We start from the raw sequence: 121896 nt of genomic DNA, 5'->3' as shown, positions 1-121896 counted from the left end.
AGAATATTCAAGCAACATTATTCCATAATAAGGTGAATTTAGAACCATTTGAAATAGACGAATCCTCATACACTCTAAACTTGTTTTAGGGCCACTGCTAATAAAAATAAAAATAGTAGACTCGAGAATAAAGTCGTAGTATTTCGAGAATAAAGTCATAATATTTCAAGAAAAAAGTCATACTATTTTGAGAAAAAAAAGTTGTAATATTTCAAGAGGAAAAGTCGTAGAATTACAACATTAAAGTGGCATTAATGCCAGGAAGGATCACAAAGGCTTTGCAAAGGGAAGGCAGCACCTCCTCGTGTTAAAATGAGGGAGTTGAGGAGTTGGTGGAGTTATACTTTCATATAAGACTTTCATATGAGACTTAGAAAGAAAGTCTCCCTGTCTCTCCTGGTACATCAGCACCAGCCTGTTATTAGTATAAGAACCAGCTGAAACGGCTGAGCAGGAAACTGTGTTTATTCAGAATAAGGAGCCAGATGGAGGAAACTATCTGTCTGTTTTGCTGAAGGAGAATCTCAGGCAGGGTCGTCTACACTGCTGTCGGGGCTACATCTCCGCGCCATTCAAAGAGGGCATGAAGTTTCACAGATAGTGAGAATGATAATCAAAATGATCGATCCACAAGCAGACAGGAGTGAGTGGGACTCTGGCGCCAGTACAGCAACCGAGACCCCAACGCGTTATGGCAGCCCCCCTACCGTTAGCCCACTTTATCCTTCAAATTTTTTCTCAAAATATTATGACTTTATTCTCAAAATATTGCAACTTTATTCTCGAAGTCTACTGTTTTCATTTTTAATTAACAGTTCTTTGCAGTGTTATTTTTGGAGGAGGTAGGCCTGATTAGGTTTTTAATAGGAATTGGCTTGTTCCTGTAGGACACCTTTAGATCTCATTAGGAAACCATCAGAGGCATCTGGAATCGGTCCCAGAACACCTGTTAAACCATTAGAATCCTTTACACTGTGATATCAGCCCTTCAGGAAAACACAGAATACCATTAGTGACTATAGGGCACCAAACTTTTAAGGTTATAAGACCTTTGGTGACCACAAAATTATTTCCATCCTCTTTCAGAATGAGAAACTTTGGTGTTAGTCTGTACAAAAGTGGAAACAGCTAAAATTCAAATAAGATACTGCTATCTTTATTTTTTTGTTTCCCTTCGATTTCTAAGCTAAGTGCATTATAAAGTTATCAGCATCCATGCAATCAATTCTTAAGGCGCAGATTTAACTTAATGTAGTTTTTAATATATGCACTCTCTGTGAAGAAGACCTAGAATCATTAGAACATCTGTTTTACTCAAGCTGTCTACAAGGTTTTGCAAAGATCTGGACATACGAATGATCGGACGGAGTATAAATTCATTAAATATGGCATTTTCATTCTTAAGGAAATATTACAATTTTGGCTAAATATTTCATACATGAATGCAGAATTTTTGGAAATTCTCCCAGTTGGTTAGCATTCTCTTTTCATTTTAAAAAATGAATGCCTGCTTTCTTCCCTCACAAACTGAGGGGATTCAATTCCAACACGAATTGAATCAATTGTTGCTGTGGTTTATTAAGGGTCCTTTTTGAAATGGATTTGTAAAAGCCTCTTTCACGCTGCTTGAAACTACTTGAATTTTTATCAAAACTTATCAACGTTCTATTAATCTCACCTTTGATCCAGGAATACCAGGTCCACTTTCTTTTTAGATGTCGATCCAAAACTCAGAACTCAGCACAACTCGTACAACTCATTTCAAATGCATTCATATACAATGAAAATTCAAAAGTACATATAAACAGAGCTGTTTAAACTTTCTGACTTGAAACAAAAACGTCGTGATGATGCAGTGAATCAGTGTCAAACTGGGGACCTTCCAGGCCAAAGTGCTGTGGAGATCAGTGTTTACCTCATCTAACGCTCTCAATTCAGTTCATGAAGGCCTGGCTAATTAGCTGATGAGCTGAATCAGGTGTGCTTAATGAGGCAGTGAGCTGAAGTCTGCAGAGTTCTGGCCCACGAGGACTGGAGCCTGACACATGTGCACTAAATGAAATTGAGTTGAAGTTGTGCAGTCGTATGTTTGTTGATTTGACCATAGGAAGTTTGTTGAAGTGACCATAAGTTAACACATTCTCTACAGAAAACACACTTCTGCACATTGTAATACATAGATGCTGTTTATTTGCTGAATTTAACATACTGGGGAAAAACGTGGCCTGTGAAAAAGTTATGGCACATTTTATATTTTATGTCATTTTATATCTTTATCTTTTTCCAATATGTCAGCAAATTAATAGAAATTGTATATTAAATTCTACAGAAAAGTGTCATATTTAGATATGTTTACTGTAGAGGATATGTTAACGTATTTTTACTAAGAAGATTAACAATGCATGTCATTTGACCTGGGGTGTTCAGACTTTTGTATATGACTCTATATACTAGACCAGGGGTCGACAACAAGTGGCTCTTTTAATGCCCTCTTGTGGCTCCACAGTAGAATTAGATTTTTAGGTAAAAATAAAATAATCATCATTTGCAGTAACATAATGTTTTGCTGAGCCTTGTAACACAAAGGTCAAACAATAAATGGTTCTAAATGCTGGAGTTAATTCATAAATGGTCTTAAACGCTGCTAATTCACCCTTTAACACTAAAGGTTAGTGCACGGTCTGCTGGTCACATAGCAACGTAGACAACAATCTCGCCGTTACATTCTGGTGCCTCAGGCACCATTTAAGGTGGAGCAAGAAAATTAGAATAAGAAGCTGGCGAATGAGAAGCGACTTTAGCCTTGTAAAAAGTAGATTGTTGAGAAACATTTTACAAGAAACTGTTCTACTGTTGCAGAAAAGTTTCCCGCCAGAGATGTGAGAAAAGCAGCTGTAGCTAAGCTAAAGCTTAAAGCAGAGCAAAGTAAGTCTGCGTTTTCATTGATACTATATTTGTTAGTCTACACTAAGTCATTAGCACATACTGAGACATATTTACAGCCAAGATGGTAAAATCTTACTTGAAATGAACATAAAATGTTGTGGCTCCCAAAGTGGTTAGATTTTTGTTGAAAGGACAAAATGGCTCTTCTTAGCATTTGGATTTGTGAATTTATTGCCAATTATAAGCTTTTAAATCTTTTTTATCACTCAAGTAATTAAGAAATAATGTAAGTTTGCATTAGTTTATATTTCTAAGAAATATGTCTGTAGATAAAAGGCAGATTTTTCAGTGGAATTTGAAGGGACTTAGGCGTTCATGTAATACAGTAACTGTCTAATATAAAACCGAACTCCACACCAGCGCGTAGTCTTTACTGTTTTATTTCACACTGATAAATGGTGTCCAACTGTAAATTATTTCCATCTACAGCACAGTGCTTTAGTGAAACTGCTGAAATAAAGTCTTTACTACGTTGTTATACAAACAAAAACCATGGTTAAATGTCCTGTTCCAACATTGTGAGTCTATTTCAAACTCATGAGAAATAAATCGAGGATTATAAAGACTAGATTTTCACATTAACTGCTAAAACTGTAGAACTACAGAGATGCATGTGTAGCATTAGAGCAGTACATTCAGCACTGATTTGTGTTCAGCTTAAATTTCATCACTGGAAATAAAGGTGTAAGTGTGGCACAAAGAAAGAGAAAAACATTCTGGATATTTGTTGAAAACAGTGAACCTAATGGACATATTTCTTTACACAGGTTTCTCCAAAATCTGATCTGAAATTTTTAAATATTAAAAAGTTTTTCAAATTCCGTGTCCTCTGTCCTAATTCATTAAGATGTTTTGCATTCTGCAATTCAGCTCCACATAGTTTTCACATCATTATTTTTTATTACAGTTTACATGATTTAACTTATGGACCATTCATTGGGTGCGGGAGGTTGGGCGAGGTGGGGGTGTCAATCATGGGACAAACTCAAGCAGCGGTCAGGTTAAAGGTCACTCTCTCCGTAGAGGGCGGTGGAGAAGGCGGTATAGTCCAGGGCTCCCGGGACGGCCCCAGGACCGGTGTAGGGCGGCATTCTGGAGATGCAGTACTCAGCCTGGTCCCGGGGCAGCTCTCTCCTCAGCTCATCTATCAGGATATATGGCTGGAGGAAAAAGAAACGACAGCAAAAATACTGTTGATTACAGCTCTCAATGTCTGTACATCCACCACATGTTCAATATCTGCTACCAGCCAATATGAATATTTGTGACTGATATGGATTAATATCAATGATATTGAAAAAAGAATGTCAAGTTTTGTTGATTTTCTAAGTGGAAATATGTTTAAACATCCTCTACAGAGAACACAGTTAATTTGGCATAAATTTTACTGCACAATTTTTATTTACATTTATAATTTATGGTCCATAATTAAAGAAATTGTAATAAAATTATATGAGAATTAAGCGCATAAACAGTAATTGTATATTATAAGGTGCAGAAGTGTGTTAACAACCTTTGGAGGGTGTGTTTACTTATTTATGCTTAGAAAATCAACAAAACATGGAACCAGAGCTGCCCAAAGTTTTGCACATGACTGTATTATAACCATTACCTACACATTATTGGTGTAATATTATTGACAGTACTGACTCCAAGCTTTTGCAGTATACGTGAAGCAAATTTTGTAAAACAGTATTACACACAGACACACACTCACCTTGTCTGCAGCAAGGATCCTGAAGGAAGCGACGACCTGCTCGGACGTGTCAGTGTCCGCGGTCTCTCTGGTCATGAAGTCGATGAAAGACTGGAAAGTCACGACCCCCGTCGCGTTCGGGTCAACCAGCATCATGATCCGGGCAAACTCCACCTCGCCCTGACACACACACACACAGATACACACACACACACACACACACACACACACACACACAGATACACACACACACACACACACACAGATATACATTAGAGATTAATTTTGTGTTCAAAATATCAATATGGCACTCTATCATGGTCAATTTACTTCTACACAGTGTGTGTATGTGTGAGTGAAACATACTGTGTTCAAGTCTGAGAGAGCGACATTTGACAGCATTCAGCGTGTGGTAAACGTGTCTAATTGTTAGTGTTTACTCTTTTATTCTAAGTTGGACGTTTTGGCTCATGTTATGGTAGGGAAGAGCCAAAACACGTCCACCTTATAATAAAAGGAAACGGAAAACTTAGTTTAGTTTTTTGTTGTGTAGGGGCGTCTGTGTACTCCTTCAGTTTCAGCTTAGTCAGGCTAGAGGTGGGTGATACGGCAAAAATATAATATTGCGATACTTAAAGAAATTTGCACGATACACAACTGGCCACAATATTTTTCAGACATCGGATCAGGAACAGAAAAAAGAACCAGGAGTGGTACATTTTAAAAAATACTATCAAAAACACTTTTTTTTTGTATTCAGTAATTTGCACACTGTGTTGCACTAAATCAAATTAAATCAAGCTAATTTTGTCCTCTTTAGAATGAAACCTGCAGTTGGTCAGTGTTCTACAAGCACTAATAATATCCACGATATATTCAGAAAAGCATATTGTATTGTACTGTGACATAATTTATCACAATAATGATATATATTGTCATATTGCCCAGCCTACATCAGGAGATTATGTAATAACTGTAACAGACCTACTTTAATAACTGTTGTTAAGGCCTTTAGAATCCTTGAGCTAGTTTCACATTCACAGACGTGGGTTAGTTCACAGCTGTAGTGACTTATCCGTTTGTAGCTGCTGCGATTAGTGCTTAGCCGTTAGCATTTGGGGTATGTCTTTGTAGAGCTTGTTGTAGCGCTGTTATAAAGGATGATGTTACTTTGCTATATGTGATCTGTGGCAAAACCACCAACGAACCTGAGTTCACTGCATCTTTTGAGTTTTATTTGCAATGTTGATAATCGTGTAATAGTGATAAATTAAAAAAAAAAAGTTTCCTTTGGGGACTATTTTGCCCTGCATGTACCTCTCCACCATGAATAGACGTTATAAAACACATTTTAGGCTAAAACTTTCCCATAAAACAATGTCTCAGACATCAGGCGTTTAGAGCCACTGAACTCAGATTAGGGCTGAATGACTTGGGGGAAATATGGAATTGTGATTTTGCTGACCAATATCGTGATTTAAATGCAGTAATGTTTTTTTTGCCCAAGAAGAGCAGAACATCCACTTCATCAGTGTAATGTTGGACCTTACATTTACAGCAGACGCTCTTATCCAGAGCGACTTACAATTTGATCATTTTACACAGGTAGGCGAAGGTAGTGTTAGGAGTCTTGCCCAAGGATTCTTATTGGTATAGTGCAGGGTGCTTACCCAGGTGGGGTTTGAACCCCAGTCTACAGCATAGAAGGCAGAGGTGTTACACACTGCACTATACCAACCACAACCACACACTTTTTCTGGGATGAAGTTTGAACGCTGAGTGCATCAGACTACCAGTTAGTTGTGATGGTTGTGATGTCACATATACAGAACATGGGTGTTTTGCTGCTTCTGACTGGTCTAAAGGCCTCAGCAGACTCTTGCGGAGACGGTGTTCGCCTGGCTTCAGCAAACAAAGTGATGTAATAGCGGAGAACACGTACAACCGCAGACGTTGCACGGAGGCTTAGTTTGCCTTGTTGCACACATGGCAGCAGGGTGAACTCTGTGGATGAAGACACTACGCGTGAAAGCCTCCGATTGGTCATTAAAAAAGAGGCGTGCCATGAAACAAAGATGGACAACTTTGAGAAGATTCAGCTTTGGCAGACACACTAATGTTTCACTGTGAAACATTTGTGAAATAAACAATGAATATTTCCTAAATGTAGGATGTTAAGTCTGTTATTCAGTAATACTAACTAGTACTTAGCACCAAAACATACAGGTTATCTTATATTTAGGTTCACAAGAGGACGAGGCTGAAGTTGGCTTTCTCTTCAACAGCTTCTTGTTCAATTTTCCCGCTCCACCTTAAATGGTGGCAGCATTATGAACCCAAACGTCACCATAGTTAGAACTGTGAAAGAACCGTTTTCCAGCAGTCATGAAACTTTTCATAAAATGTCATAGCGTCACGTGGAGCATCCGCGACAGGCGACACGTAACCGCAGAAAGCATGCGGCTTCGCACAACCGTCAAGAATTTTGTTTCGCAAGACGTATGCTGAGGCCTATACTCATCTTCAGGCAGCTTACAAACTCTGTGTTATTAGTTTACATTTTTTTTCCATTTAAAACTTATGACAACATTGTTGATAATGTATTATATATTATAAACTGCAGCTCTTGCGATTTGAAAATTGTATTCAAATTGCGCTTTCGATACAAAAACGATTAATCTTTCAGCTCAGCATATGTCTGGTTCCTATCACCACCACTGTGAACAACTAAGTTTCTCTAGAATGGAGTACTTTGCATCAAAACAACCTGACTTTATTTGCAAGGTAATGATTGAATTATGTAGAAATTTTGAAAAATCAGTGGAATTCCCCTTTAAGTCACGTGTGTCCAAACGTTTGACTGGCTAGTAAACAAATTCCCCCACTAGGTCTCATTTGTGAGCAGAAACCGCATTATCTAGTGAAATACTCCACTGAACATATCTAAATAGTAGTAGTAGTAGGCCCTGTTAGACTGGACTGTGGCAGTCAGCCCCTTACCAGGTCGTAGCCCATGGAGATGAGACAGGCCCTAAAGTCATCGGTGTCCATCGCTCCGTTCTTCTTCTGTACCGTCAGGGTCAAAGGGCACACATTTATGCACACAGGGGTACATATGCAGAGATAGACATGAACAGAAACACATAAACACCAAATCACAGAAAACAGAACGTATAAATTAACCAATTTCAACACAATAATTCCTGAAGGCATTAGCCATTAATCATGAAAGCTACTGTAATTAAAGCTGCACATGTTAACTGTACTAACATTCTAACGCAGCACAATAACCTAGTAAATGATGGGCCTTTCAATAATGCAGTCAGAAAACTTGAATAAACATTTCTAAAATGTGACGGCTGTACAGACAACTATACTCTTGGTAATCTGTACTACAACTGTTTATTAACTGCAATTAAACCATAAAGAATAAAGAAATAAATTGCAAAATATTTCTCTCACATACAAATATTACATGCCCATATAAAAAGTTATAAAAATAAGAATGTGATTATGTGCGATGATCAATATTATTTGGTAGAATTATTTCTTAGTCTTAGCTATGGATAAAATTTACTGCAATATTATCGTTTACTCTTTCAGTCGGTATTCAAAACTGTTTTTGGTTTGAGCTGAACTTGCGTCTTTGGGAATTGTGTGAAATTGTAAAAATTTCACTGACCACGTTTACATGCAGCCTAATAATCCGTTAATACTCCAACTAATAACTCAATTGGAATAGAATATGTCCATGTAAACACCTCAATCAGAATAGACTGGTCTGATTGAGGCCATTCGGAATATAATTTATATCCGACTAAACGAGGTGGGTAATCCTGTCAATAATCCATTAAATAGAAGAATAATAACCATGTTAACGCCTGTATCTGATTACATTCCCAATCAGAAAGTTTAAGTATGTTCTGATCATGTGCATCGTGTCATAGTGAAAGTTTACTGCGTTCAACATGGCGGAGCAGAAACTGGTCTGCAGAGGAGACGAAGTTTATGCTCTGATCTTTAAAAGACGGCGGTGGGACGGGAGTCCAGCTTATGTGTCTCAGAACATGACGTCTTCCTCTCTGCCTTCTTTAATAAGGACATGTGAAGGTTTTCCTGAGTCTGACATCATTTTAAGGTAATTAAAAACACAAACACTGCTCACTGCTGCTCATCTCACTCTGACTGGACTCACGTGATGCTGGTTGTCATGGTAACGTCTACACTAAGCGGTTCTCTACGTATGCACATCATTTTGGAACAGATTGCTTGTAGTGAGCATGTAAACTGAGAGCGTCCTGCTTGATTAGTAACTGTATGATCTGAACTGGTGAACGTGTCTTCTTAGCTACATGTATCAAACCATGATTGTGGCATTTCTGTAACAGTTTTTCTGTTCAGTTTTTTTACTGCCATCATCAAAGTTGAAAATAAATAGGTAAATAGGTCTGATGAACTCTGAAGTTCTGAAGCGTTAAACAATGCACAGTCAGTATTTACTATCAGCATGAGTAAATCAGAATGTGCTTCATAATAATAAAGTATTTTGAGCTTTGAGAGGGAAGCTCCTATAATAATAACGTCGCATATGCGCAAAAGAGGAGCTCCGCTCCCTTTCCTCTTATTATAGGTGCTAAAAAGCCTTAGAAAATCAGAACAGTCACTTTTGCAACGGCACAAAATATTAGTAAATCTGAACTTCAAAATACGGGTTTATTTCTCAGTTATAAATATTGAGACCTCACTTATGAGCTGTAGTTTGTTGTAGTTGTAGTTCTTGAATTTGTAGTTGTAGTAGGGCTTAAAGACTGATCTGAGCACAGTACCCGGTCGAAGTGGTTAAAGGAGGAGCGGAACTCATTCATCTGCTCCTGGCTGATGCCTTTAGCGTCGCGGGTCAGAATCTGAGTCTCGATGTCGTTGATGGTGCGAGCGACGGTCGTCAGGAGCAGCTCCCAACCAACACGGATATGCTGGAGAGAGAGAAACATGGACGGACAGATGTATGGATGAAAGATAAGCACAAAAAAGGTAGTATAGTGTAAACAATCCATCCATTCACCAATCATATGTATTTTAATGTGTACCTCCATGGTGTAGTTGGTGTGTTTGTTGTCAAATATGAGGGACTCCTGGATGAGCTGGTGGTCTCCCTCTAGTTTGTCGATGTTGGGTTTGTAGCTGACGATCACATGCTCGTACTGCTTCAGCTGAGTCATCTGATCCTCTAAAGTACCTCCGATCTCTAGAGAGCAGCGTCCAATCTCCTGTCATATATCATGGACAAAGTACCAGTCAATTTCTATTCACACATAACCAGAGCTGAGCACCTCTGCTCTAGTTCCACCTTAAGACACAGGCAGGGATGGGGAAGGTGTTTTGAGCTGGGAGCGTTGAAATTCTAAGAAGTTGGCTGACATCAGTGCTGCAACATCATATAAAAACAATACAGCAAGTTCTTCAGTCATTTATAGGCTAGAGTACACAACATTTATGCACATTACAATATGCTACATTACATTACACACATTATGCTACAGTGCATGCTGGGGATTGTAGTGCAGTACATTGTCAAACGAGCTAATATAAATAAAAAGTGTAAATAATTTCACAGGCCAGATAAGATTCTGCTACGGGCCTGATTTTTGTTTGACACATGGGATTTAAAGTCTATAATCAATTGGTTTTATTTAGCATAGTACTTTGAATCATGGAATCAACCATTTTATAAGCCAAATATGCTGATGTTCAACGCCAATTTATTATTATTTTTAATCCACTGTAAGCCAAATGTCATGTTGCTTTTACTCAGCACTTTCACTATATTACCATTTAAAGCCACTATAGCTAATAACTTAGTGACTGTTTTCTAGCTCAGTGGTGCCTGGCCCTCAGGGGCCCCCAGACAGTGGACCGTCAAATATGTGGACCGTCTGGGGGGCCCTGAGGACTGGGTTTAGAACCACTGTTCTAGCTAATGCTAAAGCTTCATCCTTGAGGCTTTTTAAATAACCTGTAAGTGTTAAAGACAAATTTGGATTCCATAATTAGTTTTTATTGGACATATTAACTGAATATTTGTTCATTTGTGTAAAAATGTAATTCAGTAAAAAATAATACATTGCTTTCTGGCCAAATTCTGTGAGCAGGACAACCATATGCAGTTGGCAGCAAATTTCTTGCATACCTGTACTTATATTAGTAGTTATATTAACACATGCTGAGTATCCTCAGACAGAAGTGATATGTAGGGTCACGTAAGCCCCCTACCTCCATCCTGGTCTGTATCCAGGGCCCGATAAGGTTGGCCTGAGCAGCAAACTGCCGCCGCAGCCTCTCGTTACCGTGCTGCCGCGCTAACTCCTCCTGCAGAGCGCCATCTCTCTGAGGAACCAGCTTCTTCACCTACAAACACATAGACAGAGCACAGAATAAAACCACACACAGCCACACAGACATTTATGAATGAACAAATGTGTGCAGAAATCATCCAAATCTTGAAACAAGTCAAATAAATAAACAATTCATGAAATGATCCTCATGATCAGAGGAGGTCACGGTTCAGGACTGCATAAAAAATCGACTAATATGTGTCGGAGGAAAAAAGGTACAATATGAAAGTTGTTCAGCAAACAGAAATGTTAAAGAAAAAGTTAAAACAAGGGCAAAAAAAGAGTATAAATTTTTATAATTTTATACAATTTTATACAATGTTATATGATATTACATTCAGGCAGGCTCTGTGTGTGTGTGTGTGTGTGTGTGTGTGTGTGTGTGTGTGTGCGCCCCACCTTTTCCCACTTGCTCAGGATCTCCTCAGGGCTGATGGTGCTGTAGGGGTTGGTGAGGTTGCCATGAATACCGTAACTGTGGAAGATCTTCTGCACTTCCTGCTGGATGCCCAGTATGGCCTGCCTTTCTGCGTCCGCTTCTGGCAGAGTGGACTTAAACTGCTCATGAGCCGCCAATAGACTCTAATCACAGAGAGAAAGAGAGAGAGAGAGAGAGAGAGAGAGAGAAAGAGAGAGAGAGAGAGAGATGCAAATAAAGATGAGAGAACGTTTAGAAACCTTCTTGGAATTTTTACTTACTATGTTGAAATAATAATAATGACTTATTTTCTCCAAATTTTGACTTTTTATGTCAATATAATCACATATGTTTATTAGAATTTTGACCTACTATGTCAAAACAATGACTTATTTTTACAAAATATTGACCTAATATGTTGAAGTAATCACTTATCTTTCCAAAATAACAACTTTCTTTCTTGAAATTTATGAACTCATTATTTCAACATGTGTGTTAGACTATTGTCCTAATAACTTAAAATCTCAAAATCAAAATATTGAGAAAATTATTATTTTAAAACACTCAGTTAACATTTTCAGAAAATTTGTGATTATTTTAATATACTAAGCCAACATTTTTAGAAAATAAATCATTATTTTGAGATACTAAGTCAAACTTTTTGACATGTTTTCTGAATGCTGCCATTACCTGGCGGGAACAGGCTTTCTGTACACTCTACCATTCAAAGGTATTTGGGGAACAAAAATGTAACTAATATACAATAATAATACACTGTAAATATCTATTAGTGTGCATGTGTGTCTGTACCTGGACCTCCTCGATGGTGTGCACTATGAACATGTCCTGCAGGTCCTCCATGGCTCCCTCCAGCCAGCTGTTGAAGGGAGCTGATCTCTTCGCATACTCGAGGAACAGCTGCTCCACCGTCTCCAGCAGCTTCTCGGTCCTCTAATAACACACAGACAGGAACATGGACACACTTCCACATCAGTGTGTGAGAGATAACAGGCACTTACTGCACTTATTATAGTTATGGAAACATAAGAGATCAGCTGAATAAATAAATAAATTATTTTATGGATACAGCCGTTTAAATTAATAGTCTGGCAAAAAATCTGAAACAAGCCTGGTGGTGGAAGTTTATACTCCCTCCACATGTCTGTAAAGTGCTAACTGGTGGTGTATGAGCTTCCACCACTTGTTAGCAACATTAGCCTTGTAGCTCCAGCACCAAACTAAAGACGCAAACTTGAGATACCAAATATGTTTTGGCTAACAGACTAAATTTGTGGTAAAGAGATAATTATGTAAATTGTTGTTATTTTCTTGGTTGATTTGTTATTTTTATTGTTATCACCAAAAAATGTATTGGTATCATTTATTTGATATATTTTTAATTATTTTACTATTTTATCGTTACTTGCATTGTTTTATATTTTATATTTAATGTTTTATATTTTATCTTTTTCTCACCCTACTTAGTTATTTTATTTTATTTATTTATTTTTCTTACTAAATTTGTAAATAGTTTTATTTAGTTGTTTCGAATTGTTAATCTTATTTGTCTTAAAGTTACTAATTTTTATTTGTCTTATGCACAAATAATATATTTTTTGGTCTTATTTATTTAGTTTTACTACCATAAATTTATATTTTCTCTTTTCAATCCTTTGGGTTGGTATAATTCTTTTGTATAATGCTTTTTTTGTATAATGCTTTGTATGAGGCTACATTGTAAGTGAGGGTCACCCTCAAAAAGAAAGCTGACTGACTGACTGACTGACTGACTGATTGATTGAGTGATTGATTGATTGATTGATCGATTGATTAAAGAGCCCATATCATGGATAGATATATAAACTTTTTTTACATTCATTATTTTTGTGATGTCACACACACACACACACACACATACACACACACACACACACACACACACACACACACACACACATCATTCTGCCTACAGCAGTTTCAGCTACACCTATTCATGCTGAAGTCATAAGAAGTGGTTCAGCCAATGCTTTGTAAATGAGGCACAAAGTAGGACAGCCCCTCAGAACAGAGGTCATTTATTTATGTCAGTCTTAAGGGCAACAAAAACAGCCTCTTTAATTCTAAAAGGTTGTAAAATGGTCACATAAAAAGAATTATGATTGGTTCATAAAACCACTCAAATGTTATATGTAAATAAAAGAAATATGGGCCCTTTAACGTCACACATAACCAGTTTACATCACACACACTGAGTACCTCCAGTGCCTCTCTGCGTTTCTGGGTGAGCGTCCCGAGATGGTCCCAAACATCACAGATACTCTGACACCTCTGATTCACCGCAGCCACATCATGATAGTCCAACTCACTGTAGGGGGCCAAGCAAATACACATACAGAGTGAAACCCAACAGCTCCATTCAGTTCACCTCCTCACCTCTCGCCCTTCTCCTTCTGTGCTGATGAAAGTGCAGCTTAGAGGCAGCGTCATGTCAATTCACGTTTGAGGAAAGGGGTGATCAGTTCTTGTCTAGCAGGGTCTTAGTCCAGCACAGTTTGTTGATTTAGAGCTGTGAAATCACCACTGTGCTGGACTTCGGCACTGCAGGACCAGAACTAGACTGTGCTAGGGTAGTGGACCTGAGGGACACTTTGCTCTCGCCCTAGGAATGGTAACTAGCACTGGTGGGCAGTTAAACCTGCAGTGTTTAAAATTTAGGGGGGCTTTATTAGCAGAAATGGAATATAGTATACAAAACCATGTTTTCATTAGTTTTATATGTGACATTGATGATGGTACAATAGCAGTCGATCTGAAAACAATGTGTTTGAGGACTATTTTGCCTCAAAACAGCCTGCATGTGCACATTCAAGCCACTCTGAATGACTTTGCTTCCATCTTAACAATGCAGATATACTGAAATCAGTGGCATTCTATTATAAGGCGTGCTGGGGCAGTCCGGGGCTGGAGGTCAGGGAACCAGCCCTGTGACCGGAAGGTCGCCAGCTCAATCCTCAACTGCTCCCCGGGTGCTGTGGATAGGGCTGCTCACTGCTCAAGGCAAGTGTGATCACAGCTCCTAGCGTGTATGTGGTGTTTCGTAACTGCATGCAACATGTGGAAGAACGTTTAGTAGCATGGGTTGTGCTTCAGACCCTTTTCCCGAGCGGATGAATCTGATGTTTGTGAATGCATTGAAAGAGAATTCAACGAGAACTCAATCAAAACTTGGTGAAGGACGTGTTTTCCGATGTGAGTGAATGATCTACTATTGTCATCATATCTTCATCAGTATTATGTTGATTTGTAATATGTAAAAACGTAGTAGTGCAACTTCAACTACTGTGAATTATTCTGTATCTACTATGAAACTAATGTAAATTGTGCAGTTTATGAGACTGAGGAACTGAAGACCCACACTCAGACCCTGACGGTTTCTCTGACATGGATTAATCCAATATGCATGATCAAATGTGTATATACAACAACGCTGTTCAGATTTTAAATAATAGGGTGTCCCATTTTTTTGTGTACCATATCTTCGACTGCAGGACAGCGTCTCACCCCAAGAGTGCAGGAAAGAGAACATGCACAGATAACCGACTCTCCTAACCTTTTGACCTCGTTATTAATGAAGCCTTATAAAGCCACATTTTGTAGCTCTGTTTCTGACTGGTGACTGAAATTTACATGATTCATCTGGGTTAAGGGTTACAAATCAATCAAATGTCTAACATGAATATAGCCATTGCCCAACCAAGTAAATGTAAATAAAGCAATTGTGTTGATGTAATATATTTAAATTGTATGCAACTACTTGAAACATGAGTTCTTTGGCATGACGTGAGAACATCAAACCCTTTTTTCCAGTTGGTAAATCACTGTAACGCAAAGCCTGAAGTGGCTTGTTGCTTCTATAAAATGGCAACAACAAAAAATTTGCTAAAACACACATTTTCAATAAAATTGCCAAGTTATACTTAGTGACTACAAAAGTGCAGAGTGATTGCTCAGCTTAAGTAATTCTCAGACAGTTGTTAGGGTGTTGCTAGGCTGTTACTATGGTATTGTACATGGTTGCTAGGTTGTTGCTAGGTGGTTGCTGTGGTTTTCCAGGTGGTTGCTAGTGAGTTGCTAGGTAGTTGCTACGGTATCCTAGCTGGTTGCTAGGATGTTGCTAGGTGGGTTTTATGGTATTGTTATTCCAGGTGGTTACTAGGTTGTTGTTAGGTTGTTGCTGTGTCATACACCTTTCAAGTGGCTGTGTTTTTGGCTAAATCTGCTTTAAGCACAGCTTAAGTAATTCTCAAACAGTTGTTAGGGTGTTGTTAGGCTGTTACTATGGTATTTTGACATGGTTGCTCGGTTGTTGCTAGGTGGTTGCTGTTGTATTCCAGGTGGTTGCTAGTGAGTTGCTAGGTAGTTTCTACGGTATCCTAAATGGTTGCTAGGATGTTGCTAGGTGGGTGTTATGGTATTGTTATTCCAGGTGGTTACTAGGTTGTTGTTAGGTGGTTGCTGTGCTATTCCAGGAGGTTGCTAGGCGATTGCTATGCTATCCCAGGTGTTTTCCTAGAGGTGGCTATGTTTTTACTGTAGTGTTCCAGGTGGTTGCATTGCTTTGCAATGCATAATCACTAATAATCAATTTGTTTGGAGTTTGTTGCCAAGCAACCGTGTAAAGTTACTACTGAAGGAGGACAGAACTTTCTGTCAATCACTGTGTATAGCTGTGAATATCATAATATAGCATTGTTTGATGAGAAAATCTTCTTATACCATGTTTTTGGTCACTAAACGTCATGATAATGCTAATTTCCGCTAGCGTCTCAGTGCGATCACCTGTACTGTGATAGCATTACTCTGACAGTGCCACTCATCGGCTTCCCCACTCTGGGTTAATTACTGCTTAAAGAAGATTTAGCCAAAAACACAGCTACTTGAAAGGTGTACGACATTCAAGTAACACAATTTTACATTTATATATTGCAGTTTTAAAATTAATCATTCAATAAATACTTGAATACAAAGCATAAACACCCGTCAGCTTGGCTTTCATGAGTGGTCAGACAGTTCATGTCGCCAGAGAAAGTTCACAACAATCTAAGACTGAAAAAAATGGTTTGCTTTCAATCCAGCTGTCAGTTTACACAAAATATATAAACATTCCATTAGCCTACATGACACCAGGTCACGTGCAAAAACTGGGTTTTGAGTTTCAGAGCAACTGATTTATTTAGCTCAAACATTTCAACTGATTGGGAATACGCATCACTAATTTCAGTTTAAACTGTATTTGTTTTTATTTCAGGGAGGATGGTCCTCTGTTTCCTCTGCTGGCCTGCAAAGCTTTTCGGGTTTGGCTGGAGCGGTCAGAGAGATTAGCCTCCGACTGAGAGATAGGACAAGTGCAGAAATCACCCTGCAGCTACGGAATGGAGAGGCAGAAAGGTTACAGCTTATCTTTCACTCACAATGTGTGTGTCATTCACTCACACACATACACACACACACACACACACACACACACACACACTTATACCCCCACTCCCAAACACACACACACAGGCTTACAGGGAGATAATGTAAGTTAAAATAGAATACCGGTGACACAGAGCACTGAGAATGCATGTAAGCACACACTGTATATCTGTGTGTGTAATAGATATGAAGTGATTTCATCTTTACAGGTCACCAGGAGGCAAAACATGGCCGGTCAAGCACAAGGGCAAAGAATCAGACACATACAATACTACACTGCGGATACAAAAGGCCTAATCAGGCAGCGACTACCAGCCTCAAAACAGATATAAGAAGGGGTGGGGGGGGTGGGGGTTACGGGGGACATAGCCCACCTACTTTTAACTCTGTTCATATTAAAGTTATCATCTAGTATCACGTAACTGTGATATAATGTGGGGTGATTTACAGACTAGGGATGCACTGATATGGATGATATGAATTGTAGGTTCAGGTAATTCAGATATCCAATATTTTTCAGGTATATCTGCAGATATATATATAAACATTTTTTAAATGCAGATACTGGAACTACATCTACCTGGAGTAATATTTATTTTTGTATTACAAATGCAGTATAATGAATTTAATGCAGATATTTTTGCACAGTACCCTGCTATCAAGTAAACATTGTGCAGTAAGTAAAGCACTACACTGTAATGCACAATCACTGTTTACTTGCTGAATTTAACATATTGCACGTAAAATGAAGCCTGTGCAAAAGTTATGGCACATTTTATATTTTATGTTAAACTCAGCAAATAAATAGAAATTGTGCACTAAAATTTGCAGGAAAATGAAATATTTTAGTGTGCTCCCTGTAGAAGTTTTACGTACCTATTTTCACATTTAAAAAATCAAATAAACATGGAATTCGACCAGGGGTGTTCAAACCTTTGCACATGACTGTAGTTTTGAAATATCAGTCAAATGCTGTCAAAAGTGATGCTCCAAAATGAAAATTCCTGACCGAAACCAAAATTCAGGACACAACTGGATGAGAAATAAAACCAAAAACCGGAAATAAAGTTGTTTTTTTTTGTTTTTGTTAATATGCTTTTATAATAATTTATGCTTTTAAATAAACATACTAAACATAAAAAATACAAGGTAATAAAGAAAGTACATGTTTGTTCTGAACAGCGAAGAAAAAAACAGTATTTTTATTTTAGAATTTAGAATTTCATTTTTATTCACTGTTTCTCATTTTTATTACTATTCTAATTATTTGTTAATGTTAGATTTTGATACTCTGTTGTAGTCCTATTTAATATTTCTGGCAAAAAAAATCCAGCCTTTCTTTCTCTTTCGTACCGGACAGATGCACTGGAACATCAGACACCAAAACACTGGGGCCGAAAATTATCAAAAGCTGCACTTCCAGTTTGCGACTGCTATGATTCTGATATCATCGTGCATCCCTACCACTAAACTAAACAGTTAATAGTAACAGATCCCACTTGTCTAATTAGCTAACATTATCTAATCACAGTCTTATTTAGTTAATTATAATGGCAACAAAAAACAAATTATATCGCAAAATAAGAACAGTGACACTGGAGCAGACTTTGTGCACGTGTGACAGAACAGAGCAGGATGTGGGCAGTGAAGTGTTAGGGTCATACTTGAGTTCCTGTGCGATGGCGGCGATTTGCTCCACTCTGTCCTGATGAGCTGACAGGTCGCTCTCAAACGCCTCATGTTTCCGCAGCAACGCTCGAATTTCCATTAAGGAGGCGGATTCGTAGTCCTTCCGGGTCAAAATCTCCTCTTTACCTGTTACACATGCATATAAAGGAAAGCCTGAACAACACAAAACACAGCAAATGTACATACGATGTCCAAAGTTTGGGGACACCTAACCCGAGTCCCAGCTGATAAAAATAAAAGCCCTTCTTTGAGAATAAAGCAAAAGCTACACATTTAACCTTGCTGTGACGTCAGAACTAATTAGTTGCTCTTGATGCTGAGAAGAAATGGCTGTTTTATGTAAAGAAAACCTGATCACTTCATTGTAAGGTCACAGTGAAAATCAGACAGTACTGTGAAGTCAAGGTGTACCCAGTCTTTTTACGTATTTATTTTTCAACAGATGTTGTAGGACTGGGCAATATAATGATATTTGTCATTATCGTGATAAATTACATTTCAGTATGCTTTTCTTTTTTTGTGGATATTGTCCGTGACTGACCAACTTCATGTAAAACTTGCTGGTCACAGAGTTCTCTTATTTGGGTGACTGTGTGGAAAATAACTGCAGTTAAAAGGTACACCAGGAGTGTGTGGAGTGGGAAGTTGATTTTTAAAGAAAAATAATAAATAATAAATAATAAATTGCAGCACGCTTTTGTCAGGTCATTCTGAGACGAGTCCTAACACTGAAGGGATGCAAGAACAAACACAGTGAAAGCATGTCAGCCGAAGATTAATGTTTGTGAAATAAACATTAACATAATTAACATAATGAGAGTGCAGTCCAGTAAAAGTTGTGGCTGTTGTCTGTTGTCATGTTTAATTTAGCCACAAAACTGTATTCTAGTACGAAAGAATTGAATTGCGAACGTCTGATGCCTGCTGTATTCTCCTCTGAAGCCATTTTGCACTGTTTAAAACGGCACATTTCGCCTGATGAACGAGAGCTGAGACAAGTTTTTCCCAGAGATCTGAAGATGTCCTGTCTGATGTGTGAAATCTGACACTGTGGTGTGATGATGTCAAAAACATACATGCTACAATACAGGTGGCTTTTTGTACAGGCATGATATCTGCCTCCCCTGAGCGAATTCAACCAGCTCAGCTCAACAGCTGTGTCTACAGGACAATCTCATCTATGTTAGGCACAATAAATGTGGTATTATTGCAGGAAATTATTTCAGCCAACATGTATAAAAGTTTTATGTTTATTTGTAGGAATATTAGAGTATTGTGATGGTTTGCACAAAATAAATCAGTAAATAAACAGCAGGTTTTAAAACGGGCAGTAAATGATTACTGTTACTAGGGGCTCTTTTCTGTTTCACTGGGCACAGGCCTGTTACACACACACCCGTTGGGCATTGCTTTACTAACCTGAGGCCCAGGTCTCATGGCTGGTGGCTTTTTGGCGGAATTTCTCAGCCAGGTGGTCGACTCTCTGAAGTCTGCGGATCTCTGTCAGCAGCCACTCCTCGTAACCCTTCTCCGCCTGCTCCAGACCTTGCCACGCACTCGCTATATCCTACACACAACATACAAACAAACCTATACATACACTGGAACTCGTGTACATAGTTATGTGCACCATACACTGTTTTACACTGACGGTAAACAGATTACTCAATACTGCAGACTGACTCAAGTTGTGGTTCTTTTTTTGTACCATGAAAAATAAAACATCACATCATTATTCAGTAATAACTTACAGTTAAACTACAGTTTAGATTGAAATGTTATAAACTAGACACCAAACCATATAAACTAATGGTTTATTCACAATTTAAAATATTTTGGGAACAATGACATTGCAAAAAATTCCTTTCCTACACACTTAAAAAAGGTGGTTCTTCATGGGTTCTTTAGTAACTTTAGAACAATGAGTTCTACATAGAGCCATTTATGCTCAAATGGTTCTTTGCATGGCGAAATGTGTGGTGTGTGTCTGTGTGTGTGTTTGTGTGTGTATGTGTTTGTGTGGTGTGTGTGTGTTTGTGTGTGTGGTGTGTATGTGTTTGTGTGGTGTGTGTGTGTTTGTGTGTGTGGTGTGTATGTGTGTGTTTTTGTGTGTGTTTGTGTGTGTTTGTGTGTGTGTGTGTGTGTGTGTGGTAGTGTGTTTGTGTGTGTGTGTGTGTGTGTGTTGTGTGTGTGTTTGTGTGTGTGTGTGTGTGTTCGTGGGTGTCTCACCGACACCATCTTGCCCTCGGAAGGCATGAACGCAGGCCTGTTACTAATGCGCAGTTTGGTCTGCAGGGTGTTGAAGTTAATCTCCAGCTGGCACTTCTCCTGCACTTTGGGCGGTTTGTGCATGCGGCGGTAATCACGAAAGTCCTCCAGCTTACGCTGCATCAGCGCCATGGTCTTCTCCGACGCGCGGTTCTCCAGCCACGGGGTGGTACGCCTGATCCACTCCAACAGCTGGAGAAGACAAGACAAAAGAGAAGTACATTATGCCTGAGTAGCAAATAAATGTCTTGGCCATTTCCACCTGCTAACTAGGTATCCTCCCATCAGAGGATGCTAACTTGTGAGGGCTAATACGTGCCTCCTCCAACTCACATGAAGCACCACCATGCCACTAAGGCAACATCATTCTACAGCTCAACATGCCTGTAGGAGGACCCTAACAGATGCCCATGTTAGCTAGCACCACACTGAGTGATGGGAGAGGGAGGACCATCCTACCCACCCAGAGAGAGCAAAGACAGTCTCTTGGACTCTTGGCCATGGATGGCGGTAGCATTGGGGGTACTGAAGCCACAATATCTCATCAATGCTTAGAAGAATATTTTTGATAAAATCATGCCGTTCTGTTCCTCAATCAGGTATTACCAGCAAAGGCTTGAATTTGGTAGACGCAGTGGAAGATGTCTAGCCATTCACTCACAGCAGCACCATCCAGCAGGACTGCTGAGTTAGCTTCATCTAGCTGCTTTCAGTGTTCAAATTATAAAGAGTCAAAAAGGCTGTGATTTAAAGAATGCGGCAAAAACAGGCGCTGCAGTGTGACTCCACTTCCTTACATTAGATGTAACACAGATAAGCCAAATAACAAAATTCTCGGTATGCAAAATGCATTTAACTATTACTGATAATTACTGATACTAAATGATATGGATGAATATTGTGATTTTTGGCTATATCGTCCAGCCCTAAAGGACCTTTTTCTTCTGACCATGTAGTGCACAGGCAAAGTGTAGGTGTGTGTACCTCAGAGGCCAGTCTCTCGTACTCCTCCATCAGTTTCTCGTTCTCCTGATTCACCCCCAATACTTTACAGATCCTGTTAGCAGCAGTCTCAGCCTGGAGAGAGAGAGAGATGGATGAATCACAGAGGATTCAGTTGTATGCTGACTGATGTACAGCCACACTGGACACACACATACACTCAATATACCTGCTCTGCTCCAGCGAAAGCATGGTAGAAGCAGGACACATAGGTCATTATGGCTCTCTCATCAGGTTTAGGGGTGTTCACAATGTCTAAAGGAGAGGAGAGGAGAGGAGCGAAGAAAAGAGAAGAGAAGAGAAGAGAAGAGAAGAGAAGAGAAGAGAAGAGTTCAGTACTGGGTTAATACTTAACTCCATGGTTCGAGCCACAAGGCCCTCATCAAAGACTGGACACTGAAAGGAGCTAAGCTACATCACTTAAAACAGATGTGGCTATTCGAACATACAGCTATGCAAACTATCTGATTAGTGTTTGTTGACTTAATCAGATGTTTAAATTGGGCATGTGTAATTTGCAATAAAGAATTAAACAAATCATGTATTTTTTTTGCATTTTCACTGAAAATCACAAGTAGCTTGTACTGCAACAGTTAGGCAGAGCTACCTAACAAAAAAGATGACAGTGTTACATCTCTCTAAAACTGTTTTGTCTCACTCATTCAAACGTGTGGCTATTTGGGCCCCCAGTGTGCATCTGTCTAAGCTTTGGCCCTGTCATCAGGAGATCCATGGCTGGGAGTCCAAGACAGCATGATTGGCTTTGCTGTCTCTAAGTGGGTAGGATGGTCCTCCCACTTCAGCTTGATACTAGCCAATAAAAGCTAACATAACAGAATTAGCAGTTTGTGTTCTCCTCGAAGCATGTTGAGCATGTTGATGTCTGCAAAGATAGGGTGGCACTTCACATGTCTCTGAGGAAGCTGTCCTGGCCTTCACCCTCCCACCGTGTGATAGGCCCTTTGCACATTTCTGCATTTTTTCTGCTGGAAGTACTCGTTATAGGGTAAACGCTGCTTCCATTAAAGCAATGACAATAACAGTGGTGATGAGTAGAGTATGTGCATCTTACTCAAGTTTTCGGGTTTGAAGCAAAAACAAACTTGTCTCAGTTTCAGCGGTTTGTCCGCTGGCCATGAGCAGAGGAAAAATGGGTTTGTGCAGTTAACAAAGGAATAAACTTTGTCATATGGAGGAAAAGAACCTCAGCATTTCACCGCTGCTGACTAACGTTACACTGAATTCGGTTCGTGCCTTAAAGTTACAGACGCTCTCAAAAAAAAACTTTATTTTCTACCTCAAATGCTGTCGGTATCGGAGGGAGCGAGTGAACAACGTCTACAGTGGCACCACGGACCATGACGACAAGGCGCACCCCCTGCTTCATGCCAACTAATTGTTATTGTTAGCAAGTTGTTTCAACATTTCCAGTTAACATGGCTTATCTAGCGTTTTGGTTATAGTTATTTTCTCCTATCCATCGATTTATCACGCTGTAGACATTAGCTGACGTTACTGTACTCTGATAGCTGTGAAGGAATTTTTCCATGAAGCATTTATGTCCTTTATTTAGTTGGGACTCCCACATTGTTGTGCGTCTGGACTCATCCTTGAATTCCAATCTTGGCAACTATGACAAAGATGAAGTGACACACCTTTCTGTGGTGAGCTGAAGTGATACAAACGCCTGTATTTCTTAAGTTAATAACTGTTCTTTGATGTTAATATTAATGTTAATGTTAATGTTCTGTTTCTTGCAAAAAGGGCCTACTGGGGGAGATGTAGCTAGTGAGGGGAATTGGCAGTGACTAAATTGGGAAGAAAATTGAGTAAAACTAAAAAAATCAGACATTCGAATAACAGAAACACCATTCTTATATATTTACAGTCACTAAATGGGATTTGCAGATGGCTTTTCAAGTCAAATAAATGGGGTGGTGTTTATAGAATTATAGCTTCACTCGTACGGTATATTATTTTGCAAATTAGTGGCAAATTGCAAAAAATCTTGAAATAAAAAGCCTGAAAATCTCCCAAAAATGTATAAAATGTAATTATTATATAGCGTTTTTTGCAAGATCTGGGATAGATTACCAATATTTGTCAGGCTCCTTCTGTCAATGTTTTAAAAAAACAGCGTGTTTTGAAAATGTGTTTAAAAGACATATTTCTCTACTTTAGCCTTTTAGTTTTTAGTTTTTATTGTTTCCCCTTGTTTTTACTGAAATGTTTTGTTTACATTTTTGTTAGTTGTTGTATTGTTATTGGACTTTTATTTTTACTTATCTACTTATTTAACTTTAATTAATTCAAAATAATATTAATATATCCCCTTTTCTGTTGCTTTGACTTTTTTCCTTGTTTAATTTGCATTGTAAAGCACTTTGAGCTGCATTTTTAATGTATAAAAGGTGCTATATAAATAACGATTATTATTATTACTATTACATTATTATTTCACACTTTGCACAGTCCAGATGGTTTTGTTATGCCAGAAATAAAAGACAACTTCCCCAAATTAGAGATGGTATTATTTACTTTTTAGAAGCAATAAAGTCTCACCTTCTGCATCCAGCATTTTAGGGATGTCGAGATGCTTCTCAGCGATGTCAAACGCCAGATTCAGATTACCAAGAGCATCGTCCTGCAGGAGCGACAACAAACCGAATACAGTCTAATTAGCAGATGGCTACAGCGCAGGTCTTACCAATCTGACAGATGTTTTTTTAATCAATAATTGATAAAACCAAGTATTACTGGCTAAGAAGTAAATTTTCTAGCCATATTCAGACATTCTTAGACCTTAAATTGACACCACTGATCTAAAGCCACTGATCCAAAGTAGCTTCATGAGTCTGATGTATGTGTGTCTATACTGAGTGACTGCACCTGTGTGTGTGTGTGTGTGTGTGTGTGTGTGTTGGGGGCCCTGGGGTCAGCATGTATTGTTCTCTGTGTGACAGTAAAAAGCTACAGAGCGGGAAGCGGTCAGCTGCAGCAGATCCAGAGGGCCCAGGGGCTTCCTGATGGCCCATGCCTAACCCGAGGGCACCGAGCCTGAGCTAAAAACCTCAGGATTACCCCTTACCAGCTTACCTGGAGCCAACTGCAACAGCTGAGAGGGATGAGGGATCTGTGTATATGTGTGTGTCTGTGTACATGCCACTCCATTCTGTTCACTCCGCTAAACCGACTGACCCGGCCATTCTAAATAAATCCTTAAACTTCAGTGCCTAATTAAATCCCTGACAAACGTCCAGCTCCACCCGCCCAGTCACTAAGATCCAGTCTAAACTCACCAAACATCATCACACATTGTCTGTATATAGCATTGCTGCTGTAAAATGCATTCATTTATTTAATTGTCAGGCAAAGGAGCCAAATAACTGAACAAAAAGAAGTTTCCAGAGGTTCAATAAAAGCTACAGGACCTGGTAGACACCAAAACTGTCCAATACAGAGCATATAAAGCTTTCATCTTTGAGAGAGAGGAGAAAATCAAGCTGCTTCAGATCTGAAAAATACACAGTAAATAGTTCTGAGCAACTTCACAAGTTTAAAATAATTAGCAGGAAGGCTGAAAAAAATTAGATGTGTAAAAATAAGTGTTGATTGAAATAACTCAAATTTTTAAGGCAGTTTGAACACTAAATTTTATATAGTGTATAAACTGACCAGTGTGATCAGATTTATCAGATTTTATGGAAAGAATATATGAAAATGAACTTATATTCTGTCCAAATAAACCAAAGATGGCATCACTTTGGCAACATGCTGCATTACCAACCACAAACCAGCACCTTAAACAGAACAAAGAGCAATATGTTCCTCCAGGACACTGACAGAGGCTTTAGCTCAGAGAGATAAAGAGCTCAGATCTTTAGATGACTAACAGAGCACTGTGGAGCTGCAGTCTGGCTGAGATTTGCTGGGCATGGCACTGGAGCAAAGGCAGAATTCCTGCTGCTGGTTTATCAGAAGGCACAACTGCAGTGCTTGTGGCTGCATTCCTGCACGCTATTCTGGGTCCACATTACTGACAGTCTCCACATTGTCTTCAGGGAAAAGTGCGATGAACTGTTATTCTATCTGTCAATGTCACTAACCCAATCAAATCCACACTTTCATCACCAGGAACGCCGCACTGATACATCAAAATCTCCCAGTGCATACGTCACTAATCATAAACTAGTTATAGTTATAGCTCATCATGTACAACAAGATTTAAACGTTTAGAATCACTTGTCATACTAACAGGTTTTATTTAGATAAGCAACAACAATGATAAGTTATTAAATGATAAATAATATACTGCAAGTATCTATTTACAGGTTGTCTGCCTTGAGATTTTGACCTCCGCTTTTGAGGCATTTTTGAGGCTTTTTAACTTTATTATACTTTATTATTAGCATTTTCTACAGCCTTTTTCATCATTCTGAACATTTTTCAGCTCTCCTACTAATTATTTGAAACCTATGAAGTTGGATTAAATTCCAACATTTTTAATGATGACCCAAAACTACCAAATGGCAAATCTGTATGTATCTCTATCTCTACTATCTTGAGTAAAGTAAGACAGTTTTAAGACAATTTTAAAGGCAAACGTCAAACTACTACAAAACAGCCTCTGGCCCTCTAGCACCACAGGCCTGAATTAAAACATACCAACACCCACTAAAACCCTGAACCTCTTCAGATTTTAAGTTGATCAGTTCAGTCTGTGAATCTGTGAATGAAGGGACTGAAGGTCTCCCTGCTACACTTTTTAAAAAAGATGGTTCTTTGAGGGTTCTTTAGTAAAGAAAATGGTTCTAGATAGAACCATCTACACACAAAGAACCCTTTGCATGATTAAAGGATTCTTTACAGCATGAAAGCGTTCTTCAGAGCGATGTGAATGTGTTTTGTATGGTTCTATATTGAACCTTTTTGAAAAGGACTCTAGATAGCACTAAAAAGGTCTTCTATTGTTACAGATTTGATGTCGTAATAATAGAAGAACGCTTTTTGGTGCTATGTAGAACCCTTTTCAAAAAAAGGTTTTATATAGGATCATATACAACATATTCTCCATTTTCACAACAAGCGTATGCTGTCTTGCAGGCTTATGAAAACGACCCTAAACCCGTACATGGTCAGCAGGCCTTGCATTGAAGTCCTTGTAGTTGCTGTAGATAAGCCTTAGTATGTAATAAGCCTGGGATTTTAAGAGGTTAAAAAGTGCGGCCAGCTTGGCCATCCTTCCAGGCTATTGACATATCATTTCACAAATGACTAACCTTGGCCTACGCATGCAGGATAGGAGTTAAATTTATATGAAACTGTTAAATCTCTCCACACATGTTAAAAAACAAAAGCATGAACAAAGGTTGTGTGGAAGTTTGGGTGGATCAGAATGGTTAAGGCAGGGATTCTTAACCTTTTTTCACAGTGCGACCCTTTTTAGGGGTTTAAAATATTTCACAACCCCCTCTTTGCCACCCCTCCCCACACACACCAGCATACACATTAAAGAAATTACAGAAGAATAATCAAATATTAGGTCTGCTCACTTACTGGCCTGCATTCCTTAGCTAGCACTTCGCCACAAACCAAGCAGTCAAGCGGTCAATCAAGCCAAGCGCTCGATCAAGAACCTCCTTCAGTAACGAGCTCACCCAATAGAAATTCATAATCTTCTGTGGCCTGTAGGTGGAGCCATTCAGCAGAGCTTGTATATACTCGCCAAAACTTTTCTCTATGTTTGATAAGATATCTTGTAGCAATACTCTGTTGAGCCCCATGGGACCAGGTTGCGACTACCAAGGGAGCCTGCCAGGTTAAGAACCCCTGGGTTAGTGTGTACGCACTCAAACGAGAAAGAAGTTAGGACACAACAACGATTAGCACAAGCGCCACACCACACGCACTGCAAAGGGGTGATGCAATATTATGAATTCTGAGACGCAGTGATGTTAAAGACAAGGGGTCACACGCGAGACCTTGTTGAGCTTGGCGTAGTCGATGAGGTCAGGCCTGTGCCTGTGTATGAGGGCGCAGAACGCTAGGCCATCCTTCCAGCTTCACCACGAAGAGAACATCAGAGTCACGTTCAAGGTCAAATGAAGTACCAACAGTTTATTCCAAAATATTAACTGTATTTCTAGTGATCACAATAATCATGTTGCTATAAATATTTCATCAATATCATGTAAAGTTCAGTAAAGTAAAGAAAGTATACTAGGCTGGCAGTAGGGCTGGGCAATATGGCAATAGTTATCGTTATGGTGATGACATCAAATTATGCTTTTCTGAGCATATCGTGGATATCATCAGTACTAAAAACGTAGCTGAATGTTGGATGGCAAAGAGCATCATTAGTCCTGTTTAATTAGATTTAGTGCAGTACATTAAAACTTTTATGAATTATCGTGATATAACTGTTTTGCCATATCGCCCATCTCTAGCTGGCAGATCATTCAGCTAATCCAAGGATGCAATTTAGACAGAAAGACTACTACATGAGCGACTACAGTTCCACAATGATTACGATAAAGCCTTCTGCGAAGTGAGCCTCACCTGACATGGAAGTTCTGTATATTGACATTCCTGTAGGGGGCGGTCTTCCTCTGGCACCACAACAGCAGGCCTTCTTTAGCAGAGGTTTCTAGAACAACATGGCATGGCAAATTAACATTTTTAGATTTTTACCTTTTAACTTCACCAGTACCAGTCAAGAAAAACCCTGAATAGATTTTACAGATCTTTAGTGATGCACGATGATATCAGAATCATATCGGTATAATTGCTCGAAATTTCAGACCAATATTCGATGATGTGTTTATTTTTCTCCAGAAAAACAGAATGTTTAGGTGACACTGGGCATTTCTCCATAATGCAAATCTAGGCTGAATCTACACTCTATTTCTACATTTTGTAAATGTTTATGTATCAGCATCAGCATCGGCAGATATGTATATGAAAAATATCGGATATCAGCATCGGCCCTGAATTCCCATATCGATGCATCCCTACATAATATTCCCTTGTACAGATATTCAAATGCTTGGAGTCACATATACAGTTATCTAACATACACACTTAAAAATGATGGTTCTTCAAGGGTTCTTTAGCAAAGAAAATGGTTCTATATAGAACCATTTACACTCAAATAACCCTTTGCATTATGAAAGGGTTCTTCAGATTGACAGAGAATGTGTTGTAGATGGTTCTATATAGAACCTTTTTGAATAACGCAGCGGATATAAATGACTAGTTTTGGTGAACTAAAACTCATGAGCTAGACGGTTCTGAAGCATGAATATAATACTTTTTGAAGTCCAGCAGTGTCTGACGGTCAGAGGCATGAGTATACGGAATGTATGTGTAAGACAAAGGACTTGAGAAATTTTACGAAGCTGAAGTTGACTTCTTATTAGAACTTCCCATTCCACCTTGAACACTGCAGTGGTTAGACTGAGGTGCCTGTACAGGTGCCAGACCCTCACAGAGCAGGTACTATTTGGGTGGTGGATCATTCTCAGCACTGCAGTTAAACACTGTGTCTACTCACTGTCCACTCTATTAGACACTCCTACCTTGTCGGTCCACCTTGTAGATGTAAAGTCAGAGATGATAGCTCATCTGCTGCTACACAGTTTGTGTTGGTCATCCTCTAGTCCTTCATCAGTGGTCACAGGACGCTGCCCACAGGACGCTGCCCACAGGACGCTGTTGGCTGGATATTTTTGGTTGGTGGACTATTCTCAGTCCAGCAGTGACACTGAGTGGACACAGTGTTTAAAAACTCCAGCAGCGCTGCTGTGTCTGATCCACTTGTACCAGCACAACACACACTAACACACCACCACCACGTCAGTGTTACTGCAGTGCTGAGAATGATCCACCACCCAAATAGTACCTGCTCTGTGGTGGTCCTGTGGAGGTCCTGACCACTGAAGAACAGGGTAAAAGGGGGCTAACAAAGTATGCAGAGAAACAGATGGACTACAGTCTGTAACTGTAGAACTACAAAGTGCTCCTATATAGTTAGAGGAGCTGATAAAATGGACAATGAGCGTAGAAACAAGGAGGTGGTCATAATGTTATGCCTGATTGGTGTATACTGAAATGGTAAGGAATTTGATTTATAGCTTGATATAAATTTAACATATATATGTAGACAGTTACTGAAAATCTTGACAATGCACAAACTACAGAAACTCTTTAACTGTCATCCATGATTAGAGCATGAAATAAGAGCATCGGTCTGGCTTGGCTTCATTTATTCCAACATAAAGAGCCAAAGAAACACTCTCCTACGTCAGTGTATCTGAGTTAATACCTCATAACTCCACTCATCCCTGTCAATCCTCACATACATGTCCCTTAAATAGCAGCCTACTAACAATGGACAGCCACAACTGCATCTCCATGGATATATTAACGTGTTAATATATCCATGTTTTTCTATCACTTTATAATTAATTAATGATGAACAAATCAAGGAGTTACTAATATGCAATCTGTCCTTTGAAAATCCCAATAAAAAGAGTGCTAAAAACCTAAGGCCTCCAAATGACTTTATCAAACAGCAGGGGTTTTCTTGGTCATGTTTTATATATGATGTATAAGCAATATGTAACTTATCTGCAACATTTTTGCATTTCTGCAGTCTAAAGTAAAAACTATTCAGTTTCTAAAAATATCTATAAATGCAAAAAAACTTCTTTACACTAGAACATGCGTGGTTTTAAAGGGGTGGCGTAAGTGTGAGTTGATTGGTTTTATTAAACTTACGACAAAAAAATGCAAACAAAACATGAAGCACGTGGCACCAGACAAAGACACTGAGTACATATACATGCACTCAATAATCCGATTATATCGGATATCATCAGATTTCTGCAGTTTTCTGATTATTCAAAAGGTCATGTAAACACTATAATTTCGATCTAGAAATAGTAGCTCAGTAATCAGATTTCTCAGTGCATGTAAACTGTTACTCTGATTCCTATCGGATTTCTCAGTCTGCGCATGCGCGAGAACAGACGGTGGATGCCGCGAGACGCAGCAAAACACTTTTGGAGCGGTGCTGAAACCAAACACGAAATAAAAGATTTAAATTTTCTTCATCTTCTAGATGATGTATGTTCATTTTTTCAAGTAAAGTGGCACAATGTTAAAAAAAAAAGTGGCATGAAGTTTGAGTTTTACATTATGTTTACGTCACGTCTTCTTCTGTGAGTCTATTGGCTGGCTTTAAAGCAGAAATCTGAATACTGTCTGACTCATGTAGACCCGGAGTTTCCCCATTATCTGACCACTCAAGTGCATATAAACGTGTTGATCAGATTACTGACAAAATCGGATTTTCTGCAGTTATTGGATTATTAAGTGCATGTAAACACACTCAATGTCAAACGTGAGTTACTTATACCAAAGACAAGAATAGAAACCACCTGGGAAAGAATGGTGATAAACCAGAGATGAGTAGGAGCACAAATGAAGAGACAGAGCTACACTAAAGGAGACAGGAGAGGGTGGGGCCAGGATCAGGACACTGTGACATCATGTTAGATTAGGGGCTTCAAAAGTAACTTACAAGTCATTTGTAAACCATGGCCAAGTAATGTGTAGTAAAGTAAAGTATTACCTGGCACTCAGTGGTGAAACATGTCTGATTGTCTACATGTTATTAAAATCCAATTAAAGAAAGGATTAAACTAGACAAGGTAATGGACTAAAGAAAGGTTTTACTATGGCCTTTAAAATAAATGCTCTGTTTCAGCTCTCTCTTGTAACACCAGGAACGTTGATGCTTTTTAGTGTTTTTGTTTAGCTGTTTTTTTTAGCCTGTGTCTTTGTTTATGAAGCTGTTATGAAGCTGTTTTTAGGACTGTGTTCCATGTACAGGGAAAAAGTCCTGATCTCCTTTGCTTTTGCATATTTGTTACACTAAATGGTTTCTGATCCTCATACAAAATGCAAGACAAGGAGAACACGAAGAAACACAAAACACAGCGAATGTTTCATTTACTGAAGGAAAACTATATCACCAATGTGAAGAGTAACTGCCCCCTAACTTGACAACTGGCAGTGACACCTTTTACAGCAACAACTGCAACCAAACATTTGCTAATACCCGAGATCAGTCTTTCACATCCCTGTGAAAGAGTGTGGGTCTATTCTTCTTTGTAGAATTGCTTTCATTCAGCCACCTTGGATGACCATGCCACAGCATCTCAGTGGGGTCAGGAACGTCAGGACTAGGCCACTGTAAAAGCTTCATTTTATTTCTTTTGAGCCATCCAGAGGTGCAATTGCTCTTGTGTTTTGGATGGTTGTCTTGCTGCGAAACCAAGTTGAGTTTGAGCTTCAAACCACAGACTGATGAGCGAACATTCTTCTGCAGGACTTTCTGGTAGAGAGCAGAATTCTTGGTTCTTTCAACTACGACAAGTCGCCCAGTTCCCAAAGTACACCGTTACACTACCTCCACCATGTTTCACTGTTGGTATGATGTTCTTATTGTGGAATGCTGCATTAGCTTACGCCAGGGACCTATGTCTTCCAAAACCTTCCACTTATTAGTGAACAGAACATTACTCTAAAAAGTTTGGTTTTCGACCCATGGAAGTCATTTTGTCCAGTATCTTTCTAATAGGGGAGTCATGAATGCTGACCTTATCTGAGGCAAGCGATCTGAACATTCTTCCTGTTCTTTTATGGCATCCTGAAGGATTCATCACATGCTTTTGGAGAGGCTTTGTAGGTTGGTCACTTCAAGAGTCACCACCATGCCAAATTTTCTCCATTTGGAGATGATGTCCCTCACTAGAATCCCAGGACCTTAGAAATGGCTTTGTAACCCTTTTCAGACTGATATATTTCAATATCTTTCTCATCTCTTATGGAATTTTGGTTGTGGCATAGTGGGCTGCTTTTTGAGGTCTTTTAGCCTAGTTCACATTGCTAGAAAGGTTCTGTTTAAGTGATAATAAGATCCAACATGACAGTTATCTTTTCAAACAGGGCCAGTAGGTGTTGGATCATTCTTTTTCCTTCCAACAATGAAATGGTCACTTAAAAACTGTATTTTGTGTTTATTCAGGTTGTCTTGGTCTTTTATTAAAATTTGGCAACTGAATGTGACAAAAATGCAAAAATAAAACAAAATCTAATGCTTTATCTTGGCAGGTGGTAGTCTGGGAAAACCAGTAGTAGCAGTCTGAGGTTGTGTTTGACCAGCGCAACCTAAACAGGTTTAGAAAGCTTGAATAGTGTCACCGTTCTGTATGAAATCAAATCAGCTTATCAACCTGTGACACTGTAAGAGCAATAAGTAATTCTGACTACATCTCATGTCACATCACTGCATGACTTTGTTGAAAGATCACAAAAAGGAGCCACTGTGCCTCTGACAGTTAGTAGGCACATAGAACAGTTATCAATAGCCTACATATGATTACTTTTATACCTTCCACTGAGATGTCTTGGATGGCAAATCGGAGGATGATGGTCCAGATCATTCCAAGAGTCATCTTAACATTTCCATCCACAATTTCTACAGAAACAGACATGAAAACACAGTCAAACCACTAGATCAAGAACCCGATGTCTAAAGCACTAATAAGAACAGCAATAAGTATAGCATTCTCTTATCAGACATATCCCACTAAGATGGTGACCTAAGAGCATACCTTCAGCTCCAATTGAAACAAGCTTGACTCCTTTGCTGGTGATGAAATCGAGAGCTTTGTTGACGTTGGCTATCTTGTGAAATCGCATTTTACCTCTGTCAGGCTTGGGTAACCTCTCTCCTGTTTGGGAAAGGTTTCAGAAACAAAGCAATGATTTGGAAAAGCATGGTAACCACACAGTACAGCAAAAAAACAGACTATATAAGCTATTGATATCTTAAACTGATACTCTTCTATTCACAAAATATTTGAAAATGTTATATGACATCAGCAAACCTTTGTCTATTATCATATTAACAGCTGCAAACAGGAGTAAAATGGCTTGTGAATCTAGTGAGTACCCCAAACAAGTAACATTTGGTTTTCAGTAAAGCTTTTATTTACCTAAAATGTATTTATTTACCTGAGATGACCTCGAGCAGCAGCATGAGTTTGAGGCCGTTTCTGAAGTCTTCCTCGATGTTCTCAATCTGAACGCCAGCCTTTCGCAGATGGGAATTACACCATGCAGTAAACGTCTAGGACGAAGACAGAAATAGTCACATACATGCACATACATATGCTACATTTGCTCAAATGTGGTATACACATACAAACCCAATTCCAAAAAAGTTGCGACTCTTCTCCAAAATGTGTTCAGCATTAATGGTGCCTTCAGAGATGTGCATGTTACCCACTAATACCCTCTCACAGCATTTTGAACTTTACCTCTAGGTGGCCCTTTTCTTTTTTGATCTGGAGAACACAACGTCCTTTATTTCCATAAACAATCTGAAAGGTTGACTCGTAGGATCAGTACATTTCCACTGTGCATCAGTCCATTTTAGATGAGCTCGAGCCCAGAGAAGTCGGCAGTGTTTCTGAACATTTTGACATATGTGGAAGCATAATACAAAGTACAGCATAGTACAGTCTTAACTTGTATTTGCAGACGCAGTGATGAGCGATGTTTACTGACAAAATATTTGCCAAAATATTCCTGGGCCCATGTGATGATGTCCATCACAGAAATATGCCATTTTTCAATGCAGTGCTGTCTGAGGGGTCTGGACATTTTTTGTGGTTTTCCCTTTATGCACAGATATTTCTCCAGATTCCCTGAATATTTTGATGTTAGTTATTATGCACTGTATATGGTGAAATACAAATTTACAAACAAATCTTTTCATTCACTTAAAAAAACATTGATTTTAAACTGTTGGATTTTTGGCAAAGTGTTAAGCCTCCACCCATCCTTGCTCATAAAGGTCTCAGCCTTTTCTGGATGCTCCTTTTACACCCAAGCATGACTGTATCACCAGTTTAAGATGTTACTGATAAGTTGATAAGATAAAACATAAGCTTATTTTGTACTGCTTAATTTAAATACAGGTTTAAAGTGGATTTATAAATCACTGCTTGCTGTTTCTATTTGCATTTCACAAACCTAGCATTCGGTTTGTACATGAAGGGAGATGTAAGGCTAAGCAGAAAATGTATTTTTTCCGATTCACCACTATTTTACCATCATCATTGTTTCATATTAAAACGCAGAAGACACACGTATATTCACTGGTGTTTTGGAAAGTAAATAAGATGGCTGTATTTGTGTTGTAGACATCATGACCCCTGGTTCCCATCACCACCACTGTAAAGAAATTGGTAAGATTCTCTAATTTAACACTCTAAACATACAGAGGCTTTCATTTTGCTATGAATATAATTGGCAATGTTTTTATGACACTTTTTAAGCTATAATTCAGAATGTTAATTTAGCAGTGGGGACTTCTAAGAACCTTCCTACTGTGGTTGAGTGAAATGTTAGCTGACTGAAGTGCTTTAAAGTATGAGAGTATGGAAACCACTCCATCTGTCCAGCCACTGATGTCATCTCTCCAAAGCAAACACTAGGCCTAGTCATATTCCAATAAAGACGGTCATAAAGACAAAAGGGAAAGCTCTGGCTGTAAATCACGAGCTGACTTCCCTCTGACTGATGCCTGGCATTTCTTTGGCAACATCTAGGAACATGCTAGCTTACGTGATCTGTTAGCCGGCAATCCTACATCTTCTGTTGGCTTACATACCCAACCTATTTATTTATTTATATATTATTTATTTGATCAGCTAGACTGACAGATTGAGCCTGACTGTTTTAGGGGAGATCAAAAATAAATAGCACCTTCTTAATATAATAAAATTCCCCCTTTTAGCCTACGGCTATTATTTAGCTTCTTTTCTGCTATTTATCCATCACCCCGGTGGCTAATTGGCATTGCTAACAAAAAGAATGAGGTTGTTTCTGTGTAAAGCACTGAGGCCTCCCACATTGTTCCTACTGAGCTCCTCTCTGTAACGAGACGTTCTGAGCTGTATGAGATACAAACGTAAGAGAGCTTGTGTTTAGAGCCAGTGAAGCAGTTCTGAACCCGGTGAAGTCATCGCTGGGCACATCAAAGCTCAGTAGTCCAGTCCAGAGCGCATTCCTGTCAAAGTAAGGGGGTAATTTTAGCCCACTCTGCTGGGTCTGCTTTGATAAGAGAACCTGGGGATGTGAGCCTCAGGTGGTGGGAGTGGGGGCAGGGGGGGTATATGGAAGCTAGCTGCGACTGATCGGATGGGAAAGAATTTCATTCATCCGTGGAGAGTGTGCTGGTTTAGAGACGCGGGGGTAGTCTGGCTGGTGTGATGTGACAGGACTAGAGGGATATACTGAGATAAGGACAGAAGAGCTGGCGAGAATAGCTTAAGGCTAACAGTATGTGCAAAATGTTCTGTGTAAAAAGCAGCTTGTTTCTTGACCTTTGCACTGGAGCTACGAGGCTAATGTAGCTAACAAATAACGGAAGCATATACTGCGTTCAACCAAAGCTTGGAATTTCCGACCTCCGTCTGAGGAAAACCAAAGAAAACACCCCCTCGAGTGGGAATTCTGGAAGCTGTTCTTAGCATACAATGTCATATAAACATGGCTGCTCACACCATCAACAGTAAAAAAGTATCTTCTCTACATTTAAACGTGATTACAGCACCATTTGCTGTCTCCTTCCACTAACAGACACAGTTGGTTAAATCTACAATGCTGACCATTCATTTTTGAGAAGGTAAACACATGAGCGCCAAAGTTACCTCTCAAACTACTAACGTTAGCTAGCTTGTTGCTAACAATACTCACTTTCATGAAGGCGTTCATGGATTTTTCCCCACTTTGACAAAAATTGCATAAATAGTTTGTAGCAGTAGATTTTTGCTCAAAACAAAAATTAGCAACAAGCTAATTTATTGTTTCGAATTTGGCTGATCTGTGTTTTCTGAGGTAAATAAGGTGAGGCAGTGCATTCACACTGTGTTTGAATGCTGCTGCTACTCCTGTACTGAAATGTCATAGCATAATTATATATGACTTATTCTGCTAAAAAATTTGCCTCTTACTGTTGCTGTAGCACTTTATTTGATTCTTTGTTCCTTAAATAGTCAATTAATTTAACATTTAAACATTTATAATGCCAGTTTGGCCCATTAAACAGCAGAAAATCTTGTTTAAATTGCAACAGAAAGTGCTAGAAAGTGCTACTTGTCAGTCATAATATACATAATATAGATCTCAAGCTCTGTGTACACTGTTCTGAAGACAGTACTGCTTGATAGATTCTTAAAACACCCATAATTGATATGTATTCTAGGTTGTGAATGGGTTCAGGTTTCCATGATCATAACGTCCCATTGCCAGAGCTGATAGCCTGCCCTTAGCTAATCTTAAACTCTTAGCAGGCAAGTGACCTTTGGGTAAGGGGTCAGATCCGCATGCCTATAACTGTCCTCACTCAATTATGATTGCACACTCCCCGAGACCTTATTACTAGGTCTGAAGTTCAGTTTTTTGGCTTAAAGTCTCCAACATGAAATATCACTGATGGTTCATGATGCCAGAAATAGGCCTGTCTTGGTTTTACATAATCACATGCTGAAAAACCAGGATTAAAACCTAATGGTTTTTCTTTCTCATGTGAATTGGCGTAATGGTTTCCAATCAAGACCACTAGTTTCCTGTAGGACACTTTTAGATTCCATTAGGAATCCATCAAGTGCATGTAGAATCAGCCATTTGTCACCTGTTAAACCATTAGGATCCATCAGGCTTGCAACTATTGAAGCTGACCGCAATTATTTTTCAAAGTTGTTAGCTTTCCCAGTCATATGTTTTTGGTTATGTTTGGCTGTTCTATCATTATGTTGAGAGCTAACTCATTGCTCACCAGTGTTAGACTTTTAATAGCTAATGTTAGCGATAGTGCTAGCTAGCTATGAAATCTGAGACTTCATAAGAAATCATATAAACTAAATTGCCCGTACGTGAGATTTTCAAATCCAAATCCATGCTTGACAAATGTTTGTTTTTACAATTCCTTATGACAATAAATTATTTTCCACCATGTTAGTAACTCAGCTCATGTGAGTCTAACGCTGATACTCGCTGCTCTCTAAAGAGTCTAGCAATATTTGAAGAAAATGGAGACAAAACTTTTTTGTACTCCATGTAGACCATAAATCCTTGAATATAAAAAAGAACTCACTGAAATTACTTGAGAAATGTAAACGCTGCAGTGCTTTTTATCCAGAAAAAAACAAGCTCCTTCGCTTACTTGTATTTGTTTACAGGCCAATTTTGTCCGGACCAATATGGCGGACGCATTCAGGTATCGCAGCAATGGGACGAAGCAGCGTCTATGTATATATCGCTGTTGTCGGAAGAAAACCTCGTATCTCCAAAATGGTAACTTTACAGGAGAAGGAAAAAACATACTTTTAATGTAAGTCAGTGGAACCAGACTTTTTTCCCCAAGTCATTTTGGGCCGTTTCTTTTGGTCCATTCATTATGAAATTTACATACAATGTAAAGGGCAACAAGCACTTTCAATTTATATTAAAAATTAAAAAAGGACAAAAATGGAGACACAAGGTTTTCCTCTGACAGCAGCGATATGTCTATGGCTACTAGCACTGACAGCTAGGCAAGACAGCAAAACAGCTAAGGTGGCCACTTTAGGCTCATAATAGTTGCATACCATGGACCTTTAAGTTGTTAATCACAATTACTTGCATGGCAATTAATCGTCAGCTAGAAAATTCATAATCGTGACAGGCCTAGTCAGGAGCGACATGCTTTCAAAAGGAATTCAGTTACATCATTCTGAACACCTTCACCAGAGCAGGTACTGCATAATGAAATGTAGCATTAGCAATACTCTAGCCTAACATATAACAGTTACAATCGCATAACATATAAATATCACATATCCTCTACAGAGAACACACTTCAGCACATTTTAATACAAAATTATTGTTTATTTGCTGAATTTAACATATTGGAAAAAATGTGGCCTGTGAAAAAGTTATGGCACATTTTACATTTTATGTTTCATCTTTTTTCAATATGTTAAAGTCAGCGAATTAATAGAGACTGTATATTAAAATCTGCAGGAAAATGTCATATTTAAGTACTTTTCACTTTTAAAAAAATCAACAAAAAATTTGACTGGGGTGTTCAAACTTTTGTGTATGACTGTTTTTAATGCAGTGGCCTGTGCAAAAGTTTTGGCATCGTATATGTTAAACTCAGCAAATAAATAGAAATTGTGCACTTAAATATTGTCAGAAAACAATTGTTCAGAAAAATGCCAAGTTTGTTCCGTGTAGAGGATGTGATAACTTCATTTCAATTAGAAAATCATCAAAATGTTCACTATCAACAAATACGTCACTTGACATTTGCACACTGATTATGCCATGAAGAGAAAACCTTGCTATGACTCAAAGAGTCACAGGTTTGACCCCAGCTAAAGAGTTGTAGGCCTAGGAAAAGCACTTAACCTCAACTGGGCTGGTCCCTTATTGATGTATTATTCCATGTGTATGTGTGCTTGTGAGACAGATCATTCTACCAAATCTTGGAAACTTGATCTAACATTAAAAATAGCTACGAGTCATTTTTTTTCCAACTAAGTCTCTTAGGTAAATTTCCAATCCACTCTGGTAAAGAGATAATGGCTTGAGACTATGCTGGAGTTACATCCAAAAAATTGCAATTTCAGGACATTGTTTCCCTTTCTTTCTTCTTTTCTTTCTTTCTTCCTTTCTTTTTTTTCAGCAAACAAAAGAATTCCTCACCAAGGACATCGGATTAACCCACCACGATGCCTTTTGGTCCCTGGAGTTAAAATTAGCCGCAGCATCCATTCTAATCCCAGGGACCGTCGTCATGCGTTAGCAGCATCTGTTGACAGTCGCGCATTCCAGGCGTATCAGTCTCAGAGAGCCGCTGGGCTATTGTTAGCCTTTAGCCTCAAAACCAGACACTCCAACATTAACTAACTGAGAATAAAAGAACACAATGATACTCGTACAGCTACAGTACAGTTCACAAAAAACTTCACCAGCCTTCTGGTCTTAATTACTATTAATAAATCATATTTTTCATCAGACAGATCTATCGTTAAATCCATTATCATTAAAATGCTGCCCCTGTAGTGGAGACCTGTTTCAGACACTGGACAATTAGAGATTTAGCCACCTGTCAACCTAAATGTGGCTTTACATCTTAGGTTAGGTTCCTTTTACTGGAGGACACAGGTCCTCTGTACATCCACAGAGAGCGAATCAGGACACATCAGGACACAAACCCACACGTTTGTGGTGATTGATCATTTTATTTGCCACATTCATTTTGAAATAACTCGAAATATGTCTAATGTGAAATAATGCATATTTCAGCATTGCTGAAGCAGGCCTTAAACTGTTTGACTGTACAGCAGCAAGCTAAAACTGAGATCTATCGTCAGCAAACCTCTCAGAAGTTGAAGTAAGAAAAGTTGAAAAATTTGCTGAAATTTCATTGTTCATTGAAGTTGGAGAACCTTCAAAAGTTGGAAATACTGGATAAGTTAGAACATGAAAAGACGTTGGGGCAAGTCTAGAACTTGGAGGAGTTGAAGATATGTTGGAGATGTTACAGAAGCTGGAGAAGATGAATTTGGAGATATCTGGAAATGTGTTTTTTTTTTCTTTGCTTTTTTTTAATCAAAAGGTAGAGATTAGAAATAGGAAAAGCCAAAGATGCTGGAGTAGAAACACTGGAGAAGCTGAAGAAGTAAATTAGAAGAAGGAAATTAGAGATGTTAGACAAGTAAGAAAACAAGAAGACGTTGGAAAAGTGGGGAAAAACAGATTAGTCAGAAAAGTTGGAGAAAAAAGTTAGAAAATTCTGGAGATGTTGGAAAGATCTGAGATGTTTTTCTAGATATTAGACATTTTATTTAAACAATAAGAAAAGTTAAAGAGGTTGAAGGAGCCAGAGCAAGAAAATGAAGAGGGTGGAAATTTTGGAAGTGTGTGAAAGTTTAAAAAACCTCAGGAAGTTGAGAGGTTAGAGTAGTTGGAGAAAATGGACAAGTAAGAAATTCATTTAAAAGAAGTAACAGAAGTCAGAGAAGTCTGAGGAGCTAGAGAGGTTGGAGGAGCTATGCTGAAGTTGTTAGAGAAGTTGGAGGAGTTAAAGAATTTGGAGGAGTTAAGTTGGAGGAGCTAGATAAGTTGGAGGAGCTACATTGGAGGAGCTAGGTAAAGTGGAGCAGTTAGAGAAATTGGAGGAGTTAGAAAATTTGAATGAGCTAAATAAGTTGGAGGAGCTAAATTGGAGGAGCTAAGTTGGAGGAGCTAGAGAAGTTGGAGGACCTAAGTTGGAGGAGCTCAATAAGGTTGGAGGAGCTAGATAGTTGGAGGTGCTAGAGTATTTGGAGGATTAGATAGTTGGAGCTAGGGAAATCGGAATAGCTAAGCTGGAGGAGCACAATAAGTTGGAGGATCTAGAGAAGTTGGAGGAGCTAAAGAAGTTGGAGGAGCTAAGTTGCAGGAGCTAGATAAGTTGGAGGAGCTAAATTGGAAGAGCTAGAGAAGTTGGAGGAGCTAGAGAAGTTGGAGGAGCTAAATTGGAGGAGCTAGAGAAGTTGGAGGAGCTATGTAAGGTGGAGGAGCTATGTAAGGTGGAGGAGCTCAATAAGCTGAAGGAGTTAAAGAACTTGTTGGATCTAAGTTGGGGAAGTTAGAGACGTTGCGGGAGCTAAATTGGAGGAGTTAGCAGGGCCGCTGTCTCTGCTGCTCTGCAGTGTGTGGGTCAGTCTGAGGCCGCTGTGCGGTGCTGGTGGTACCTTGCGCTGCTGTTTCTCCCAGGCCGGGTCCAGCAGCAGGTCTCTGTCCCACTCCTCCTCCTGCATCATGTACTCGTCCTGGTCGTAGCCGTTGTCGTACGGCAGCATGTTCTCTATCTGAGTCATCTCGAGCTCAGGGAGACTTCTAGACTCTACCTTTAACTCCGACACTGCTCGCTGCTCTGAGGGTCTTCAGACTGCCAGACGTTCACTTCGTCCCCCTTTAACACTCTTTATCCGTCTCTCTCTCTCTCTCTCTCTCTCACACACACACACACACTCCCCACCGCAACCGCACAGCGACAAGCGCGCGCTGTCAATTTGTACCGGTTGGCCACGTGACCCACTGGCGCACTCAACCCCGCCACGGCCCCCCTCCTTTCTCTCTTTCTATCTCTCTCTCTCTCTCTCTCTCTGTCACTGACGTATTCTTTTCTTGCTATTAGTAATCAGGGTTGTTTCTCTGTGTGCCACTAGAGGGCGTTTAGACCCACTTATTAAAGGGGAATTCCACCAATTTTTCGACATAATTAAATCAATTCAAACGTAAACAGAGTGATTTAGAGTGGTTTGAAGTGAAATGCTCCGTTCTAGAGAAACATACTGAGTCTGATGTCTTTACAGTGGTGGTGATGGGAACCAGGGGTCACAATGTCTACAGCACAAATATAGCCATTTTATTTACTATCTAAAACCACCAGTGAACCTACACGTGCTTTTATATAAAATGTTGATGATGTTTAAATAGTCATAAGTCTGAAAAAATATGTTTTATTATCATCAAACAATGTGTCAGACATCAGGCAGTGTATTCAAAGCCATTTTCTGTGTAATAACCTATTAGTAATTTAGTAATAACTATTTAGAACCATCAGTTCTATATACACTCTTTAAAAAGATGGTTCTTCAAGGGTTCTTTAGTATAGGTATTGGTTCTATTTAGAATCATCAATTCTATACACACTCTTAAAAACAGTCCTTCAGGGCTGTGAAGATAATGGTTCTATATACAACCATGAACACTAAAAGAACCATTTGCATGTGTTCTTTGCATGGTGAAAGGGTTCTTCAGATGGAGAATGTGTTGCATGTCGTTCTATACAGAACCTTTTTGAAAAGGATTCTGTTACGGTAATGATGTAAGTTTGTAACAATAGAAGAACCTTTTTTTGGTGCTATACAGAACCTTTTTCCATCAATCTGAAGAACCATTTCACAATGCAAAGAACCCTTTAATCATGCAAATGGTTCTTTTCAGAACCATTTTCTTTACTAAACAACCCTTTAAGAACCATGTTTTTTAAGAATGTAGAACCATTTCATGCTTAAATGGTACTTTGCATGGTGAAATGATTCTTCAGATTGATGGAGAATGTGCCGTATATGGTTCTGCATAGATTGATGGAGAATGTGCTGTATATGGTTCTGTATAGATTGATGGAGAATGTGCTATATATGGTTCTATATAGAATCCTGAAAAAGTAAAGAAACCAGTTTTTTGGAGATGTTACAGAAAAGGGAGAAGTCAGGGAGGGTGTAGAACAGAGGTCACTAATAGGCGGACCTCGGTCCGAGTCCGGACCCAGACGCTGTCCTATGCGGACCTGGACCTATAACCGATAAACTATGGAGAATTATTTCATTTTGATGGGGTGGTCCTATTTCAAGTGGCGTAACATTTCTAGTCATTACAGTACCGCTTTAGCAGCCAGGGAAACTCACAGACCAATTGCATGCATTGTAAATATAACATGTGACACTACTAAGCCAATCAGATCTGTGCATTACAATGAGCACTGAGACTCGAGTGAGTGACGCACACACAGGGGAGGGACGAGGCAAGAAACAGCAGTCGGAGAAGAAAGTGAGTCAGAGGGAGGTTATTTCACACGGTGCACTCTAAAAAGAGAAACCTGACAATGAATATTGTTGAAATATGACTGAATTGTACTTTATTTGATTTGACATTCAGTTGTTGACTGTGTAAGATGTTGATATACCTACTAGGCTACTTCAGTAAACAGTATATGGCACTGAATCATGATGCAAGTTGGACATTATGATGTTCCGGACCTTTTCTTGGAGAAATGTGCTCTAACTGGACCTTATCGAATTTTAATTAAATACCCCTGGTGTAGAAGTTGGAGACGTTTGAGAAGTTAGTGAAGGTGTAGAACCTAGAGACGTTTTTTTAAAAAGTTGAGAAGCAGGGACGTCAGGCATATTAGAGAAACTGGAAAATTCAGAGAAGTTGGAGAAATTACAGACGTTAATGAAGCTGGAACTTGTTGGAGAAAGTGGATAGGTCAGAGAAGTTGGAGACCTGAAATGTTAGATTTTTTTTTTTAAAAAGCTAGATGAGTTGGAGAGGTGTTAGAGACACTGGAGACCAAAGGTATTTTCTCTCTTGATGCCTCTTGTCCCCCGGACCCTCATAGAAGGCCCTGTTCAACCCCTCCAGGAGTCAACCCAGAGTTTTGCCCTTGCAAGGATGGAAAAGACGACGAGTGAATGGCACATTATTTTTATTTCCGTAGAAAACAACACATTCAAAAACATACTTCCATTCACACAAAAGCACATAAAAAAGGTTTTGACCTCTAAAGATAAATAAAAAAATGTTTTGCGTAGGCCCCTGGAACAAAACAAAAATCTCTTTGGCGCTGTACTTTGGTCATCTTGGTAGTGTTTGTCTCTGGAAGGCTTTGGCTGCATTTGGACAAAAGCTCATTTATTTTTGAGGCGGTCAGCATTTCTGTATACGTCTCCTTTGGTCAGAAGAGTGGAAACACTAAACTCTTGTTGTTATTCTCTTCTCTCTGGCCTCTTACTCACTTTTCTCTCTCTTTCTCTTCTCCTTTACGTTTAGTCTGGAGTGCCTGGATATTTCAGTGGTTATATTTTAGACATGGAAACTAAGATGTTCATGCTTGTTGCCATGCAGGAGTGTGAGTGAGTGTCTGTGCAACGCTGAACATTTTGACCGACATTGGACCGACTGATGGCCACTTTCCCGCTTTAAAACAAAAGTAATCTCAACTACACTTGCTTATGTCAGATGAACTGTTATCTATATGAAGGACAAAAGTACACACAAATTTCAGCTGCTATGATTGTTTTTCGCTACGCAGTGTATTTTTATCCTTTACATTTTGTGAGTCACTTTTAAGCCTTTTAATTGGATTCCGACACCACCATGGTCAGCTGGGGGGACAGTGAGAGACACCTCACACAGAGCCCAGGCTTCAAGTCCGGTGGAGATGGAGAAAAGGAAAGTGGGGGAGATGGTCAGTGTCTACAGTGCTGAACTATCTGGCACTGAGGGGCTTTGAAGGAAGAAGGCAGGAGGGAGGAGGGATGGAAGAAGAGCAAACGCTTTCCGTTCATCATTCCGTCTCGCTGAGGCCGCAAGGTCGTCTGAACTCCTGACCCCTCTCGTGGATCCATTTGTTCGATACTGGAGAGGCAGAGGAACAGTGTGAACGAAAGGCAGGGGAAAAAAAGTCTCACCCCATATTTTCAAAATGCTGTCTGTAGTACAAACCGAAGTTTCCCAGAAGATTAAATTAATAATGTGATGGAAAATAGAAATTAATTCTGTTTTTTTCTAATGTAGCTAAAAGGCAATGGAAGCTTATACTGCAGTTTGCACAGTGTTAGTATATAGAAATTACACTGTGTGTAAGTGTATGTATATATATGTATATATATATATACTGATCAGGCATAACATTATGACCTTCTTTCTATGCTCAATGTCCATTTTATCAGCTCCACTTACTATATAGGTGCACTTTGTCGTTCTACAATTACAGACTGTAGTCCATCTGTTTCTCTTGGCCCCCTTTTACCCTGTTCTTCGGTTGTCAGGACCCCCATGGATGATTTTCAGCACTGCAGTAACACTGATGTGGTGGTGGTGGTGTGTTAGTGTGTGTTGCGCTGGTCTGAGTGGATCAGACACAGCAGTGCTGCTGGAGTTTTTGAACACCTCAGTGTCACTGCTGGACTGAGAATAGTCCACCAACCAAAAATATCCAGCCAATCGGTGTATATATGATATATATATCATCTCCTTGGAATTTTAAGGTTCTATGTGACAGATTTTGGACTCTTTATTAAGAAAACAAAAAGGTTCTGTCTCCAAAATCAAACTCTAACTTAGTTCTATAAGGTTTTATCTGTGAGCCAATCAACCCCTCGAATAAGAACAAGAGGACCAACCAGGTTCTGCTTGTTTTTATTGTCTTATATTTTATTAATATCAAGCTTTAAAGATAATTAAATAGTAAACATTTAAATCGATTGGGTTTTAATTACAACATAAACATTAATTTCATTCATTCATCCATCTTTTCTTCCTTCTCCCAAAATAAGACATTTTGGTCAGGTCATGAAAATTAAATAAGTAATAAAAATAAGTGTCATAAAAATGTTATAGACAGCATTAAATTGAACTTCTTAATACCTGTAGACAGATAGAGCCTAAGCAGAAAGTGAGTTCTTAGGATTAAAGGTTCTGCATTTGAGCAGTTCTAAAAAAATTCATTTACAAATTTGATAGGATTTGATATTGTACATTCATTTGTTACTTGGAATGCACAATTTTTTGAAGCTCAATATCACGAAACTGCGCAGATTGAACCTTATAATTCCAAAGAGACGGTGTATATATGCACATGCTGTCTATATAAAGTACAGAGCAGAAGGCTTAGGCAGTCACAAAGATACTGATAAACAGATTTAACTCTCCCTGGTGAATTTTTTATTCATATTTATATATTTTTATATTAGTTTTTAATATCTTGGTTAGAAGAATACAGTTAGATGATCACAGGTTTGACATCTCACTGCACTCCAGTCATGGATTTGTTAAATTCCATCAGCAGCACCTGATTTAATGTAACTGTACGCGCTGGTCTTTCCTCCAGGAGAGCTTTGGAAATAGTTGAGCTACACTCCGACACACAGAACAACCACAGTGGCCCGTAGTGACAGCGTCCAGGGCAGAAGAACACACTTACCCCACTTGTTGCCCACGAGTACCGGGCAGGCTGCATGCCTTGTGCTGTAGTCTCCCTCCCCACTGGCAAACAGGTTATACCAGAACACTGCTGTGCCCTGCAAAACAACACAAACACATACAGTACAACACCTGAAAGTAGCGCAGACTAGTTCAGCACATACTGCCACTCTTTTAGAGAACCTACCTTTTTGGGCCACACTGCAGCTCCGACGTCTGGGAACACTGTAGCGCCCCCTGCTGCCACATCGCTCATCTGCAACGTGGACAATAATCAGTTAAAAAAAGCTCAGGTTGCAAACAATAAATGAAAATGAACAGCCACCAGTCAGGGTTATGCAGTGCCCTCCACAAATATTGACACCCCTGGTAAATATGAGCAAAACTGGCTGTTAAAAAATCCTAAATCTTATCAAGAATAAATATTTTTCTCAAATCTATGTCTGCCACAATTGTTGGCACCCTTTCCACATGGAGGACTCTCCTCTTAAGCTCATCCCACAGGCTTTCTAAGGGGTTTAGGTCAGGGTCAGACTGGGGTGGCCATGGCAAAACCTTAATTCTGTGGTCAGTCAACCATTTTTGTGATGACTTTGAAGCGGCTTTGGATCATTTTCCTGCTGTACATCCAAACTGTGGCCTAGTTTAAGCTTCCTGGCAAACGCAGGTGGTCTTTGATTGTAGACATTCTAACCCCAAGACCTAACTAATGCCTGCAATTCCCCATCTGCGATGCCTGGAGATTCTTTGTCCACTCTGACAATCTTCACCGGGTCAGTATAGACTTATGTCGTCTCACCAGCACATTCTTATCAGTTGTTTTAAGCTTCTTAATTATTGCCCTGATAGTGGAAATAGGTATTTTCAACTGTTTAGCTAATTTCTTGTAGCCATTTCCTGATTTGTGAGGAAATTTGGCCTGTGTTTCATCTCATATATATTTCCCAGTAATCAGGAAGTCATGACTGACCATTTAAGTGTTCTTAATAACTCAGGTGAACTTTAAAACATTAATTATGAATGAGAATATAATTCAGTTAGTTTCACTCTTAAGAATTCCTAGGGGTGCCAATAATTGTGGCACACACAGATGTTTTTCATGACAAGATTTATTTCTTTCTTTCAGTCTTTATACCTTGACAAGCCTTAGGTTTAATTAAACACTTCTATAAACTAATAAGAGCTCCATTAGTTTGCACTGAAGTCCCTGTAGTTACTGAATAATAAGGCTTTGTATAACATAAGTAAGGTTAGATTTTGCTGATTATAATTAATTATAAGGCTGATAAGTAATTAAGAATATTTTCTACAGCTCATTTCGCTCACGATTATGAGGCGTGCCAATATTTGTGGAGGGCACTGTATGCATGTCTGATCAAGCAATTCTTTTAAAAGGGAAGTTCCACTGATTTTTCAAAATTTCCACGTAATTAAGTAGTTAAGGTGTAAAGAATTATTCAGAGTGGATTAATCTGAAATGCTCCGACTGTGAAATGCTCTACCGAGTCAGAATTGTTCACAGTGGTGGTGGTAGGAACCAAACGTCTGAGTAGTTTAATGTCACTAAAAGCTCCCTTGCAAAAAGCTATTATACTAAACAGTTATGAATTCACCAGATGTATGAAACATTGTTTGATGTCAGTTTTCAGACGGTTTGGGCCTAAAACATATTGTTTTAAATCCAGGGGTAAATGAAGGTTGTTCCAAGGCAAAATAGTCCCCAAAGAATTGTTTTTTTTTCAGATTTATGACTATTTTATCATCATCATTAATACATATATAAACTCAGAAGACACGTGTAGGTTGACTGGTGGTTTTGGATGGTAAATAAAATGTCTATATTTGTGTTGTAGACATGGTGACCCCTGGTTCCTATCACCACCATTGTAAAAAAATGTAAGTTTCTCTGCATTGAACCATTTCATATCAAACCACTATAAGCTATTAGAATTATGCAGAATATTTGAAAAACTAAAGAAACCCCCCACAAACATTTACACTGTGCATTAAATTCTTACTTCAAGACTTGCTAATAAAATATACTGTTATGATATGCAAGGCAACTATTAAACCCAAACTATTTAAGCCCCTTAAATAGATACAAAGATCAAATCAAGTGCATGATAATAGACTGCATGTGAGATGAGAGATGGAATGAAAGAATAAAGATGGACAGATGCAGAACAGACGTGTGAAATAACTCACATAGAAGAGCCAGGTGGCGATTCTGTTTCCTGTGCCCAACTCTTTAAATGCATCCGGCTCATCTTTCTACACATGGGAACAATCAATCACACAGAGCAGTATTAAAAATACACATTAAAACATCAACGTAGTTGAAACAGATATAAACATAGCTGATGTTCTTAACCTGTACAATCTATACATTATGTTCTATATCAAATGTTTTTATTATAGGGCACTACTTTATTAAACTATGAATTACATGTATTTTTAAGATTCAACATGATAATATACTCTAGTTTCTCTGTATGTATAACTGGGCAGATGTGAACTCACCCTGCCAAAGTCAAAATGAGGCTCGTACTGTCCTCCAACTCCATAGTTTGCGACCTGAAAAGAGGCAACGACACTTTTTCAGCACTTTTTCATAGCCATGTTAAATAAGAAACTCTACTAAAGCTTATTTAATATATTTATGAAATATGTAAATATCTTATTTTTGTGTTTTTAAGCACTGGCCCTCACCTGCAGCTCCTCCGCTGTGTCCATCTCCAGGCCTGTGAGGTCCTCTATCCGCTGGTTAATCCTCTCGATTACTGGGTGCTCATCAGTGGTCAGCCAGGCACTAAGAGAAAGGAGGAGGGGTCAAATTAGGACACATAATTCCGCAACAATGGAAGACAGGAATACTTCCACCAAGAAATGCTAATATTAATACACAGAACATAATAAGTTCCACCTCATTTATTTTTGGCCACATTAGCATTTATGGGTGAAGTATGAATTGAACAGATGCCAGTATACAAGTTCATAAAGCAAAGCTCATGCAGATGATCTTCAAACAGACTTTCTCACAGCTAGTCTGGGCCCCTAAATCCCCCCAAATTTAGTTTCAGCTTTAGAAAATATGTTATTTTCTTATGTAGCCAAATTAATACAAAAAATATATATATTATAGGGCAGAGATCAGTAATAGCAGCTCTGGAAGGGCATAAAACTGTACAATCTGATGTAAATCTTGCTACTTCACAGTTTATTATGATAAATTATGCTAATTCTGAAGCACTTTGTGAGTTGGACTGACTTGCCCATCTGTACTGTAAGGAATTTACAGAAAACCAACGTGAAACAAAGTCTGTTTGTAGTGAGATAAATGTGCGAATGCAAGCAAAGCGATGGGTTAAGTGAAGAGAAGGACAAAAGAAAGGAAGGAGAAAGAGAAGAAGGAGTGTGTAAGCAGCTCTTTCCCCTTTAATTTTCTCTCCGACACACAAATGGAAACACTAGTCCAAGAGAAAGAGATTTAGAGTGGCATTTGAGTCCACAGTATTTCGAACACGTTTTACATGTCCTTAAATACAGCAACTGAACTGCTCAAAGGTACATTTTACACAAATTTTACATATTATGTTTCACTTTCCACTCAACTTATTCAGCCATAAAAATGACGTACTGTCACGTTAAGCGACATGAGCAGACGTCTTTTCAGCCTTTAGAAGAGCTCAAGTTCTCAAGTTCAAAAGCTGCTTTTATTCAACACTGACCATGATTTATTGTTCTCTCCACCCATGGTTGCCAAGCCTAAAATATCCCAAAAAATAGGCAGTTTTTCTGTGATTTTTGCAATATTTACAGCAAAGTCCTGTAATTTACTGTTGAAAGCAACACTAGAAAGTCAGACCTTGATCACAGGGAGTTCTGCAGCCTAAAATATTCCACCCGGTCAAGTTTAATTCTTCTCTGTCGCACGTCTGAGGAAACTGTACTTCTCAGTGATGCTTACTGAACCTGGAGAAGGTGCTTTTTTGTTGAGCACAGTGTGCAACACTATGGGGGACACTGGCATCTCTATAGCACTGATCTTGTGGAATGACTTGATAAAGCAGAAAGCTGAGCTTTTAAGTTCGAGTAACTATATCATTTTATAATTTATTCATATTCATGATGAGATGTGAAAGAAAAGTCGTTTAAAAGATATATATATGTATATATCTTTTGAATGACTTTTCTTTCACATCTCATCATGATGAGATGTGAAAGAATCGCATATATATCTCATATATATATATATATAGCAAAACATTTTATCTTCAAAGTGATAACTTTACAGGAGAAGGAAAAAACATACTTCACCTTTAATGTAAGTAAGTGGAACCAGACATTTTTCCAAGTAGTTTTTTCAAGTTTCTTTTGCTCCACTCATCATGAAATTTACATATATTGTAAAGGGCAACAGGCACTTTCAAATTATGTCAAAAAGTTAAAAACGACAAAAAATGGATATACAAGGTTTTGTTATGAGAGCAGCATTATTTATATATATATATATATATATATATATATATCACTAGGAATTCACTAAATTATAAGTACACTTATTTATTTTTAGCAGACAGTACAAACAACTTGCCTGGATTACGTTATAGCAACTAATTGTGGGAAAATTAGTAATTATAACTTGATTATGTAAGTACAAGTAACGTCAGGGCTTTCAGTGTAGTTTATGTGGTGTATATTTATATTTTCAGACAACTTAAAAAGACTGAGTTTCAAAACTTCATTCATTTGAGGTGACGAGTTCAAACTTAACTCATCAGGATTTACAGTGTGGGGTTCAGAGCTGGAGGCTTTCTATGACATATGAGTCTGGTAACTGTCAATCAAACAAGCAGCCAGTTTTCTGATGTACGAAATTCAAACAGTAAACACTGGAGGCTGCGCTATGTAAAGGCTGCTTATGGTGCTGGAATCTCAGCTATGCTAAAGGCCAGAGGCCAAATCAGCCGCGACGAAAGGCGTGTTTTTATTGGACGCGTTCCTGAATTCATATCTCTGGGCGACCAATCAGATCATGCCGTCTGTGCCGCTCTTGATCTGATCCCTCTGCGCCTGTATCTGTGCTTTCTCTCGGTCTGTTCCACTCTGTCTTCCTTCCAGCATTTCTTCCTCATTCTAACTCCTTCTTCACTTGTACGTTTGCATAAGTGTCTCCCTCTTTTTCATGCGTGCACATGCTCACGTAGGCCTGGATTAAACCCGACAAAAGTGCCACAGATGAAACCAAACTGGAGGAAATGTGGTGAAACTGACCCCACCCAGTTTAAAAGCTCCACACGTGTGTGCTTGTAATGAGCAGGGTGAGTTAAACCACTCTAGTGTAGGCGGCAGCATGACTGGGCCTTCTATCTATATCTTCATTAAAGGATATTTTCGTGCGTAGACTCAAACGGCTGGTTATGCAGCGGCAAAGACTGTTCAGAGTGCAGCTGGTGTGCCTGTATGTTGGAGACAATGTGATTTATTGTCTCTTGGAATTTACAGGGGGTTCGGAGTACATTCTAACATACACAGGAGGGTCAGAAGAATTGACAAAAAACAGAAAACCAAAAGAATTTACACTCCTTAACCTTCTCATCAGTGAGTTTTAACATTGAGTGTGTCCTAGAATGTATATGTGATAGTGATACACTGAAACTTCTTTTTTCTGCTGTTTAAATACACTTAGTTTAACAAAATGGGTTTAACTTAGAGAGGAACTCCACTGATTTTTTTAAAATTCCTGAGTAATTAATTTGTTAAGATGTAAAGAAAGTTATTCAGAGTGGTTTGGTGTGAAGTGTTCTGTTCTAGAGAAACTTACAGAGTCATAATTGGTTGCAGTGGTGGTGATAAGAACCAGACCTTTATTACATGTAATGGTTATGAATACTCAGCCTGATATCGGAGACAGTTTTATGATAGTTTTGAGATGAGATTTAAAATACATTCATGGCAGGGCGCTGTGAAGCTAAATAGTCCCCAAATATATATATATATATATTTTACCATCATCAGCATTACATATAAAACTCAGAAGGCACGTGTCGATTCACTGGTGGTTTTGAAGACTAAATAAAATGGCTTAATTTGTGTTATAGATGTAGTAACCCCTGGTTCCTATCACCACTACAAGGAGACAGTTAGTTTCTCTACAATAAACTATTTCAAACCAAACTAAAGCAGGCAACAGTTTTCGCCTAACTGTAATGAAAATACAGCATTCACTTAAACAGTGCATGGCTACTGCAGATGAAAATATACAAATATATTTTATATTTGAAAATATAAAAATACAAACTCCACTCTAAAACAAGCACATATGGGTCTTTACTATGCTCAAATTATTATAAAGTTCTATAAATTTCTATAAATACCTTAAATTCACTGCCACCTTAAATTTGCTGATACATATAATGCAGTGCCACCTTACATCCACTGCCACCGTACATTCACTGCCACATAAAATTCACTGCCACCTTTAATTTATTGCCACCCTAAATTTTCTGCCACCTTAAATTCACTGTAACTATAAATTAACTGATGCCTTAAATTCACCGCCACCTCAAGTCCTGATAATAGCAGCAGGCAGGCTAGCCGACAGCTTAGTCTCTCTAATACTATTCTCTATTTTCAAGCAATTTTGGATTTCAATTTTGAAATTTTTGGATGAAGTAGATGAAAGGAAGATAACCCTTGAAACCACTCAAAATATCAGCATGTGTTGAACTGCAAAGCCAGTGGAATCTAAGCTTTGACCATGTTTGACCCCTTACCTCTTGGAGACTCTGTACTGAGCAGTGGTGAGCTTTCCCGTAATAGGGTCATGTACTGTGGCGCGCCTTAGCTATACCCAGAGGGAGAAAAAGAAAGAGAAAGAGAGAGAAAGAGACAGGGAGAGACAAGCAGAAATATGAAAGACACACAGACGTAGATGGAGAGGGGGAAAAAGAGAAAGAGACAGACAGAGAAAGAGAAGGTCAATAGGGCTTATAATGCTAAATGATGACCAGCGGCTGAACAGGGACAAAGCAATTCAATTCTATAGTACGTTAATTCAGCTGTTTTCTCAACTTCTTTACTTAAAGGGCCCATATCATGCAAAACTGAATTTGAAGTAAAATAGTGTGAGGAACACTGTTCAACACATACTGTTCGCTCCCCACATACAAAGGCTAAGCTGCAAAAACAGCCCATTTTGAATTCATTGTTTTTGTGATGCCATAAAAAACAATTTTCATTAATCTGCCGGTTCCACCTACATGACTTAGCCAGCTCAGTCATGCTGAAATTATTAATAATGAAATAATTAATTATCCCAATTAATAAAGTCACAATACAGGCCAGGCCAATCAGAACGTAGATCATTTAAATATATGTCTTATGCCTTAAGGGCACAGTAACACCATCAGCCTGTTTTACTCTAACAAATAGAGAGAAAATGGTCATGAAAAAAAAGAATTATTACTGTTGTTGGTACATAAACCCACAGAAACATCATAAGTGGACCTAAGGGCAAAAAACAAAATGGAAGAAAAAAAAAAAGTAGGATATGGACCCCTTAAATCCAGTCATTTCTAGCACATTTGCTTTTCATACTCTGAACTTTTGTCCACTGGTCTCTGTTCCACCACAGTCAAAGCATGTTAAAACTGCTTAAGGAGAAAGCAAAGAACACTGTGTTCTTTACGTTTTCCTTCAATTCTCATCCACCGCTGTTGCATAAAACCGCCAAGCAGTCAGGGCCCATAACTCCTCAGCAACAGCACATTCTCTCGGTAATTCTGTTCCACCACTTACCCTGAAAATAACATCTACAATCTAAACTAAAACATTTCAGAATGATATCCTGAAGGATCTAGAATGTTCTAGAAGTTTGAGTGTTCTTGTACACACCAAGCAGCCATTACACTACAACTACGTCATTGTTTCTAGACTCATTGTCCATTTTATAGGCGCACTTTGTAGTTCTACAAGTCCAGGCGGTAGTTTCTCTGCATACTTTGTTCGCCCCCTTTTCACCCTGCTCTTCAATGGTCAGGAACCCCACAGGACCACCACAGAGCAGGTATTATTTGAGTGGTGGATCATTCTCAGCACTACAGTGACTCTGATGTGGTAGTGATGTATCAGTCTGTGTTGTGTTGGGACGAGTGGATCAGACACAGCAGTGCTGCTGGACCTCAGTGTCACTGCTGTACTGAGAATGGTCCACCAACCAAAAACTGATCCACTCGTGCCAGCGCAACACACACTAACACACCACCATGACGTCAGTGTCACTGCAGTGCTGAGAATGTCCCACCACTCAAATAATATCTGCTCTATGGTGGTCCTGTGGGGGTTCTGACCATTGAAGAACAGGATGAAAGGGGGCTAGAACTACAAAGTGAACCTATATGGTCAGTGGAGCTGATAAATTGGACAATGAATGTAGGTTTTAATGTTATGGCTGTCTGATGTAAAGTCACTGGCCACTTTATTAGTTATAATTTATTGTTTCTGCTGTGGAGTTTTGTGGCTCCTGTACGAGTTAGAGGAGCAACGAGGCAGCATGGCTCCCCTGTAGCTGGACCGGCTCCGTGGCCTTACCTCTTGCTGATCCGGTAGGAGGCCGTCTCCAGCACACCCGTGATGGGGTTAGAGATGGTGGCCCTCCGCAGCTAAGGAGCCAGAAAGGGGTTAACACACTCTGTTTGGCACTCACAGGCTACACTAGATTGGTTTAGTCCAAAATAGTGCCAAGTCTTATATGATCTATACCAGTATAGGTCTCACAGAGCAATAGGGGTGCATGGGAAACAATGTAAAATGTATTGGTCATCTTCTTGTATTCCCATAGCAACGTCACTGTGAATTTTGACAGCAACCGGACAAATCTTTCTCCAGATTCACCCTGAAGACTGTTTTAATATCAGTGTATGTTTGTGTATTTTCAAATATCGGTTTATATGTATAAATCACAGAATTCGCTCCTATATTATTTTAATCTCTGTCTCCGTGAGCACTATAGTAAATAACTCACAGTGAAAGCTATAAAGGCTAATGTACAGCCTCCACATGGCGGAGGTAGTTTCAGCACAGTGTTACAACAAACCCTCCCAAGAAAAAACAATGGGAATAGTCCATATGCTCCAATATCAGTTCCAAACAGTTGTATGCAAATAAAACATATTTTAGTCTTATCATGCTGTTATTTGCAGCTCTACTCTGTCTATTGTTAGCCTCTTTTCACTAACAATATTTATTTTGGTACATATATTTTTATGTAGTCAGGTTAAAAAGTTAATTTGGCAGAATCAACACTGTATCAATTGTGTTTGTAGAATTCTCCCAGACTTTCTACCAGACCTTCTTATATTTTCTACTGTAGGGGGATGTGTAAGTAAGTTGCCTGTATAAAAATGATTAATCTTGCTCAAATACTTTTAAAATTTTAAGCAAAAAAACAAAATTTGCTACATTGTGCCCCGCTCTCCCCTCCTGACTTTTAGGGCGTTTTCACACTTGTCTCGAATACTTGAGTCCGGACCCAGGACTGACTCTAGGCTTGTTTGGTGAAGGGGCTCATTATTGCTGGTCTGCTTTCACACACAAAAATACCTTCCAAACCGTGGATCGATTGCACAATTCCATATGCCAGTTTTCTGCGCGCAGGTTTGCAAAACAGTCGGCACTAGCTTCGTCCGTTCGCTACTTTTCATTATTTTCCTTGGATATAAACACTCAAACGGAACAGTTGAGAGTTTTTATGAGTTGTGGCCTTTTACACTCGAATGCCTTCTTCACTTCATATATCTAGTGAGGCATTCCTTCTCCTCCACTGTCTGCAACAATCCTTTCCCTGCCATCCCAAAACTTGAGAAGGGAAGTGATGCAATAAGTTGAAACAGTTACAGTTAAAAAATGAACCAATCACGCCACACGTAGCGCCAGGAACAGAAAGCTTCCACACGCGCAGCGGACCACCCTGAAAGGGAATCCCAGACCAAAGGTCAGCACTCCCTCAGACTCCCGCAGGTCCCACGGGACCTGGCACAATATGTTGCGGCGTGGGACTAATTTTCAAAGTTGTGCATGGAAGCGGGCAGATAACCAGGACACTGGCAGCAGGAGCAGGCCAAACACGCAAATCTCGCAAATTAATGAATAACCTAAAGAAAGTAGAACAATCTCTAAATCATATATAAACAATAAAAAAGAATAACAGTAAAGCAATTAAAATGAATTAAGTCATTCTAAAGAGTTGCGAAGCAACCGATCACATGAACAAACATGCAAATTCTCCTAGTTTACAGAGATGGTGGAGCCTTCAGTCTGACGGCCACAGCTGCCCAGCAAAACACCAAAAATAACCATCTATGGTTTAATTCCAGCTTTGTGTTACTTCACAGTGAGCCTGACGGCCATGACTGCTGTGTTATTTCAGTGTATTTGGGAATAGACTCTCAGACGTTGGATGTCAGTTCGCCTTGACGGAACTGCGCGGGTGGGACCGGGGCAAAACGTTTCGGTTTCGGGCGGGAGCAGGACAAATTACTCCAATTTTTTTGCGTGAGCGGGATGAAATCTTGTGGGAGCGGGACTGAAAAGAAACAGTCCCACGCAGACCTTCCACTGATTTGAGGAGGACCAGAAGTCAGTTCTCTGGACTGCTCCTGAGCTCGAAAACAGCTTTCACACTTGTACACTAAATGTACCAAACTCTCAGAGCAAGCAGTCCTGGGTCCGGAAAAAAACAAAAACACCTTTAGGTTCTGTAGTATAGACGGATTTAACAAAAAGTGTTTTAAAAGAACAGTTCAGTATACATAAAAAAACCCTAGATATCCTAAATATCCTCCCTTTGGAAAATCTGGTTTCTGCCTGGTTAACGTTTACAACACTGTAATACTGGGTAGTTGACTGGCCAAGACATGCTCGATGTCTCTAGAGAAACAGAACCTTTCCTGGAATCAATTTCAAGCAAATCAGATGACCGAAAATCCCTCCTCCATTCAACTGTGAAACTCATGATGTCTAGGGTTTGCCAAAACTAAGGCTGTTCTAACTGTGCTTTCAAACCTATTTAAAAAAAAAAACAAAAACAGTGCAAAATCTCCACAGAACTAAAAAAGCATCGCATGACAAGCAGCGACCAATCAGAGAGCAGAACTCACTCTGGGCTTGGCGAGCTCTTTAACCTTGCTGATCTCATAGTCGGAGATGATGTTGTGGTAGCGGACGATACGGGGGCGGTCCCACTCATCCTCCTCTTTCACAGGAGCCAGAATCAAGCGAGGGTTGCGCCCGTTGTCTTGGTAACGGCAAAACAGACGGCTCCACCTACGATGGGTCTACAGGTAAAGAGAGAGAAAACTGTATGATACAGAAATGCAGCAGAGGATGGGAAGAGCGAGCGACACCTTGGAATGGGTGTGGTCATTTAAATATAGACACATCTGAACTTTTTAGTATTTGTTTACTAAATCGAGTACTAAAATATGAAACGTGCTTGTCAGAATAAAAAAAAGAAATACATTCTGTGTTATAAATGACATTTATATTACATAACATTACATAATATATACTACACAATGCAAGTAGTTAACACTGTGTCTCACTTTAAATTTCCGCATTATTAAACTGTAATGAAACAGAGTCATTCAGAGTGGTTTAAAGTAAAATGTTCGGCTCTAGAGAAACTTCTAATCGAGTCAGAATTGTTTACAGTGGTGGTGATGGGAACCAGATGTGTGAAGAGTTTAGCTCCCTCACAGAAGGTTAGTACATAAAATGGTTCTGAATACACAGAAGTTTTGAGAGGTTTTAATCTAAAACACATTTAGAAGATTAAATCTGTTTGTTAAAACAGCCCCCAAAAAGACCTTTTTAAAGATTGGCCACTATTTTATCAATTCTTTTTAAAAAATGGTTCTTCAAGGTTTCTTGAGTAAAGTTAATGGTTCTATGTAGCAATATGGGTTCTATATATAACCATTTCACGCTTAACTTCAGACTGATGGAGAATGTGTTGTATTTGGTTCTACATAGCACCAAAAAGGGTTCTTCTAAATGTTACAAGCTTGACATCGCCACAATAGCAGAACCCTTTCAGAACCATTTTCCAAAAGGTTCCACATAAAACTACATACAGCACATTCTCCATCAATCTGAAGAACCATTTCACCATGCAAAGAACTGGTGAAGTATAAAATAGCTCTATATAGAATCCATGCTTCTAAATAGAACCATTCCCTATATTAAAGAACCCTTGAAGAACCCTCTTTTGTTAAAGTAAACACTACATGTAAAAACTCAGAAGGCGTGTAGCTTCACTGGTGGTTTTGGATAGTTAATAACACGGCTGTATTTGTGTTGTAGACATGGTGACCCCTGGTTCCCATCAACACCACTGTAAATACTACTGGTTTAAAAAGGCAAATATTCGAACGGTAACAATGGTCAGAAAATGCCCATCTGTAGAAAGAACGAGAGAATGACAGAGGTGTAGAGTTCTCACCATTCTGACTCCCTCTCCCCGGCACAGCTGTTCGTATCTCTTCCTCTCGGGCAGAGGGTCTTTAGAGCGCTTCATCTGCACGTCTCGTTTATCCACCTTTTTCTTCTCTTCCTCTTTGACTTCTTTTTTCCCCTCTGTCTCCTCTGCTTTCCTCTGCTTCTCCAGCTGGAACTCGAAATACTTCAGGTTGCTGTTGGCCCGCTGATGAGTAGGATCTGGCAACCACACACACACAAACACTATTTCAGCAAAGCACACAGCAGAATACAGGTTAGCAATAACTCACTGGCCACTTTGAGCCCAACCTACATTATAGGTCCACTTAAAGGGTTTAACAATTCCAAAACATATTGAAAAATCACATTTGAAATTTAGACTGTACTACCGATACGCCCCTCGGTTCCTTACGAGGGTCTCTCATTTAGTGATGAGGGTCTCTCATCTCTCGTTTAGTGACAATGATGAAAACAAGGCATCCGGGTCATCCAGTCAGAGCAAAGTGAGCAGAGATAAATCACTGGGCTTTTTTATGAATCAGTTATTAATTCTATACTCTTAAAAAGATGATTCTTCATGGGTCTTTAGAGCGCTTCAACCATTTAAGCATGGGATGGCGCTATATACAGTAGAATGGTTCTATATAGAACTCATGGTTCTAAACAGAACCATTTCATTCTTAAATGGCTCTTTGCATGGTGAAGTAGTTTGATGGAGAATGTGTTGTATATGGTTCTATATGGAACCTTTTTGAAAAGGGTTATAATTAGCACCCAAAAGGGTTCTTCTATTGTTACAACTTTGACACTGTAACAATAGAAGAACGCTTTTGGGTGCTATATAGAACCATTTGACAGCACATTCTCCATCAATCTGAAGAGCCCTTTCATGATGCAAAGGATCATGTAGCGGGTTCTTTGAGTGTTCATGGTTCCATATAGAACCATTTTCTTTACTAAAGAACCCTTGAAGCACCATCGTTTTTTAAGAGTGTCGCAGAACCCTTTTTGGGACCATTTTCAAATGTTGTTGCATAGTGTATTATTCTTCCACGTGAGTGTCACTGCTAGGTTGACAGTGGAACGTCAATCCAAAATATCCAGCCGAGAGCTGGTCAGATATGGACTGCTGATGAAGGGATAGAGGATGACCAGCACAAACTGTGCATCAACAGATGAGCTACAGTCTCTAACTGTACACCAGCAAGGTGGAGCTACAAGGTACATGTTTCTAATAAAGTGGCCACATCTGATTGCTAATCATCCTGCAGAGTCGCCCTCTTACCCAGTTTGAGCATCCTCTTGGTGAGCTCCAGCGCCCGGTCTATCTCTCCCTGCTGGTAGATGGCGTAACTGAGGTAGTCCATCACGGTCACCTTGTCTACGGAGGAGCTCTCGCCCTCGTCCAGCTGTTTCAGAGCCTGCGTCATCCACAGTTCTGTGTGGTAATAGTCCGCTTCAGAGTAGGCGACTTTCCCCAGCTCGAAACAGTCCTCCACCGTCATACGGCTCTTATGGACAACACCTGAGCGAGCAACCAATCAAATTCCTGTTATTTTCGGGTATATTTCATTCATCATCCTACAGTCCTACAGTTGTTATGGCATGCCTGGTATTAAGGTGTTGTGAGACTGTACTATGGTATCCCAGGTAGTTGGTAAGGTGTTGCTAGGTTGTTGCTATAGTATTCCAGGTGGTTGCTAAGGTGTTGCTAGGTGGTTCCTATGGTATCCTTGGTGGTTGCTAAGGGATTGCTAGAGGGCTGCTAGGTGGTTGCTGGTGGTTGCTATGATATCCCACATGGTTACTAAAATGTTGCTAATGGACCTTTAATAAACCTTTGCACCCCATTCAATCATATGTGCAAAAAGGATTGGGAGCACCATTCCCAATCAGACTGAACATTCCGGAGTTGGAATGATGTCAATATCTGAAAAACTGCAGGAAGAGCTGGCGAACACAAACTCAGCAGAAAAATAAGAGAAACTTAAATGAACATCAAGCTAGATTTCAACCCACTGAGATATGATCCAATGTTAAAATGAGGATGCGCTTTAAAAATGTTCTTCAGCAGCTCCTCGAAACTTAACTGTACTCACACGGACGCCCTCCAACACACACTCACCTGGCAGGTCTCCAGCGGAGAGGACGTTGGCCGACAGCTTGTACGTGTCCTGCAATCTGAGCAGAGCCTTAGCTGCTCCAGTCTGGTCTTCATCCGTGGGGAAGTACTGCCTCTGCACTGTCAGATTAGAGATAAACCCTGCAGAGAGAGAGAGAGAGAGAGAAAGAGATGCTTTGGTTATTTGAAACAGAATTGTAATCAAAACTGACCTGGACCCTTTTTTAACCTTGTTAGTTTTTAAGCTTTTTAAGCACGACTCATCATTTCATGCCACATGAACAACAAAATTCTTGTTATCCTGGTTATTTATACTCCAATTTAAGTACTATACATACTACCTCACTGTAGTTCGGTGTATAGGTATACAGTACATTGATATACTTGGAGTTTATAGTACTGATATCTGCATTTTTATCATCTACAAGCAATAACACTAAAAAAAGCTTTGAATTTCTTGATTGAGTTAATAAAATATAGCAAGTTAGTTATTGTCAATATGGCATTAATACAATTCCTTCATCAGGAACACATTTGAGTACTCATTCTTATTTTTCTTACCGAACTCTTCATTCCTCTCTGTCTATATTTATATATTGATATTAACAACACAAACACACTGACCATCAGTGGTGTCCTTGAGCACCAGGCTCTCCAGGTCGGCCCACTCTGAGTTTAGCCTCTTCATCAGTTTGAAGGCATTGACAGGGTGACCCAGGAAGCCCTCAGGATCCTGCACCGCTGTCGCGGTCAAAGAGTCCAACTTCTCTGCCCACCTAACACACACACACACACAAACACAGACTGTGAGAGGCAGTGTGGAGATCTAGGAGATCTATAGTTTTTGTATATTGATTATTTAGTTATTAGTTATTTGCATGTATGTATATGCATGTGTGTACGTACTGTTTAACCTGCTGCAATTTGCTCTCCTCTGCTCTGATGTAATCTTTTAGTGATGTCACCAGGTCCTTCTCTGTGTACAGCAGGTCAGTCATCTGGCCTGAGGGTTACAGTGGTCAAAGGTCAATCATACCACCAAACTTTTACAGTGAAAGAGAGTAAAGGAGAGAAAATTAATGAAAAGTGGTGTCATTTAAAAGAATTTAAGGGAAATTAGTTCAGTGAAATTTTGAATGTACACAGTGAACAAAAGTTCTGTTGCATGGCAACAGCAAACATCTCAAAAACCTGAATTTTCAGATAAACCACATAAGCGAGTCTTTTTGAGATTAATTAACTATTTGACACAATTTGAGGCAAATGTGTGATGAGTTAGTCATGCAGTTTTGAACAATGTTAACTGGTTTATATAACATTACTATCAGAACAAAACATCTCCATTTTGTGCTGTTTTATTAATGTTTTTACATAATTTGAAAATATCAGCTGCTGTTTGAACCGTGTTAAAATTTTCATGACAAATGGGCCACAGAACAGGTCCAGAATGGCATAATATAAAATACTGTTATATGCTCTTACATTGACAGTTAAGTTTTTTTCCTTCTCCTGTACAGTTACTTTTTTGGGGATGCTAAGTTATTCCTACAGTAACAATAAGCTTATAGTATATATATATATATATATATATATATACATATATATATATATATATATATATATAGGACCGAAAACAAAAAAAAACAAAACAAAAACAAATATGTATGAATTCTTTGGAGATTGTTGCAGTAATATTATATGTATTTTTGTCTGGTGAAATTAAATGTTGTAGACATTTGTTGTAGAGAAGTAAAAAAAATCTAAAAATAAATTGAAGAACAATAATTTTCTTACAATCTCATAATAAAAAAATATTCCATACGTTAGACTACATTTAAGTTGTCACTTGCCACAATAGCACTGTTTGTAGTATAGAGGTGAAGATGACTCACCGATAGAGGTGAAGAAGTCAACGTGGGCATGAAGAGTTTGGAAGAACAAACTCAGCACCAACCAGTACAGCGCCATCCTGAGAGGGGGAGAGAGAGCGAGAGAGAGAGAGACAGAGAGATGAGTAAGACATTGTCAGCTTTGTAGATGCAAAAAAAGTCCAGTTAAACATACAAAGATGTTTGCAATTAGAGCAGAACTGCACAGCAGTGTTTAACGAATCCCTCCAAATTACACAAACAGATCCTGTCTAGCCTCCCCACACACACACACAGACAGCCACTTGGCAGGCCTGTCACATAAATAGCCATCTGCATAGCAAAGCCACTGCCCAAATCATACCTTCATCTGTGTTTGTTAGAATGCATGCAGTATTGTGCAAATGTCAGAGACCACCCTTCATTTATTAAGGTCAAAACAGCCCTTAAGCACAAGTTATTCATTTTTCAATAGATATTTCTGAAAAGATAAAAGATAATCCACTTGCATGAGGAATGAGAAATGAGAATGAGAAAGTCAAAGAAAAATAAGTGAAGTTTCCAAAACTGGAGTTTGCAAAACTGATTTAAAGCTACAGAGAAACAACCACCTGGAAGACCTGGTAGACACCAAAGCTGCCCCCATCAGATAAACAGCACTTAAAGCTTTCATCTCTGAGAGAGAGGAGAAAATCAAGCTGCTTCAGATCTGAAAACATCCACAGGTGTTTCTGTCCATCCTTCCACTGTGAGAAGACAACTCAGTGCTATGGGTCTGAAAGGATGTGTAGCTGTCAAGAAGAACCTCACTGAGAAAAGGAGACGGACACATCAAACAAAGAAGCTGAACAATGGACTGACCACCCCAGAGTCCAGACCTCAACACCACTGAATGTGTTTGGGATTATTTGGATGGTGTGAAGCAGAAAATGCAAAACCAACTTCCAAGACTGAACTTTGTAGGTGTGGAAAAATATCCCTTTAATATCACTACTACTGTTTATTTAGTGAATTTAACATATGTCAAAATAATAATAACTATAAAATGTGGCATGGGGTTTGACCTGGGGTGTTAAAACCTTTGCATATGACTGTATGTGTGTGAAGTTGCCAGGACACTAGCATGCATTATGTGTGTGGCAGAACAAACGCAGATGTGTGTGTGTGTGTGTGTGTGTGTGTGTGTGTGTGTGTGGCTGTATAAACACGACACCTCTGTAAACCCTGAGGCGAAGCGGGGGGAGGACAGAAGGAATGCTATGGCAAATGTCTTAATCACACGTACACACAGAGTGTGCTGGAGGGGTCACACCAAATCTGCTCACCATCTGCCTTATTGGTTTTTTCATTTGTGGGTAACAGAAGCTAAATTTAGTTTTACATTTTGTTTTTTGCAGATTTACAACAACTCAGTCCATCGATGAGGTCAGCTCAGCTGAGACACGTCCACATGCAGCTGACCGCAGCACATGACAGGACAACCGTCAATTAGATGGATAGTCCTCTGATGTCGTGCATTTTTCTGTATTTGGTGTCCTGCTCATATAACTTTACAGCAGATTTGAGCAAAATGTAGTTAACAAAAAGGCTCCATATATGGCGACATGTTTTATGCTGTGTTGTTTAGCAGTCAAAATATGAGAAATGCTACATGCATCCTACAAGCAATTCCTGTGCGCTGAAATGACATAATTTTGCATCTAAAATCCAACATCACAACATTTTCATGATTCACAATGTGTCACCATTTGGTTAGCCATATTTAATAAGTTAGAACAGACAGAAAAAAGCAGTGCCACATTTAAGAAAACAACCAATACAATGTTGTTGAAGTTGTTCTTAAAGGCACTGACAATATCCACAATATACTCAGAACAGCTTGCTGTAATGTAATTTATCACAGTATGACAACATATTGTCTATATTTCCCACCCATATTTCACTATGATCCTATGTGATTTCCTTCACTCCCTTTGGTATGATTCATGATCATTTTTACTCAAATGATTATGATCATCTTCTCAAACTGTAGCCTCTTAACTACCACATTTAACCAAGTCTGCTGGTTTGTGTGGGGTATTCTAGCTAGGCTGCCAGTCTTATGATGTCAGTCGAGGGTGCAGCAGTGTTGCAGCTTGCATGCAGCAATATTCGTATTTCGACCCTTTAACAAGCTTATAATTCAGAAGATCCAGTGATACTTGGAGGAAAAATGTCTGCATGGCAAAACTTTGGCTTTGGAACATTTTCAGTTACCAAAAAACAGCATTTTCAAAAACATTTATTTTCTTCGTTAGAAATCTGCTTAGAACCTGAGGTCCTAACAGGCACATGGCACCAAATACACAAAGACAACGTGAATTTAGAGGTCTATATATTAGTTTATGCGTGTTTATGCGTGTGTATGTGTGAGCCTGCAAGTCGATTAGGAGTGTGAATCTCTGACAACAATTCAATCAGTTTGACTGATCAAGAAATCTCACATTTTACCATAAAGTTGGTGATATGACAACAAGGACACATACAGTGTCACTAATGCAAAGCATTAAAATCTCCTTGCATCGACATGCTACTAGCACCCTCTTGTGGAGAATCTTCAGCCTGCTAAACGTGAGTGAGTGAATCCATGAGGTGTTTTGCATCTGAAATATAACATCCCCAAAACTTTCGCGATGCACAACATATCATATTTTTGTAGTTGTTCAATTATAAAAACCATGATTTCTGATGATCACATTTAAGATGTACTACCAAAACTATGAATAGAATGATTTGTATTCAATTTTATACACACTAGTCAGGCCTAATTATACTTTCATAGAATGCAACATAGCTGGTCAATGTTCTGGTCAGTGGTTTTTAAGTGCTTACAATAGTTTCAATATGCTTAGAACAAGTTATTTTGATGTAATTTATCCCAATTCAATATCACAAAAATTACTGTGATGATTCAATTTGATTTTATTCACTTCTTTTGGTATCATTCATAATCATTGTTTAAAAAAGCTCAGTAAAAAGAATACACCAAGATTTTTTCCTGAACGTATTATAATCAATGAGAAACTATTCACTGTAGAATCTTGCTAGTGGAGTCAACACCTCCAGACTGACCACTACAGTCAGGGTATCAGTTCACATTTGGGAAATTTCTCATCTAAATCTCCTACAACAAACTAAGTGATGTCTCCCACACAAATAAAAAAAGAAGAATGCGCTTCCTCATCCAGTGTTCTTTGGCACACTGACAGGACTGTGTTTGACTTCGAGGACAGTAACGAAGGCGTCCTTCCGCCAAACATAGCTGCAGGCTAGATTATTAAACATATGACTCACACATTAAACCTCTGCAACTTTAGTTTGAGTTCATAAGGCTTACAAACACAATGTCTAAGTGGGTATGAAGGAACAGTTTAGCCAAAAAGTTAATTCACATATTTTCCTCCTTTCCCCAAATGCTAATAACCTAAGACGTTTGCCCCTATGGACATCTGATATATGGCAATATATGGATTTCAAATATATAACATTAGCATATATGGATTTCCCTTATATTAGTCACATACAGACATATATGTGACTTGTATGCCAACTTATTTGAAATTGGCCATATTTAAATATGAGACATAGATTTCAGTCATATATCAACATATACAAACACAGATATGTAACAATAACATTACTCATATATTGATGGCATATATTACTCATATATACAAGCTTTGTGTTTATGTTTATGTCTTTGTTTCTTTCATGTTTCCTAATGGAGTCAAATTTAGCATAATTAACTAAATTCTAAAACCATGCACATTGTAAGCTGTGCACTTAAATGATTTCATATTTAAAAGCAAACAGCTAACACGATAACAATTATAACTGTAATGAGATGTGTTAACCTACCTAGCACACATATGTATACATATGTATATATATGATTCACATATATTGCATATTTGATATTTGCATATATGCACTCGACATACACGTACATATCGCTGCTGTCAGAAGAAAACCTCGTATGTCCATTTTTGTTGTTTTTCAGTTTTTGACATAATCTGAAAATGCCTGTTGTCCTTTACATTGTGTGTAAATTTCATGATGAATGGACCAAAAGAAATGGGCTAAAATTACTCAGAAAAAAGTCTGGTTCCATTGACTTACATTAAAAGTAGAGTATGTTTTTTCCTCCTACCGTAAAGTTATCATTTGGGAGATTTTTTCCGACAGCAGCAATTTATTTTAAATATTCCTGATCCTTTGTGTTGTATGTGCATACATGGGCATATATCAGATTTTGTATAAGTGGTGTGAAAGTTCTTTAGTTTTGCACTGGAGCGATGAGGCTAATAGCCTGGCTAACAAGTACCGGAAGCTTTCCTCACTTGATGTGTGGAGCTTAATAATCTCTAATAGACTTAATTATGTGGTTTCTGATACTGTCTATTATTAACATGGACAAAAGGCAGCAATGACATGCAGTTTTAAACAATGCTAACTGTGTGGGAATTAGAACATGTTGAACATTTCTACTTTGTAAATTTTAATTGATCGTAAATTTCCTTTGCCAAACTATTCCTTTTAAAAAGTCCTGATGGCCCAGAAAGCTGACATCATCAGGCAGAATCCTGCAGGAGGCTATGCGAACTCTGTGCACCTCGGAAACACATTCCACTATTAAGAGTCACCTTCAGGCTATATGGAGGGCTCCTGAAACACTAAGCACAGCCTATACCAACCTCAGTCAATGTAGCCACGTTTACTGTATCTGATTATGTTTAACTCCTTAAACTCCAAGGCTTCATGTGCACAGTAACATTTATCACTCTAATAACTACATAACTCAGGCCTCATGCTAACAATTCATAGTAATTACTGAACAAATTATAGTTACAGATAAATTCATTACAGTTAGTGAACAACTCATAGTACTTATTGCATAATTCACTGTAGTTTTAATAGTTTTTATTAATAGTACTTTATGAATAATCAATATTAATTACTGAATAAATCATTCTAGCTACTGAAGAATTCACAGTACTTATTGTACAAATCATTGTAAATACTAATAACTAATTATAACTAATGATAACTAATAATAATAATGACTGAAAATCCATAATATTCAGTGAATAATTCAAAGTAATTACTAAAAAATCCATAGTAGTTACCAAGCAATTCATAGCTGACGTGAACAATTTGTAGTTAATAATGAACAACACAGTAGTTTTTGAATAATTCATATAAATCATGGTACAAATCAATCTAAATACTGAATTATTCACAGCAGTTACTGAATAATTTATAATACTTCATGAAAGATCTGTAGTAATTACTGAATAATTAATAGCATGTATTGAATAATTCATAATACTGAATCCTGAAACCTGAAACCTTAAGATAGGTGAGTTCGTGAAGAATGCACTTTCCATATAATGATATTTCACACCGTCCAACAAAACACTCATAATTTTCCATATGATATTTCTGCTATGATACATCTTTTCTGCTATGATGCATCATTTCATTCTCTGTTTTTTCTTGCTGTCCAATGAAATGTGTCCAATACTCTACAGGTTTATCGCTCACTGTCCAGTGAAATGTGGTGCGTTTTTCCACGTGATAATCTTAAAGACTTTCCGTGTGGGACGTGAGGGGCTGCAGCTGTCCAGCTGTGCGCTCGTGAGGATGTGAGGCTCCAGCATGGAGGCAGAGGAACGTCCCGCTCATAGTAGGAGTGGAGGAGCACTGCCACGTGTTCGCCCCAACCCCCCCCCCCTTCACACACACAAACCGGGGGTGGGGAGGGGGGTGTAATTTACCTGCTAAAGCATTTAAGAGAGGCAGAGAGGCAGAGTATGCACAGTAACCTGTTGCATTTGCTGAGTTTCATGCGCTTTGGTGCATTTCTGGTGGATCTGCACTTTTCTCTATTTTCAGTTTCCGTCACATTTAGTTCCTAATTGCTTTTTTTTTGTTTCATTTCATTCTGTTGTGCTGGTTCAGCTCCTGGACTGGACTTTATTTAAGAGAAAGAGAAGAATAGAGCCTAACAAACTTCTATGCTAGATGCACTGAGACGTGCAGGAGTTTTGGGCCTTTTTGGGATAATGTTTCACTCCCTTTTGGTTTTTGGAAGCTGCTTTTACTTCTACTTGAGTCAATCTTTCAACTGAAGTGACTACACTTTTACTTGAGAATGGCTTTAAGTTACACTTACAGTGTCAAACTGCAAAAACATACTGTATACTGTAAAAATGCCGGTGCTTTTTACAGGCAGAAGCAGAAGTAGTTACTGTTACAGTGCTTTCAAATGTTTCGTAAAGATGTCAGGAGTCAAATAAAGCCAAACAGCAGGACATCTGGACTATAAATGGACTGTTTTCTGCAAAAAAGACTGCAAAGACAACCAACTCATCTCCAGAATCACTGTATCCAGATATCACTCTGCTACCACTGCAGTCTAAACTCACAGACACTGCATTACATCAGCATAAAAGGTTTTCTGAACTGGTATAGTTCTTTACTGAGTGGTCAGTATCAGCTCAAACACATTAATGCTACAGGTCAGTACTCACATTGTTATTTTCAGTGTTGATGAATATTCCGTTCCACCTTAAATGGGGCAGCACTTACATTCTGGCACCTAATATATCATTTACGAGGCTGAATGTATCATTTTTCCAGCTTCTTGATTGAATTGTCCCGTTCCACCTTAAATGCAGATAGAAGCATTTCCATTTTAACAGAATGTAACTGCTACACCATTTAAGGCGGAACGGAAAATTCTAACAAGAAGCTGACTTCAGCCTCGTGTTTATTAATCTACTATACCAAAACAGCTATCACTGACTCCAAATGCACCCTTATCCGTTATGTTATAAATGAGTCCTTACCTTTAGCGTTGTCAGTCTCTGTGCATGCAGGAAGACCGTGAGAGTCTGTGTCCAGGTGTGGAGCTGGCTCGTCTCTGGTCAAGCTTCTGAAGAAGTGATGCGTGGCTCTGTAGCCAGTCTGGCTTTGCAGCCTTTATCTGCTGGGGGAACCTCTTCCGCTCCTCAGCTCCCAATCCCGGCCAGGGTTGCCAGATTGGGCTGATTATATTCCACTAAATCACGGCTTAACACTGGTGGTGGGCGTTACGAATCACTGATTCGATTCCCGTTTCAGTGTTTTGGTGCGTTTGATTCATCAACACTGAATGAGCGTTTCACAAGTTTTATACTGACACTTTATGCATAGTTTACCACAGTGTTTCTTAGCTAAGGAAGAATATCACTTCGTGTGATAAAAGCTCGCTTGGCTAATGCTACAATTCAGTAGAACTTTCTTTGACGTTTGAACGCGTCAAATCAAGCTCATTTTAATGAAAGGACCCACAGCCTACATTTTTCTTGCGTTCTGTTTTCTTCTTTGACGTTTGTGTGAGTTTATTGACTAAAAAAGGTCATTAATTTTACATGACCATTTCAACCTCTCTTTATTCTGGTTCTTGTCACTGTTATATGTAAATGAGCTCTGTTCTGAATCTCTGTGTTCTGCCTCATTCAGAGAGCAGGCCAGGATGAAACACTCCTTATAACGTCAGCACAAGTGGGCGGGGCTAAACTGATGTATGTTGAATAGGCGAAAAGATGTTAAAAGATGTAAATGTGTTGGTTTCTGTGACATCATAAAACAATTGATTTAAACCGGCTTTTTTGGCAAGTTAGTGTTTATGTATGGACTGTCTGGACAAAGAATGATATGTTTTGAAACATTAACAATGCTTACATACCATTTTTTTATCAAAAAAAAAAGAAAATTTAGTTTAAAAAAAAGAGGCAGCTATTTCATTACTTACTGTACTTGTATTTAGTAAAAGACTCCCAAACTGGCATCAAACAATATGATTTCTGAGAAATTTAAAAGGCATGCATAAAAAAACTTTTATCCAAACTTATCAGATTGTATTGAATCTGTTGTGCACTACATAACCATCCAAATCTCCAACCTTACGTCTAGTTATGAAGTGGATTATCTCCACTCCGATGTCCATTTAGGATGAATACATAATTTAAGCATAGACATAATTTAAGGTAATTTTTCAGCCCTAATGGAATAAATAAAAAAAAGAAAAACAGTTGAAAACAGTTCGAAGTGTGGGGGATTCAAGCCCGACCTGGCAACCCAGATCCGGCCATGATACGTGCAGAGCCTCACACACGCTGACCGGAGCTTCAGTTCAGAACCGAGCGAGCTCACACCGCGCATGCGCAGCGTGTTTTCTGCTGCAATTCGACACAAATCTGTCACATCCAAAATAACAGAGGCAGAAAACGGAGTTCTGCTGTTTAAAGTGAGTTAAAGAACCCTGCTTGTGCAAAAAATATGTGGGAATCGTAATTTAGAGAGTCAAACATCACAAATACGATTAACAGACCTAAATATACTCATATTAGCTGATAACTGGGCCTATTGATATTTCACTGCACAGTCTCTCCCTTGTTTTTGAAGCAGTTTTAACTTAGCAGGATTGTTACTGCGAGGAAAGAATGAAGATTTTTTTTTGTATTTTGTGGACAGAATGAATCATTTGATCTGTGATGTTTTGTGGAAAGTAGTGCAATTTTCCCTTACTTTGTAAAAAAAAAAGATTCCACAAAATAAAATCTTTTTTCTTTAGTGATTTAGAGCTAGCTAGCTCCTCTCGTTATTGTAGCTCTTTTTTACAGTGTTTTGCAGCTGTAGGGAATTTTTTATGATATTGATATTAGCCCACTGGATTCCAGGATCATTCGGTAAAGTGGTCAGAATCAGAAAAGAGGCCAGTGGCTCGTTACAACTTGTCACAGGCGTGTGAGAGGGCTTCTTCCAAGCAGGCTTATCTGGGATTAACTGTTTTGATATGTATGTAGTTTCATCTACTTGTGCTAGGACTGGACAACATGAACAAAATGCCACATTATGGCTGTATTGCTTGCCATAAGACTTAGAATGCATTAAAAAGACAATGGGGAACGTTTAAAGGGGAATTTCACTGAGTTTTCCAAATTTGTACATAATTACAAAGTGATTCAGAGTGGTTTGATGTCCAATGGTTCACTATAGAGAAACTCACAGACTCAGATGTCTGAACAGTGGTGGTAATGGGAACCAGGGGTTGCCATGTTTACAATACAAATACAGCCATTTTATTTACTATCCAAAAACCAGTCAACAAATGTGTACTCTGAGTTTTTATGTGTGATGTTGATGATGGTAAAATAGGGAAAAAAGGGACTTTTTTACGACAAACTGCATGTACCTTTCTGCTCTGAATGGATTTTAAAGGCACGTTTAAAGCCAAAACCTTCTTAAATTCATCATAGAAAAGTGTCTCAGCCATCATGCAACATTCATATATTCATAAGCATTTCATGTAATAACTTTCTGTGAGGGAGCTTTCAGAGGCATTAAACTCTTTAGTTCCTGTCACCACCACTGTGAACAACTCTGAGTCGTTAAGCTTCACACCAAACCACTCTGAATGACTCTGTTTATATCTTAAACATTTAATTATGCAGGAATTTTTCGAAAATCGGGTGGAATTCCCCTTTAATGTGACATGGTTAAAAGCTGGCCTGGCCAAAATGATTCACTTTTTGGAATATTGACTCATCACAGCATCAGGAACATGCCTTCAGGATGCTCACGGCACACAATAAATGAAAGTCATTTGCATATCAGCAACACAAAGGTCTATATTGGTGCAGCTCTACTGAATCCTGTGGTCCTGAATCCTTTTCACGATTCCAGAGAATTCCAGATGATCTTTCTACTCACTGCGGAAGAAGGCCGTCTCTCTCTCTCTCTCTCTCTCGCTCTCTCTCTCTCTCTCTCTCTTTAATTTACTTTCAGCTCTCCCTCTCTGAGAGAATACTGGCTGAATTAAAGTGATAGTTACTCATCTCCCTCCACCAGCATGTCTGTAATTAGGCTCTGAATCTGTGAAGTCGGGTTCAGATCAGCCCGTAGACGTTTACTTTCATCCCTGAACTGCTCAGGCAGGCCATCTCTGCCATGAGGGTTTAAGGGAGGAGGCAGAGGAATTTACGAATGTATGTTTTATTCGCTGTTTGTTTGCGAGTTCGGCCTCTTCACACATTCGGATTAGAGCAGATGTGGGTCACTGCGATAGCTAAATGGCGTCCCACAACTCTAAAGCTGGTAGTTACAGAAAGTTGGTCTCTGTACGTTCCTGATAAACTCTGATAATTCTTCTTTATGAATGTTTGCTATAGCGATTTTTTGGTCATGTTGCGCATGAAAAACAGCAGTGACTTCACAGATGCTGAAGTGTTATTTTTATGCCAAACAACAACTTTGATCCTTTCTTTTAGTTTAAATTGTAGAAATGCCTTACAGTTGTTTAAAATATATAAATAAATAAACATGATTTTATTTTGATAAGAAAACCTCTCAACCTCTCTCTTTTTAAATTACTTTCTCGAATATAAACAACCTGTGAAAAGTTCACAGTTCGTCGGTTTATATTTGTGATATTTATGTTTGTGATAAATTTGGGGTTTTTTTGGATTTATTTGGTGGTGTAACACAAGAAACATTCATTTTGAAACTGAAATAACAATGTGAATGCAATATTTTAATAAAGCAATGTTCTACATACAAGGTCACTTTGAAACTAACGTGGCAGTGGACTATATTGTAGAAATATAATAGACTTTTAGTACTTAGTCAGTGCTGTTACAGTCAGTGGTGTTACAACTTTACTGAGGTTTTCAACATAACAGACTACATTTTACATTTAAATTACTTATTAATATTCGTGCCCCGTTTGACATCATAGTAATGACCTTAAATAGTAATAGTAGTACTCTTAAATGAAGAAAAATGTAAATAAACTTAGAACTTAAATCGAATAAAACTCAATAAAATACATTTTAATAAAACGGAAATGAAATAAAATAAAATAAAAGCAAAATTAAATTAATCTTAAAGTAGTAATGGCCCTTAAACTATTAGGGAGGAAATGAGCAGAAAGTGAACACAAAAACCAGCAATATTGCTAAAATACATGTACACTTTATTACACTGTGTGGTAGGTCAAAGTAATTCTGTTATAACCAGGAGCTGACAATACAACCAATATAAAATGTTCATATAAGAAGATAAAAATGCTGACATGTTCATTGCAGAACCCTTAGATGTATTATTATTAGTAGTGATAGTAGTAATAATGTTATTATTAAGAACAGCTACTTTAATTTAACATGGTGAGCATCTGCAATTTAGCACACAACTTTTATTTAAGTTTCCTAATTAACAACAGTTTTAGCATTTATATGATTTAGTAAAGAAACCTTTAGGTTACTTATCACTACACTGGGTAAAAATGGCTTTCCATAATTAAATTTTCAGCTGTCTGCTTTCTACATGTCATCATACTGCTGAAATAATCATAAGCTGAAATAAACAGAATCTGTGTTCCTCTTTAAGGCCCAGTCACACTAGTGTTTGAAATCAAAAATTCACAACCTCTCACTGTCCTCTGTAGGGGCGGCCCTTCTTATAGCAACAGTTTGAACACCACCCCGTCAAACTAGAGTCTTTATTGGTTTTCTAGGTGAAAATAAGTTGACACATCCTCTACAGAGAACATATTTAAAGATGGCATATTTCTGCAGATTTTAGTGCACAGTTTCTACTTATTTGTACATATTGAAAAAATGTATATATATATATATATATATATATATATATATATAACACACACACATATATATATATATATATATATATATATATATATATATCAGGCATAACATTATGACCACCTCCTTGTTTCTACACTGATTGTCCATTTTATCAGCTCCACTTACTATATACTTTGTAGTTCTACAATTACAGACTGTAGTCCATCTGTTTCTCTGCATACTTTGTTAGCCCCCTTTTACCCTGTTCTTCAGTGGTCAGGACCCTCATGGACCCTCACAGAGCAAGTACTATTTTGGTGGTGGATCATTCTCAGCACTGCAGTAACACTGATGTGGTGGTGTGTCAGTGTGTGTTGTGCTGGTCTGAGTGGATCAGACACAGCAGTGCTGCTGGAGTTTTTAAACACCTCAGTGTCACTGCTGGACTGAGAATAGTCCACCAACCAAAAACATCCAGCCAACAGCGTCCTGTGACCACTGATGAAGGACTAGAGGATGACCAACACAAACTGTGCAGCAGCAGATGAGCTATTGTCTCTGACTACATCTACAAGGTGGACTGACAAGGTAGGAGTGTCTAATAGAGTGGACAGTGAGTGGACACAGTGTTTAAAAACTCCAGCAGCACTGCTGTGTTTGATTCCACTAAAGTAAAGTAAATAAAGTGTGCCATAACTTTTGCACTGGCTGCATTTTATGTTTGATTGTTTTCCCAGTATGTATTCAGCAAATGAACAGTAGTCGTGCATTAAAATGTGCAAAAGTGTGTTCTCGACCATTTGACCAGGGGAGCCCAAACTTTGCATACGACTGTAAATAAACATTACTTTTGTGTGGTAGATGAGTTGGCCAGCTTGCTGTTAGCTCCTTGGCTAACTGCAGCTGCACACCAGTCACCGCATTACCACCAACCACGCCCGTTATCTAATGTCTAGATGAACTTGCAGCACTATAATGTGGCGAGTACCTGATATAATTTCTTTCACTTTGGTGTTTTTACTGTTTACAGTAGTCAAATTAGCCAGCCTGCTAACTACTTTGTTAGCTCTTTGGCCAACCACAGCTGCATACAAGTCACCCTACTCTCCCCAAACATCTATCTATCTATATATATTTTTACAGATCAGTGCAGCACTTTCATCTGATATAATTGCGTCAATTTTGGGGTCTTTGCCGTTTATGGTTAGCAAGTTAGCTTGCTTGTTATCTGCACTAAAATGGAGGATTTTTTTGTGTCACCAATCTGGACCAGTCTCAGTCACACCCATTTTCACAACCTGCAAATGTCACGTGTCACTGTGACTTTAGCTGCTTACTAAGCAGAAAGTCCAACCCATACTTTAACCACCTATTTGCTTGTTTGTTTGTTTATTCAGCATTGTGTTTACTTTTTGGGGGTGATCATCCAACAACTACGTAAACTGTAGCTCTTTGCAGAGTTCATGTCAGAGGCTTTGTTCTTTGGTGTCATCTGGCCAGAGGTCAGGCCACTAAAGTCCAGAAAATAAACACAGACACACGCTTCAACAAGAAAAACAACAGAAAAGACTTTTCAGTAGCCTAAGTATATGATTTGTCAAATCCAACTCTGTACTAATTCTACACATATTCATTTTTTAGTCCATCTTCCAGAGATCATTGTGAGAAAAAAGAGAAAAACAAGCAAGTAAACAAGAGGCCTGGACAAAAGGAAATAAAGGTATTTAAATGCTGGAAGGTGTAATTATGTCACAAATGTATTCAAAGAAAAGCAGCAGGAATGAGCATCATCATTGTCCTTGACTTTCCTGATTCAATTCATATCATAAAGGAAATCTTTATGGTGGTATTTTCGATCTTTCTCATTCCCAAAAAATTGCTAGTATTGAAAAAATGTTTTTTTAATTTGTGTTTGGTCTGTGAATGTACGATCTGTCAGTGTCTAGATAGAGGTTCTCTCCTTTGTCAGTGTTCTTGTTCTCAGGTCCACTGTTCCTGACCTTATCCACAAAAATTAGATGTAGATCCAACCACTTATTCCAACCAATCTGCTAAGCATGGACTTTAATAAGTCTTTTTTGATGGCCTAGTGCTTGATTAGCTGAGACGCATGTCTAAAGCTTTGGTAGGAACAAAGACTTGGACCCAAATTATACCTTTGTTGAGAAGACTGTGGATCAATACTCTAGTCTGTACCATTACTCTATTTAAGACTCTCCAGCTTTGGTCTTGGTGATATACCCTACCTGTAAAGTTTAGTTATGGCCATATGATAATCCATCTGATCCAGGTTATCATGGTCTTCTGGAACATCTGGGCTCCATATCCAGATGTTTGAGAAGACCATCAATCTGAAGAGAACTCTTCTCTGGAAGTCTGTAACATTTTTTTCAGTCTCCAGGCTTGCAAGGGTCTACAAAGGTTCATGCCAACCCTATTCAACACAGTATCTAATTAGTGAAATCAGGTCATGGTTTGTCTAATTAAACACCAGTTCTCCTCCTGAGGATCTCCTTTCTTGCAGTTTAGTTTTTCACCCTATTTCATTGCTGTTCACCAGTGATTAAGTTCCTGTTCTGGAGGGCAGGTGTTAGCTTATGTTTTGTGGTTTCCTTGCTTGAACACACCTGTTTCAATTCATCTGTTAATCACCATTTGCAGTGTTTTGTGGGTGTGTTTCAGTAGTGGAATTATCAAAATGTGCAGAACACCTGCCTTCCAGGACCAGAGTTGAATATTTCTGCTGCAGACCTTGTTGCCCTTAGTGGGATCAGTTCAGTACCAGTGCCCTAGTCCATTGTATCCGAACCCAGTCCTGGGGATCTACTTCCCTGCATAGTTTCCAGTATTCAGTCCTGATCCAGCTAATCAGGTAATTGTTAAAGTCTTAATGAGGTGAAAAAATAAAACTATGCACAAAAGTGGCCCCCAGGACTACAGATGAGAACCTCTCATTTAGTACAGGGTTTCCCATCCCAGTTTTTGGTGCCCCTAGACTGTTCACATTTTTGCACTTCCAAGATCCCAACACATTGGAACCAAGCAATCATGTACTAGACACTTGGCACAGGTGTGCGGGGACCTGGGATACAGCAAATGAGGGACATCTGAGGACTGGGTTCGAAACCATTGCTCTAGTCTGTGACCTTTCCCTGTTTTCTTTTTTGTGAGTCAGTGAGAGTCTGTGACATTCCAACTGCTGTATTTTCTCAAATATCTATGTTACAGATGTTTGACGCTTTGATCCCTGACCTCCTCAGAGCCGGATATCGTCCAGCGAGGTGAGACGCCGCCCGAACAGCTGCTCCTCGTAGTCCGAGAGCTGTCTGAGAAAACCTGCGTTGGGTGCAGCGCATGTGCGCCTTTCTTTGAGCCAGCGGAAGGCGTGAAGCAGGGACCAGCGGCGCTGTTCCATCAGGAAACCCAGTGTCAACACCGAGCTACGGCTGCGGCCCAGGCTGCAGTGTACAAGGACACGCCCACCGGGTGATCCCGGAGACCCCCGAAGAGCTGCCGCAATGAACCGGGAAGCTTCCGGAAGGGCTTGCCGAAGGTCCTGCTGGGCGTCATCACTGAGCCGCAGCCGCAGGTACCGCAGGACATTTGGGAAGGCGTCAGAAATTTCAGCGGTAGCGTTGACCACATGTGTAATGTGGAGGTTCTTGATGATGCGGTAGTCGTGAGCCTGGGAGGCAGAACCCTGGTACAGCGCCCCCTCCAGGATCTCTGAGGGATAGATGGTGAGTAGGCGGCGTTCAGACTCAAGAAGGACCATGCGTGGTGTGCACAGGAAGGGGTAGAGGGAGTGGAAGGCCGAAAAACCGCCCAGTAAGATCACGGGGTCCATACCGAGCGCGCTCAGTTGGAAGAAACAGTGCTGAAGAGTGGGGCTGTCAGCACGGGCTTCCTGACTGCCTACTAAAACACACACAGTAAAGGAAAGAGAGAAGAAACACATGTAAGTAAATTATCTCTTGTTAATGGATAAATTTGGAGAGTTTAGATCCATTGTATATGGGCTACTACGGTAGGTCTGCAGGGCTACATCTAAAAGGCACTGGGCCTCAAACACTGTTTGTTCTTGACAAAAGTCCTACGAAAAAATCATGATGTTTTCTTAAACAGCAGAACCCATTTGCACCTCTGTGCTCTTGAGTGTGTGTAGATTCTATTCTTAGCTAAAAAACAAATCGCAAATAAGAAAACATTGGTGAATTTACTGCTGAAAGCCAAAAATCTTGCTCTTTGTATTATTTTATTAAAATAATTCTTACAGAGCAGATCAGTGAAGAGACACTGTTTATAGTTTATAGCCCAGATTTGTGGAAAACAAATCTATTTCATTTCAGTCATCTATTTGACTGGAAGAAGACAGTTACAGCTCTCATATGACACCCACCTTTTGAATATAGCTTATGAATATGAACATTATGAAGAATGTGACGAAGTGCGTTTTGGAACCACCGGTGGTCTCAAGGAGTTAAAAAAGGTTAAATATACTCATTGTAGCTATAATTATATGAAAAGCATTGTGTACAAGTTTTCAGCCCTATGTTTTTTTTAATTGTACCTAATACCTATTTCTGGAATGTGCTGTCCGTAGTTTTAACTGGGGACCAAAATGTTTGCATCTTCAAGTGTTTGAAGAACATGCTACCTGGGCTGTGTCCCTCCTCTGCGTATAGCAGAATAATGGAGAACTCCTGTAGCTGGACACAGCTTATCAAACAGCCCAGCTCAGGGTGAATTACTGTCACACTTGCACGTGCCGTCACCAGATGACTCTGCTTATACCTGTGCACACACAGAAGCATTTTGTTCCGTATAAGTGGCTTTGAAAAAACACTTCTTAACTGTGCATACAGACACCGAGATATGTCAGCAGACTTGTACAGTAGAATTTACATTTGACAGACTTAAAAGCAGAAAACAATAAAATAATGACTGTGGCATGTGAAAAAGTTTGGACACCCTTCCGCTTGTAAAGACTCAGAACTTAACTAACTCATTGAGACAGGTCAAGGTTAGGCAGGTCAAGAATTGTCATCAGGAATTGTCATCTGATTACAGTTCCAGAGCGAAATGAATTCTCTGACTCTTCAAACCTTGGGCTAACACTCAACAAGAATGGGCTCCTATAAGCAGCTGGCTGAGGATCTGAAAACAAAACTCATTGATTTCTACAAAGCAGATGAGGGCTATAAAAAGATATGAAAGTGGTTCCAGCTTCTAATTTCCACAATCTGAAATGCTATTAAGAAATGGCAGTCAAGGGGAACTGTGAAAGCCAAGACAAGATCTGGAAGACAACGTAAAAAAATGGAACACTTTGGCCACAGCCACTAAAGGTATGAAAAAAGGGCAGCATTTGATAAAAAAGGGTAAATCCATTATGCTTTGGGCTTGTGCGGCAGCCATTGGTACCTGGAAAACATTACACAGATATATGGAAGAATGAATTCCCCTAAATATGAGAAAATTCTGGAAGCAAATGTGACAGCCAGTCAAAAACTGAAGCTGAAGGATGCTGGCTCCTACAAAAGGACAATGATCCAAAACATACCTCAAAATCCACTATGAACTACTTCAAGAAATGCAAGCTAAAGTCCTCAAGTATCGTTAAAAATCTGTAGTATTTAAAGGTGCTGTGCGTGCAAGGTGGCCCAAAAACAAAAATAGAATGATACCTAGTTACTAAGTATTTAGGACTAGGACTTAATAGGGTGTCAAAACTTTTGCACCTGTCACAATTACTATTTTTTCTGTTTTTAAATTAATTAAACATATAGTAACTGTACATTAACCTTATTAATCTTTTCTTTTTCAAACACCAAAAGTGCCTATCAGAGTGCAACAGATGAAACACATTATGAAGGGGGTGGTCATGCACTATATTAAGTGCTTTTTTAAGTACAGTGGTCCTATAGAACTCGCTAGGCTGGTTCTGCTGCCTACCTGTAAGCTTGCCAGCCATTCTAATGATCCAAGCTTGCCTTTATCTGAGCAGATGAGCGGTGTGTATTACCTGTCTGCAGAGCGGCAGTCCAGTATGAGAATGTAGTACGGGTCATGAAGTGCAGGCTCACCAGCTTCAGCGTTTAGCAGGTTATACACCTGTTGAGGGGTCACATAGCCCCTCTCTATATTTGTTTTCTCTGGAAGAGCAGGAACCAGAAGCTCCTCTAAACACACAAACACATACACTCAGACAAATGCAAAGATTTTAGGTTCTAAATGACAAATACCAACATTAGCATCTCAATCTAAAGGCACCAAACCTTCATTGTTAGTCTGAGTGCCTGAGAGGTGAGAGAGCTTGGCTGTGCCATTCATCTCACTGCAGGGGGCACTGCGTTCTCCAGGCACGGAGCTCCGAAGCCCAGTGGAGGAGACTAAACGGCATTTATCAGCCCTGTATGGTGAGAGGGGAGAAGGAGGGGTGGAAAGGGTGGGAGGGAGGAAAAGTATGAAGGAGGATTAGGGGAAAATAATACTTGTGAGTACACCTGTAACACTATGTAAATACCAAAGACTAATCTAATTAATTATGCTATAATAATACATTAGACGGCATATCAAATACTATATAATACTATACTGTATAAGTCATACCAAAGACTGTCTGTCTTATGTGTAGTTTTGTCTGGGACCCCTTTCTACACTGACTTAAAAGGAATCGTAAGGTAATTATATGCTGTGTCCATATTTTACCACTGACAATTTGTCCCAGTTATATACTGAACACTAATTCTAACTGGCTGTAGTAGATATACTATGTAGCAGGGGTATAGTCCAGTCCTGGTGATCTACTGCCCTGAGTTTAGGCCCACTCTTAAATGCAGATGCTTCTGAAGGGCATGAATTAACTGGAATTAGTTGGAACAAAACTAATATGTTGTAATATATTCACATGCACCGAATGTAAGTATGGTCAAAAAAGGCCAATATGGGCATTACCGCACATTTCAATACCATTTATAACATTCTCTTATCAACTTGGCCTCACCATTTCCCCTCAAGAGAATCCCCAACACCATCTGAAGGGCCATTCCGTTACTTTACCTGCTAGAAAAACAGTATAGACTAGTCTGGCTAGTCACTAGCAAAACCAGCACATGCAGTGTTTTGAATACTGGTATGCTGGTCAACCTGTATGATCATGCTGGGTGACCAGCTGAACCAGCACCAGACCAGCACTAGGTCAGTATGAACCATCATAAACCAGCATGGTTTTATATCGGACTGTTCTGTTTTTTTCAGCAGGGTTCTTAGCTCAGATGAAGTTTCTTAGCTAAACACTGATCGACTTGACGCGACATACATAAAAAGCTTAATATTTAAAATGCTCAGATTTGGTTTAAGGTAGCAACCCTGACAGCGAGCATATATCGGTCCGCTGGTTTGAAAAGGTCGGCACCCCACTGACTGTTTGCCACTGCTGGTCCACCCTCGGACCACCCAGATTATCATCCTGCATACAAGCTCTAACTAGTTTTTAATCTCTTCAAACTGATTTTAAATCTTATTTTAGAAAATAAACAAATTTTACAAACAACCAAGAGAAAAAAAAATGACCAGGCCTAATGTACCATGATTCTATAGAAAATGTTGCTGACGCTGTGCTAAATTAAAATTATTTACTAGTCTAATTTACAAAGTATAACTAAAGGAAGGAAGGAAGGAAAAATCAGTAAATTGGACTGTGAGCGGAAAATGAGCGATGATAAGTGGACTTTTGTCTAATACTCCGCTTAATCGCCAGTGGACCGCCCGGAAAATGCTGAGCAAAACGCCATTGGACCGCCAGCTTTGCCATTAGCAGGCCGACAGTGGACCACTGTCCTCTTGCTACCAGGGAGAGTACTTCGCTAATACAGCTTCATTACTTTGCTAGCTTGCTTGTTAGCTAAAGTCTACACTGCTAACAACAACAAAAAGAAACACACACCACGGTTCTAAACTGAAACCTATAGCCAGACAACAACGTGATTCACTAAGTATGTCTGTCATGTTTAGACGTCTCAAAAATGATTTTGTTCTGCATTTCAGAGTTCGCATGGCCAAATAATTAGCTCACTGTTGCTAACCTAGCGAAGGGTGAGTGCACACTGTGTCCTTTGGGATGATTTTGCTGAGGGCATGTTCAAAAAATGATGAAGTAGCCACAGGATTTGTTTATTTATGTGGTGAGGGAAAAATGAAACACAAAGTGGAGAGGGATGAATGCTCAGTTGAACGCTAGCTAGCTAGCTAACAAGCTCAAGGTAGAACAGGAAGGTTAGTTAATTAAACAGCGTACAGGAGCGAACTTAATTTTGTACAGTATCATAAAAAGAACAGAAAACCAAAAAAATGGACAAAACTAAACATTAAGAGTACAGATTAGCATGTTAAATTAGCATAGCAACATCATTTCATCACTTCCTGTCAGGGCAGATTGGTAGTACATTAATATTTTGTGTTCTATCCTCCCAAAATTTACACTATTAAGATTAGAACACACTACTATTGTATTAGTGTTTAGAACATAGGGACACGCTTATTTATAATTTTCCAGTCATTAAACCTACATATTTTTAAGATTTATTTAGTGTTGCTCTAAATGGACTTACCTGGACAGCACAGTGCCCATGGTTTTGGGTGGGAGGCATCCGGGATTCTTAGCCTTCTTCGCTGCTATGGGCCGAAAGGTAAGAGAGTCGACGAAACCATCCCGACACACACATACACTCTCAAACACGCCTGAGAAGGCCTCTCCGACTCCGGTCACTCAAAAGGGTGAAGTTGATATCTGGCCATGGTGCTCATTTGTTCCGCAGGTGTAAAAAAGTGAGTGCTCTTTTTTTCTTCCTTCCTTTCTTTCTTTCTTTCTGCCCGCTTGAGCCTTCCCCCCTTTCTTGGCTCCCTTTTTTGGTTGGGTTGCCATGGTAATGGTGCACACTGAAGTGCTCTACAGGAGCAGGGGGGAGCTGGACCTGACAGCTCCGAGTGTCAAACACTCACGTGCACATACAAACACACAAACACGCACCACACACACACAATCATACACACCAAAACTGACACAAACACATCTAAATACTTTCATGCAAAATGCAGCATCCAAATTAAACGTACGTACATGCACACATACATATATACATACATATATGGGTGTGGTGTGTGTGTTGTACACACACACACATATATATATATATATATATATATATATATATATATATATAAGATGTAAACAAACAAAAAAGAGTAGGTTAGTGTGAAATTGCTTGTTGTAGAGAAACGTATATACAGTGGTGGTGATAGGAACCAGATGTCCAAAGAGTTAAATGCCTTTAAAAGCTCCCCCCACAGAAAGCAATAAAATGAATTGATATATGTGCTGTCTGAGGTCTGAGACATTGTTTTATAAACAGATCTGAGATTTTGGGTCAAAACATTGCAATTGGTTCCAATCACCGCCATTGTGAACTCCCTACTACGCACCATCAAACACCACATCTCTATGAAACCAATGGAATTCCCCTTTAAGATGAATTTGGCCCGTATTTTTTGACCAACAGTTAGCTCTTAGATCATGCTGGACCCCCATGAGCCAAGGGCCCCATGAAAAAAACAGATTAGATATCGCTGCTGTGGGAAAAAAACCTTGTATCTCCATTTTTGTTGTTTTTCAGTTTTTGACATAATTTGAAAATATCTGTTGCCCTTTACATTGTGTGTAAATTTCAAATTTCATTGACCAATGGACCAAAAATTTCATTGACCAATGGACCAAAAGAAACATCCCAAAATTACTTGAAAAAAAATCTCTTTCCTTCTCCTGTAAAGTTACCTTTTTGGAGATACGAGGTTTTTTTTCTGACAACAGTGCTATGCAGTACTGGTTGATGTTAAATAACCTATTCCAGTATATATAAATATCACTGCTGTCGGAACAAAACCTTGTATCTCCATTTTTGTCTTTTTTTTCAGTGTTTGCTATAATTTGAAAATGAATGTTGCTCTTTACATTGTCTGTAAATTTCATGATGAATAGATCAAAAGAAACGGCCCAAAATTACTTGGACAAAAATTCTGTTTCCATTGACGTACATTAAAAGTAAAGTATGTTTTTCCTTCTCCTGTAAAGTTACCATTTTGGAGATACGAGGTTTTGTTCCGACAGCAGCCACATGCTGAAAGGTGTAGAGATTTGTAAAGCACTTTTCTGCTGTAATGTTGCTCATGAATTCTAGGTTGTCAAGCTGATACTGGGGCCTGTTCACTTGTACATTGTACCACACAGTTCTCACACTTGTCTGAAGTAAAGGGAACCAAAAGTACAGACGTCGCATGATGCCACCAGGGTTGTTAGTCATTGTGTAATCATTGATGTTTTGGTGGAAGTCAATGGCCTGCAGCTGAGAGAAACATGGAGGCTTCTGTTTGCTCTGCTTTTCAGTGGCATCTGTGTCAACATGAGTTATGCAAAACCTTTCTATTCAGGTAAAACTGAAAACAGAAATGCGTGCAATATAAGAGAATCATAATTAGAGTATAATAATAAGCTTGCTACTGTTGTTATTGCTACTTCATTTTATGTGATGTTGCTACAAGCAATACAGTGATAGTTCAGGACAGAAAGAATCTGATCAGATTTGTTCTGTTCTCTGATATCTGATTCAGTATTTTATTTAGAATTCAACCAAAGCCTATATTACATTCTACATAGAATACCAAACCACAATGCTTTCTAGTGGCTAAGATCACTGTAAGAGCAATGGATTACTTCACTGAGAGACAGAGTAGAGGGCTGAGGTGGGGGTGTGGAGGAGGAGTGTCACTCACAGATGGTCCAGCCAAAATGTCAACCAGTGTTTATGTATGGAGCCCCACTGATGACATCCATTCTTCATAAAATTAATGCGTGGCCTCTTAGTATGTACAATTCAAATCGAAACCATGAATTTGTAAAGTATGGGAACAAGATAATTAAGTTGGGCCATGACTTTATAAGGTGTGGGAATGAGATGATTAAGTCATAAACACAATTTACTAAGGTGTGAGAAGTGCATAATTAAGTCATAGTCACGACTAAGGCATGAGAACAAGATAGTTAATATAATAATATTTTCAATCAGTGACAGGTCCGGACTGCAGGCAGGTCAGTTTAGCACCCGGACTCTTTTAATATGGAGCAATGCTGTTGTAATACATGCAGAATGTGGTTTGACATTGTCTTGCTAAAATAATCAAGGCCTTCTCTGAAAAAGACGTTGTCTGGATGGCAGCATATGTTGCCAAAACCTGTTTATATCGTTCAGCATTAATGGTGCCTTCACAGTTGTGCATGTCACCCATGCCATGTGCACTAATGCAACCCTATACTATCATGGATGCTGGTTTTTGAACTGTGCACTGATAACAAGTCATGTGGTCTTTGGCGTCCATGATTTCCAAAAAGAATTTCAATTTTTGATTCATCGGACCACAGGACACTTGTCCACTTCACCTCAGTCCATCTTAAGTGAATTCAGACCCAGAGAAGGCGGCGGCGTTTCTGGATCCTGTTTATATATGGTTTCTTCTTTGCATGGTAGAGTTTTAACTTGCATTTGTGGATGCAGCAACAAACTGTGTTCACAGAATGGTTTTCGAAAGTGATCCTAAGGCCATGCAGTGATTTTCACTACAGAATCATGTCTGTTTTTAATGCAGTGCTACCTGTGACACAAAGATCATGGCCAGCCATTAGTCATTTTTGGCCTTGTTCCTTGCATACAGAAACTTCTCTGGATTCTCTGAATCTTTTAATGTTATTTTGTACCATAGATGATGAAAAGCAAAAGTTCTTTGTTATTTTACATTGAGAAACGTTATTCTTGAATTTGCCAATGCAGTGTTTCACAGAGTGGTGAACCCCTCCACATCTTTACTTATAAAAGACTCAACCTCTCTGGGATGTTCTTTTTATACCCAATCAAATAGTTGTGAGATGTTTTTTCTAACATTACACGACTTAACCAGTCTTTTGTTGGCCCTGTCCCAACGTTTTTTGAAATGTGTTGAAGGCATCAAATTCAAATCATCTTATTTCCCAGTTTCTTGTCTTTGTACTAATTACAATTAAATATATGGTTTAATTTATTAGCACATAATTGCATTATTAAGATATGAGTTCCAATAAATTTGCTCAGGCAGTCTACGTGTGTTTTCAAGCAACCCTGATAGGCCAGCGTGTAGGTTGTTGTACGGCAAAGTAGTCTCCAACCGTTGTCAACATTACATAACTCTGAAGACAACTGTGGGTTCACTGGTCATTATGGATAGTAAATAAAATGGCTATAATTGCTTTGTAAACATTGTGCCCCCTAGTTCCAATCACCACCACTGTAAAGTTTCGTTAAGCATTTCACATCAAACCACTCTGACTGACTTTGTTAACGTCTCAACAAAGTGTTAGGGCAGCGCTTTGGTGTAATAATGTAATTCATTTCTATTGGTTCTATCATTATGAAAAGTTTATGGAGACGTTAAAGAGTACACAAGGTTTTGACATGACAGCTACTATAGATTTCCCTTTAAGTGTTAAGCAAACAGTTTCAATCATTACCTTTGGTCATCCTGTAGTCATACACGGCGTGTATGGTATTTTATGACCCATAATGATGAGCTGAACGTTCACCAAAAGACTACCAATCAGAGCTCAAAAGATAAAATAATAGGCCAAATGTGATGGCTGTTGGAGAGACTTGTTTTGGCTGGGAGAGAGAGAGAGAGAGAGAGAGAGAGAGTAAGAGAGAGAGGTGTTAGGAGTGAGATAGTGATGATGAAACACATTAGTTTATGTTAGTGACGGAGGCTCAAAGTCCATCCTGAACGGTCAGTGCCTCAGAGTGTACACAGGCGTATTCAGGAGGGAAACACAAACAGAAGTGCCCCGTCGTATCTCAGGACAGGACATTTGTACGGTTTATGTGATGATAGATCTGAGAAAATGACCTAGTGGACAATACATGCTTTCTTTCTTTCTCGCATGGCCGCTTAGGAACAGGAGGAGAAAAAAATACGATAACATGACGCACCTGCAAAGTGAGTATAGAAGTTGGTTCTTTCTTTTGATGGGATTTGACTGTGGTTGATGGTGTTTAAGTAGCTATTTTCTCCAGTTTTCTCACAAAGCAAACTAAAAACCAGCATAGACCAGCAAAACCAGCAACCAGCAAAACCTTTCAAGTGGTTAGAATGTGTAAATTGTAATTAACAACCAAGATAATCAGCTTCCTTTTAGTTTTCTTCTGAAATTGATGCTGAACATATTGGCTTCTTTGGACTGTTGTAACTACCATGAGAGTATAGTGACTGTTTACAAGTTACATTGCAAGTGGCAATTTTTGGGGGTCCAAACACTGTACGCTCTTTTAAAAAAGTTTCAGTTGGTTCCTGGTAGTGTCGAACAGTCAGCAATGGTAGGGAAATTAAACTGATTTCTGATGCATTCAATGTTTTCTAATGGGATCTAAAAGTATCTGGCAGGAAATTAGTGGTCGCTAATGGTAATTAAGCTAATTTCCATTAGAAAGCAAAACCATCAGGTTTTAGTCCTGATGGTTCTAATGCTCTATTTTCAGCAGGGAAGTTTAAAATCTCAGAAAATAGTACAGCTTCTGGACATGCCATGTATCTGATTTGCTGTTTATCTTAATGAACAAAACAATCCCACAGCAACGACTCTTGCATTTTAGTCTCAGCGCAGTGCATTTTCTTCTAGAAACAATGCTGCCAGGCCACCCTACACAAGGTTGGTTCCTGAACTCATCTTTTTCATTGCTCATGAGTTTTCATGTGTGCTTCATGCAACAGTCCAGAGTTGGTAGTTGGTCTATATCTATGCGATGCACAGTCCAAAACCCTTTTAACTGTTTTTTTAAGCTGTGAATACTGTGTGGTAACATTAAAGATAGAAGAGAGACAAATTTAGTTTTTTTTCTAAATAATTTTGTAAATAAAAGAACAAGATTTATTTTTATAAAAGTAAGTTACATATCTCCACTACAAATTAACATGTAAACCTTTTTTCCAGCACCTACCATTTTTGAACAATTCAGCCTGAAGCGGTGCAAGTGAAATGTCATGACTTACCCCATAGGCCAGCTTATCTGTAACAGACTGTGGGGCCGGTTGTCTGGTAAATTGATGCAATACATAAATAATTCAAATAAATATGATTAGTGAAAAGATGCTGTGTCAACTACTGACAAATATTTTTTTTGCATCAAAGTATATCAGCAAATATCAGGACGATTTCATTTGAATGTATTTTATTTAAAAGACCATCCATAATAGGTTTTTTGATGACTCAAATTCTGAGATTAAAATAACATAGGAGTGAATTGTGCCACTTATACGGACAACTCAGTAGTCGTCAAACTCTTATGATTAAAAACATTAATTTTATGGCACAAAGAAAGTCTTCAGGGCGAATCTTGAGAAATATCTGTCAGATTGCTGAGATGTTGCTACAAGAAGATGACCAACAGTATGTTCAATGTACACTGTGCAATGAGACTTCTTTTATTCTGTTGCAATGATGGACCCCATAAAGTTTTTGATTAACCTTAGCCGATTCACTCTGTTTTTATATTGTAGGAACTTTGTGACTTGTGTCCAGTGGCCTGGGGTCCACACTGAAGCCCACCTGGCCTCACTCTGCTGGATCCCTGGTTTGGCCCAACTGGAACCAGAATGTACATCTCCAAATGGTCAGAAAATCTCTTTATAGTTCAGACAAAAAATGCTCCTCGTTCCATATGTAGTTAACATGTTTGGTGTCTGAATTTTGTTTCTTTAGCTTTGCACTGGAGCGATGAGGCTAATGTAGCTAACAAGAAACAAGGCCTTACGCTCATCAGCTAGCATACAGAAAACCACATGGCTAAATCATCAAACACTTGGTTCAAAATTGCAGAATTATTTATTTAAAGATTTACACAACTTTCAGAAACTGATGTGCTACCAAAGATATAAAGAGGTTAAACTCCAAATCCACCTGGAGTACTATAGTCGACAGTTTTTTCTTTAGGTCTAGAGTTAGCTTAGCAAGTAGTTTAACTGTAATAGTCTGCTGGGAGTATTTGACAGACATTTGCAGATACAATGGCTGTCTGTATTGGTGATTTTTACAAGCCTGCATCATCAATCATTTTGTCAGTTATGGTACAAAATAAAACATCTCCACCCTAGCTGGCCTAATCCTGCTTTTACTTAGCATCTTAACCAGGCTAATTTAGTGCTTAGCTTTAGCCTCAAGGCTCTCATGGTCAACATACAGTAAAATGCAAAAGTCAGAAAGCGCCCTTCATTTCTTTAAGTCAAATGGCTATTAATGCAAGTTATTCATTATTCAGGAGATATTTCCAGCTTCATGAAAAAATTAAACAAAAATTACCCAGAAGCCTCAGTATCTAAATATGATATCATTTTTTTCAGTATTTTTTCCAGTCTTTACCTTTATTACAGCTTCCATTCTGTTTGGGAAACTCACTTTCAGTTTCTCAAAGAAATCTGCAGGGATATTTTTTCAGTCTTGGAAGTTGGTTGCATTTTCTGCTTCTAATGATCCAAATAATCCCAAACGATGTTGAGATCTGGACTCTGTAATTGTCCTAAAGACCAAAGATGAATGTTTATCTGATGGAGTCAGTTTTGGGGGTCTACCAGGTCTTGCAGGTGGTTGTTAGGAGTCTCATTTCTCTGGAGTTTTGGAAACTCTGCTTTTCACTTATTTTCCTTTCTCTTTCCTTTTGCAAGTAGACTATTTTACGTCTAATCTCAGAAATATTTCCTGAATAATTAATAACTTGTGCTTAATGGCCGTTTAGACTGTAAACTTGTGAACTGAAGGGTGGTCTTTGACTTTTGCTCAGTACTGTAGGGTCTGTTTCTGCATAATAACATGACTTTTGTTGAGCAATTCCATTCATTTCTGTCTCTCCCAGTTCAGTGTGGCTGCGGGTGCACTGCGCTACTGCACTGAGGGTGTGTGTGTATAAGGGTTACAAAAGCCTGGCCCCACTCCTGCCCTGCGGCGCCGCTGTGGTGGTGGTGGTGTTGTACTCGCTGGCAGATAAACTCCACAGCTTTGTGTGTGGAATCTTCATGCCTCAGTACCACTACCCATACGCAGTGCCTCTCGCCCTCATACAGGTACTCTCACTCTTGAAAATGCTCACTGGAGAGTTACAGTTACAGTCTGTGGCTCATCTGTTTCTGCATAATTTGTCACCTTCCACTATCCCATTTACCTCTGGTCAGTTTCTGACCACAGGACTGCTGTTGATCAGATATTTTTTGGGTGGTAGACCATTCTCAGCTGCGTTGTGTTGCTGCTAGGTTAAGCATGAATGCACTTGTTAAGCTTTTATCCAGCGCAGCTTACTGTAGTGTAGTGTTAGTCTGGATGTCTGTATTTTTCAGATGCTACTGAACCTCCTGGCACTGGTTGGCCTGCACGCTGCAGGCCTGGTCATGCTGAAGCCATTTTCCTTGAGGCTGGCTGAGCGTCTGATGGTGCCCGCCGTGTGTGGTAGTTTCCAGTCTGTCCTGGCCCTGTGGGCAGAGGCCAGCTCCCACTCCGGTCTTTATCCCCTCACTGCCCGCCTCCTGCCTGTCCTCAGCCTGGCCTGGAGCCACCTGCTTGCCCTGACCACGTCCAACAACACCCACTTCAACTGCATTCTGGTTGCTGTCACTTTTATCTCAGTCACCATCACAGGTAGAACCACAATTCCCAGCATGCATCAAGGCAAGAATAGGATGATGATAGGCAGATCTGTCATTGCATTAGTTATGGTCTGAGTGTGTCTACGTCTACTTAAAAATCCAATAACTGCAGAAAATCAGATTTTGTCAGTAATCCGATCAACGTGTTTACATGCACTTGAGTAATCAGATAATGGGAAACTCCAGGTCTACACGAGTCAGGCAGTAATCAGATTTCTGCTTTCCAACCGGCCAATAAACTCACAGAAGAAGATGTGACATAAACATGATGTAGAACTCAAACTTCATGATGTAGCTTTTTTTTAAATCATCACGCCACTTCACTTGAAAAGATGAAGAACATTTAAATCCTTCATTTCGTCAAGCATGTATTTGGTTTCAGTGTCGGCGTCTGTTTTCACACATACGCAGACTGAGAAATCCGAAAGAAATCAGGGTAAGAGTTTACATACGCTGAGAAATCTGATTACTGAGCTAAAATCCAGCTCTCTTTATCAGATTTTTTAATCGGATTTCTAGACCTTACTCCGATCTAAGAAATCAGAGTGTGCTATTTACAAGACCATATGAATAATCCGATTATGATTGGATTATTCAGAGCATGTAAATGAACGAATGTTACCAATTTTAGAACGGGTATTCCCTAAAGGGACAGTCCAGCCAAAATAAAAAAATGTAACCGTGGCAAATATGTTGCGAACATGCTTTCTCACATCCTACAGCGGTGCTGCAGTAGTCTGCCGGAAGGGCGGAGCCAAAGAGTGGCCAGAGGTGGCCAGTGCCACCATAGCCTGAAGCTTGGTCACTTCAGTTCAACAAAATAAGACAATCAGTCTTTTTTTCTCTCAAATTGAATAGTGCCCTTCTTAATGAGCTCTAAATGCTTAATATTCTGCTGCACAAACATACCTTTGCAAACATAACGTTGTCCCTGGAGGGCAGCACAGTTTGCTTGCATCTGTAATTTTCTAAAATGGTTTTGAAACAGCAGCCTGATTGCACTCATGCCTGAACCTTTATTGCCTGCCACTTTCATTCAAAGTCATTCGGCAGCATCAGACTTCAAAACACTCAGGCTGAGCCCCAAACCACGTACTACAGCACAAAATAGTATGTAAAAAAACAGTGCACCACCATTAGAAGTGCATTCCTTGGTGTAATTATGTAAAGCACAGAAATACGTGGGTCAGGACGGAGCCTCAGTAACACTAGCTTATGGACAGGCTTTGATGAATGCAATGGAGGCATTGGCAGAGCTTTACATTGAAGAATAAACTGTCAGTCACTTGTTTCACACAGCCAGTGCAATTAAAACTATCATGATGGCCATTCAGAGGAACTGGAAGCATAATCACAGAGTATAAAGCTCATTTGAAAATCATAGAATGTATAGTACCCTTTTGTTTATTTAGTTTTCAAGTTCTTTATTTTCAGTGTCAGAAAAAAACTATATTTTTACAGTAAATTCTCAACACAAAACTATCAGTTCTATTGTGCACCTGCTGCTAGAACACCAAACCTGGACGTCTGAGACGTTGGAAGCGTGAAAAATATCCCTGATGATTTCTGAAAAACTGAAAAACTGAAAGCGAGTCTCCTGAAAAGAGTGGAAGCTGTAATAAGGGCAGATACTGAAATGTTGATATTATGTTTCAGTGTTGAGCCTTTAGACTCAAGTCCCTATTAAAATATATGAAATAAGTTGCACTGAATGGCTGTTTTGACTGTGAATACAATAAAAGAAAGATTTTTGCACAGAACTGTAGTCTAAAGTAATCCTGAACTTCACACTGCCTCCTGTAAGGTGTGTATATGTTTGTGTTTTCAGCACGTGAGGGCCTCTATACCATCGAGCCGCTGGAGTACTTGTACTCTCCTCTCAGCCTCTTCCTGCACAGCCTCTCCCTCGCCTGGCTAGCCAAGGTGGCTCAGTCTGAACGAGGACACACCTCCATCTTTGATCTTTACTACACCCTGACGGTGACCCGCAGCTTGTTGCTGGGGTTCCTGTGCCTGCTGCACCCGGACAGCCCGCGGGCCATCACAGACGGCAGCTGGCACAGTCTTCTGTTCCTGGGCTACATGCTGGGCATCCTGCTGCTGGGCGCAGTGCAGGTCCTTATGGTGGACATTACAGCCCTGAGCCTCTCTGGCATGGCTGCGGCCCTGCTGCACTCAGCCAGGGGACTCACTCTGCCACTTTACAACCTGCTATAGCACACACTGTGCAATCAGAACTAGGAGTGCCTCCTCTCCAGGATTTCCCTGGATTATGGTGGTCTTTCCAGCAAAAAAACCCCATTTCTGGACAATCTAAGCATTTTCATATGTTAGGATTTCTTTAGAACTTCAAACTGCTTCTTTTCATCTAAGCAAACTGTTGCTTTTGTCCAGTTGTCCAGTATTGGGACAGTTGCTTCAGAAAGGTGTCCTTTTGGTGAAACCTGAGAAGATTAGGCTCCCAGCTGGAAAACACAGCACAGACCAGCATATCTGGTCACCAGCAAAACCTGTATATGTTGTATTTTGGATGCTGGTCAACCAGCATGGCCATGCTGGGTGATCAGGTAAACCAGCACCAGACCAGCGTTAGACCAGCTTAAACCAGCATGGAATGTAGCAAAATATCAAGCCACTGATCAAGTGTCCAAGAATTTTGCAGAGCTGAAGTGGCAACCCTAATCAGAGCAATGACTCAAGCTCAAGTGTCCATTCACATTTCAGCCCGAAGAGCAACACTCACTACACATGTAGTCATCAACCAAGACAAGTTTGCGTCTTTATTTCTAGAGCAATGATGCTAATGTAGCTAACAAGTAAGCTAATACAGCACAGTAGAGTAAAATGCATGCTTAAAACTACACTTATATTTCAAATTTCTGCTTTGTTTCAACAGAATCATTCAGAATGGTTTGGCATAAAATGCTTTGTTCTAGAGAAGCTTACCGTCAGAATTTCTTACAGTGGTGGTGATAGGAACCAGATGGCTGAGGAGTTATTGGTTATAAATACATTGCCTGATGTTTGAGACATTGTTTAATGATAATTTTGTAATGAAGTTTTTGGTCTAAAACATTTTAATATATTTATATAAATCAATTCATGGTGGAATGATACAAGACCCCCTGGTTTCTATCACCACCACTGTAAAGAAATCTGAGTCAGCAAATTTCTCTACAAATCAACAATTTCACATTAAACCACTCAGTTAATTATGCAGAAAGTTTGAAAAGTTGGTGGAATTCCCCTTTAAGTGATCATACACTTGCTACAAACCACTCCAAGTTATTAAGTAACCCCAATCAGACTTGCTTACATGGTTTCTGGCACTGTATGACATACTGTATATGTAAAAATGGATGAAAGTGTGAACAGAATTCAGGATTCAAGATGGCTTCTACACATTTTAGAGTAAGTGCTCAGATATGCCTACAGCTGCTGGCACATTGGTGACAGTAACAGTTTCCCTAATAATAATCAGAGTAGATACCAGGTTTACTGTGGTCCATCTTCCAAAAATATTTACCCAATAGCAGCTCTGTGGTCAGAACCTGACCTCTGATAAATAGCTACACAAACTGTGCATCAGCAGATGAGCTACAGTCTGTAACTGTACACCAACAAGGTGCAGCTACAAGGTGGACGGAGCATGTAGAACTTTCAGAGCCGCCTCCACCTCACAGCAATAAAACGTAATGATGCATTGGTGTAATGTGGCAGTAAATGCACTGATGTCAGAGGACAGAATGTGAATCTGCCAGCAGTCAGGCTGAACAAATAGGGCCACTGAGTTTTCTCTGCTGAGTGCTAATTTAGGTTTATATGGCCAGACCCACATTTGTGTTTATAGGTGGTAATTGCAGGTGAGTTTGACTGGGAAAATGATGTGTGTCCCAAAAAGCAAATACTAAAACTGTACCTCGGCTGTCATACAGACTGCTGTAAAATATTATAGCTTCATTAGCAGATAAATGTTACTTCAGATAACATTACAAAATTACATGTAGAAATGTAGTCAAGCCAAGCATTTTCCAATCATATATATATATATATATATATATATATATATATATATATATATATATATGTGTGTGTGTGTGTGTGTGTGTGTGTGTGTGTATACATAGGTGCACTTTGTAGTTCTACAATTACAGACTGTAGTCCATCTGTTTCTCTGTATACTTTGTTAGCCCCCTTTTATCCTGTTCTTCAGTGGTCAGGACCCCCGTGGACCCTCACAGAGCAGGTACTATTTGGGTGGTGGATCATTCTCAGCACTGCAGTAACACTGATGTGGTGGTGGTGTGTTAGTGTGTGTTGCACTGGTCTGAGTGGATCAGACACAGCAGTGCTCACTTAGCCTCACTTATTGGCAATTTATCAACTCTGGGCTTCCTAAACTTATAAAAAAAATGGATTCTCACCATAAACTAGCGCTAGTTTGGCTGCTGATTGCATATAAAATGCTCTTAAAAAGGCAATTTATCATTAATATAGGGACAGAAGTGACATGATAGTGTGCAATTTGATCAAAAAGCTCACACACAATGACTTTTTGAGTCTTTAGAAATATGCCAGTGTATTTGGAGACGTACAAGTGGCACAAAACACACAAGAATCTTTAAAATCAGCTTGAAAACGCTCAAAACACACTATTACTACTTATTCTACAGTGCCGCCATGATGAAATGGCGTCACCAAAGCACAACTCAGAGAAGGCTGCACCCTTAAGAAACCGTGTGGGAATTACAAGCTGACCGTTTGAATAGTTTTTTCTACTTGGAAGATTCAAACTTCCCAGTTTCCGCTTGGTAATGAAATTCAAGCTTCAAAATGCCTGATACTGTTATTTTTAATAATTGTTGAAAGCTATAGTGCATTTATAGAGTCAAAAAACACATAAGCGAGTCTACTTGAGATTACTTAACATCTCAACATGGTTTGAGGTAAGTATGTGGTGATTTAGTACGCTGTTAGCACAATCCTAATTGTTGGCCTATAAGCTTCCATTACTTGTTAGCTACATTACGTTAGATTTTTCCAGTGGAAAACTAAAGAAGCAAACTTCAAACATTAAATGTGTCTTAGCTGCCTTACTTCATTTGGGATAAAGGGAAATATGTGTAAATTAGACATTTTTATTACCTATATTACCAAACTATTTACTGAAGATAATCATCTGCTGCTAACATTGTTTTCCCCAAAAACCTGAATTCAGTCAGGTACAAGAAAAGGTCTGATTTGACACTAGAGACGTGAGAAAGGCGTTGTCAGAGGATAAACGGCCAGGATAAAATCAGCAATGATTGACTCTGCGGTATGAGGAATCTGGTTAATGTAACACCACCAGCAATCCAGTTTATCAGTTTATCAGAGAAGGACAGTTAAAACACTGTGACCCTTTATGAAACTACTTGTAATTAAATATTATTTATTTGATATAGTACTGTAGACAAATTTGTCAGTGAATCCAAATGCTCCAACACATTACGAAATACTGTACAAAAATACACATGCATATTAGAAAACAGTGTTGAAAACCTAATACCTTAAACTGTGTAACTTTGAGAAATGTTACTTTGAGGTTTGCCCAAGAAAATGCAGACTAGGTCAACATTCAGTCTTTCTGCTCTGGTTGGCTCAGGACTGGTCAGCGTCAGGGGGCAGGTGGATGCCCAGGCTCTGCAGCAGGTTAGAGGCGGGTCCAGCAAGGCCGGCCTGTGAAGCCAAGGACTCGAGCAGATTTGTGACCAGGTTCACATCCACATCCAAGGGCTGGAGCTCCTCCTCTGCTGGCTCTGAGCTGCTGGCTGCATCTGCTCTGTCACTGCCCTGTTGGAAATATTCAACAAGGAATGTTAATACTAAACTAAAATTAAACTTTACAGATTATGCTACTAAAAATTTTCCATGGGAAACGCATGAAAACCGAACCTGTCGAGAAATCCTAACAAGAACTTAAACATGTCAAGTGAGTACTACAAACTTACAAACTTTAAAGGGCCCATATTCTACATTTCTACATTTTGTAATGTTATTTCCCCTCTTGAAATCCATGTATAAACATATTGTGGTTTTATGTCATTTAGTTTTTAATCTTCACATTTTCTAATCCCATCTGTTAGAAGTAAACAGGCTATTTTTGTTACTGTGCCTTTAAGACTGGTAAAAGTGCCCCTTATTGTGAATCATTCAAAAAACCACACACTTTCTACAGTAACAACACTCCTTATCACTCCAGCAGGCCAACCCTCTATTGGCTGAACGGACAGTCACACATTTAAATGCCTTCATGGCTGTGACATCACAACCATAATGAATTCAAAAGATGTTTTTTGCAGCTCAGTTTCTATATACTGACTGGGGAGTGAACAGAAACTATAATAATCAAATTCTTATTTAAAAAATGGAGAATTTGGTTTTCCATGAAATGGGCTCTTAAAAATGTTCAGCATTAAAACTTTAGTTATTAGGTTTCTCACTTTGCCATTGCGGGTGAAGCTCTTGCCGACGTTTGTGGTTTGCAGCTCTTGATCCATTTCATCCATGTATCTCCTCAAACTGCCCAAAGCTTCTGCTCCTGCTTGCTCTCGAGAACCTACTTCTTCATCCTCAACCTCATCCTCCTCATCCTCAAAATCATCCGAATCCAGCTCCTCATCTTTTCCACCTGTAAAATGATCATGACTCTCTAAAAATCATCTTTAAACCTTTTGGTAATACTATAAAAAAGGTATTCATATGTTATATCAAGGGGAATCACATATTACAGAATATTATAATATTCAATCACAGAACTATTTATTAAACATGTTAATTTCATATCTATAATGTTCATCAAAAGGAAAGAAGTTGGCTCATTGTATTGACATAATAGGAACAGAGGCCCAACTTACCAAGCAGTCTGTCCATTGCACTGGTCACTCCATCAGGGTCAAAACTAAAGGGTTCTGACAAACAAGACCTGAAACCCAAAGGTCGGCTGTTTACTGTTTAACCCAGAGCATTCAAACACATTCATGAAGTATTGCTGCAGTGTTTGAAGTGATTTATGAAGTACTATAATACTGTAAATATTGTTCTGGACAGCCAGTGTCCAGCACAGTTTGGTCAGTTCCCTGCTCTTGAACCTGGCAAGCAACAGAGGAGTTAAATCAGAAGTGCTTATGCAAGGAAGTCACCAAACTGTGCTGAGCTCCAGGAACAGATACCGTGGGAATTCTGCTCCTTCATGTGATGACATGGCGTTGATGAAGTTTTTCATCCCCTGCGTCACGGCCACCAGACTGTAGCCAGCTTCTTCTTCTCGCTCCTCTTCCTCAGCCACTTGCGTCCCGCACACAAGCCTCTGACCACCCCTTTCCTCCAGCAACCGCTCCAGCTCCTGAGGACTGATGTTCAGCCAGTCATCACCTGCAGGGGGCAGTAAAGAGACACCTCAATACCTTATACAGCACTTCAGCACACACTGGCACTTGCTGATGTGCTCAATATGCTCAAACTGATATGCGGTTTTCCTTTAAAAATGCAAGGAAGGACAAAACTCTGGCCTCAAGAAAGCTGGCATTACTGTTTTTAGCTATGCAATAAACTTTTGTCCATGTTTAAAGATAGCAGTATGTCTTAGAACCTTAGAAACCACATAAGCAACTCTTTAAGATTACTTATAGGGGAATTTCATAGATTTTTGTTGCTGAGATGTGAACAGTCATTCAGAACATTTTTATGTAAAATAGTTTACTGTGGAGACCAAATGTAAAATCTCTTTATAATGGTGGTGATAGGAACCAGGCGTCTTGATGTCTATAACGGGTTATGTTGTTGGACATAAAATGTTTTTGAGTACTATTTTGCCTTTCAGCACTCTACATGTACCTCTCATAAATGCCATGAATGAATTTCAAATCTTTCTCAAAACTATCGCAAAACAGTCTCAGATATTAGGCAATGTATTCATAACTAATTGATGTAATAACTTTCTGTGAGGGAGCTTTTAGAGGCATTAAACTCTTCAGACATCTGGTTCCCATCACCACCACTGTGAACAATTCTGACTTGTCAAGCCAAACATGTCTTGGATGATCGACCACATTTGGGGCCAAAGAAAAAAATTACTAATCAAATTCTTCACTCAGCTATATGGTGACACTTTATTCGGAGGGTCCACTGTAGATGCTCAGAGTATCTTTAAGTAACATTCAACTAAATATCTATTAAATGCAACTGAACAAGTTGAGAACGGAAGATTCTGTCAAATATATCCCAAACACTAAACCTAAAACTAACCCGTAACCTCAAGGCAAAACCTACACCTACTCCTAAACCGAACCCCAACCATAATGTTGCTAATAATCACCTGAGTATCACCTGTAATTCTGTATATCTGTAAGTATTGGTAGATCATCTATAACGGACCATCCAAATAAAGTGTGGCAGCTATATTTTATATCAGTGCTCTACAGACATCAGCTGTGTTTGGTAAGTTGAGGGGTTGGGTCTAATGCCGGCAGTCCGCTTTAAACGCCAAATGCACTAAATGAAATTAAACTACCATTGAACTTGCAGTTATAAGTCCCTGTACACATGTTAGCACTGAGTTTTGGCTCAAAACGTTGTCATTTAAAATATACAGCTTTGCTCAACACAACTTCATTTGCACTGAGACAGTCTGATCAGACGTTTTAAGCGGTGCAGGCACGCTCGGTCCCAGCTCAGCTTCTGGGAGCAGCTGTGAAGGAAAGTATTCTGTATTCTGAATCAAAGGCAAATGGAAATGGACTGATGGCTTGGATGGGTTAACAGCTCTGTGTAGTGGAACCTCAGCTATGTTGTCATCACGCAAGCAACAGCAGGGAAAACGTACTGTCCTCCGGTGGAAGGTGCGCCTCTTGTTTCTTCAGTTCCTCCAGATTATAGGGGGCGCTCTGTAACACCTGTAGCACCACATCACCTGGACCATGAACACTAGAACTGTGAGAGATGTGATACACAGAAAATACTGTTTATTACAGGTTCAAATGTTCATATTATTAACAAACTATTTAGTGAAACTTTAACAGTGTTAAAGTTGAGATTAGGACCTCAGTTCAATGCAAGGTAAGCATCTACAGTGGGCTATGTAAGTAAGGTGTTACTGGAACATGGGTAGATCTATAATATAGTACCAATAACACCACTTTATCAATTCAGAAGCAATTTTGTACGCAGTGCACATTTATGTTTAGTGCATAGTGTAGTGTTTATTGTTATTATAAGGTAATTTAGTCCTTCTGTATAGACATACATATCGCTGTTGTCCGAACAAAATCTCATATCTCCAAAATGGTAACTTTACAGGAGAAGGAAAAAAACATAGTTTACTTTTAATGTAAGTCAATGGAACCAGACTTTTTTCCAAGTCATTTTGGGCCGTTTCTTTTGGTCCATGCATCATGAAATCTACAGACAATGTAAAGGACAACAGGCATTTTCAAATTACGCCAAAACTGAAAAAACGACAAAAATAGAGATACAAGGCTTTGTTCAGATGGCAGCGATATTCTTAAATGCACTTAAAGAGACTCTGTTATCTCACATGGGTAACCTTGGAAACTGAAGAGGACCACGCTAATAAAGCTACCTTATACTAAACTGACAAAATGACTGGTATCAGCACATGTATCTGATGGTGAGATACTCATCTAAACCTATTTAGTACCAGGAATTTGGATGTGAATGAGAAATGCCAATTGTGGAGCCCTACCTGTGTGTGCTGGTGACTGACTGCTTGAAGAAGTTCTCTGCTGAGGTCAGTAACTCTTTGTAGAGCACAGAGCCTTCCAGTTCCCCCTGAGCACACATCAAAAAACATGAAAAGCACCGTGATGATTATTTCAGTGCAGAGTTAATCTTGTTTGCATAAAACTTCCAAACAGTGTCTCAGTTCACCTTGAAGTAGCCGTTCCTCTGCAAGCTGTCCAGAAAGCCTCTCCAGCGTGGGTCAGAGCTGACTGGAGCCTCCTGACCCGCCGCTGCTGCCGGTCCACTCTTACTGCACAGGATCTCAAAGCCGTGAGCCTTGGGGGAAAAACAACATCTAACATATTCTACATTACTTTTAACTACAGAACTGTAGAAGCCAGCGTTCCTGACACATCACCTATAGACACTACAGTGTTAATTAGGCCTGGGGAATAAGTGATACTGATCATACTTAAAACTTGCTCCTTCTGTGCACTAGGTGGCGCCTTTTAGCAGTGGATGATATGGCCAAAAATGTATATATTTACAAAATTGATAAATTTATATATACACTGATCAGGCATAACATTATGACCACCTCCTTGTTTCTACGCTCATTGTCCATTTTATCAGCTCCACTTACTATATAGGTGCACTTTGTAGTTCTACAGTTACAGACTGTAGTCCATCTGTTTCTCTGCATACTTTGTTAGCCCCCTTTTACCCTGTTCTTCAGTGGTCAGGACCCCCATGGACCCTCACAGAGCAGGTACTATTTGGGTGGTGGATCATTCTCAGTACTGAAGTGACTCTGACGTGGTGGTGGTGTGTTAGTGTGTGTTGTGCTGAAACGAGTGGATCAGACACAGCAGTGCTCCTGGAGTTTTTAAACACTGCGTCCACTCACTGTCCACCCTATTAGATGCACTGGCGTCGAGACGATAGCTCATCTCTTGCTGTACAGTATGAGCTAATCATCCTCTTCATCAGTGGTCACAGGACGCTCCCCACAGGACGCTGTTGGCTGGATATTTTGGGTTGGTGGACTATTCTCAGTCCAGCAGTGACACTGAGGTGTTTAAAAACTCCAGCAGCACTGCTGTGTCTGATCCACTCATACCAGCGCAACACACACTAACACACCACCACCACGTCAGTGTTACTGCAGTGCTGAGAATAATCCACCACCCAAACAGTACCTGCTCTGTGAGGGTCCATGGGGGGTCCTGACCACTGAAGAACAGGGTAAAAGGGGGCTAACAAAGTATGCAGAGAAACAGATGGACTACAGTCTGTAACTGTAGAACTACAAAGTGCACCTATATAGTAAGTGGAGCTGATAAAATGGACAATGAGCGTAGAAACAAGGAGGTGGTCGTAATGTTATGCCTGATCGGTGTATAAATATACTTAAGCAGACCTATATTTGTAGATTATCAGTGTGTTTATTATACAAGGATGTTATTTTTTATAAGAAGCATTTTTAACAATGAAAAGTGCATCTAAAATAGTTTGATTGTGCAAAATAGTAAAAACAAAACTGAACAGTACACAGATAAACCTATATCAACAAACGATGTGAAAATGGTGTAGAGCAGTGCTGAATGTTGTTTCCTGTCTGTTTTTCTACATGGCTGAAATTAGCGTCATATTCTGCAACTTTTCGTTCTAATTTCCCGTTCCACCTTAACTGGAGCAGGATACAGCACCTGTGCAGGCACCTGACTGTAACATCTGCAGCAGTTAAGGTGGAACGGGAAATTCAAATAAGAAGCTGGCTTCAGCTTTGTAGAATTTTTAGTCATTTGTCTCATATGTGCGTCCCGTACCCTCGCGCCTCTGACCATCAGACATGTAGACTACTTCAGATGCAGCAGAAGGTGATCGAGGATTTGCTGCAGCATTTTCTTTCAAAACGTGACTGAACATCAGCGCATAAAGAGCCCATACCTCACATTTTACTAGTACTTTTCCCCTGATGTCCACTCATATGGGTCTGCGTACCAATGGACATAATTCCTTTTTACATGACCATTTCAAAGCTCGCTTTATCCCTCACAATTAAACAGTCTGCTTTTCTATGCACTATATGTATATCAGTATATGTGTCAACGATCTCTGTTCTGATTAGCTGCCCTGTATTTTGCCTCACTCTAAAAACAGTCCAAGCTGAATAACCCTTACGACTTCAGCATGAATAGGTCTGGCTGAACCGCTGTAGGCTGAATGTGTGTGTGGATGTGTGATTTTTGTGACATCGCAATTCAAAATGACTGCAACGCTCAGTTTCCATATATGGACTGGACCTTTAACTATATCTACATAATACATCAAACACTTTTATTTACAAAAAGCCAGGAAAATTTGGTTTTCCACTGACATGGGCCTTTTAATACTACAAGCAATCTGTACACAGCTACTCTACAACAACTGACCACTTCGTCTGTGGGCATCAGGGTCAGCAGGGAAAGGTCCAGGCACTCACCAGCTTCATGCCCAGCTCATGAGCTTTGTACTGGGGGTGAGAGCGAGGGGGCAGGGTGTATCCACTCCTTCGGTCTGGAACAAAACTCTGCTGCATCAGCTGAGCGTACAGACAACGAGTGAACGTCACCTGATAACAAAGGGAGAGAGGGAGAGAGGGAGAGAGAGAGAGAGAGAGAGAGAGAGAAGATGACACAAAGCATTAGCAACATTTAGCAGTTAAAATAACCACAGGACACAGTGGGATGTTTCAGTAACTTACAGTACATGTGAGTTTAGTCCAGAGATGGACATTTTTTTTTTGTAGAGCCCCGATTCCTGATTCTGTTTATACATTCAATATACTTTCTGTTTTCAGCATTTTAGAAGAATAGTGAAGGTAGGGATGTGCGACATGGCAAAGATATTATATCACGAAACACGATACACATCAAGATATTCAGTTTTTCTGAGATCTAATAAGTGGGAACATGCAAAATAGAATCTGTAGTGCCACATAAAAATACTATGAAATAGTAATAATAGTAATAATAATAATAATAATAAATCTACAACACTTTTTACTCAATGTTTTACAGACTGCACTGCACTAAATCCAATTAAACAGGCTAATTATGCTCACTTTGTGATTAAACATGTAGTCTGTGTTCTTTAAATACTGACGATATCCACCATATGCTCAGAAAAGTGCATTGTGACAATTTATCACGATAGCAATAAAATATCATCATATTGCCCACCCAAAAATTTAGACATCCAAAAAACAATGACTCTAGAACAGTAACTTTACAGGAGAGGGTACAAATGGTCTTTACTTTCCATGTAAGTTAATGCAAAGAGATTTTATTTGAAGCCATTTTGGAGCACTTCTGTTGGTCCGATCATCATGGAATTTACAGACAATCCAAAAGACAGCTGATGGGCTCAAATTATGCAGAAAAGCAAAAATCGCAAAAAATAGAGATACTTGTGTTTTGCTTTTTTTTGTTTTTTTTTATACAACAACAATATGCTGACCATTGCTGATCACTGACCAGGCTCAAAACTACTTGCTTGGCGGATGGATTAAAAAAAAATCCTTTTTTGCATTTAAATGTTTCTTTTGGAAATAAATTCATTCACATGCATCAACTATTTACGCTTATTAGAAACTTTTTTAGGATTAGAACATTTTCAAGTATTAAAAAAAGCTTTAGAAAGACATTAAAGTATTAGAAAAGCATTTAAACTTAAAACTTTTAGATAAAAATGTCTTTAAGATTATAAAAAACATGCATCATGTATCCAAAATTTTGACTGAAGAAATGTAAGCACACGTACCGAAGCGAGGACTCTGGTGTCCGGGGAAAAGTTCCGGAACGTTCTGCAGGCCTGCAGGTCAATGGGGTCACGCAGATAGAAAGCAGATACGGCAGGCGCTACGAGGTCTGGACGCCGTGACAACACCGCAGCAATGGCCGCGGGCACATAACAGTGAGCGTGATGGAGATTAGACTGGATCTTATCAGGGTACCTGCACACAGACGCAGACAGGCAAAGAGTTTTCTATCCACGACCTGCATGTGAATTTTTTTTAAATGTGCATAAAAACTGGATAGTAAAGCCAGAAATGAAAAAAAGGCCTAAATATCACTACAAAGAAACTTTTTACCATATAATGGCTTATTAATAAAGGAGAAATGTGAAAAACAGATGGAAAAGATTTTCCATGTAAGTGATGACATAGCGGGAACATGCCACTTCATCCTGTCGGAACTGTTTGCCCAGTGGCGTTTGTTGGGGGTTTGGAAGGCGACTGTGACTTTAGCCCTTATTAAATGGGCCACTGCCTGCTAGGGATGGGATCTATAACGTGCTATATACGCTTACCTGAGCATATCATGGATATCGTCGGTAATTAAAGAACACTGACTACCTACATGTCTCATTACAAAGAGAGCATAATTGGGCCTGTTTAACTGGATTTAGTGCAGTGCAGTTTGTAAAACACTGAATAAAAATAATTGTAGTCATAGATTTTCATTATTTTTCTATGTGGCACTACAGGTTCTATTGTCTGTTCCAACTTGTCGTGATGCATATCCTGGGGTTATAATATTTTTGTCATATCACCCACCCCTACTGCCCACTCCGCCCAGCGTCTCCTAACTGTTAGGGCTACAACCATGTACAGCTGACAGAAGGCTGACAAAACTGCTCTATCGAGAGCTAATAAAGGCTCAAATCCCACCGTTGTATACATTATGAGCACGATGAGCAAGAGAACAGCGAGCATTACTGTGAAAGCGTGTAGCATCATCTTCAGGAATTTGTGCAAAACAGAAGATGAAACACTGAGTGTGTTTACATGCACTCAATAATCCGATCATAATCAGATTTCTGCAGTTATCTGATTATTCAAATGGTCATGTAAACTGCATACTCCGATCTAGAAATCCGATTAAGAAATCCAATAAAGAGAGCTGGATTTTATCCAGTAATCAGATTTCTCAGTGCATGTGAACTCTTACTCTGATTTCTTTCAGATTTCTCAGTCTGTGCATGTGTGCGGAACAGACTGTGGTATCGGAAATAAGCAAGCAGTGCTGGCGCGGGACGCAGCAGAACACTTTTGGAGCAATGCTGAAACCTACAAACTACATTCTCGATGAAATGAAGGATTTAAATATTTTTCATCTTCTAGATGATGTATGTTCATTTTTTCAGGTAAAGTGGTGCGATGATTAAAAAAAGCTGCAGCATGAAGTTTGAGTTTTACACTACATTTATGTCACGTCTTCTGTGAGTTTATTGGCTTGTTGCAAAGCAGAAATCTGATTACTGTCTGACTCATGTAGACCCGGAGTTTCCCTATTATCTGATTACTCAAGTGCACATAAAAATATGTTGATCTGCGTTTTCATTATTATACTTCTTGTTTTATTTAAAAGTCTGGTGTTACACTCCTGCCCTGCGATGGACTGGTGACCTGTCCAGGGTGTAACCTGCCTTCCGCCCAATGACTGCTGGGATAGGCTCCAGCTCGCCCCCCCCCCCAGGAAGGATAAGCGGTGTGTGTGTGTGTGTGTGTTACACCCCGATGTCCAGGCTATTAGCCTCGTTTCTCAATTCTCACCCCTGCAGTCTGTGGTCGATTGCAGAGCGGATGCGCTGATGTGCCAGGCAGTGGTCAGCATTTTTGTGCAGCACGTCCAGGGCCTCCTGCAGAGATGGGACCGAGTCCCGGGGCCAGCCCACCTCTCCAGAACGCATGCGATTGGGTAATATGTGCAGCTCCCCCCGATATAGGAACACCTTCAGAGTGACGGACAGATAGAGCAGCCAATCAGCAGGCAGAAACAAAGGCATAAACAGTGAGGAATTTATATGTAGTGCAACACAACATGTGTCACTACATATCAGAATTTGGCCATAGGAACTTAAAATCAAATATAATATATATTTTTTATTTTTAGAGGTAACCGGCGACAGTATCAGATCGAAAGAGTTTGACATCTTACTCTGTTCTCGCTGCTGTCTGGGGTCGAGCCATTTGGGCAGATATTCTGCCGCCTCAATCAGCAGGAACTGCCCATCGTTGTCATGGATACTGGCTACCAGTTGGCTGAAGGTGCGTGTGAGGTGCTTGAGTAGGTAAACGATGAACCACTCGTCCTCCACATTATCACCGAACTCTGTGCTGCCCCCCAGGTGGGCCGGCACGGCCCCTGTACACCAAATTTAGCACTGCTTAACAAGTTGACACACAATGCTAATTGGTGACATGAGCTTTAATTACATGTTAGCTGCATTAGCTTCGTGGCTCCAATGCACATTTGCATATCTGCCTATTCAGTCTACAGCAAGTTATCCCATTGGAGTTATTTGCATTGTTTCAGCCCAGGCAGCCAATCAGAGGACAAAGGAGAACAGAGGTTATTTACATCATTCTTAAAGGCGAGAAAAAAGTAGGGCCTTTAAAACACACAGCGATCTACTGCGGATTCCTACCTTTCTCTGGACGGTAGCTGAGGTTGAACGGCTGTTGCTGCCAAACGTACTTCACTAAGAGAGGAGCGAGTTCAGCCAGCAGGTCCTCCAGAAGCTGGAGGAGGGTCTCCTCACTGGCCTGTGTGTCTGGACGGACTAGAAAGAGCCTGTAGTGGACCACATCCTCAGAAACAGGCACTTTCTTCAGAGGATCCATCACAATAGTGTCCACCTTCAGTTAATTTAAAGCAGAAAACATGTAGTTGAGCAATGTATCAAAATATAGCAAACATCCATATCATCAGAGTCATCATCATCAAATTCACTGTTTGTATGCAGAGTCATGGCCAAGTAGAGGAGCTTAAAGGGAAACTCCACCAAATCTTTCAACATTTCTATAAGTCATTTTGAGGGGTTTGATGTGAAATATGCCATTCTAGAGTCAGATAAGTCACAGTGGTGGCGAGAGGAACCAAACATCTTAAGAATTTAATGTCTATTTATAATGATTAGATTATTATAATTATAATGATTAAATTATGCAGATTTTTTTGAAAATAGGTGGAATTCCCCTTTAACACTATTCCCAAATAAAACTATTATGATTTATGACTAGTAGAAGTGTACATGGACCAGCCCTAGCATTAAAACCACCTCCTTATATGACCATATATGAGCACTTTGTAGTTCTGCATGTAGTTCACTTTGTTAGCCCTCTTTCACCCTGTTCTTCAAAGGTCAGGACCCCCACAGGACCACCATAGGGCAGGTATTAATTGCAGTGGCACTGACGTGGTGGTGGCATGTTAGTGTGTGTTGTGCTGGTATGAGTGGATCAGACACAGCAGTGCTGCTGGAGTTTTTAAACACTGTGTCCATTCACTGTCCACTAGGTTAGACACTCCTACCTTGTTGGTCCTCCACATAAATGTAAAGTCAGAGACAGTAGCTCATCTATTGCTGCACAGTTTGTGCTGGTCATCCTCTAGTCCTTCATCAGTGGTCACAGGATGCTGCCCACAGGACGCTGTTGGTTGGATATTTTTGGTTGGTGGACTATTCTCAGTCCAGCAGTGACACTGAGGTGTTTAAAAACTCCAGCAGCACTGCTGTGTCTGATCCACTCACGCCAGCGCAACACACATTATCATGCTGGTGTCACTGCAGTGCTGAGAATGATCCACCACGCACATAATACCTGCTCTGTGGTGGTCCTGTGGGGGTCCTGACCATTAAAGAACAGAGTAACAGAGTATGCAGAGAAACAGATGTACTACAGTCTGTAATTGTAGAACTACAAAGTGGTCCTATATGGTCAGTGGAGCTGATAGAATGGACAATGAGTGTAGAAGCAAGGAGGTGCTTTAATGTTATGACTGGTGTAAATAGCTACCAAAAAGCATCCAGAGCAAAAATTGTGAGGTCAGTACATCCACCAGCATAGATTAGTTAGTTAGTCCATTCTTTTGGACTAACATTAAAGCTAAAGCTCTACAGAGAGAAATATGAGTAACAGTAAAACAGTCCAGGAACTGAACCAACGCAACAGAATGAAATTAAGCACTAAATTTTAAGAACTCGAAAAGAAAGACTTCTTTTCTCACAGATATATTTGAGAAGAAGTCAAAGCACTACCACTGACACCTCGATGTCGACGAGGCTGATGTTGCCTTCATATTTCACCAGCTTCTTATTCGATTTTCCCGTTCCACCTTAAATAGTGCAGCAGTTACGTTCTGGCCCTTTGGCGCCTGAGACGTTACAATTATAACTGCACCATTTAAGGTGGAACGGGAAAATTCGACCAAGAAGCTGGAGAATAAGAAGTGGAGCGCTTCTCCAGGTTATGAATCATAAAGGCAGAAGAACTAAAATCACCTCAGCTGTGAATTACTTACTCTTTATTATTTCACTCCATCAAAACATCCAAAAACACCAGAAAGGCAGGAATGAGACGGACGTAAGCGTGTAGTTTCGCACATGCGCACAAAACCACGACCAGCAGATACTTGCTAGCTTGGGAAGTGAAAGATGTCAAAATAAAAGTCCGACAGTCTTGCGATTGAACGAAACTCCTTGTTTATACAAACATGCGATTCGTAAACAAAGATTAGACACGTGTTTGATTGTGTTGAGATGCGCTGTTTATGCTGCATGTCATGCACAAAAATATTTTGACACAGGACCACGAATGAACTGTAAGTTAGAATTGTTCTAAAACAAAGATCAGATAAACATTTTTTTTAAAATGCAACTGAATTAGATACTTTTTGTTTTCGCAAAAGCCCTTTAAAAAAGACAACATAAAAATGTAATATTGAATTCTATACATATTTCAATATGTGAACATCACAACTGGCTTTTAATTTGACAGGTCAGCTAGCCTTACCTGGAAGTTCTATGTAGGATGCAGGAGATGTCATGAGTTTTTAGTCTACGTCTCGAAAAAGCGTTAATATTTAGTTATTTTAATATTAATCTTAGTTTTGCGGGTGATAATGGGAGAGGCTGAGGGCTCTGTTCGGTACTACTGCACCGCAGGCGGCGGCATGGAGACTTTTTTGCTGGATGAAGTCAAACGCAAACTGGAGGCCACCGAGGTGAACTGAGCTCCTCACATCATCACATCATCACGTCATCCCACTTCAGCACTTCAGCTTTAAAGTTTAAAGAGGGAAGATTTCTGACAGTTTCGCTCCAGACACTGCTTTAATAGAATCACTCTTCTGCGGTATAGGCAGGTTCAGTGATCACAGTTAAAGGGGAAATTCCACCAATTTTTCAAAATTTCTGAATATTTCAGTCCGTGAGTTATAAACAGAGTCATCCAGAGTGGTTTGATGTGAAGTGCTTCATTGAAGAGAAACTTATAGACTCAGGTTTCTTTACAGTGGTGGTGATAGAAACCAGGGATCCTGACGTCTACAGTGCAAATATGAACCTACACGTGTCTCTACAAGTTTTTATGTGTTGCACATACACCGATTAGGCATAACATTATGACCACCTCCTTGTTTCTATGCTCATTGTCCATTTTATCAGCTCCACTTACTGTATTGGAGCACTTTGTAGTTCTACAGTTACAGACTGTAGTCCATCTGTTTCTCTGTATACTTTGTTAGCCCCCTTTTACCCTGCTCTTCAGTGATCAGGACCCCCCATGGACCCTCACAGAGCAGGTAATATTTGGGTGGTGGATCATTCTCAGCATTACAATAACACTGACATGGTGGTGGTGTGTTAGTGTGTGTTGCACTGGTCTGAGTGGATGTTGATGGTGGTAAAATAGTGATAAATCTGTAAAAATAAGTTTTTTTGAGGGACTATTTTGCCTTACATTTTGCGTTAACGGCTTCACATAAATGCATCAATCATCCACTTTATTAGAAACTCCTGTGCTGGTACTTCCACTCAGTGGTCACTGATAGCTCCCCATATTGGTGAAATGACAGACTGTGGTCCATTTGTTGCTGCCCAGTTTTTCAGCCCCCCTCTACTCTATTCATCAGTGGTCATTTTCTGACTGCTGTTGACTGCTGTTGCTGTTGGATGGGAATAGGATTTAGGAATTAGGGCAGTATTTCTTACAGATGTATGTATATGAACTACACTCACATTTTCAACCAGATTTCTATTTGATTATCTTTTAATTTTTTATACATCATTGTTCAGCGCTAACAGTTTGTGCTCATTTTTTGCTCTTCTAGAAAAGTGTTAATGCTCAAATTACAAAATGTTGTGTTCCTTTTGGATCATTTTTTGATTGAATCATTTTTTTTTAGCCTCTATCCAGAATTACATCCTAAATGTGGAAGAAATGACCCCTGCTGATTGGTCAGGGTGTGTGTGTCTGTGTGTGTGTGTGTGTGTGTCTGTGTGGGTGTGTGTGTTTGTGCGCGTTAGGTGGAACACATTCCTGGCAGAGTGTTTTTCCGTTGCCGTGCAGCTCTACAGGAATTGATGCGGCTGAAATCCGCTGAGAGGCTCTTCCTGCTCCTGCGCAAAGCTCCGCCCACCTCCCTACCCAAAAACCCAGGTGTGCCGCTCGCATCACACAGGTGTGCAGCAAAGTCAAATGTACATTTTGTAGGATCTTTAAACACTCTTAAAAATGATAGTTCTTCAAGGGTTCTTTAGTAAAGACAATGGTTCTATCAAGAACCATGAGCACTCAAAGAACCCTTTACATGATTAAAGGTTTCTTTGCATCTTGAAGTGTTTTTTTGGGGGCTATATAAAACCCTTTTCAAAAACGTTCTATACATCAGCAGCACGTTCTCCATCAATCTGAAGAACTCTTTCATGACGGTGCTCCTCTTTAAGAACTCTCTATTTCCCCCATTCGTACCTGTACAGCTCTAAACCAGAGAACCTGTAGAGAGGAAAATTACCGCTCTGTAATGTGTTCCGGGTTTCTCAAACGCTAGAGGGCGCTCCCGAGCAAGTCCGAAATGAATGGGTTAAGATGGAGCATTTGAGCAAAATCATAGTTTATAGGAGTGATCCTGCTGCTCAAAATCTGTTTGCTTTGTTTTTAGTGCAATCCATCCTTCTACTTTCTAAAATTAAAGAAAAGTGGGCGAGTGATTAGAAATTATTTCAATTTTTCGTTTACTCCCATTCTTTGAGGATTAGCTCACGGGCACTCTCTGGCGTTTTACAGTCCTGTTTTTGATATAACGAGGGAAATAGGAAGTGGCCAGGCTCCTCATAAACCAGCTCTGCTCAAACAACTAAAATGATCATTTTTCATATGCAGCTATTTTGCCCATTTCAGCAACCCATTCTTGACCTGATGGAGGACCCGCTTCCTTCCACCTCTTAAGGATGATTTGGCTACCAATCATTAAACTGGTTTGAATCTAAATCTTTAAATATTCATCCCCGGCTTTTGGTTCTAAGGGTTACAGATGTTTTTAAATTTGACCCTTTGATTCAAACGCAGAGCACTGAGCCAATCACTGCAGATTACTCACTACATTTCTCTCTCTTCAGCACCATAATGTTAAGCTTTTCATTGACATCAGCCTTTTCTGTCCTTCCATTAGCAAAAGCCGCCAGCATGATACAGCAAAGGATCGTGGGAAATCCAGATGTTTGGAGCCAGGCCCTGTCCACCTGGGCTGCACTGCGGGCGGGGCTTAACAGCTCCTGGGGACGGGGTCAAAAGAGGAAGAGAGAAGAAGAGGAAGGGAAAAATGAGGAGAATGGAAGAAAAGAGAGCGTAGAGAAAGAGGACTCCTGTGGTTTGGGTCAGAATCGTCCCACCTTCAGGGTCAGCTGCCGCTGCAGTGGAGCCGTCGCTCGCTGCTGTAACTCCCAGGTGGGTATGTGTGGACATTAGTGTTCAAACGAATGGAATAATGCTTTCATTTTTAGTTAATGTATGCATGTATAAAATATTTCATAACTACTCTGCAATTTCATAAGTGTCAAATAATTGGCAGTAAACTGTTAAAAATGATTCTAAAATGACTGAATCGAATCAAGAATGAAGTTATAAATAGTGGCCATAAAGATGTTATAATATAATTAATATGTAGTATAAAATCAAAATACTGTATAAAGTTATAATAAATTAATATCCAGTATAAATTTATTAAAAAACACAGTGCACAGTTATAATTAGATTAAATTATGCGATTAAATAAAGTTAGATAATAATTGACCTTAGCTTAAATAATATTTAAAACTAATATCCAGTTTTAAGTCCATCCATCCATCCATCCATCATCTAAACCGCTTATCCTTCTGGGTCGCGGTGGGGTGCTGGAGCCTATCCCAGCTGTCATTGGGCGGAAGGCAGGATACACCCTGGACAGGTCGCCAGTCCATCGCAGGGCAGACAGACAGACATACACATTCACACACTCACTCACACCTAGGGGCAATTTAGCATGTCCAATCAGCCTGACTGCATGTCTTTGGACTGTGGGAGGAAACCGGAGCACCCGGAGGAAACCCACGCCGACACGGGGAGAACAGGCAAACTCCACACAGAAATGACCCTGGTCACCCGGCCGGGAATCGAACCCAGGCCCATTCTTGCTGTGAGGCGACAGCGCTACCCACTGCGCCACCGTGCCACCCCAGTTTTAAGTCATTATTCAAAATTAGTATCCAGAGTGATGTTAGAATAAAAAATCCATAATAAATTCATATACAGCATAGTTATAACAAATTATTATCCAATATTCATTTATAATAAAAACATTATGAAGTTATAATAAAGTTAATGTCCATAAAAAGTTATAATAAAATTGATACCTATAAGAAAATTATAATAAAAGATTGAAGTTCTGAAAAAATTATATCAAAATGCTTCATATTTCTGAAGTGGTTGATCGAATCGATTCATAGAAAGGAAGATAGATTGACAAAAATTCAATAGCTAATTATAAATACACAATGATTATTTATCATTTACATGTCCCCTCCAGAAATACTTGAAGTATAAGAATAAAAAGTCTAAAACAAACTTTATATGAAATAAATCAACAATAATTGCATAAAATAACAAAAATAAGATATATGACAATATTGAAGTCTAAACTATTGATTGGTTGTGTACTTATGTGTGTGTTTGTGTCTGTATATGTGCGCCTAAGTGTGTTTATCCATATTTATTGTGTTTGTAATTATTTGTCTTTCATAGAACTTGAGCCGTATCATTGGGGTGGCCATCAGCCGACAGCTTGGATGGAAAACTGACCTGAGAGAGCCGAATCTTGAGGTACAGACACACACGCAGAAAGGTGTCTATCAAAAATCTCCCCAGTTGTAAAGTCAGTTTATTTTGCTGTGTATTAGTGCGATATTGTTGATTATCTGTTATTGTTTATATTGTATTGTCTTTTCTTTGATGCCTTTGTGGACCAGGTGAACGTGTATATGAGTGATGACCACTGTGTGCTCGGGATTCCTCTGTTAAGGTACCTCTTTCAATGCCATATCTCTCTAATAGGACATGGTTGGTGTGGAGTGTTCATAGAGTGTGTATTGTGTGCGTGTGTGTGTCTTCTAGGCATCCTTTGGCCAGTCGTAGTTATATGAAGCACACTGGGCTTAGGTCCACTATAGCCTGGGCTATGACATCGGTCTGTCCCATACAGGTACAGTCTACTAAAGAATAAAACTAGACACCGGAGTATCGCGGTTGATTGACTACATTTGTAGTGAAGAGAGAATTGTGTACATTACACCCTAACCCTTATTGTTCTGTCCCTCTCTCTCTCTTTGTCTCTCTCCCTCTTTCTCTCTCTCTTGAAGGAGGCCTCTGTGATTTTAGATCCTATGTGTGGAGTTGGCACGATATTATTAGAGGCAGCTCAGGAGTGTCCGGTCTGTACACACATTCCTATACACCCCCACACACACACACACACACACACTCCATTTAATTAACTCACACTACTTCGACACATGGAGTGCAGTGCAAAAGTCTGAGACCACTCTTTATTCATTCACTTTCCAGTCAAAACGGCCAATAAGTACTAGATATTCATTTTTCAGGAGATGTTTCAGAGGAAATTAGATTAAAGATGATTTACTTGCACACGAAAGAAGAAAGTCAAAAGAAAATAAGTGAAGTCTCCGAAACTGGAGTTCAAAAATGATTCAAAGCTACAGAGAAAATGGGACTCCTAACAGCCACCTGGAAGAGCTGGTAGACACCAAACCTGCCCCCATCAGATAAACAGCACTTAAAGCTTTCATCTTTGAGAGAGAGGAGAAAATCAAACTGCTTCAGATCTGAAAACATCCACAGGTGTTTCTGTCCATCCTTCCACTGTGAGAAGACGACTCAGCGCTATGGGTCTGAAAGGATGTGTAGCTGTCAAGAAGAACCTCACTGAGAAAAGGAGACGGACACATCAAACAAAGAAGCTGAACAATGGACTGACCACCCCAGAGTCCAGACCTCAACATCAATGAATAAGTTTGATTACTTCAGAAAATGATCAACCAACTTCTGAGACTGAACTTTGGAAGTGTGTCTGCAGATTTACTTGAGTCTCATGAAAAGAATAGACGTTGTAATAAAGGCGAACAGTGACACTAAATACTGAAAAATGATATTTAGTTGTTGAGGCTTCTGTTCAGTTTTTTATTAAATATGTTTTCTGCATTTTTGCTGATGCTGAAAAATGAATAACTTGTACTTAATGTCTGTTTAGAATAGAAACAAAATTAAAGGTGATCTCTGACTTCTGCACAGTACTGTATCTACAGTAATGACATCACACTCATTAAATGTGTGTGTTTGTGTGTGTGTGTGTGTGTAGAATGCTGTGTTTATAGGAATGGACAGTGAGGAGGCTCAGTTGCAGAAAGCTGCAGAGAATGTAGAAGCAGCTGGTCAAGTAAGCAGAATGCTGCTAGTCCAGTCGTCCTGCATGGGTACTTTTCTTTTTACTTCTTCTTTCTGTCAGTCTCTTGTCATTGATCTCCTTTAATCCCCTCTGTAGTCATCCTCTGTAATAATACAGGTTGGAGCACAATACATTGTTTCTTACTCATATTATAATACAGATAGTGCAGAAGGCTGCGATATGCAAAGCGGCCTCTAGCGAATCACACTATTTGTTTATAGTGTGCTGTGAGAGTTTCTGTGGGCGTTTTGGTGAATCGAGGTATTCATGTCGTTCCCCTTAGTTCCAGTGAAGGCAAATCTTAATGCTTCTGTATACCAATACACTTTGGACACTTACACACTCCTAACTTTGTGGGAACAGTTTGGCGAGGGCCCTTTTCTGTTCCAGCATGACTGAGCCCCAGTGCACAAAGCAAGGTCCATAAAGGCCTGGTTGGGTGAGTTTGGTGTGGAAGAATTTGACTGGCCCGCACAGAACCCTGACCTCAACCCCATCTAACACCTTTGGGATGAACTAGAACAGAGATTGTGAGCCAGGCCCTCTCGTCCAACATCAGTGTCTGACTTCACAAATGCTCGTCTGAATGAATAGGCAAAAATTCCCACAGACACTCTCCAGAATCTTGTAGAAAGCTTCACAGAAGAGTGGAAGCTGTTATAGCTGCAAAGGGGGACCAACTCCATATTAATGCCTATGAATTTAGAATGAGATGTCATAAAAGCTTCTGTAGGTGTAATGTGTTGGTGTCCCAATACTTTTGTCCATATATATAATTTTTTTGTCTATATATATATATATATATACATATATACATATATACACATATACATACATACATATATATATATATGCGAAATTTGAACAGGTCAAATGACATTGATTTTCTAGGGTTAATACATCTACAGAGAACACACTTCTGCACGTTTTAATGCATAGTTACTATTTATTTGCTAAATTTAATACATTAAGGGAAAAAAACATGGCACTTTTTCACCTTTTTTCAGTATATTAAACTCAGAAATTGAAATTGTGCACTAAAATTAGTTTAAAATCACCATATTTAAGTCTATGTTGACGTACTTTCACTTAGACAACGAACAAAACATGTAAGGGGATTGGAACTTTTTTGCGTACAATACATATATCAATAAGTTTGAGTCTACAATTCAACTTTCTCCTGTTTGCTTTGAAACGTGGCAGAAATACAAGTGTAGTATAGATCAAAAGATTAGAATCTGTACACAGTTTCTCTGCTTGTTTAAATAAGAAAAACAGTTCATATAAAAAATACAGCATGCATTTGATTTGATATCTGAGTTCATCACGCTCTCTTTTCCCCTTTCTCTCTGTAGATATTCCATTGCCGACGGGCTCGGTGGATGCGGTCCTGTGTGACGTCCCGTTTGGCAGAAAGTTCAGCTGCAGCACGGACATGACCACTGCCCTGCCACGCATACTGGCCGAGATGGAGAGGTAGTTTGACCTGGTTTGATCTGGCTTGGTCAGTTAAACGTTAAAGCAGTAGTCTGGTGAAAAATCAAATGTACACGGTTTCTTGTTTACCCAAAATGTAGTTGAATACCCAAGACATGTTTGGTCTTTAGTTTTACACTGAAAGTATGAGGCTAATGCAGCAAACAAGTAATGGAAACTTGCTTGGTAGCATTGCCATGTGGCACTGTCTAAAACTGTTAGTATTGGCATTGTTATTAAAAGGGAATACCAGTAATAGCTGCATAATATAAGTGCTGAGCTGTAAACAGTCATTCAGAGTGGTTTGATGTGACCTGGTGAGATTTCTTTACAGTGGTGGTGATCGGAACCGGGAGTTGTAATGTGTACAACACAAATATAGCCATTTTATATACTATCCAAATCACCAGTGAACCTCTCGTGAGTTTTATGTGGAATGTTGATGATGTAAAAATAGAGGAAAATCTAAATATTTTTAGGGAACTATTTTGCCTTACAACACCCTGCATGTATCTCTCTGCCATGAATGAATTTCAGAAATATGTTTAAAGTAAAAATCTCAAAATTTTGTAAAACTTTTTTTTAGCCAGACAACAGACTTTTAACGTAGTCATATCTTGTTGTGTAGTAACTTTTTATGAGGTGGCTTTAAGAGGCAGTGTAAGACGTCTGGTTCCTACCAGCACCAATGTGAACAATTCTGATTTGGTAAGGTTTTCTAGAACTGAGCATTTCATCTCAAACCACTCTGAATGACTTTGTTTACCTCTTAGCCGTTACATTAGGTAGACATTCTGAAAATTTGGTGGAGTTTCCCTTTTGGTTGTGTCAATTAGTCTTGCTCATATGCTTTCTGACAAAAGTATAGAAAACATTCCATCCTCTAATGGCTGCTGAGCTGAACTGAGTTTCAGTCTGATATTATTATTATTATTATTATTATTATTATCACAATCTGATGTTTAAATGTGTTTGTCTTTGCAGGGTTCTCCGTGAGGGTGGATATCTGGTTCTCCTGTTAAGTCTACAACTTTCAGCCCAGATTAAGAAACTAGTCAAATCAAACACACTCAACCCAGAGTCACGCGCAGCCGGCCGTGACGATGAGTCACCTGACCGCACACACGACGTGAACACACACAGCTCAGAGACAGACGAAGACAGAGAGACAGAAAGACTGAAGCTCAGTTCGCTGCTTCTGCAGAACACACACAGAGTCAGCCTCGGCAGCACTGACGCGATCATACACACCTACACCAAGACACACACACTTACACACTGAGACAGAAGCACAGTCTTCTGTATCACCTGTGACCATAAGCCGAATAAAAGTAGTAATACAGGCTTGCGTGAGGCTTTTATTCCAGCAAATGCTGCAGTATTTATAAATGTAGCTTCTTCTGAGACACTCTTACCAGCTTACAGTTGTGTGCAAAAGTTTGTGCACCCCGGTAAAATTCCATATTTTGTTAATTGTTGGTGTCAAATGCAGCAAACTCAACCTCTGCCGCATTTGAAAAATAACCCTTTTCTGCAAATTTCAATGCATAATGTTACTTTATATTTGATTAAATTTGGGGTTTTAAGCTAAATATGGCACCTTTCTGCCTATTTTAGTGCACAGTTTCAATTTTGACTGATGTTCAAAATGTAATGTTTGGGACGGAATTCGGAGAAGACATGAGGAACCGTAATTTTCTGGATTGTTATCTTGAAATAATGAGTTAATTATCTTGTTATCGCAAGAAAACAAGGTTGTTATCTTGAAATAACGATTTAAATATCTTCTTATCTCGAGATAACAAAGTTGTTATCTTGAAATAACGAGTTAACTTTCTTGTTATCTCCAGATAACAAATTGTTGTCTTGAGATAATGAGTTTATTTTCTTGTGATCTCAAGATAACAAAATTGTTAGTTGTTAATTCACAAGATAATAAACTCAACCACAAGATAATTAACTTGTTATCTCAAGGTAACAATTTAGAAAATTATAGCAACAGCTCATGGCCTCTCCGGACTTCAATAGGTTGGCGATAAGGCAAAAATACATAGTAATTTTGCAATACTTTGAGGAATTTTCATGATAAACTATATGTAACAATATTTATTTTTTCAGACATCTGATCTGTTGGAACCGAGAAAAAAAACCATCAGTGATACATTTTGAAAAATGCTATCAAAAACTTTGAATACAATGATTTGTATTCAATATTCAGCATGTGCTGAACTAAATCCAGTTCAACAGGACTAATTTTGCTCTCTGTATAATGAAACATGCAGCTGGTCAGTGTACTACAAGTACTGACCATATGCATGATATGTTCAGAAAAGCATGTCGAATTGTATTGTGACATATCATGATAATGATATATATTGATTGCACATTGTACATGAAGTGCAGTCTTTGTAGAGGATTTAAGTTACTTTAAAAAATGAAATAATTGCAATACTAATATTAAGATTACATAATTTGACCATGGGTGCCCAAACTTTTGCATACAACTATATATAGACAGCTCGAACCGTTTCAGTGCATAAATGGTCTTTTGTATTCATTCATTCATCATCTAAACTGCTTATCCTCCTGGGGGTGCTGGAGCCTATCCCAGTGCTTATTGAGCGGAAAGCAGGAAACACCCTGGACAGGTCACCAGTCCATCACAGGGCAGACACACAGACATAGGGGCAATTTAATGTCTCCAATTAGCCTGACTCCATGTCTTTGGACAGTGGGAGGAAACCCACACAGACACAGGGAGAACATGCAAACTCCACACAGAAAGGACTCTGGTTGCCCGGCCGGGGAATTGAACCCAGACCCTTCTTGCTGTGAGGCAAATCTTTTGGTTGCTAATGTTACGACTGTGTTACATTGACATACAATTATACAGAAACACATGGAAACACTCTACAAAGACAGGAACACAAACATCAGTATGTGAGGAAGAGTGAGAGAGTGAGTGAGTGAGTAAGTGATTATAGTGCAGTATGTTGAAAAGCCTGCAACAACAGCATTCTTCACTTTATTACTCACTACGCTAAACCACAGATGAGTCAGGTCAGGTGATTTAGACTGGAATAACAGCTGTGTGTAGGGTGGGGCGGGGTCCACAGATATTCAGAAGTGGAACATACTTGAGTAATTATACTTCATCGCTGTACTTAAGTATTATTGTGGAACATTTTGAATGTTGCTGCACTCTTACTCTAATTCAGTTCCATTTCCAAGAGAATAAACATATTTTAACTACTTAAGCTTTCATTTAGGCCTTAAAGTGCTCAGATATAAAAAATCTCAATGGCAATATTTTGGTTGTTATTAACACATCCAACCAGTTTAAGGTAAAAACTGCTTACAGCTACGTTAATTTGTCCATGGAAGGACTAGTGCAGCCTATTACTCACCAAATCATGCAACACAAAACAGAGAAAATTATAATTTGTCTGTTAAATAATTGACTTTTTACTTTAATGTACTTTATGTTTTTATGTTAAGACTTTTTTTTACTTTCACTCAAGTATTTGTGGCTGCATTCACTCAAACTTTCACTGAAAGGGCCAAAATCACAGAAAACAATGTTCCTCGCTGTTGTAGTATGTAAACATTAATGTTTCATGTATCGTTCACCCCCCGGCCGTTAACCCTTTTTAAATTCACAGCTTTTCTGATGTCACAAGAAATACTTTACATATATGCACTTTTTCAGCGTAGTTCAGTTTCAGCCCCACCCATTCACACTGAAGTTATAAGGAGTGTTTCAGCCGAACTGCTTTGTGAATGAGGCACAATACATGGCAGCCAATCAGAGCAGAAAACAATTATGTCTATCAGTCTTAAAGACACAGTAAAAAAATAAAGAGAGGTTGGAAAATGGTTATGGAAAATTAATTATGACTGTCATTAATGCGTAAAATCGTAAGTGAACCTTGGTCGGCCCAGTTATTAGTCAAGTCAACTTAATTATTCTGCCCTCCTCAGGGGAAAAAGGGGCATCATTTGTCTTTAATTCGTTGCTTGTTCTATTCAACCATTTACTCCAGTAGAGCAAACTCCCGCTCCAGTTAAGTTAAAATGTAATGTATTTGTGCAGTGCTGTAAAAAAAATTGGCCCCTCACCCAGTTTAATTACATTTTAATATACGACAAATACAACACAGGTAAACACAGAATTCAGCTT

At 39.3% G+C, this 121896-nt stretch overlaps 6 protein-coding genes across 8 annotated transcripts; 2 read left to right on the top strand and 4 right to left on the bottom strand.

Annotated features, from left to right (window-relative positions):
* Positions 1-3947: 3947 nt before the first annotated feature.
* Positions 3948-42038, bottom strand: actn2b (actinin, alpha 2b). Its single transcript, XM_036594155.1, has 21 exons — positions 41755-42038; positions 33974-34088; positions 33571-33690; positions 33348-33434; positions 28448-28535; positions 27871-27949; positions 24452-24533; positions 22059-22144; positions 21872-21964; positions 20849-21079; positions 20039-20186; positions 18595-18745; positions 13709-13817; positions 12263-12403; positions 11434-11616; positions 10913-11047; positions 9730-9909; positions 9469-9615; positions 7643-7708; positions 4664-4822; positions 3948-4106 (listed from the first exon to the last, which is right to left on the bottom strand). The coding sequence occupies exons 1-21, from the start codon at positions 41878-41880 to the stop codon at positions 3948-3950; spliced, it is 2685 nt and encodes an 894-aa protein (XP_036450048.1). The 5' UTR covers positions 41881-42038.
* Positions 42039-44304: 2266 nt separating this feature from the next.
* Positions 44305-70281, bottom strand: p4ha1b (prolyl 4-hydroxylase, alpha polypeptide I b). 3 transcript variants are annotated; one of them, XM_036594163.1, is made up of 16 exons: positions 70156-70281; positions 63290-63366; positions 62304-62400; positions 62022-62173; positions 61401-61538; positions 60561-60800; positions 59280-59494; positions 57937-58113; positions 55370-55440; positions 53554-53619; positions 49487-49586; positions 49298-49351; positions 48983-49048; positions 46965-47033; positions 46779-46875; positions 44305-45211 (listed from the first exon to the last, which is right to left on the bottom strand). In XM_036594163.1, exons 2-16 carry the CDS (start codon positions 63363-63365, stop codon positions 45141-45143), a joined length of 1689 nt encoding a protein of 562 aa, XP_036450056.1. In that variant the 5' UTR covers position 63366; positions 70156-70281; the 3' UTR covers positions 44305-45140. The 3 variants fall into 3 exon arrangements, with proteins under 3 accessions (XP_036450056.1, XP_036450054.1, XP_036450055.1); XM_036594161.1 differs by lacking the exon at positions 53554-53619; XM_036594162.1 differs by lacking the exon at positions 55370-55440 and having other exon boundaries at positions 53554-53624.
* Positions 70282-78190: 7909 nt separating this feature from the next.
* LOC118823845 (probable rhodanese domain-containing dual specificity protein phosphatase) lies at positions 78191-81218 on the bottom strand. The gene is made up of 4 exons (XM_036593687.1): positions 81213-81218; positions 80960-81114; positions 79592-79728; positions 78191-78852 (listed from the first exon to the last, which is right to left on the bottom strand). Exons 1-4 carry the CDS (start codon positions 81216-81218, stop codon positions 78191-78193), a joined length of 960 nt encoding a protein of 319 aa, XP_036449580.1.
* A 6466-nt stretch (positions 81219-87684) lies between these two features.
* si:ch211-248a14.8 (solute carrier family 35 member D3) lies at positions 87685-94558 on the top strand. The gene is made up of 5 exons (XM_036594166.1): positions 87685-88005; positions 89563-89675; positions 90912-91119; positions 91390-91687; positions 93524-94558. The coding sequence occupies exons 2-5, from the start codon at positions 89659-89661 to the stop codon at positions 93910-93912; spliced, it is 912 nt and encodes a 303-aa protein (XP_036450059.1). The 5' UTR covers positions 87685-88005; positions 89563-89658; the 3' UTR covers positions 93913-94558.
* Positions 94559-97106: 2548 nt separating this feature from the next.
* ecd (ecdysoneless homolog (Drosophila)) lies at positions 97107-109872 on the bottom strand. Its single transcript, XM_036594159.1, is given in 14 exon segments — positions 97107-97527; positions 98178-98365; positions 98592-98659; positions 98907-99108; positions 100559-100665; positions 101438-101523; positions 101623-101751; positions 103901-104029; positions 105220-105412; positions 107015-107193; positions 107400-107420; positions 107422-107606; positions 107890-108100; positions 109767-109872. Coding segments are annotated over 13 exon segments (1875 nt in total). The 5' UTR covers positions 108086-108100; positions 109767-109872; the 3' UTR covers positions 97107-97335.
* A 391-nt stretch (positions 109873-110263) lies between these two features.
* thumpd2 (THUMP domain containing 2) lies at positions 110264-119059 on the top strand. Its single transcript, XM_036594164.1, has 10 exons — positions 110264-110468; positions 111772-111904; positions 112917-113191; positions 114524-114601; positions 114748-114800; positions 114893-114980; positions 115138-115209; positions 116154-116268; positions 117596-117716; positions 118701-119059. The coding sequence occupies exons 1-10, from the start codon at positions 110367-110369 to the stop codon at positions 118996-118998; spliced, it is 1335 nt and encodes a 444-aa protein (XP_036450057.1). The 5' UTR covers positions 110264-110366; the 3' UTR covers positions 118999-119059.
* Positions 119060-121896: the final 2837 nt, after the last annotated feature.

The sequence above is a fragment of the Colossoma macropomum genome, unplaced genomic scaffold (assembly GCF_904425465.1).
Source record: "Colossoma macropomum unplaced genomic scaffold, Colossoma_macropomum, whole genome shotgun sequence".
NCBI classification, from domain to species: domain Eukaryota; kingdom Metazoa; phylum Chordata; class Actinopteri; order Characiformes; family Serrasalmidae; genus Colossoma; species Colossoma macropomum.
The sequence above is the reverse complement of the archived record's forward strand: the minus strand, read 5'-3'. Positions and strand labels throughout refer to the sequence as shown.

What these genes read in the sequence shown, in the direction of transcription:
- LOC118823845 (XM_036593687.1), bottom strand. An exon ending in GACTGCCGCTCTGCAGACAG is followed by an intron (nt 79,729 to 80,959) that starts GTAATACACACC and finishes GTGTGTGCACAG; the next exon opens with GTATAAGCAGAGTCATCTGG. An exon ending in AGAGGAGGGACACAGCCCAG is followed by an intron (nt 78,853 to 79,591) that starts GTAGCATGTTCT and finishes TGTGTGTTTTAG; the next exon opens with TAGGCAGTCAGGAAGCCCGT.
- p4ha1b (XM_036594163.1), bottom strand. Translation starts at nt 63,365, where the DNA reads ATGGCGCTGTACTGGTTGGTGCTGAGTTTGTTCTTCCAAACTCTTCAT. An exon ending in TCCTACCGGATCAGCAAGAG is followed by an intron (nt 53,620 to 55,369) that starts GTAAGGCCACGG and finishes GGTATAGCTAAG; the next exon opens with GCGCGCCACAGTACATGACC. An exon ending in TCGCCACCTGGCTCTTCTAT is followed by an intron (nt 47,034 to 48,982) that starts GTGAGTTATTTC and finishes TCCACGTTGCAG; the next exon opens with ATGAGCGATGTGGCAGCAGG.
- thumpd2 (XM_036594164.1), top strand. Translation starts at nt 110,367, where the DNA reads ATGGGAGAGGCTGAGGGCTCTGTTCGGTACTACTGCACCGCAGGCGGC. An exon ending in CTCGCTGCTGTAACTCCCAG is followed by an intron (nt 113,192 to 114,523) that starts GTGGGTATGTGT and finishes TGTCTTTCATAG; the next exon opens with AACTTGAGCCGTATCATTGG. An exon ending in AGGCAGCTCAGGAGTGTCCG is followed by an intron (nt 115,210 to 116,153) that starts GTCTGTACACAC and finishes GTGTGTGTGTAG; the next exon opens with AATGCTGTGTTTATAGGAAT.
- si:ch211-248a14.8 (XM_036594166.1), top strand. An exon ending in TGCCTCTCGCCCTCATACAG is followed by an intron (nt 91,120 to 91,389) that starts GTACTCTCACTC and finishes TGTATTTTTCAG; the next exon opens with ATGCTACTGAACCTCCTGGC. An exon ending in TATCTCAGTCACCATCACAG is followed by an intron (nt 91,688 to 93,523) that starts GTAGAACCACAA and finishes TTGTGTTTTCAG; the next exon opens with CACGTGAGGGCCTCTATACC.
- actn2b (XM_036594155.1), bottom strand. Translation starts at nt 41,880, where the DNA reads ATGACTCAGATAGAGAACATGCTGCCGTACGACAACGGCTACGACCAG. An exon ending in CTTTCGCTGGAGCAGAGCAG is followed by an intron (nt 21,965 to 22,058) that starts GTATATTGAGTG and finishes CTCTCTCTCCAG; the next exon opens with GCTGAGACTGCTGCTAACAG. An exon ending in GCCATCGCACAGGAACTCAA is followed by an intron (nt 13,818 to 18,594) that starts GTATGACCCTAA and finishes GGCCCCCTACAG; the next exon opens with TGAGTTGGACTATCATGATG.